The sequence below is a fragment of the Musca autumnalis genome, unplaced genomic scaffold (assembly GCF_047663935.1).
Source record: "Musca autumnalis isolate F117 unplaced genomic scaffold, ASM4766393v1 scaffold_2, whole genome shotgun sequence".
Classification (NCBI taxonomy): domain Eukaryota; kingdom Metazoa; phylum Arthropoda; class Insecta; order Diptera; family Muscidae; genus Musca; species Musca autumnalis.
In genome coordinates, this window is record NW_027411755.1 from 215,110,866 (window position 1) to 215,255,044 (window position 144,179).

The 144,179-nt window shown below is 35.8% G+C and overlaps 2 protein-coding genes across 2 annotated transcripts; both read left to right on the plus strand.

Annotated features, from left to right (window-relative positions):
- Window positions 1–140,489: 140,489 nt before the first annotated feature.
- On the plus strand, window positions 140,490–140,924 carry LOC141392514 (uncharacterized). The gene has a single exon (XM_073965452.1). The coding sequence runs from the start codon at window positions 140,490–140,492 to the stop codon at window positions 140,922–140,924; it is 435 nt and encodes a 144-aa protein (XP_073821553.1).
- Window positions 140,925–141,065: 141 nt separating this feature from the next.
- Window positions 141,066–142,724, plus strand: LOC141392515 (uncharacterized). Its single transcript, XM_073965453.1, has one exon. The coding sequence runs from the start codon at window positions 141,066–141,068 to the stop codon at window positions 142,722–142,724; it is 1,659 nt and encodes a 552-aa protein (XP_073821554.1).
- Window positions 142,725–144,179: the final 1,455 nt, after the last annotated feature.

Here is a 144,179-nt window from a genome sequence, read left to right on the forward strand (position 1 = left end):
ACAAATGGGCAAACCGAAATTACTGTAATTAAGTATTGTGCTAATTTGTCGCAGTGTTAGGCTTGGCCGAACTTAAGACATCACAGTGGTTAAGAATCGTTGCGATGTTTTCATAATTTTTGTTTCGTTCAACAGGTAACACTTTCAGCTGAATCGGGAGCGATCAAATTCAGTCAGTAGTTGCAGAGGAATTTATGTTCAAAGTTAAAATTTCCAGTTTTTACAGTGTTTTATTTAAATTGCTTTGTTATATGTTTAGTTCAATCTAGTAACTCATTTTCCACACAGTTGTAGTTGACCAATCGAACTAAAACTTTGCACACTTTTCAGATTTGGATGACAATATATGAACATGAAAACAAAATTAATATGGGTCCATTTTTCTTATATCCGCCGTATAGCGGTACCACCCGATTTGAGGTATTTTGATGATTTTATCTTCATTTTTATCCCGAATTGTCTGTAACCAAAGCCAAACCTCATATGTTTCAACAAATGTCCATTTGTGGTAAAAGGAAATATTTATTATGGGAAACCTTATGAAAAAACACAATTCTGTACCCATGTAATTTAACTACATTTAAAAAAGTGCTAAACGGAAGGTGCGGAATTGGGCTGAAAGAAGGCACTTTCACGTATCAATATGCGGAAACGAAACTTTGTTCCATGCTGTTCCCTAAAAGTTGTAGTCCACTAAATTTTGAATTTCACGAAACTTTTGTACCTGAGGAAAAATAAAATAGCTCTCTTTGTATAAACGGTACGGTAATTTATTAAAACAATCCTTACAAGAAACAATCCTATCTACATTAGAAAAAACAATGAACACAATATCTGTTATAGTTTCCGGGATATTTGCAAAGATATTTGCAAAAATTGCGTATTTTCCAAAATTGGGAAAACAATTGTGACGCCCATACCGTCCACTATTTTGACCTCATTTTTCTGGTTTCCTTAGTATTAACATGTTTACTATAGAATCCCATATATAAATTAACAATCGGTGACGACAAAAAAATTGGGATTCTGGCCAGGAACCATTGTTCTCCGTTCATACTTTTTTTTAAAAAAATTCTTTTGTAACTACAATCATGTATTCAAATTGCTTAATTAAACATTCCAAAAACACTGTGCACAACTTTGAAAACCCATACAAATCCTTTTATTCCCGGCATACCTTGTTCTCAGTCATTGTAATTCATTCATACGCTAAGAACATACATACATTCGTGTACATGTACTCGTATGAATGTACGTAACGTCCTACTCAGCCATTCATTTAGTCATTCATGGCCTTTCAAAATGTGGATTTCTGATGAATGAAATGATGTATGTGAAACTCTTCTTCACACCTACCTTCGTAGACGCTTTCGACTAGTAAGGCTTACAGAACGTTAAAAAAAGAGACAGAGTTGGTTGGACTGACTGGCTGAATGGTGAGGCCGTTGGTGAATTATATAAAAAAAATGTCTACCAAGTCAGGAACGGAATACAAATGTGTCAATGATTTATGCATGACATGGTGATAACGTTTTCTGCAAAATATTTTTGTGTTGTTTGTGTTGATGTTTTCCAAAAAAAGAACAACACAATCTGTGTACGTATGTATTTGAAATTCTGTTTGTATCAAGTCACGCCAAAAAGATAGCATTCAAATGAGTTGCAGGGAAACTTTTAGCAGGCTTTAACAGTATTTGGTTCAGCCAAAACAATACAGTCGAACATGGACTAGGGTTTTTACGATCACATAGACAAATTAATTTGTGTCAATTCTTAGTTATGATATTCATATTCCAGTGATGGTCACCATTCTCTCCTAGATCTGAAAAAATATATATAAATATTAACAACAACTTAACAACTTGTTATACCCTCCACCACGAGTTGCAGTTAAGTAAAATGGAACAATTAGTTTCCTTTCGTTTATGAAGAAGATTTAATACCAAATTTCAGCAATTTCGGTAAAACAATGTCGATAACCTTCAAAATGCCGCAATTCGGGAGGTACCGTTCTATGGGCGCTATATCAAAACGTCGATCTATACCGAGAAATATCTGGCGTATAGTTTTTAGACTCAAAGATGTGATGAAAACCTAAAAATACCGAAAATCAATAGGTACGCTTCTATGGGGGATATAGGAAAACGTGGACCTTTACTGATAATTCTTTTCTGAGACATTTTATAACCCCATGAAAGACTAAATAACAAATTTCAGTCATTTCGATAGGATATTGACGTCACATCTTTAACAATTACGAAAATCGGGAGGTACCTTTCTATTGGGTCTATACCGAAACGTGGCACAGTGGCCAATTTTCAGAAAAACCTGGCCAAGAATCGATGAAATCAATTCATAAATAGTGTCAAATATTATTTATAGGATCCCACTGTGTAGTTAGTTATGAAAAAATATATGACGATAAGTCAAAAAAATTTAACATTAATGAAGCCAAGTTTTGCACTGTTATAATTCGCGAAATATTGGAGTGTACCACGAAATACTACCATAGTTGGATCAAACGAAGTGTTTTTAATCAAAGCTCAAAAAGTTTATTTGCGCAGAAGCTATGACCGCATAAATGAATAAAAATGGGTAAAAACACGTTAAAGCAAACTAGTTTTTTTATGTTGATATTCGATTGGCGCTTAAAATGTTTAAATTATGGATATCTGTCCAAAGTAGAAGTAGAAGAATACAAAATGAAGATTACACTACTAATGTATCACATTTCAAAATACAGAATTTTGGGATTAATTTAGTACTAGTGGTGTATATGCTTGGAACGTATCTAAAATTTTAAGGAAATCCAAACATCTATATTAAATACTAGCAAAATGCCCGCTACTTCGTATGCGGAAAGGGAATAATATAGAAATAAACAATATTTAATATGAAAATGGTGGACACTTAAAATTTTGATGTACTAATTCCTATTTTTATTGATGTTTAATTTCATTTAAGTACTGTTCGTATACCTTTAGTTCGAATTTCGAAAAAAGACTTTATCACACCTGTACAAATCAACAGCGACCCACATTTTAAATTTCAGTCCACGTTTTATAGGACGGTGCCGGTATTTTGAAGATTTTATCCACATTTTCCAACAGAAGTATCTGTAGTTTCGGCATTTATGATATCAAAACGTACAAAGCCTTTATTCAAAAATGTTACTTAAGGGGTTATGGCCACTTACAAATGTTACAAAATAGAATATTTTTATTGGCTCATTTTAAATCACACTTTAAAGAAGAATAGAATATGTTGTAAAAATTTCGAGTCGATCGGACAAAAATTAGCTGAGATATGAGCGTAAGAAAGAGAAAATTTATTGTGATTTGTATGTAACATCGAAGTTTGAAACACGGTTTTCTCATAATGGCATTTTGGAATGCGGTGCCCACTGTAGCTCGAAAACGGATGATCCGATCTTCAAATGGTTTTGTGGGATTATTATACATATAACAAGGTTGTGCTTAAGCGAGAGACTTTTTAAATTTTTTTGACGGATTTATGGCGAAAAAACTATTCATTTTTTTCAAAATCGAAATTTTAAGTTTGACCGTTCACAATTTTTTTTTAAATTGATATTTTTAATTCCGCTTCGCTTAAGTACAATGTAATTAGGTTCCTAATGATTCCACAAAAACATACGCTGATCGGTTTATTCGTTTTCGAACTACAGTGGGCACCGCAAATTGCTTTAGTAAAAACAGTGTTTCGTAGGCGGCCTTTTGTCAGAACACTGTCCCAATTTTTTTTTTAGGAAAAAAAAATAAATCCGGAAGTAGCTCAAGGTGTAATCTATCAGATGAAAATAAAATCTGAAAAAAATTTGGTAGATTTCTTGTAAAAAAAGTATGAAAATGGCATTTTTCGTGCTCAATAAGTGGCCATAAGCCCTTAATGCCCCTATATAACAGTAATTTTTTCCACACATTTTAATTTAAGCCTTTTTTCTCAAGGAGATAAAAACCTTCTTGTAAAGCAATAGTCGCATAGATCTACGTTTTCAAATGTACTTTCTAAAACGTTCAGAATAGAAAAAAATTGTTCAAAAGATACGTTTGACTTTTTTGATTTCAGTGCATTATTAAGAAACCGTCTTCGCGCTAATATGAAAGCAGTATTACATGTAGAAACATTCCATACATATTAAAGGCGGATTTTCATTAATATTCTCAATACCAGTGCTTCAATATTTATCACTATTTAATACTTCTAGTACACATATTGTACTACCACCTCTAACAGTGAACCTGACAAATAAATCACTTCTATTCTTTAGCCCAGTACCAAATTTATTGAATTTTTGTACTTTTCGCACACTAATTATACAATTCCAGCTTTACCCAACACCAAATTTAGTACTATTTTGTACTTTTCGTATTTCCAATACCAACTCTATAAATCAGTCCTTAGCTACCACCATACCTAATTTCAGAATTTGTAAGCATTTCAAAAACTCCTTAACTGAACACAAACATAGACCCTAATAAAAAATTCGAAATTCCAGCTATATAAATTTATGTACTTATAATATGTATACGTTTCAGAAATAACATCGCTATAACAAAAACTACATCCCAAGCGCGATACTCAGTTACAGTTTTTTCTGAACAATTTGAACCAAATTTTGTGGCTTTTATTAATTTTCGTTTACTTATGGTACATATATCCACAACCACATCCATATCTCAACCCTACACACCAACAGCAACTATAGTACCAAATTTCAGAATTTCACCTTTATTCATATACCAAATTTGGTACCATTATCAGCAGTAATCTTAATTCTATATTACGGGATTTTAGCTCGATGCGTTCAATCATATCAAATTGTACCAAATTTAGTACCATATAGTACTTTTTGTACCCAAAAGTATGAATTTCCGAAATCCGTCTCAATCCTCCATGCAACGGTAATTATAGTTTCAAAGTTCACGATTCAGGCTCTATCCGTTCACCTAAATCCAAATTGCACCAAATTTAGTACCATTTAGCACTTTTCGTACGAATTTCCAAAACTACCTCAATCCTATACTCCAACAGTAATCTTATTTCCAAATTTCAGAATTCAATTTATATCCAAGTACCTTTTAAGTACGAATTTCCAAACATACCTCCATATCTCAATACTACACTCAAACAGTAATCTTAATTCCAAATTTCGAGCTTTATCTGTTTACCCAAATCCAAATTGTACCAAATCTAGTACCATTTAGTACCTTCCGTACACATAAGTACGAAATTCAAAAAACTATATCAATTCTACACTCCATCAGTAATAATTGTTCTAAATTTCAGGATCCCAGCTCAATTCCTTAACACAAAACCAAATTAGTACCATTTAGTACTTTTCGTAAGCAATAAGTACGAATTTCCAAAAATACCTCAATCCTATACTCCAACAGTAATCTTATTTCCAAATTTTAAAATTCCATCTATATCCGTTCAATGAAATCAAGATAGTACCATATTTAGTACTTTTGAGTACGAATTTTCAAAAATACCTACATATCTCAATCCTACACTTCACAGTAATCCTAATTCCAAATTCAAAGTTTGCTGCTCTTCTCATTCAATCAAATCCAAATTGTACCAAATTTAGTACCGTAAAGTACTATTCGTACACATAAGTACGAATTTCCAAAACTAGGATTCCGCCTCTATGCATTTATCCAAATCCAAATTGTACCAAATTTAGCACATATAAGTACAAATTTACAAAACTCACTTCACCAGTAATCCCAATGCCGAACTTCAGGTTTGCAGCTCTATCCATTTACCCAACTCCAAATTGTACCAAATTCCGTACCATTTAGTACTGTTCGTACGCAAAAGTATTAATTTCCAAAACTACCTCAATTCTATACTCCAACAGTAATCATTTTTCCAAATTTCAAGATTCCACCTTATCTATTTATCTAAATCCAATTGTACCAACTTTAGTACACTTTAGTGCTTTTCGTACACATAAGTACGAATTTCCAAAGCTACCTCAATATCTCAATACTGCACTTCACCAGTAATACTAATTCCAAATTTTTAGTGCACTTAGGTACGAATTTCCAAAATTCCCCCGAAATATCAATCCTATTTTCCCCCAATAATCTTAATTCCACATTTCTCGTTTCCAGCTCTATCCGTTCACCCAAATCCAAATTGTACTAAATTAAGTACCATGACAACTAATCGATATTGTCCCGTTTTCATGGTCCTTTTCGACATTTACTCTGTTTTTGTTCAGAAAAATGTTTTGTTTTCGTTATTTTTTGATTCTTGAAATACCTATACAAAAAATAACGAAAACAAAACATGTACTTTCTGAACAAAAACATGGTAAATGTCGAAAAGGACCATGAAAACGGGACAATATCGATTGGTTGTCAAAGAAGGCCTTACCTAAAATCTTCTGAGCAACATTTTTGTAGAATATTTGGATGCTGTGAAATTCCATCTTGAGGTACTTTTGCTATGGTTGCAGAAATGAAGGACGAAAAGGACCTTAAAGGAGTTGACTTAGAATGATGAAATGTTCTACAAAAAGATTCGCAATTCGATTTGACTGAAGACATGCAATCTCAAAACGAAACTACAATAACGTCAAACAGAGATATAAGCTATTTTCTCAATCATCATTGTGGGAAATTCAAAAAAATCATCACGCGATATTCCGAAAACTTGACCTATGGCGAACATTTCCTTTTGGGTTCTTAATATACTCACCAAGGGCTATCATCTCCAAAAGGAATTTTCCACCACACAAAAACCTTGTTGCACAGTGTAATAAGATATATAAAAAAGGATAATGTTAGTTACTACGCTTGTAACTCAAGAACGGCTGAACAGATTTTGACAATTCGCACCAATTCGGAATCGTCTCCTGGCAGAAAAGGATAAAACCTAAAAAATTCGCGGAAATCCGTGAAAAATTTGCAAAAATATTTTTTGAAGAAAGTAAATGCTTCCACACACATTTCTATCGAGCTTCACTTTTGGGGTATACCGTGACACTTTTTTGGACAGTTTTTGTCGAAAATTGTATATGCACAAACTGTTTTGTAAATTTTTGAAAGATGTATAGAACATTTAGTCGACTTTCATTTATTTTCAAGCGTCTTTTCAGGAAATTAACCGCGAAAAAAACGTAGACTTTAGTTTAGAGTTTGTAAAGATTAGTAGTGGTTTCCGTCAGTTTCCAATTGAAAAGATGAAGATGATAAGGCCGAAAGCGGTTTCCACAGATTTCAGGAAAAAGAGCTTAGAGGTAATTTCATTGGAAGTGAGGTTGTGGCATATATGCATACTTTTAAACCGTAAGTAAAAACATGTTCGAAAGATCAACTTCCGATTTATATTGATATGTACTATTTAGGTCCTGTCATGATGCTAAAAAATGATATCCCCACTGAAAAGGAGTATGAATTCAATATTTACAAATGGCCAAATACATACATACATATGTATGTATATCGAAAGAGTATGATATTCAAAATTGGAAAGAAAAAAAGCAAGAAATTGGAGGTACTGGAGGTTTTTTGGTCGAATTATGTGTCAAATATTCTATATCGGGCGACATAAGAAAGTAAATACCTTTTAAACGATAATTAGTTTGTGATATTAATTTGGCTATGTTATTTACAATTCTGCGAGTCAGAAGTTTTTATTTTTTGGCACAAAATCCGTAATGTAACATGAACTCGAAATTAAATACAGTGTGGCCAAGTAATCGCATGAGAACAGTAACGTGTTAGTGTGACCTACTTCAAGCGTCCGAAACACACAAAGAACGACAACTGATAGAATAGCTCTGCTAACAAGGAGAAATGTACCAAGTACTGGATTGTGCAGTCTTAGTGAAAATACAATTACCGCAGTTATTCGTGTTATCAGAGCCATTGGCATCTAATTCCGAACTTGCAAAGCAAGTAGAATTCGGAAGATCACTTCAAACATAGAAGTTAGAAAGAAAAGCAGACGAAAGTAGTTACTTAATATCGATCGGATCTCTCTGCTCAAAATAGGTTTATTGATTAAAACTCAAACTTAAACGAGCCCCACCGCCACCCCAACTAATTTAATATTTTCACGTTCATTACAGTTTGCTACATACATGATATGTTTTTTTACATATGTGTTGTCATTTTTACATATGTGACATTTTTTGATTCAAAAACTTTAAATGGCACAATCTAAGACAACTCTTTTCGAATTTAACTAATTCGCTCATTCGCCATAGAAATTCAAATATTCGGCATTAATCCATACGATTGGATTCCTTCCTTCGTATTGAATTGTTTGAGTGAAATATCACGTTCAGTGGTGAAAACGAGGATTTCAGAAAACCATCGATTATGAAATGAATAGGAGCGCTATGATATTACTTTGCTTCAACTGTGTTACCGAATATTTTTATTTACATGGCAAAATGTGTGTAAAAAATATCTTAGGCCCTATTTGAAGTTGCCCTATTTTCTCGCGGCAATTGTCAGTTTATAGTATGGAGAGAGGTGAGGAAAATCCCCCTCTCTCTCTTCGACAAACTGAAATTGGTATAATATACATTTGCTTCAAAGATCGTCCTAAACAGTTCAAAACAATTAAATATTTGGAATTAAACTCTACAAGGTGATAGCAATAATAGTATTATAGGTTTGAACCAAATACGTCAAGTTCAGTACCTAACAGACTGCGAGAGGAAGTTCGCCGGGTCCCCTACCCAGCAAAAATCCTCATTACAAACCTTCTTTCCCACCCATTATTTTAACAAGGGCATGTCGCGTGAAATATCTGGTTATTTTGTAATCACTGAAATAAGTAGTCAGAATCTACTCAGTATCTACTTATTTTAGTGGTTACCATCTACCTATTTCAGTGGTTACAAAATAACCAGATATATCGCTCGACATGCCCTTGTTAAAATAATGGGTGGGAAAGGGGGTTTGTAATGAGGATTTTTGCTGGGTAGTTAAATATTAATATTATTTATTAATGTTGACCAATATTATAACCATTGTAATAAGTAAGAAAACGAAGCTTTGGAAATTCAAAAAAATCATTCAATTTAAGTTAAGTCCTTTGTTTCAGAAACTCGCTAATAATATAACCATTTTTCTCGCATTATTTAATACATTTTTTGTCTACAAAATGAGCCATATTTGTAATACTTTTTCTCCTTCAGAACTCAAAAAAAGGCAAAAGCAATGCACAGTGACAAATTTTCAAAAAACCTGGCCAAAAATCGATGAAATAAATGCATAAATTTACACTAAATTGTGTAAAATATTATTTATAGGATCCCACTGCGTGTAGTTATGCAAAAATATATACGTTTTTTGTTTAGTAAGTGGACATAAAACCAGGTCAAAATGACCCTATTTGGAAGTTTTTTTTTTGTCTCAATTTTAAGTTGTTTATAAAACTATATTAATATTCAAAATAAACAGCGGGTTTTAAATATTTTATTGTAATTGTAATGAAAGGTATGCGAAACGTATTTACAATGTTCAGTACCGCCAATAAAGTGCGGGTTTTTTAAACATTGATGTTGTTGATTTTTTCAAGGTGAATTTTCACAATAAATTAAGAAAAAAGTTGTGAGTAAGATAGAGTAGGGCGGTTTATCTTATCTTTTCAAAAAAAAAGGAAGAGTTTTTTTTACCAATTTCCATCGAAACATCCTGCACATATTTGCACTTTTCGTTTTTACGTGGCATTTTGTTTTGCAGATATGTACAGATTTTCTTTGATCCAGAATGTCAGAATATAGTAAAGTGTCACTTTCTGGCGTTTGGGTATAATTTAGAGTTGTCATGCTTTTAAAATCGTTAACATTAAAACCTCGGTATTTTACAAAGAAAGACTTTTAAATGACAATTGAAATTGTCGGTACTTTACTGTATTCAAAAATGTAGTCTTCATCGAGTTATTCCAAGCATTGAAATCAAAGCGCATGGCGTTTTCGCACTCCCACTTAATAAATTTTTTAATCATATCTTTAATTATGCTAGTCATTACTTATATACATAATATATCGAATCAATCGCAAAAATATACTATAAATATTCCCGTACTAGATGAAGTTTTCTCTTCAAGAGTAAGAACAGTAGGTTCAATCACCTGCGTGTTTTTTTTTTTTTTTTTTTTGTTCACCCATACATACACAATTGTTTTTGTTTTGATGTTCTATGTATTGGAAATACTTATGCAGTGGAAACTGCCAATCAACTGCCAGCAAATAATAGTATTATCGCCATAGACATTGTCACCAGCAGCCACGTTGTCAACAACATTGTCGTCAACATCTCCATCAACAACACGTCGTAAACATTGCTTTTGTAAAGAATTTCATTTGATCCAATTTAATATTTAACTTTGTGTCTCTAATGCTTTGTCTAGGTGAAGCCAATACTTCCCACGATATGGGCCACAATATGTATTGATATATAGTGGCACTCCTTCATACATTTCCTGTACAGAAATTTAGTTAAGTCTAGATTTTATTGTAGGTGATGGCTGTGTTCTCTTTGATTCCGAGGCCAGACAATATAAAATTGTCAGTGGTGCTAAAATATCCCTCAATAAATTTTGTTGAATATTTCAACCATGTATAAGTGGTGTCTAACTCGCATATCATTGAGCTAACATGTATCGTTGTGCACTCCTGCAATATTTGTGGGAACACTTATTCGTGTAGACTCCCTTGACTGGATCTATCAGCGGCCATAAACGCCTAAAATAAATGCTTAAAACTTCCAACTGGGATCTGTTTAAAGACTTTCTTATTATAGGACCCACTTACTTCTCTTACTAGTTTTGATTGAAAGGTAAAACAACTCAATTTTTTATTCCGTTTGTAACACAACGACATATTCACAGGAAACCCTATAAAGTATATACATATATTCTTGATGTCCGTCTGTTCGTGCGTCCGTCTTTATAAATCAAGATACAGCTCGCAATTATATTACTCCTAGGATGTTTGGTATTGTAAATGGGCTATATCGCTCCACATTTTGATATAGCTCCCATAGAACGGTACCACCCGATTATCGGAATTTATATCCCACCGAAATGACTGACATTTATTATTTAATCTTCTTTGGGGTTATACAACTATTCACCTGAAATTTGTAGGTATAAGTCCACGCTTTCATATAGCCCCCATAGAACAGTACCAATCGATTTTTGCGGCTAGCATTTAGTCTTCGTTGTGGGTATAAAACTTTCCACCTGGAATTGGTCGGTATAGGTCCACGTTTTCATATAACACCCATAGAATGGTACTTTCCGATTTTCGGTATTTTAAAGGGTGTGGCCCCAATATCTCACCGAAAATTAGTCTTCATTAGGGGCATACAACTTTCCTCTTGAAATTTGTCTGTATAGCCCCCATAGGGGGCTATATGTATAAAATGTTCCAACTGAAATTTGTTGCTATAATTTTAGGTATTAATAAAGCCTCCAAAGGAAGGAACCCGATTTTCGGTATGAATTTTGAAGATTGTGGCCTCGATATCCCACCGAATCGCCTGAAATTTGGTACTAAGTCTTCGTTGGGGGTATAAATTTGACGGTATAAGTCCACGTCTTCATATAGCCCCCATAGGACGGTATCTCCGATTTTTGGTATTTTGAAAGATGTAACCACATTTTTCCCCCGGAATAACTAAAATTTGGCATTAAATTGCCATTTGGCATTAAGTGCCAAAGAAATTCTCGCTCAGAGTGTTTTTTTTTTTTTTTGACACGTATCTATTTGAGCGAGCAATTGACACTTGGGTATAAAAAGTTTCTTATTGAAAAACAATAAACAGGAGAACTGATTAAGATCTGTGGCGAGATCCGAAACTATAGTCTTCCCTGCCTAACCCTTGTAAACATCGGCATTTTTCCCACTAATAAATTAAAGTTGTTTAATAAAATATTAAAACAACGACTATGGGATTAAGGCTCACTATTTTGAAAAGAGAATTGGTTTTATAATTTTTGTGTTCAAACGAACTGTCCATATATATCCAGGTTTAAGACTACCCGGTATTGTCCACTTTTATGTACTTCTATTTTTGTTGTCAAATGTTCGAGATTGCTGTAATTTAATATTGCCAGAGGGCCATGTTGTGGAAAGAACAACGGCGACGACCCTAGATGACTTTTGCAAAGGGAGTTTCTATTATCAGTTAAACTATTCTCCTCCTTTCATTTCATAAACGAAACGAAATTAATTGTTCATATTTATTATTCCCATTTACACCTCGTGGTGGAGTTTGGGACTGCCGAACTTAACGTCGTTCTTACGTTCTTCTTATTTGATTTGTTGAAACGAAAACAGAAATGCAAAGCAAAATCCCCCATCACGACCCAGAACACAGTAAATTAAATCTTTATTGAACTTTTCTTAAAACATTGTTGTCACTTCAGTTAAACCCCACCTCCTTGCTACCCAACTTCTTACAGCTATGAAATCGATTTGCAAGAGAAGTTTTTAAAAAAGTTTTTATTTAACATTTCTGTTAAAAGATGACGAAGAAACAGAAGAAGAAGGAAAATCTACAAGAAAGACATCAGCAATAATTAATTTCAATAGTTTCCAAGTAATGAAGAAAGTTATTTAAATGTTTTAGAATTGTTTGCATCCCTTTGTCAGAGCACCAGCAACTGCTTAATTTTTATTCTCATCATCGTCATTTTGTTCATCCTAATGGGTTCAAGGACACCCTCGTTCATTAATTGTTAATTAGTTAATTTTAAGTCATGCTGATGAATTTAATTTCTGCACTTGAAAGGATTTCATGTGTAACCACTGATAGTGATTATAGTGTGAATCTGCGCTATGAGTTTCCAAATCATGTATAACACTTAAACAAGTAAGCACGCCATCCCAGCAAAAATTCGGATCCAGTAGTCATTACGTAACCCATTACAAAGTAATGTAAACAAGCTTCTTTTCCCATTACAAGTAATCTGAAAAGTAATGGGATACTTCTTAAAAAATTACAAGGCAAACCTACTTGCTTTGCTCCTCACTAAGTAATGAGGACGGTGGCACAGTGAGTGTGTGTCGGACTATAAATCCCAGGGTTGTGTGTTCAACGCTCACTGTCGGCACGCGAGTTTTTTTTAATTAAAAAATAACAGTTCGTGGTGTACATGTGCACTGCACATTTAAGTTCTTAAGCAACTCTTAATGTTCGTGTGCGTGACATAGTATGTAGTGTCTTTGGCTAGAAATCAGAGGGTTCGTGTGTTCAACTCGCACAGCGACCGAAATAAAATAAAGTAAAATAAAAGTACGAAGTGTGATGAAATTAAAAAAAATCTCTACATTAACTGTTCTAAAAACAGAATTTTTTTCAACTTACTTTTCAACTTCTAGTGGCCACAGAATAACTAGTTATTCTAGTGGTCATAAAATAACTACAAACTGAGTGCGACATGCCCTTGTAAAAATAATGGGGTAGAAAGGGGGTTTGTGAGTAGTTACGGCTGCCAAAAATCCCTTACAAAACCCATGATTTTGGGAGGACTTTTTTTGCTGGGATTAAGTTCGGGCAGGCCGAATTGTATCGAAGTGAATATGAACAATTAGTATCTTTCGTTTATTAAAGTACTATGCTTTTATTCCATAGAGGAGCAGAATAGCTCATATGGGGCGTCATCGTTGTTCATATCAAAACGGGGAACTATGTTTACAATTTTTCCAATAGGCCATTTGTATCCTCTGGCAACACACAGTATTAAATAATATCAATATCGGTTCGAAAATTTTACAAACAACACTCGAAATACATAAAATTGGTAAATACCGGCTAGATTAAAACCCGATATACATGGATAGTTCTAATTAGCAATCAATTCGGTAAAAAATATGACTAAGATCTTAAAAAAATCTTAAAAGGGGGCACCTTTGGCATCTTAAAAGGGGGCACATAATTTTAAATAAGGGACATGTACAAAAACATGTAAAAATGTTTTACACCTTCAGCGAAGACTAAATACAAAATTTCAGTTGTTCCAGTTGAATAATGTGAATACCGGATATTGGAAAGCGACCGTCCTATGCGGGCGCAGTAATGCAAAGCTTCAGGTGGAAAGTCTTATACCCCCAACGAAGACTAAACACCAAACTTCAGTCGTTTGACTGGGATTCTGATGGCACAGCCTTCAAAATACCGAACAACGGAAGGTTCGATTCTATGGGGGCTATATGAAGACGTGGACTTATACTAATAATTCTCTTCTGGAATACTGTATACACCCATAAAATAAATAAAATATCAAATTTCAACCATTTCCGTGGGATATTGTAGCCATATCCTTCAAAATACCAAAAATCGGGAGGTACGCTTTTTGGGGGTTATATAAAAATGTAGACCTGTACCAGCCGGGTGCACGGCCATCCACTGGTGGATGCTCTAAAATACTCTTAATTTAAATAATTCTACAACTCTTGGGCGTTTAAGTATTTTTTGTAATTATTCTTTAATAATTCATTTGTACAACGATTTTAGACAACATAAATGCTTAAAAATGTTGAAATATGTAATGAAACAACAAGAAAAATTAAATAATAATTCTTTCTCCATTAAATATTCTCTTTTTCTATTTTGTTCACCATTTACCTATACCTACAAATTTAAGGTGTACAGTTTCATGTCCCCAACGAAGATCAAATATCACTTAAGGCACTTCGGTGGGATATTGAGACCTTAACTTTCAAAATACAGCATATCGGGAGTTACCGTTCTATGGGGAGGCTATATGATTGGACCTATACCGACCAATTTCACAACCTTCAAAACACCGTTAATCTGGAGGACCACTTTATGTGGGTTACATGAAGGCGTGGACCTATACAGACATATCTCAGGTGGAAAGTTGTATACCACCAATGAAGACTAAATACCTAATGTCAGCCACATCGGTGAGATGCTACCGCTCAGTTCTCAAACCTCCATGACACGATAAGTTGAGAAACGCGATGATGTAATGTATGTTTGTCATTGCATATACATATGTATAATTGCCACTTAACGATGCTTACCTTTATTATTCAAGAAATTTATTATAAATATAAAAACTTATGACCAATGAACGCAAACAAACGAAACAATTCCCGTACCCTTTACACAAAGTCACAAACTTTTAATTTATTCGCGAGTTCTACAATCCTATAACAAGTTTGGATTATTATCTAGTTGCACCCTCTAATTATAAAAAAAAAATCGAAAAACACTGAAATCAAAACTTCAAAATGTCAGCATGGATTTTAGAGGGATGCAGTGTATATATCGAAAAGTCATACACTAGAATCATGTTGCCCAAGCACAGGTTTGAACTTTGCGTGGTTTGGCCAGAAATCAAGAAAGAACACAAAAAAACTTGTTTACTTCAACACATTTTTCCCCATTTTTTTATATTACCACAAACGCAGCTTCCACGAAAATTATTTGTTATGGTCCATATTATGAGATCGTGGCTAAAACACTTCAATTAATATAAATATATTCATATTTTATAAAATATATTTACAGTTCGCGACTTATTAAATGGTGAACCTCAACTTCAACGATTGTAAAACTTTTTTGAATATTACCATATACACTTTCATACGGGCAAAATGTGCCTCATCGAAATAATGGTTTTAGATCCCAAGTATGTTTGGACGAAATGTGTTTCAGACAATTTGGAGTCGATTTAGCAATGTCCGTCCGTCTGTCTGGCTGGTGGGCACGATAACTCTCGAACGGATCAACCGATTCGGTCTAAAATTTGGCTTTCGTAATTTTTTGTTCAAACATAGTTTAAGTTTGAAGATGGGTTATATCGGTCCATTCCTTCCGGTACCTCCCCCACAAAAAATCGAAAATATTAGCTAAAATAGTACGCGCGATATCTCATAAACAGAGCAAACCGGTTAACCGGTCTGTGCCAGGATCCCTTGAAAATTTTTACATAGTTGTCCTCTTAACAGCGATATCATGTTTTTCTTAGGCAAGTACATGCTTCCTGATATGATGGTCCAAAACCTCTGATTTATATGGTGACCAACTGAGACAACAGGTGGTCGCGATATCTATCGAGGGGGATGACACCCAAAATAAGATCCACTTTCAAAATGGAATATGAGGGTCCATTCCTTTAAATACTTTTCCCGCAAAACTTTTTGAGCTTCATCCATATCCATATTTTTGTCGGTTCATATAACCAACATTTTCAAAAGCCCTTAAATATATACTTTTTTTGGGAAAAAAGTGTTTCAATTCACACAGGCTAAGGGTATATCTCTGTCGGCAAAGCCGACTGATCCTTTTTTACTTGTTTTTTTTTTTTTTGTCTTTCACTTATATATAAATTTATATCACAATGATATCACCCTGAAAAGCACAAAACCGTGTGCATTATCAAGCATAAGTATGGCATAAGTGCACCATTTTTGGACGATAGATCTCCAATATCTTCATATCTTCAATAATTTCACAATTTTCCCTTTGACAATTTTCTTCAATAAATTGGAGGAGTGTCATTGTAACTGGGAATATTTGTATTCCAAAAAGGAACCTGATATTCAAAGAAAATTGAATAATATATATAATTGTTGCACAAATATTTCCTGGCCAGGCAACATCAATTTTCGAACCCCTCAGTAATGTTGGCGACATTTTGTGAGTATTTCAGCCATGTAAGACATCTCTACAAGTGACGTCTTAGGACACGCCGTTCATACTCGGTGAAAAACTGTAGGTCCCATATCATTGAACTAATATGAGTCGGGGTGCACTCATTGAATAGGTGCAGTGCGGGCCCATGCAGCATGCACGGTGCGATCGCTCTTTGCCCTATAAGAATTTAAGCAACCGCAATATCCCGAGCGTAGTTGAGCCAAAACTACTCTGGTTTGTCGTGGCAGCTGATACTCCTCAGCTACGATTGATGTGAATGCTATTTAAACCTGCTTGATATGCCTGTTGATCTAGGGGTTCTCTCCAGTAGCATTGGGTCTCTTCCTCTAGGGAGTGGATATCAATCTTGATGTGCCAGGGTGTCTCGGGCCTAGCCACAAGATGGTGGCTCTCACGGTAACACCCGAGCAAGTACTGCAACAAAAGCATCTCAGTGTTTTGCTGTACTGTAAGAATCTGTGTCTTTGTCCGCGGAAGACATGAGGAGGCACCTTGTTGCTGTTCTCAGGGCGGCATTCTGACAGGTTTGAATCTTTCTTCAATTCGCATCACATAATCTCGGGGACCAAACTGGAGCCGCATAAATTACAACAGACCGGCCTATGGCGTTATTTGTGGTCAACAAAGTTTCTTTGTCTGTACGCCAAGTGGTGCCGGCGAGAGATTTGAGGACAGAGATTTTGGGACAGTTTGTAGTCAGAATTCAATCTGAATTTTGGTTTGCCATGGGAAGCAATGTCCTAAAAGTTTTACTTGTGCCTCAGGTAGTATTTATATACTGTTTCATACACTTCGCCATTTTAAAGTCAATTTGAATTTTATTCATTTATCCTTTACACAAGTAAAAATTAAGCAAAGTTTATTTAAGGAAAGAACTTTAACTTCATTTAAGCAGTTACTTGCATAGCAAATGTGGCCTTCTTCTATTAAAGCTATTATAGGCAATATATTGCCTCACAACGAAATGAAGGTGTATGTATGTGCGAGTTCATGTACAATGTGAATGTATATATTTATATTATTTAATTGGGGTTATTAATTCTCTGTTAATGGCGCGTAAAATTGGTCCGGACATATTTCGTGTCCTATAAATGATTTCATCTCCATTGCAATTATCCGCGATAAACTTCTTTTCAGCTGTTGTTGGTGTTGTTTTCCAATAGAACCTGTATTAAATTATATTCGTATAATAGTCATATTGGAATTTTATTGTGATGGTTACTGTGTTTTGGGTTTCCATATGTTTCGTTTCAATAAAACAATGATTTATCTTTGCTGTTCAACATTCAGATCTGCAATTTTGAAGAGAATCATATGTAAGGCAGTAGTATAATAGTAATGAAAGAGCTTCTGTTCGGTATTACTGTGTTGTTGTTCTTCCTGAATTGTATAATAATGTGTTAATTTATTGTTGTATATATGTATTTGTGTTTTTACGCTGTTAGCCATATTACATATCCGTGCATAAATTTACAATAAACACCCAATTCGTTTTCATAAATATTTATAGCTTTCTGTTTTTATTTTTCACAAGAATAATATAAATTATCGTTAATAAATTGTAGCATCTATGTGAAAGGAGTGACATATCGGGAGAGTTTCATGGAAACAAAATTGTATATAAAGCCTGTTTTTGTAAAAAAAAATTCAAACGAATAACTCGTACTCAACTGTTTTCTTTTAAAATGGTTTTTTGGTTTTATCAAGGCACATTTATATGAGGTAGATGCATGGATTACAACAACTAACAAATTTAAAAAACAACATTGTTGTCATTGAAAATTAAATGTTAAAAAAATATTGAATAATAAGGTCGTTCTAAAAATTTTCTTACATTTTCAAATTCAGTCGTTGTTTAACTTTGCTACTAGCCAGACGTGTTACTGCTTAAAACGGCAATATTTCGTTAACAACAATTTCATATAAAATTGCAACGGTTTATTTATTTTTTTGTTCTATAATTTTAACAAACAAAAATACAGTGCACTGTCTTGCAGTGTTCCAATTTTTTGCATGCGTGAATTAATTGCATTGCTTGCAAAACCTGAATTAACCACAACACAAAAAATAACAATAATTAAAAAAATAGCCGCAATGAGTGTTACAACAAAAAGTAATGCAACTGATTGCATTGATGATCAAGAAGAAAAATGGCAGGAAGTGTCAACTAAAAGAAAAATACCTGTATCCCCACCTTTAGGTAATTCGCCAAAAAGGAAACAAGTGATTGATGACAACCAGCCGTCCACATCCAACAGATTTAGTGTTTTATCAACTATGGAAAATGAAAACAACATCGATGAAGCAGATCAAGCTGAACCGAATCAACCAGAACCAAATCATGCTGTACCAAAACCGCCACCAATTTTTATTCCGGACGTCAAGAATGTTACTAAAATGTTGGATAGCATAAATAAAATTATTCCAGTTGAAGATTTTAATTTTAAATCTCTTCTAAAAGGTGAAGTTCGTCTAATGATAAAAAACGTCGATTCGTACCGAAAAGTAATTAAGCACTTTGATAGTAACAATATATGCTATCATACTTATCAACTGAAAACGGAAAGAGCTTACAGGGTAGTAATTAAAAATTTACATTACACCACCGATGTATCGGATATAAAAGCCTTTTTAATGAGTAAAGGTCACGATGTAAGGAGCGTACGTAACATAATTAGCAGAAAAACCAAGGAGCCTTTACCCATGTTCTTCGTTGATTTGGACCCCAAAAGTAACAATAAAGAGATTTATAATATTACTGGCATATTCAATAACATTGTTACTATTGAACCCCCAAGAAAATTTGACGACTTAGTGCAATGCTTTAGATGTCAAGAATTTGGACACACAAAATCATACTGCCGTAAACCTTTTAGGTGCGTTAAATGTGGTTTAGGTCATCCCACATTAGAATGTAATAAACCAGAAAATACCGCACCTAAATGTTTGCACTGCTTGAACACCCATACAGCTAGTTACAAAGGATGCCCGATTTACCAAAAACTGGTTCAAAAGAAGTCTGCTCCCGTGTATTCTAAACGTAACGAAACTGCTTATGAAGATAACACCATGCCCAACCAGACTTCAGATAACTTTGTGTCATATGCCCAAGCCGTAAAAGGTCAAAGCACGGGAGAAATAAATTTGTTAAGCAAGATAGAATCTTTGCTAACGAAACAAATAGAAATGACAAATTCTTTAATGAATATGATGACATTGCTAATGTCAAAATTATGCAAGTAGATTTGATCATTGCTGAGTGGAATGCCAATGGCATTTCAAATCATAGAAATGAAATAGAATTATTTCTTCATAAAAATTTTATAGATATTCTACTTATTTCTGAAACTCATTTTACAAGCAAATCATACTTCAGAATTAAAGATTATGACATTATAACAGCGAATCATCCAGATAACCGAGCCCATGGAGGTGCAGCTATAATTATTAAATCTAAAATTATATACGAAGAAGCGGAGCCAATCTTAGAATCTTTTATGCAGGCAGCTGGTGTTAATATAATATGCGAAAATTCAAAAGTATCTATTTACTCCGTTTATATTCATCCTCGATTTAATTTAAAATGTATACAATATGAAAATTTCTTCAAAAATCTTGGAAACAAATTCATCGTCGGTGGCAATTTCAATGCCAAACATACTTGGTGGGGATCTCGGCTATCAAACCCCAAAGGAAGAGAACTGTATAAATGCATCGCTGTAAACCATTACGAAGTTTTGTCAACTGGTAGTCCTACATATTGGCCTGCAGACCCAAATAAAATTCCCGATCTAATAGATTTTTTCATCTACTCAGGAATATGCCAGTCAATGCTAAGTATAAACGCATGTTATGACTTAGACTCAGATCACAGTCCAATTATTCTTAACTTTAGTACAAGAAATGTTCATAAACATAAACATAAAACATTAATTACATCAAAAACCAACATACCTATGGTACAACATCACATTGAACAACACCTAAATTTAAATATCCCGATTAAATCCGGAAAGGAATTGGAAAATGCTATAGAACATTTAACACAAGTCATACACAATGCTACAAATCTATACACTCCCGATAAAATTGATCTAAATTCCACAAACTTTTATGTTACGGCTGAAATACGATCAATGATAAGAGAATAGAGACGATTGCGCAGAATTTGGCAAAATTCGAGACACCCAATGGACAAAACAAATTTAAACAGAGCTTCTAATCGGCTTAAAACACTTCTAAGTGACTACAAAAACCAATCAATTGGAAGCTTCTTAAGTAATTTAAGCCCAGATGAAAGTAACGAGCACAGTTTATGGAGAGCAACAAAATATCTTAAGAGACCTCAAAAGAGAAATGTGCCTATAAAACATTCAAATGGAAATTGGTGTAGATCAAACAAGGACAAAGCTGAGGCGTTTAAAGACCACTTGGAGAATTCCTTTACACCTTTTGATTTATGTAGTCCACAACAAAATAAATTAATTTCCGATTTTTTGGATGTTCCATGCCAAATGAGTCGCCCTATTAAACATTTTACGTTTAGTGAAGTTTGTAAGGAAATTAAAAATCTAAAGAAAAAAACACCAGGGTCAGACTTAGTTGATCACAAAGTCATAAGATTGCTTCCAAAGAAGGGTTTGGTGTTCCTAACGACAATTTATAATTCTATTATGAGGCTGTCCCATTTTCCAGTGCAATGGAAATGTGCTAAAATAATTATGATACCAAAACCTGGCAAACCTGAAAACCTGTTATCATCGTATAGGCCTATAAGTTTATTGTCCATATTTTCTAAACTGTTCGAAAAATTGTTTCGAAAGCGACTTTTTCCGATTTTAAATAATATAAATATTATGCCAGATCATCAGTTTGGATTCAGAGAAAATCACGGAACACCTGAGCAGTGTCATAGACTGGTGAAGGTTATAAGAGATTGTTTGGAATGTAAGCAGTTCTGTTCTGCAGCCTTTCTGGATATCAAACAGGCGTTTGATAGGGTTTGGCATCAAGGCTTGTTATATAAACTAAAAATGTTATTACCTGCTCCTTTTTATTTATTTTTAAATTCATATCTGAATGGAAGAACATTTTATGTACACATCAATGATAAAGAATCTAATTTTGGCGTCATTAAAGCTGGTGTACCACAAGGTAGTGTTTTAGGTCCTTTTTTATGTACGCTTTATACAGCAGATATGCCCGTAAGAAATGAGACTATGATTGCTACTTATGCAGATGATACTGCCGTTCTTGCTATTAAAGATGATCCTTCTTCAGCTACTGACTTACTCCAAACACATCTGAATGATATCGAGAAATGGTTTAATAACTGGAATATTGGAGTCAAAACTGAAAAATCTGTGCATGTTACATTTTCCTTAAGGAAAGGAAACTGTCCTTCTCCAAAATTGAATGGACTTACAATTCCTTCTGCGGATTGTGTTAAATATCTCGGTCTGCACCTTGATAGAAAACTTAACTGGAAAAATCATATAACATATAAGAGACAGCAACTAGATCTGAAGACTAAAAGAATGTTCTGGCTTCTTGGTCCAAAATCAAAACTGAGCCTGAATAACAAATTACTACTGTATAAGACCATTCTAAAGCCTATTTGGACATATGGAGTACAACTATGGGGAACAGCCAGCAATTCTAATATTGAGATACTTCAACGATATCAATCAAAGGCGCTTAGATTGAATACGGGTGCTCCTTGGTTTCTTAATAATAACGCGATTCATAGAGATTTAAACATAAATAAAATTACAGATGAAATTAAAAAAATTAGTACTACGTATCTTAACAGATTAAGTAACCATTCGAATGTGTTAGCAATTAATCTATTAGATGACACAGATGAAATTAGAAGACTAAAACGAAGACATGTTTTAGACCTCCCATTTATTTAATGAGTTTCATAAAATATGTAATCTGAAATTAAAATTGTAATATGTATTTATTGTTAAATCCACTGGGGTTTAACAATTCCGTTATATTGTAGTAATTATTAAATTTGCTGAATGTTTCTTGTAAATAGATTGCAAATAAAAAGAATAAATAAAAAAAAAAAAAAACATTTTCAAATTTAAACGGGCATATCTTCTTCTTTTACAACGGATTTCTATTGATCATTTTTCCTATCCTGAATAATATCTTTCGAATAAGCTATTATTTGTTCATTCCAATACAATTACTTTGTACTTTAACTATTGTTTTGTTCAATATTAATCTTGAAAATTATGAGAAATTCAGTTTAAGTAAAAAGTAATTGTATTGGTATGAATCAACCACTATAACATACGCATTTATTAACAGGTTTGAACAAATAATAACTTATTCGAAAGTTAATATTCACCCCTTTAAAAGCAAAAAGATCAATAGAAATCCGATGTAAAAAAAAGAATATATGCCCGTTTAAATTTGAAAATGTAAGAAACCCAGATTTTCATACTTTTACTGTTATAAAATAAGGAAGAATTGGGAGTAGCAACGTTGTGTGTACATTGGGTCACAAAACAACACAAGGGCATGGGTAGGCAAATTACAAAACTGGTAAACAAGGTACCGTTGGGCCGACGACGGCTGCCAAGGGACAGGACGGCGGCAGCGGTTCTAAACTGCTGCATAAAGAGAAAGAGAGACAACATTGAAGCTGCCAATTCGCCGCGGCCAAGCAACGATATTAGAACATACGTTGTGAGTGGATGGGTTAGTTAGTGATAAGCGGTCGTCTGGTGAGGATCACCAAAGCAGGTACGGAAGGCAAACAAGTGTTCAAGCCTAGTAAGTCGCGCCACGTGGATAAAGCTTAGTACTGCTGGACTTTGCAGAGGACGAGGATAGGAGGGATTAGTGCTGGCCATTGAGGATATTCCGGTAAGTGGTTCTTGTTCTAAAGTTTATTTGCGTCTTCCTGCATTCCGTATCCCCGTTACCCACACCCCGCAGTAGTGATTGTGTGAATGAAGTGAATTGGAAATAAAATTGTGCTAACTTCGGGAGGGGGGCCAACAGGTCTCCGGTATTAAAGTGGGCCCAAAGAATTCGAGGGCCGTAAGATCACGATTTGGGTTCTGAAGTTACTTAGTGTATCCGAGGGCTGAAAGATCTCATTAATATTCCGTTTCCAAAAGGTCTCGTGATTTAGGACATAGTTGGTGCAGTCGAGTGCCGAAAGGTCTCGTTACTATCGTAGTGTCAAAGAGAGCCGACAAGTCTCGTGAGGTATGACTTAGTTGGTGCAGTCGAGGGACGAAAGGTCTCGTTAATATCATAGTGTCAAAGAGGGCCGACAGGTCTCGTGAGGTAGGACTTAGTTGGTGCAGTCGAGGGCCGAAAGGTCTCGTTAATATCATAGTGTAAAAGACGGCCGGCAGATCTCGTGATTTAGGACTTAGTTGGTGCAGTCGAGGGCCGAAAGGTCTCGTTAATATCAAAGTGTCAAAGAGGGCCGACATGTCTCGTGGGGTAGGACTTAGTTGGTGCAGTCGAGGGTCGAAAGGTCTCGGTAGTAACATAGTGTCAAAGAAAGCCGACAGGTCTCGTGAGTTAGGACTTAGTTGGTGCAGCTGAGGGCCGAAAGGTCTCATTAATATCATAGAGTCAAGGAGGGCCGACAGGTTTCGTGAGGTAGGAGAAGTAGAGTGCCGAAAGGTCTCATTACTATCATAGTGTCAATAAGGGCTGATTGGTCTCGTCAACTAGGGCTTATCTAGTGGATCCGAGGGCCGATTGGTCTCATCAATAGTGCTTATCTGTTGTATCCGAGGACCGCAAGGTCTCATAAGTATCCTGTCTCCATAGAGGGCCGAGTGGTTTCATCAATTAAGGTTCATATAGTGTATCCGAGGGCCGCAAGGTCTCATTAGTATCCTGTCTTCAAAGAGGGCCGATTGATCTCAGCAATTAGGGTTCATATTGTGTATCCGAGGGCCGCAAGGTCTCATTAGTATCCTGTCTCCAAAGAAGGCGGATTGGTCTCATCAATTAGGGTTCATATTGTGTAACCGAGGGCCGCAAGGTCTCGTTATTATCATGTCTCCAAAGAGGGCCGATTGGTCTCATCAATTAGGGTTCATATAGTCTATCCGAGGGCCGAAAGGTCTCATTAGCATTCTGTCTCCAAAGGGTGCCGATTAGTCTCAATAATTAGGACTTATCTAGAGTATCCGAGGGCCGAAAGGACTCGTGTATCAGAATCTACACCATACATCCGGGGGCCGCAGGGTATCGAGCGGCTACAGTTTTCGACATAGCGAACGCGGACAAGGTTCGGGCATCGAGGGACGTACGACGAGTTATCAAGATTCGCAGGATCTGAGCTTGATACCCACGGGACGGTGTCGCTCCAGCAAAGCAGTGGAAGAATTCGACCATTTAAGAGGAGGGCGTTCGGAAACTTTGTCAGGTATCCACGACCGAAGCCAGCTGTAGCAGTTGTTGAAGTATCACCTGAATAAATTGTATTATAAAGAAAATAAAGGATGAATTTATAAACTAAAACTGAAAGTCTTTTACCTCTCCGTCACTGCAGAATATACATTTCTGTGACGAATCCTGCCCCCCCTGAGTATACTCAAACAACAGGCGGGATACGTGTGGTTACAGTACATATTTGTATTTAAAACTTTTACACTTTACCTAATATTAAAAAATAAATTTCTTGAACAGATTGGAAGCAAGAACTTTAGTGTCTGCAAAAACAAAATTCGGATAACTTCGGCAGTTGAAGCATACAACGGTGTCCAAGGAAAAAATTTGGAAACAAATGGTCACTTTTTAAATTTGTTGGAACGATTCGCGATGAAGAATTTTTTAAGAGCCGTCAATTTAACATGCTATGTGAGAGTGGTGGATCTTCGTCAAAGAAAAAGCAAAAAAGCAGTGCTGTTAAAAACAAAGAAATAGAAAATTCGACAAACCTATTGCAAAATGGAAGAATCACCGTGGAAACTTTTTTATCTTGTATGATATACGAATGAAATGGAGTTTGTACAAATATGATAAGGAAAATAGATATTTTCCAAGAGGAAATTGGCGAAAATTCTTCCTCGAAAGATGGTGAATTCGTCGAAGAAACACAGTGGGAGGAAAATGTATGTGTTGTCTGCATGACAAAAGCTTCTAATACTGTTATTTTACCATGCAGACATCTAAAAGTATGCGACGAATGCGCCCTAAAACTAACGGAATTGCTGAAAAAAGTAACATCTTCAAATGTCCCATTTGCCGCGGTATTGTAGAGGACACAATGCTGATATTTACATAAATGTACATATATTATATGCAATTATTCTTTTTTTATATTATATATTACAACTAGCTGACCCGGTCCGCGTTGCTGGCCCGTTGTTTGGGTTCTCCGTGTAAACTTTAGTTATCTATCCAGTATTGATACACCCATAATTAGGCATCCCTCTAGAAACTTCATAATATAAATCAATGTTTTGACATAAATTCCATATAATGGTATACCCCAAATTTAAGATATAAAATCTCTTTTATTATACCCTTCACCATAAATCGACAGTTTAAAGCACTTTGTGATCCGCATATAATGGTCGGTGCACGTCAATTAACATTGCTATATATTGGATTGTTGGTCTCGGTTGGGGTCGTAATTATTACTGCAAAGAATTGTTGGTATAGGTCCACGTTTTGATATAGCTCCCATAGAACGGTACCGGCTGATTTTCGCTATTTTTGAGGATTTAACATCATTATCACACCGAAATGGCTGAAATCTGGTTTTAATATATTTTAAAGAGGAGAGCATAAATATTCGTATCGACCGAAAGACACGCCTTTTTATTTGCGCTCGGTATGTAACAGTAATAGGTTCACGTTTTGATATAGCTCCCATAAAGCAGTACCTCCCGATTTTCGATAGTTCAGAGATATAGTGTTCAGAGATATACTGTTCAGTATACGTCCTCGTTTTGATATAGCTCCCATAGAACGGTGGCGCCTGATTTTCGCTATTTTTGGTGGATTTAACCTCATTCAGGCCGATCGAACGTAACGCTTTTTTTCTTCGCGCTCTATATGCAATAGTGGTAAAATACCCCTCAGCGAAATGTATGTTCCTTCGGGATATGTATGGCAACATTTATATAATTCATAAAACAAATTACTTCTATAAATTGTAGTTGTTATTATTGAGATTTTGCTGTATTTAAAAAATGTATCTTTACCTAGCTATTCCAAGGACTGAAATCAATGCTCATGAAGTTTCACTTCCCACATTTTGAGATTTTATCCGTAATTATAATATTTTCAAAAATCGAACACGATCGCGGTATTCTGATTCCAATGATGATATTGTATTGTATATCAATAACTTTGTCTGATTTCCAATGGATCTTTCTGGAATTTCGATCTTGCGACATCTCAAGTTATCCGGATTTTACTGTATTCCAAAATGTGGAGTTGATCGCGCTGTCCCACTTATTGTTTGGTGTTCAGCGTTTATAGCGTTTTTTAGGCACGCTTACAAAATTATGTATATTATCTGAAATAATACATGTTTGCAAATTTTGTGATGACCGCGATATTTCACTTCCGCGAAGGCCATTCAGGGTCAAGACAGTAATTACAGTAGTATTGCAAACAATCTGTAAACAATACATTCAAAAATATCATGGACTTCAGATTTAAAAAAAAAAATTGAAGGAGAACATCCGGTCACTACACTTAGCCGTATTAAAATAGCTCACGACCGCGCTATCCCACTTGTTCAAGCTAGTGTTTATATCATTTTTGTGTCACGCTTACTAAAATTATGTATATTAATTGAAATAATACATTTTGAAAACTTTGTAATGACCGCGATCATTCAGGGAAAACAATCTGTAAACAATACGTTCAAAAATATCAAAGATTTCAGATTTTCTTAAAAACATTGTGGGGGAGCACCACCTGTCACTACTCCTAGCCGTATTAAAACAGCTTACGACAGTTCTAATTAATTGAAATAATACATTTTTGAAAATTTTGGGATGACCGCGATTTTCACTTCCGCGACGACCATTCAGGGTCAAGACTGTAATTACCATAGCATTGCAAACAATTTGTAAACAATATATTAAAACGTATCTTGAATTTCGCGGTTTTCTTAAAAAAATTGTGGGGAGGACCACCGGTCACTACACTTCGCGGGATAAAAAAATAGATTACGACCTATTCTCAGACCTAAAAACTCCACATACAAAATTTCATAAGATTTCCCAATCGATTTTTCAGAATTTCTATATAGTGACATCTCAAGTCATCGGGATTTTACTGTATTCCAAAATATGGCGTTGACCGCGTTATCCCACATATTGAAGCCAGTGTTTTAGGTTTTGTAGCCACGCTTACTAAAATTAGGTATATTATCTGAAATAATAAATTTTTAAATAATTTGGGATGACCGCGATATTTCACTTCCGCGACGACCATTCAAAAAAATATATAGCCTATTTTCACCACCGGTGTTCCCAGTACATTATCTGAAATTTTCAAGAAAATCTATTCAGCCGTTTTTGAGTCTATTCGGAACATACAAACATACAAACAAACAAACATACTAACATACACACATTGCCTTTTATATATTAGATGTATATATTGTAACATACTACTTTATTTTTAGAACTTGTTTTTTTGTTGCATTTGAAGAAAATAAAATAATACAACAGAGAACAAAAAAAATTGGGGAATTATTTAATTTTCATAGTTATGGGGGTTATTTCATAATGAAATAAGTCCCCGAATTCGGGGAGTAATTTCATTTTGGGGAGTTGCTTCACTCCTTTGGGGAGTTATTTCATTTCAGTTTTTGGGGACTTATTTCATTGTGAAATAAAGCCCCAAATTTGGGGACTTATTTCATTTTCAGTTTGGGGACTTATTTCATTATGGACTTATTTCTCACCGCCTATAAAATCGGGAGGAACCGTTATGTGGGTAGTACACCGAAACATGGACCTATGTTGACAAATTTTGGTGTAGAATTTTTCTGACCACTGATAACATGAAATCCCAAATTATATCAATGTTGGGCAAAAAATGCAACTGAAATCATCAAAGTACCTTGGAGGTACCGTCATATGGTACCGATATGGCCCATATTCGAACTTGACATGCCACTCTATTACGTCTTCAAGAATGAGCTTGGAGCAAGACCTAACAGGAGATCCTTAGAAGACCGACTATTATAGGAAAAGGTGTTAAAAGAACCAATTGGAGTATGGTCAGATTATTAGAGGGCAAACTAAAAGAATAGGGGCCCGTAAGAGGACTAACCACTTGGGGAGTAGCTCCTCAAAAACGTCTGGAAGAGGAAAAGCCAAAACGAGGCAGATAAGAATTTGAAGAGCTCGTCAGAGGTCAGATTAGCTGAGGCGGTGCTCATAAGAGCCCCAAATATATGAGGAAGAACTGACAAAAGTTGCGCTTAGTAGACGAGGAGTTCACTAGAGGTATGATTAGACTTAATCGAATTCATAAGAGTTATGACACAAGTGGTGTGATTAGAATCGTGGGAGTCCACAAAAGCTGAGGCTTTGACTACGAGCTCGAAGGAAGACCGACCAGAAATGGCTCGTAAGAGTTCATTTGTAATTGCAGGAGCTTATAGGAAGTCAGACTAATTAATATCTCAAAGAGATCATACTATATGAAAATGGTATGAGAAGTAACAATGTATAGGAGGGAAATATTTCGGTAGATTAATGCGAATAAAACCTTGAAAATTCCAAAAATCAGGGTACTCTTCCAGTGGGGCTTTATAAGAACGTGGATCTTTCAAACAATTCTCCACAGAAATGCAAAATATTTGTTCGGCTTATTGGACAAATGTTTTGTATCGGGTCATTTAAGTTTGTGAGTACAGTATAGTCTCGATAATCCGGACACCATATGTTTTGGCGGTGTCCGGATTATGGAATTGTCCGTATTACCGAGTCGTTACGAAAAACACATACTTTTGTGTTTAGATTATAAATTAAGTTAAAATTTGTTTAATAAGAAAATTTTATTTAACATAAACGAATTCAAACATTTCGATTTCCCGGCCAGGCAAACATCAACATTTTCAACGGTCGCAAAATACCCCTCAGTATAGTTTGCGACATTTCCTGAGTATTTCAGCCATGTAAAACTTCTCTACAAGTGGTGTCTTAAGACACGCCGTTCGGACTCGGCAATAAACAGTAGGTCCCATATAATTGATCTAATATGAATCGGGGTACACACATTGATATGAGAGAAGTCTCCCTTGTCCCTTTTGGGATGTTTGTGGAACAATTATTTATTATTATATAATTCAGCGACTTAACTACAAAGTATAAAAGTAGATCCCATGTCGTTGAGTTAATATGAATCGTGGTTTAATATAAGAGAAGTTTCCCTTGTCCCTTCGGAGAATGATTTTAAAAGACAAGATTTGTGCCCCGGAGGTAAAATAGGATTACTGGAAAAATTTCTTATTTTCTATTATTCTTTTAGAAAAGCCTTTAAATATTTACCAAATAAAAATTTGAACCTTTTTTCTAGGCTTGATTCAGCCACTTCGTGTTCGTAAATTCACATTTTTTAAAGTTTTTTAACCTTCTACTCATCGCCCAGGCGAAACGGCTGAAGCAAGGCTAGGTTTTTGGAAATTCGAACTGGAAGGGTACGAAAAGTACTAAAAGGTACTAAATTCGGAATGAGGGTCACTAATGGAGAGTTAGAAAGATAAATCCTGAAATATGGAATTAAGATTAATGTGTACGATTAAGGTATTTTTGGAAATTCCAACTTACGTGTACGAAAAGTACTAAATGGTATTAAATTTGTTACAATTTGGACTTAAGTGAACGGATGGTGCTGCAATCCTGAAATTTGGAATTAGGATTGCTATTGGGGTGTAGGATTGAGGTAGTTTTTGAAATTCGTATTTATGGGTACAAAACTTACTAAATGGTGTTCCCCATTTTCATATATATATATACATTTATCATATTAACTAGCAAAATGCCCGCTACTTCGTATGAGGAAGAGGAATAATATACAAATAAACAATATATAATATGAGGAACAGTGAAAATTTCAAAATTTTGAATTTCAAAAACAGACCTCTACACTTCAACAGCGGCCAACTTTTAATTTCCAGTCCAGCTTTATTAGGACGGTATGGGTATTTTCAACATTTTATACACATTTTCCAACCGAATTTTGGAATTTGTGATATCAAAATGTAGAAAACCTTTATTCAAAAGATACCCTATATAACTGTTAACTTTTGAGACACTTTTGATCTGTTCCAGTACTGCAAGAATATACTAATTTTTACTATATTTGTCGATAACATGAAGGAAAAAATGTTATCGCAGTAATAAATAGTAGCTTCTTCCAGGTTCTGGAACATAGCATTTATTTTAGGCCGTTTTATTCTCAGGGTATAAAAACCTTCTTGTAAAACATTACCCGCATAGGTTTTCCTTTTTCAAATGAACTTACTATATAACGTTCAGAATAGGCAACAAAAATAAAAACAATTTTGTTGAAAAGATACGTTTAGAAACCGAATATGTGTTTTTATAAAAACAATAGTACACTATTCAGTACAATTTTTAAAGTCCTAGTACACTTATTGCACGACCACCTCTAACAATAAACCTGACAAATAAATAATAAATCGGAATTTCTTTTCTATTCCTTAGCCCAATACCTAACTTATTGCAATTTTGCACTTTTCACACACTAATTATATAATTCTAACTTCAATGCTACACCCAATGTCAAATTTAATAACATTTAGTACATTTCCTATTTCTCAATAAATTAGCCAGCCCTCAGCCTATTTTCAGAACTTGAATGCATTTCAAAAAATCCTTATCTAAACACCAACATAAACCCTCATAAAACACCTATATCCCTTCATCCAACACCAAACTGGTACCAAATTTAGTACTTATAATATATATGGTAAATTTCAAATTTCCTTTACAATTACATAAAAAAACAAACTTATAATACCCTTTCCACATAGTGGTGTAGAGTATAAAAATTAAAAACTTTTTTGGCGTGCACATCCGCCATTTTTGGTACATGGGTTACGAAAAAATCGTGGTTTCAAATCTGTTCGCGTTCTCAAAATTGGATGCTGCACTCAAAAGTTATATGCGGTTTTACTCTCTTGTAAAGAAAAAATATTTAAAAATTCCTATTGTGTTGTAATATGAACATGTATATATGAATCGTTAGCAGCATTTGATATCTATCCGTAGATGCTAAAATAGTTGATAAATTTATTTTTATTTTCGCGGAAAATCAAAAAATATTGAAGAAATCTTGGAATAAATTTTATTTATTCTAAATCAGAGTCCAAAAAATCTCTAAAAAAATAATTTAAAAATACGTACAGAATCTAGACAACGCGTAGAAAAATGTGAGACCAAAATTATAAAAATCGCGTTTATAACTTGCATATTACAACAACAACAAAGAACGGAAACTTATTGTTGGAAATTATTTCAAAAATTTATTTTTGGTTAAATACGAAAAATTTGAAAAATAAATGTTGGGAGTTATTCTGTTATTTCGCTAAATTTCGATCCAAATCCTGAAGTATTTTGCTTAAACTTCTACGAGAAAAGTAATTAGTCATCGTGAAAGTATATTTGCTTTCTGTGATAAGCAATATAAATAAGAAGTAGAGAGTAATATTGAAATTACAATCAAAGAAAAAACATAGAAGTTAAAAACCGAATAATTCGCGAATTGGTTTAAATCGGTTGAGGTGCATTTGCTTTTCGGATACAGGGAGTCCATGTCTATCAATATGCATGGATTTTCCCATGTTTCATTCAGCGGCCAAAGTGTGCCATCAGTTGCATCTTACTATTCAAAAAACCTTCAAGTGGGCAAAAATTACGCGATATGCATATTATGATAAGGTGCATCCGATTTCAATGGCCCCCTATTAAAAATACGTCAATATAAATTATTTTAGACAGATTCGTCAAGAACTGCGGATGTGCCACCGCATTCTATTTTGGGATAAATACTCCTGAATCTTTGTAATTTGTGACACACCTTTTTGGCAAATCGCGTATAAAGGATTACATTTATGCAAAAAGAATCAAAGAAAATCGCGGTTCAATTCGCGGAATTGTCAAAATATATGTTTTCAGATTTTCCTACTTTCAAGGTATCTATATCCGGAGTTTTAGTGGATGGATTCGACCGCGGAAGAGCTCATTAGATCCGGCACGTAAAACAACTAAAATCACGTGGGGTTCAGGGTTACCTGTACAACAGTTGTAAATTTTTTAAATTTAAAAGCCAAAAAATAGGTTTTTTCAGAAAATTTACGCACCAAATTTTCGCCTTTGGACTCCTATTACTAGGAAGCTGTACGGAGCACACTCATGAGATATACAGTCAGGGACAAAAGTTTACATACACCCCATAAATCTCAGGTTTTAGGACAAGTGATGATTTTTACGAAATTCCAAGTATGCAGTTTTATTTCTTCTCACTAATAAACAATATTTGAAACAACAAAAGTATAATCCATAATACAAATAACGGTAAATTTTACAAAAACCAAAAAATGGTGGGGACAAAAGTTTACATACACCCCAAGGAAATTGTGTATTGCCGTAGAATTTATGGAATTAGCGGCAAAATTTCTACATTTTATTGTTTCAGCGAACGACTCTGGGTGTCCAAGATATATTTTAGAGAAACAAACATAATTTTTGGGGGTTAAATGCCGTTATTTAAGGTCAGAATTCTTGTATTCCTCATCAAAGCTGACCCTTGCTTAATTCTTTGCGTTTTAAGGTATTGTACTTTATAGAAAGCATAAAATTAGTGTCAGATGGCAAATCTTGAGACCCTAGAAAGCTTTGAAGTTGGTCTTGTTCATAATATACCTTCCTGGAAGTCGATAATGCACGTTTTTTCTCAGATTTTGCTTGAAGTTAATAGATTCTGAAGAATTTTTTTTCGCAAATTACATCCAGAAGGCTTTGAAGTGCCTTGTAATATGGTCTGATACAATCCTTGGACATCAATTGACTCAGAAATGTACAATTATCCGAAACTTTTCGCCCCTATAGTGACGGTAATTATCATAATACAAAAACGACATTGTTCACGGTACAAATTTCATGCTTTTTTGGTAGTGTTTATATTTTGATGCTATGGAAGCTTTGGGAGCAGGTTTGTAAAAGAATATTTCACATTTCTGGTTCAACTGATGTCCAAGGATTGTATCAGACCATATTACAAGGCAATTCAAGGCCTTCGGTATGTAATTTGCGCAAAGAATTCGGCGGAATCTATTAACTTCCAGCGAAATCTCAGGGAAAACGTGCCTTATCGACGTCCAGGAAGGTATATTATGAGCAAGAACAACTTCAAAGCTTTCTAGAGTCTCAAAATTTGCCATCTGACACTAATTTTATGCTTTTTATAAAGTACAATACCTTAAAACGCAAAGAATTAAGCAAGGGTCAGCATTGATGAGGAATACAAGAATTCTGACCTTAAATAACGGCATTTAAGCCCCAAAAATTATTTTTGTTTCTCTAAAATATTTCCTGGACACCCAGAGACGTTCCCTGAAACAATAAAATGTATAAAATTTGCCGCTAATTCCATAAATTCTACGGTAATACACAATTTCCTTGGGGTGTATGTAAACTTTTGTCCCCACCATTTTTTGGTTTTTGTAAAATTTACCGTTATTTGTATTATAGATTATACAATTGCTATACTAATACCAAATTTCACAATTTCAGCTCTATCCCTTTACACAATAACAATTTAAACCAAATTCTGTGTCAGTTTCATTTAATTGAATTAATTGAGCTCTCATGACCATTTAGTAATTTTCATAAACTTATTTTACATATATTCACATCCACATTCATATCTTAACCTTACACACCAACAGCGGCTATAATACCAAATACCGAATTCAAGCTCTATTCATAAAACAATAAATACCAAATCTAAATTGTACCAAATTTAGTACTTTTCGTAACCATAAGTACGAATTTCCAAAACTACCTCAATCCTGCAATCCATTAGTAATCTTAATTCCAAATTTCAGGTTTCCAGGTCTAAAATCCAAATTTTTACCAAATTTAGTACCATTTAGTACTTTTCGTACACATAATTATGAATTTCCAAAACTATCCTACACTTCAAGCCTCACCTCACCGGTAATCTAAATTCAAAATTTCAGCTCTATCCGTTCACCCAATCCAAATTGTACGGAATTTAGTACCATTTAGTACTTCCAAAAGGATTTTCTTATAATAACACCACTTCTCAAACTTGATTCCCATACCAAATTTCAAGAGTCTAGCTATTACCGTTAAAGAATATACAATTGGTACTAAATTTTATAACTTTTAGTACTTTTCGTACACTTATAGGTCGAAATTCCAAAAACCCTTTAGTACATCTTTCTAACTCTCCACCAGTGATCCCCACGCCTACATACCAACAGCAACCTACACTCTAAATTTCAAGCTTCTATAGCATTTCCAAATTAAATGAAACCTTTTCCAAATTGAATGAAACCTTTTCCAAATTGAATGAAACTTTTTCCAAATTGAATGAAACCTTTTCCAAATTAAATGAAACCTTTTCCAAATTAAATGAAACCTTTTCCAAATCAAATGAAACCTTTTCCAAATCAAATGAAACCTTTTCCAAATCAAATGAAACCTTTTCCAAATTGAATGAAACCTTTATTTTTATTAAAAGAAAAAAGCCAGAATATTTTGAAAAGAGAAAGAAATAAAAAATTATATGGGTTTTCAACGATTTTTACTTAAATTCTAATCTTAAGTAATGACATAAACGTGTACCTCCCTGCATGTTTTGCTTCCTTGAACTTGAACAGTTCATAATTTTTGGACATCAATTAAGGTTATAGCGAAATAATCCTAAAGAGAGAATTAAGGTTTACAAAATTCCTAATAACACTGTGACACAAAATGGAGGTGAAAATCTGGGGCAGAGATAATTCCTTTTGGGAATGAAAGCCCTTGTTGAGTATATTAAGAATCCCGAGGGACAGATCAGCCGTGAGTCGAACTTCCGAGTTGTGGCCTGATTAAGTTTCTGCTAACTCCCTTCCTTCAATGTCCTTTTCGTCCCTCATTTTAAGAAGCGCTATAAAAGTACCACATTACGTTTTTCAGCTTCGAAATGTTTTCAAAAATGTCGCTCAGAAAATTTTATGCAATAACTTAATAAGTAAACGAATACACATAATGGTAGCACGAAACCAGTGTAATTTGAAATTTTGAATGCCATATTCAGCAATGTAGAACCCAATGGTAAAGGTATTTTCAAAAATAAAATTGTGTACCAGAGTGGTACTACGTGATTAGACAATAGATCGTAATATCGTTGACGTGATTGAGCATAGTAACCAACAGCTCAATAAACAGGACTGCTCAAATTATGTAATGAGTATGTAGATTGAAAATTTCACAAGCAGCAAATCGTGAACCACTTCATTATGTAATACAATTAGCCCCTGTTGTTATTAGTAATTTTTTAACCCTTAATTCTCTCTTCAGCATTATTTCGCTATAACTTTACTTGATGCCCAAAACTTATGAAATATTTAAGTTCAAGGATGCAAAACATTCAGGGAGGTACACTTTTATGTCATTACTAAGGATAAGAATTTAAGTAAAAAATCGTTGAAAACCCATATAATTTTTTATTTCTTTCTCTTTCCAAAATATTCTGGCTTTTTTCTTTTAAAAAAATAAAGGTTTCATTCAATTTGGAAAAGGTTTCATTTGATTTGGAAAAGGTTTCATTTAATTTGGAAAAGGTTTCATTTAATTTGGAAAAGGTTTCATTGAATTTGGAAAAGGTTTCATTCAATTTGGAAAAGGTTTCATTCAATTTGGAAAAGGTTTCATTTAATTTGGAAATGCTATATCTTCAGCTGTTTCGTCTGGGCGATGATCTGTCAGTTACTCACTCACTTATCACTAAGCTCTTTTATATAATAAGAAGATATTGTTTATTTGTTTTTTTTTTTTTTTTTTTTTTTTTTTTTTGTATATCGGCCTTTTTGTAGAACATTTACTTCTGTTGAAACTGAGGTATGGGGTATTGTATCTCGCGAATTGTTGTAATATACCATAACTTTTGAACGCATTTAGGTAAAATAAACTGTTTTAGCACGATTCACCGATGGATTTCTTAAAATTATAATTTGAGCGGAAGCTGTGGTCATATTAATGTAAAAAAATAGGAAAAAATCGTTGAAGGAAACGAGTTTTTTTAAGTCAATTTTCAATTAGTGGCTTTACAATACAATGTAGAGTTCAATGTTCAAGGAAGAAGTAAAAGAGAACACTTCAGAGATGAAGTTTCTAATGTATGATTTTTTAATATAACCACTGCATCAATCTCAAACAGATGCTGACATTTTGAAGACTGAAAAATTGGGTTTTTGAATTTTTGCTCTAATCGGGACGCGCAACTGTTCTCGTTTAAAAACTGATTATGAGATTGTGGTACTCGCGATTACGCATTTTTTGATGTATAACTCGGGCGTGTAGCCTTTAAAGGTTCACAACAATCTCAGCTTAAAGTCGAAATTTTTGTGCGTAAATTTTTCTAAAAAACCAGTTTTTTGGATTCAAAATTTACAAATGCCATTCGATTTCAGTGGAAACCCGTGTGAATTTAGTTTTTTTACGTTCTGAATCTAACAAGACTTTGCGCGTCCAAATCCGTCCACTAGATCTCATATCCGCCGATCTAGTGGACGGATTTGGACGCGCAAAGTCTTGTTAGATTCAGAAATCGAAAAATCTGCAAAAAAAAATTTTGAAAATTGCGCGTATTTAGACGCGTTTTAGATGTGTTATTCATACTTAGATAAATAGAGCGAAACGCATATTTAAAATGTGCGAAAACAGATATTGAAAAACGTTCGCGAATCCGGAGATATAATAGATTTTTCTAAAAACTGAGTGCGATGCTACATCCACGGTTCTTGATGGATCGCATTGGAATGACATAGGATGATGTATTTTTTCATGGTGATCATTGAAATCGGATGCGCATAAAATGCAAATGTACTTCGTGGAAATTATGGGCATTTTACTTTTTTTTGCACCCTAACATGCAACTGATGCTACATCGTGGTCCCCAAATGGAATTTCACAAAGTGTGTATCAAATAAGAGGGATTGATTCGCTGTTTTGGAAAATCGGATGCGCATCTTGTGATTTCCACTATTACGCGGTTTCTATGCGTTTCAAATGTTGTAATATTCAATATAACATTATTTTAATGTTATGCCACAATTGGAATTCCTTGTGATTTAATATAAGGTTCTAAAAATATTCGCCAATAGGAAAACTATAAGTGAAAATGTTGTTGCAACGGAATATCTTCATTATTGCGTGAAATTTAGACGAAAATGACGAAGAACTCAATCATTTTTTCTTCAACATTTCCTATAAAACCATAAAAAAATAAAATTAGAATAACATAATTTTTATTTTTTTCGTCACATTTTCATTGTATTTTTGCAAATAACACGAATACTATAGCTCCAAACTTCACGACTTAGGTTTCATTTTATTCCTCACAATGTCTGGATGCTGCTATAATTTTTTTATATATTTTTTTGTAAGTATAAGCGCTATTGTTTCAAAAATATGTTTGTAAATACGTGAAATTATTTAACAAATTTAATTTTTCGCGAATCCATTGAAACTTTTTGATTTTTTTTTGCATATTCTCAAAGGGTGCGAATTCAGTTAACGATAATTGGATATAACAGCTTACTATATTAAGCCGCGATTTTTTTAGAATTTTTTCTAATTAGCATAATTAAAAGGTCATATCTTTTGCGCGCAACGATCAAAGTTGGTAACGAAAACAGATTTGGAATGACGATTTTTTTCTTAATCTATGTACCAAAAATCATAGATGTAGTATCAAAATTTTTTTTTGATTTTTTTGAAATGGAAAAGACGATTTTAGACATTTTTGCTGATATCCGTTCCGCATAAAAAACCAAATTACCACTGCAAAACAGAAGAAAAATAATGAGTGCCCGGATTATTGAGGTAAGAAAATTGCCGTGTATCCGGATTACAGAGTCTACAGTGTACATAGCTTAAGTGTCCGATTACCGAATTACCGAGTGTCCGGATTATCGAGACTATACTGTTAGTAGACTACTAAAAAGTATTTGTGCAATATTTTATGTCCACTGTTTAATTCCAAATTCAACTGAGAGGGCATATGTTTTTATCTCCGAATACCCATACCAAACAACCCATATCCAAAGTATTTTCATCGCCATTATTTCTTGTTGTAATGCCTTTCCCAATGCATCACAATTCCTCCAAGCCATTGCGTAAAATGCAACTTCTTTTTCTGGAATCCACACAGTAAAAGGTTTGTGGCGGTTAACATTTGTTTTATAGTTGCGTAGTCTACTCTAATTTATTAGCATATTCCATCAGGAACATAAACTATTCACATAGAATCTCCATCTTACTCTATCCGATGCAATGTATCTTAACTCATTGAATGTTTTTCCGGTTTCATTGAAAATGGTTCTTCGCCAAGTGGTTTTTGGCCGTCCTCTGCGGCGATTACCCTGGGGATTCCAGATCAGTGTTTCATGGCAGATATCATCAAAAGGCTTACGGATTGTGTGACCGATCCAGTTGTATTTGCGTCGTTTTATTTGTATGTTAATATCTTCTTGCTGAGCCAGTTGTAGGAGGTCTTCATTTGAGATAGTCCTTGGCCACCATATTTTTAAAATGTTGCGAAGACATCTATTAGTGAAAACTTGCAGTTTATTTTTAATTCTTTCGTTTACTAGCCAGGTTTCAGATCCATACAGTAGTACTGACTTGACGCAGGTATTATAAAGGTGCAGTTTTGTTTTTGGAGAATATGCACCAGAGTTCCAAATATTTTTTAGGCTGCAGTATGCACCTCTGGCTTTTTGAATGCGGATGTCAACATCATCATTTGCTCCGCCGCTAGGGTTGATATTGCTACCTAGATAGCAGAAGTTATTGACATTTTCAATTAGTTTCCCGTTCAGAAAGAATGAAGGGTTTTGGTTTGATTTAATAAGCATACTCTTCGTTTTTTCAGCATTTATGTACAGGCCGAATTTTGCTGCTTGCTCGGAAAGTTGATTAATTTTAGTTTGCATATTTTCTCTGCTTGTCGCAAGTAGCACGATGTCGTCTGCATATTCCAAATCTTCGAGGTTATGATGTAGCCTCCAGGGGATGCCTTTGTTTTGATTGGATGAATATGACAATATTTCGTCAAGAGTTCTTATGAAAAGGAGAGGAGAAAGCAGACATCCCTGTTTAACTCCGCTGATGGTATTGAATGCTTCGCTTATTTTACCATTGTGAAAAACTCTCATGGTTGAGTTGGTATATTGAGCTTTTATCAAGTTTATTATTTTGGTAGGGACACTTTTGTTCTCAAGTGCCTCCCAGATTTTATTTCTATTTAAAGCGTCGAAGGCTTTTTCAAAATCGACGAAGGTTAAATACAATGGCGTGTTGAACTCGTTGCACTGCTAATTCTATTAAAGATTGCATATCGTTGGTGTTAAAGCTATTCCTCTCCAGTTGCTGCAAAGTTTAAGGTCCCCTTTCTTAGGTATTTTAATAATAAGACTTTCTTTCCATTCCGATGGAATCATTTCAGTTTCCCAGATTTTTGTTATTAGAGGCTTAAGTGTTTCGGCGAAATATTGAGGGTCGCATTTGTAGAATTCTGCAGGCAGTTTGTCGATACCTGCTGCTTTACCATTTTTTAATTGCGCTATTGCAGCTTTTATTTCGTTAATCGAGGGGATATCTGAATTTATATGTTCCGCAGGGCGGTTGTTGGTGTGGTGTTGACCTCTGTCGTTATTTGACTCGGTAGCTGGTTCAGTAGTGCGATTTAGAATATCCTCAAAGTGTTCTTTCCATCTTTTTAGCTGTGCGTCTGTGTCTGTGAGAATGGTTCCGTTTTTGTCTTTAACCGGTATATTTGAACATTGCTTTTTTTTTCTCGTAATGTTAAAAACTGTTTTCAAGTCTCCACGACTTGCTGCTGCCTCGGCTTCGGCAGCCATACCATTTATAAAACTTCGCTTATCGTTTCTGGCGTGTTTCTTCACTTTTTTTACAAGTTGTGATAGTTTAGCTTGTAATTCTGATTTTTGTAGGGAATTTTTTTCTGACAATAATATCGTATTGACTTTACGTCGCTCCTCTACGAGATTCCAAAATTCTTGGGATAACCATTCTTTGTGCTCTTTCCGGGGGAAGTTCACTATTTCAAAAGCAGTCTCACATAGTGCGTTTTTAATTTTCTTCCATTCATCTTCTATGTTAATATTTATTTGAGAATTTATTTGAGAACCCGGTCAGGAAGTTGCGCTTTGTTTCTTCAGATTGAAGTTTGTTGGTATTGTAAGGGCGGCGTTTTGGTTCTGTGGCTATGAATTGGCGTTTCTGTTTCCTGAGCGTGATTTTTAGTTCAGCTATTAGGAGAAAATGATCTGAGGCGATGTCGGCACTTCGTAGCACTCTTACGTCTTGCAACATTTTAAAATTCTTTTTGGAAATGCAAAAGTGATCTATTTGACTCTCTGCTGGGGCACGTGTATTTCGTGATAGCCATGTTACTTTGTGACTGTTTTTATGAGGAAAGAAGGAGCCACCTATTGCAAGGTCGAATTTTGAACATATTTCCAGAAACAATTCTCCATTGGTGTTTTTATCGCCCGGGCTGTGTCTTCCCATTATGTTCTGGAACCCGGAATTGTTATTGCCAATACGTGCATTTAGATCACCCATCAAGTTAAGAATATCTTTTTTGTCGACGTTGTGTAGAATTCGGTTTAGATCATCGTAAAATTGTTCTTTCATTTGCAGATCTGAGACTTCCGTCGGGGCGTAGCATTGGACTATAGTAATTTTGCCGATGTTGCTATTCACCTGTATCGTTATTATCCGCTCTGAGATGGCCGACCACGATAGTACGGAGTCGCGCAGTTTCCTGTTAATGAAAATGCCAACGCCGTGTGTATGGGGTTCTCCTTCCTTGCGTCCAGAGTATAGGAGGCGGTGTCCTTGTGAACTTGTAAAGTCGCCGCTCCCATTCCAACGCATTTCACTAATTCCGACAATGGGGATATTTAGTCTATTGCATTCTGCAGTCAGTTGTGCAAGTTTTCCTGTTTGGTATAGAGAATTTACGTTCCATGTTGCGAATCTTATCCGGGGGCATGCAGGGTTCGTCATCAAAAATTCAGTTCGTTTTACGTTTCTTTTCTTCGGATTTGTAATCGTTTAGGTTTCAGCGTCAATAGGGGATTGGCCTAGTGGTGCCTAGTCTGGTGGTAGGACTGCTACCTTTAGATGAACGGTGTGTGTTGAGAAGGCGGCCTCCAAACTTGCCACCTAACTCCGATTTCGTCAACTTACCATTTCCTGTTAGATGACAGGTGTTGAAAGGTTATCCCGCCTTTTGTTCGGACGTCATTTCCTCATCGGTGAAAACAGGGACCGGCGCGCGAAGCCTGAGGTTGACATTTGCACTAGAGAGGCTTTGTGTGACGCATCTAGTGCCTTGGCCCCCAGTAGTCTACTCTAATGTTTTCAAAAAGTTTACCAAACCTTAGGTGGCATCACGGCGAGTTTAATGTGCAAAAAAATCTGAAACAATGTTAAAGTTGATCAGGATCATGCGGTATGTTGTATTAAACAGTTCACTTTAAGATTTACTAAAACCGATGTGAAGGTTTTAAAATCCAAGAATAAACTCTAAATAGAACCATTTATATTTCGTTTCTAATTACAAGTGATTTATTAGAATTTATTACTGAGGTTGTAAAATGCAATCAAATACATCCACAAATTTTTTCCGAAGAAATATGTGTCGTGGCTACCGGCTCACATTTCATGATTCATAAATAATTGCCAGCTCTTCACCACTTAAAGTAACTCACAGAGAGCCCAGACGCATGATGTAATCATTTGATACGATTGGTAGTTTAGACAGTTTGTTTCATCCTGCCAAGATTTCTGCACGTGCAGAAAAACCAAAGATTTGTTAAAGATATCGGATTTTTGTGGCGCGTGTACTGCAGCAAATCGTTAACAGTGCTAAAGTGAATAAGCTAATTACTTCACATAACAAAGATTTTGTTTATGAATGAAATTTTAATGCAGTGTGGTCTGTGAGGAAATTCGAAACCCTTTCTCTCTCTATAGATTTAACAGATTGTAAATGTATGAGTTGTGTGAATGGATATTTTAGAGATGGACTAAGCGAAGTCACCCATTTTTCTTTAGGTTCCCAGATATTACCTATGTTCCCACAACATCCCCGAAGGGACAATGGAGTCTTTTCTCATATCAATGAGTGTACGCCGATACATATTGGCTCAATGAAATGGGACCTACATTCTATCGGCGTGTCCAAATTGCGTGTCTAACGCACAATTTGCACAGAGGACTTTCATGATTTAAATACTCAGAAAATGCAAAAAACATTACGCTGATGAGATTTGCCACCGCCGAAAATTTTGCTATTCTGGTCAGGGATTGAACCTTCTGAGTGCAAGGCGGATGTGCTTAGCACTTAGCACTGCACTGAAACGGAGTTATATACGTACGGATTGATAAATAATAGATTTTTTGACACATATTATCTGCATATACTCTCCTATACCCATATTAGGAATGGGATTTTCTATTACACTGTGCAACCTTTTTAAGGTGCTCTTGTGCAAACAACTCGAACTGAGGATTTTTTGAAAGTACAGACCCAAACGACAAGAAACCCTAGTTGGGTTTTGTTGTGTCAGATCCAGCTCGGATTTTATGGCCCCATCTAAACATGGTTAAATATTGAGTTTTTAAAGAAATTCGGGGCTATATCTCTGAAACCAATGCGAATCTTCTTTTGACTTCTGAAGCAAATTTGTAGATAAGGACAAGAATAGAATATTTGGAGAAATAATGAACTCGAAAAACTACATTTATTGCCTCGAATTTCAAAATATATGCAAAAATGCCACAATTTTTATACATTTCGCACCGTATCTCCAAAACCGTTAATTTTTTCTGAATATTTTCTTTTGGAAAAAAATTCCCTGGAATGTAATACACAACTCTTCAGAATATGTCCTTGTTGTAAAATGCCTCTATCCCGTTGTTCTCAGTACATTTTTAATCGACGATTTAATAAAAATGTCAATAATGTAGTGAAATCCGAAATGCAAGAATAAACTGTTGGTGTGAACTGTGTTTGAAATACGTGTTGTAAGAAATATGATGCAAAATACCGCTGAAACAACATGAAGTAAGCATTTTAGAGTATCAGAATGTTCTAAAGAATTGTTGAGAACGTTATTTGGAAGATTTTTGGGAAATGTTACTTGGTTCAACTCCCAATAGTTTAGCCGATACTGACCAGAATTTCAGCAATTATGTAAAATGTTCTATATTTTATAGATTTTGATGCCCTAGATGGAGTTTTTCTTATGCGGTTTTTTCAAAAGATAGGTTCTACTAGTTTAGGGCTACAATATTGCTAAAGACAGCAAGGCCAAATTCCTATTCGTTTCCGAGATAAAGGCCTGATAAATGCAAAAAAGTGTAGATTTAGCCCGGTTCAGATGAGGCCATAAAATCCGAACTGGATCTGACAGGACAAAACCCTACTAGGGTTTTTGTAGTCTAAATATGTACTTTCAAAAAATCCATACTAGAAGTTGTTTGCATTTTCAGTGTTGCATAGTGTTATTAAATGTGAACTTTATTAAAATAAATACTCGTACAGCTCATAACAAAACATAACATAACACAACATAATTCATTGCTTTTGCGTTTTTCTCCTCATTATTATATAAGTTTTCAAAGATTATTTTCCATTATATACACAATTCGTACGACAACAATCAACCTTGCCAGAAGCAAAGTCCTGCATGATGAGTAAGTCATAGCCAAATTTAATTACGTCTTTTATTTGACCAATAACAATAAACTATTGTGAGCTTTGCTTATCCTTTGTAATATGCTATTACCCTAATTGCAAAAAGCATTTGCTAACATTCTGAGTTTTAGTCAACATTAATATTTGGCATTTTAATTAACACTTTTGGCATCGTCAGAAAAGCCCAATGAATTAAGGGGTGATTATTTGTAATTTATATATTTACGTAAGAAGGGAATTAAGATTTGGATGCGACGGCAATGTTTATGGTATGTTAAATATTGCAAGTAATTTAAGCTAATAATTATTCGTTCTATAAGGTTCAATTTCATATCCATATATTACAAGTAATAACGGAATTCTGTTCTTAGCACTTTCAAACCTCCAAAACCAAAAAGTACAATTCGGCAACGACCACGGCCAGATGCCCGAATTTTCATTTCGTTTATTTCTGACATTCAGTCGTAATCAAACCATACAAAAATAATCTGTTGATATAGGGTGACGTAGGGGATGAAAGATACCAAGGAGGGGTCCTGACCACTTTTAACATGGCAAAGTCCAGGATTTATCTTGGTCCCTCTTTCATCTCATGTGGATACTGACCTCCACGTGGTGTCACCTGGGGTAGCTGCCTTTAACACCCGTTAAAGGTAGTGAGCTAAAATGTGCCGCGAAAAGTAAAAGGCCGAGATTACTTCTATACAGGAAATACGATGGAAGGGGAAACGGGTCACAACAACACCTAAAGGTGACGCACTGTATTATAGCTGCCATGACATAAAGCATGAGTTTGGTTGCGGATTTGTAGTTGGTCGGAGGTTAAAACACCTGGTCTCCAGCTTCACACCAGTGAATGCAAGACTTGCTACACTTCGAATAAAAGCAAAATTCTTCAACATCAGCTTTATTTGCGCTCATGCTCCCACTGAAGACAAGGACGAACTGACCAAAGATATATTTTATGAGCGCTTATAAGAACATATGACCGTTGTCCTGCCCATGACATTAAAGTTATTCTAGGCGATTTTAATGCCAAAATTGGAATGAAAAATATATTTGGCCCAACAGTCGGAAAATTCAGTCTCCACAGTGAAACATCTGACAATGGTATTCTGATAGACTTCGCAGCGGCAAAAAACATGGTAGTTTGCAGCACCAAATTTCAACATTCTTCGATCTTGTTGGATGTGCGTTCATTCCGAGGAGCAAACATAGGCTCGGACCACTACCTTGTTGCACCCGGTTAAACGTAGCAAAGTACGAACAGACACAACACGAAAGTTAGACATCGGTAAGCTGCAATCACAACAGATAGCCACATAGCCACAGCATATTCCACTCAACTAGCTCAATTGCTTAATCAAAGCACTCATCATCCTGATAACATATCAGCGCAATGGTAAAGTATTGCCCACTCCATGCAAACAGCCGCAAAATCCATACTTGGATACCAGAGACCTCCACCAAGGAATTCATGGTATGACCAGGAGTGTCGTGGTGCTACCGAAGAGAAAAATGCGGCATATAGGGCTACTTTACAATCCGTAGCAACGCGTAGAAAACGAGAATAGGAGTGAGGAGAAACGTCTTTTCCGCAGGAAAAAGAGGGAGATGGAAAAGCGGGAGTGTGAAAAAATCGAGATGTACAGGAACCAGAATGAAGTCCAAAAATAATACCAAAGAGTCAAGTATCAAACTGATGACTTTTGTACAGGCACATCCTCCTGTAGAGACCAGCAATATAATTTGGTAACTGATACAGATAGTGTGCTCAGGATATGGAAAGAACATTTTTTAAAACTGTTAGTATCCAAAAGCAGCGAAGACGACGAAGATACCACAGACCCAATCCCAGAAGATGGTATTGAATGTATACCAGTCAAGTTGAGGTAAAGACAGCAATAAATCGGCTGAAGGATAATAAGGCAGCAGGAGCCGATGGCTTACCAGCCGAGCTGTTCAAAACCGGAGGCGACACACTGATAAGGTGTATTCATCAGCTAGTTAGCACGATTTGGCAGGAAAAACGAGTACCCGACGATTGGAACCTGAGTATCCTGTGCCCTGTCCACAAGAAAAGAGATAAGACTGTATGCTCTAACTATAGGGGCATAAGTCTACTCCCTATTGCCTACAAGATAGTGTCAGGGACATAGTGCGAACGACTAAAGCCCATGATCAAAGAAATAATTGGACCACACCACTGCGGCTTTAGATCTGGCAAGTCCACCAATGACCAGATATTTACCCTGCGGCAAATCCTGGAGAAGACCCATGAGATGCAAATCGAAAACTATCACATTTTTGTCGATTATAACGCAGCCTTCGAGAGCCCTCTACGTTCAAAGGTATTCCAAGCAATGTCTGAATTTGGTATCCCCGCAAAGCTCATTCGGCTTTGTAAAATGACTCTACTCGTAACTGACACAATATCTTCAGTTAAAATAGGAAAGAACCTCTCCGAAGAGTTTTGTACCAAAAGAGGTTTCAGACAAGGAGAAGTGGCACAATCTACACCAATAGCCACATGTTACTTGTTTATGCTGATGATATAGACATCATGGGACGATCAGTAAAAGAAGTAACCGATACCTTAATTAAGGTCGAAGGAGAATCTCCTAAAATGGGTCTGGCGGTAAACGGCGAGAAGACCAAGCTGATGGTGTCGACGCGCAATGCCTCCATTGAGATCTGACCAACTGTTGAAGTTGGTTTCTATAATTTTGAGGTAGTAAAATACTTCGTATACCTCGGCACTGCCGTAAACACAACAAACGACATCAGTTGTGAAATAAAAAGAAGAATTGTATTGGCCAACAGATGCTACTTTGGCTTAAGTAAGCACTTTAAAAACAAAGCCACAACTCGTCAAACACAAATAACGCTTTACAAAACAGTGATACTACCCGTGTTGATGTATGGTTCCGAAGCCTGGGTACTTGCGCAAGCAGATAAGGCAGTGCTTGGCGTGTTTGCGAGAAAAATTCTTCGAAAGATCTACGGACCGATCTGCGTTGACGGTGAATATCGACGTCGTATGAACCACGAGCTGTATCTGCTATACACGACATCAATATAGTTAAACGTATCGAGATGCAGCGATTGCGTTGGCTAGGCCATATAATAAGAATGAGCGATTATGAAACCGCTAAAAATGCGTATAAATTCGAGCCACGTGGGGGTACAAGCAGAATTGGCAGGCCAAAGAATATATGGCGCAAACAAGTGGATGAAGAGATGACAAGTTCCGGTATTCCAAAAAGCGAAGCACTAAACAGAGAGAATCGGAGGAGTTTTTCTTTGGCAACCACACACAACCTCCAACTTTCATGATTTAGGCTTCATTTTTTGCCTTGCCTTTTGGAAAATGTGGCTAAGACCTTCTAAATAATTAAAAATAATTAAAAATTAAAAACAGGAGGTACCTTTCTATGGGCGGAATATGGACCTATATTGAAAATTGTCTGTGAAAAGTTAAACGTAGATGCCAAAGTCGACCTAAATCAATTGAAAAATGTGGTCAAGACCATCGATATAGTTGAATTTATGGGTACCTATGTGCATATTTGGGATTTACCAAGACGTGGCCTACATTGATGATTTTCGGCATTGAGGACTTCTACTTAATAAGAACTCAAATGTTAGAAAATATGGGTAAAACGTAAAAAAATAACGCCCGCCACCATATTTTTTATTTCTTTAGATTCTTGTGTCATAAAAATGTTTATGGACCGACCTTTTAATTTTTATTCTTTTAACATAAAAAACTGGCAATGTTTTTCTTGAAATAAATTATGTGACACAAAATTCGTTACGCTTTCAACGACATACACAAATGCATTTTACAGCATTTATGTTGTTTTTGTTTTTTATTTCACTTTTGTCATACTTTAATTGACTTTACAAAGAAACGGTCGTTTAAAATTAAAATTTTTATATTTTCTTGCTGCTGTTGTTTTATGAAGTAAATACGGCTAACCATTTATGTGCCTCCACAACAACAAAACAGGTAAAGGAACAAGGAGTGAGGATGACTGAATATGACTATGTGGGATTTCAAATTTTGGGTAATAAGAAGATATACATTAGACTGGGTCGTAAAGAGGGAAATGTGGTAGACACTATTGGAACAATGAAGAAGTCCAGAGTTTTGAAAGGTGTGGGGAAATATGTGATAATACAATATAGTTTTTCGAACTATGAAGAAAGCCAGAGTTTTGCATGGTTTGGGAAAATATGCGAGAATACAATATAGTTTTTCGAGAAAACCTCTCAGAGTATCGAGGTATTACAAAAATTAAGTATTTTTGGAGGAAAAAAATCGAAAATTCGAATTTTGAACACAATTTATTTGAAAAGTCCTCCGGCGATTTTTTTTGTTTTTTTATTTTTAAATCATTGAAAAAAAAACAATATTTCGAGGTATTATATTTCTTTTTAACAAAGGTACCACAAAACCTCGTACAGCATTGGAATTTGCACAATTTAAAAAAGATGGGCATTTCTGTATTATGATTGAACAATTATGTAATGATATAATTTTTTGGGAATATGCCCCCCATAATTTGAAATATGCACCAAAAATTATATTAAGATATTTTTCGGAGGGTTGGCATTTTTTATTTGGGATGACGACTTCTATTTTGCTTTTCAAAATAGTCAGGCTTAAAACAACTTTAATTTATTAGCGGAAAAAATGGCGATGTTTACCAAAGGGTAAGGCAGGGAAGACTATAGTTTCAGATCTCGCCACAGATCTTCATCAGTTTTTCAACAAGAAACTTTTTATACCCAAGTGTCAATTTTTCGCTCAAATAGATAAGTGTCCAAAGAAACGAGAATTTCATTGGCACTACCTAAAATCGAGCAACTTCACTTGCATAGAAAACCAAATCTTTCCCACTGCTATGTGCTCGTTGAGTCTCAACGAAAAAAACTCAGATATTTTTCCGACAACAAATTATGGTCAATCCCAAGTTATTTTCCTTGACCAAACCTCTTACCTCGTGCAAAAAGTTGTCAGCATTGAACTATAACTGCGACATTATGTTTACACTTTCCACAGTTAAAGCTGTGGGAACTCTGTATATATTAGGAATGACAATGTACATCAACACAATGGGCTTCAGTGGAAAGGTCAAGAGTTCCTCTTTTGAATAAAACTTAAGTGTTGGGAACATATCTTTCAGGAATAAAGATACTGGCATTATACTAAAAACTTTGCCAATTTTCACCCAAATGTATTGGTCCATTTCATTTGATAATCATGTTTCATTGCAAGCTTCTTCTTTGTCGTACACCCAAAATTTTACCTTAAATTTCGTCGATCAGGCCACCCCTGCGGCCTACAGAGTCGCTACAAAATGTGATAAAAGTGTTATTTTTGGTCCATTTCACTCTCTTAATATTTCACGATCATCACCAATAACAACAGGTGTCTATTCTGGTCTAAAGCTGACCTCCATACAAATTTTCGTGACGATCGGTCCATAATTGCGGCCTGGAGTTTGATTACATTATTTAATGGACGGACGGACACACATCTCAAAATCGCTTTATCTCGGCGAGTTATTACTTTTGGTCTACGAATATTTCACGGTGTTACATGAATTTGCGGAAAAACAAAACTTGGGTATAATTAAGTATATTTGGAGGAATAGCATATCATAACTGACAAATATGAAATTATTTTGTTTGAAGACAATATTTATGCAATTTTATATTACAGACAGTACAATAACAAATTGCAAAAATAAAAACACAAAAATGTGCCAAAATACCTGACGTATAATTTTTGCAACCATTTTTTGGAGTTTAAACGACCAGTGCCTTTATGTGGGTTAATATTTTCGAAGGTTTTTATTTCCGCTATGGTGGATGGTGCGGCCGAATTTAAAGCTTGTTTTACTTGATCCCTATTCATTCTCACAATAAAATGTTCAAGTAGCCGAATGCTGTTACAATGTTTACACAGTCATACAGTTTTTTTGCTACGTTGCTCTCTCTTTGTTTGGTCGTTTGCGGTTACGTTGTCACCATATCGCTGGCTGCTGTCGAAATGTTAGTATACCTTGTGTCATTTTAATAAAATTTTTATGATGCAACTTCCGGACTATCTCCTACCTGTGCCTCCCACCAATCTTGTTGTTATCTTTAGTCCTTATATTTCAATAGCTTCCATCGAGGTACAATGTAGCTGAACAGAATGTGGTTGTGTATACCAGACCACCAGATTGCAAGAACCACCTGTGTTGAAGGTTTCGACATGATTTGAAGCACTCACTCAATTTTTGTCATTCAAGTTTTTCAAGTCCATTAATTTTAGTATGCAACTGTTATGACGGTGTAGTTTGCTATCTCCTCCAACATAAATGGAAGTGGCTGTCAAGCGTAGAGCTTACTTCAATTTGCTGGTCCTCTTAAGCTGTGTTTCTGTTGTGTCATATTATGAGATAAATATGATTTTGGTTATAAATTAAGAAGGGAGAGAATTTTTGTAGTGTCATTCAATAGCAACGAATGCAAGTAATTGAAGTAATTTATTATGGAAACAAGTAAGAAGTATCAGTCAGCTGTGCTGATATATACCCTCAGCCTCTGACCACAAAAAAAAAAAAAAAAAACGCAATGATTATGCCGCATATAAAATATATTGATATTGTATCACAAGTTTGTTTGCTTCATAATAGGTGGAGTTTGTGGGGTAATACCAAGTTATTGACATATAGTCCAAACATTTCTTAGTAAACAAACTTCTGATTTTTGGGGAACTCGAAATGTTAAATTATGTTAAACTAATTTTGAAAGAAATTTTGGAAAATGTTTGCGAGTTATCTTGCACGCTAGCCATTTTAGGATGTACAGGCAGGATTTTTTGGCACTTTTGGGCAATTATATCAGGACTTACACTGGAAAAAAATTTTACCGTTGTGCAAAAAAAAAATCAAATAGATCCGGATCGGGAGTACTCAATTTGCATTTTTCCGAAATATTGTGCGGGAGGTACCCGAAGGACGGGACCGATATAGTCCATATCCCAACCTGATATATAATACGATGAATAAAATAATACGATGTGCAAAATTTGGACTAATCAGAAACTCCCTGCGAGAGTTATCTTGCGGATTTGCCATTTTAATTGGCGCCGCCATGGTCTCTTCATTTCACTTTTTCCGAATTTTGTGTGGAGTGAATCGATATAGAAGGAGTGAATCGATATAGTCCGTACAATAAGTTTGGACAAATTATTACGAATGCCAATTTTTCGAACGAATCCCTTTCCTCATCTCTTCGAGAGTTATCGTGCGCACCAGCCAAATAGACAGTGAGACGGGCGGACATGGCTAATACGACTCCAAATTATGTGAAAAGGATTTTGTCCAAACATACTTGGGGTCTAAAACCATTATTTCGACGAGACACATTCTTGGTCGTATCAAAGTGTATATCACCAATATTTTTGAAAATTTAACATAGCTGAATCCAAGATCTATCCTTTTAGAACACGCTTCTTGTAATTGTATATTATACAAATTAAATATTTTTTGATAAAATGAATGGTTTTTGGACCTGGAAAATAATATTGACCTTAAAAGATAATTTGCGTGGAAGTTGTGGATATATTTATGTTAAACAATGGTTAAAAATGGGTTGAGGCTAACTTGTCTTTTTTGTTTTCTCTCGATTTTTGAGTAAACCACTCTTTTCACGATTTTCCTGTCAAAGTGAAAGTAAAGGCCAACTAAATAAGGATCACCTCACAAATACATTACTTTTCAAAGTTTGATCTGCTTCTATCATTAAATGATGCTGACATTTTGAAGCCAGATTTACAAAGTTTCTTGACATATTCTTCTAGTTGCGTTTCGCGAACATGTTTGGTGTGTAGTACATCCAACTCAGAGTTACTTGATACGTATATTGTGAATGTAGTCTGCACAGCTTCATAGAAATCTGCTACCAAATTCGGAAATTTTGTGCGAAAATTTTTCTTAAAATCATATTTTTCGAGTATAATATTTGCAATTACCATTCGATTACCTCGTACTTCATTGCACATTTTAGTTTTTAACGTTCCGGATATAATAAATCATTCCTCGTGAAAATCCATCTATTAAACGCGAGTTACGAGAAATTCCAATGTAGGAAAATCACCTAAAACACACACATGCGGACAAACTGATTTTGATAATTTGCGATTTACACGTATTTTAAAATGCATATAAATTAAAATGGGTTATTTGACCACTATTTTCATTGCCGAAGCCTTGAGATATACATACCCTCAGCAACCCAATTATCTTCCCCAATTGGAACATGTACCAAAATCTTTTGATGTATCTCGATAAAAATGTAACCTTTTTTATAAATACGGCTTTAGGTACATACAGTAAGTTTGTTGTTTCCGTTTGTAACACAAGGAAATAATCATTTACGATCCTATGAAGTATATATTCTTGATCAGGTTAAAATTCTGAGTCGATATAGCCATTTCCGTCTGCATTTTTGCACCCGAGCATATTTTTTCCATAAGCAGGTCAAATTGGAAGATATTTTGAGGGTTTTAGTCACAATTTTTACCAGAACAGAACGATAACAACTACAATAAAAATCTTTAGAAGAAACGGTAAGTTACAATATTACAAAATAAAAGAATTAATAAATAAAAAGCAGCCAAATTTGCCTCTGCTTTGTTTGGTGGTGTGTGGTGGTTGTTAGTCAATAAAAAAAACTCGACAAAATTGTTATTTTTAATCTCTCCGAAATACCAGAATTTTGTTTGCTTTATGAAAGGCGTTATTATGTTTGGGACTGCTTGCAAACAAATATATGTTTGCTGCAAAATATGTTTGGAACATATGTTAGAGAGGCCATTTTTATACCCTCCACCATATGGAGGGTATAGTTAAATTTGTCATTCCGTTTGTAACACATCGAAATATTCGTCGGAGACCCTATAAAGTATATATATTATTGATCAGCATAAAATTCTATGTCGATTTGACCATGTCCGTCTGTCCGTCCGTCCGTCTGTCTGTCTGTTGAAATCAAGATACAGCTCGCAATTTTAAAGATAGAGAGTCAAAATTTGGTACAGAAGTTGCTATTACTTGCAGGATGGTTGGTATTGAAAATGGGATATATCGGTCCACGTTTTGATATAGCCCCCATAGAACGGTACCTCCCGATTTTCGGTATTTTTAAGGTTTTAGCTTCATTATCACACCGAAATGGCTGAAATTTGGTACGTAGTCTTCTTTAGGGGTACAAAACTTTCTCCCAGAATTTTGTTGGTGTCGGTCCATACCTTCATATAGCCCCCATAGAACGGTACCTCCCGTTTTTCGGTATTTTGAAGGTTTTCGCTTCATTATCACACCGAAATGGCTGAAATTTGGTACGTAGTCTTCTTTAGGGGTATACAACTTTCCCCTAGAATTTTGTCGGTGTCGGTCCACACCTTCATATAGCCCCCATAGAACGGTACCTCCCGATTTTCGGTATTTTGAAGGTTTTAGCTTCATTATCCTACCAAAATGGCTGAAATTTGGTACGTAGTCTTCTTTAGGGGTACAAAACTTTCTCCCAGAATTTGGTCGGTGTCGGTCCATACCGTCATATAGCCCCCATAGAACGGTACCTCCCGTTTTTCGGTATTTTGAAGGTTTTCGCTTCATTATCACACCGAAATGGCTGAAATTTGGTACGTAGACTTCTTTAGGGGTATAAAACTTTCCCCTAGAATTTTGTTGGTATCGATCCACACCTTCATATAGCCCCCATAAAACGGTACCTCCCGATTTTCGGTATTTTGAAGGTTTTAGCTTCATTATCCTACCAAAATGGCTGAAATTTGGCACGTAGTCTTCTTTAGGGGTACAAAACTTTCTCCCAGAATTTTGTCGGTATCGGTCCATGTCTTCATATAGCCCCCATAGGACGGTACCTTCCGATTTTCGGTATTTTGAACGTTGTGGCCTCAATATTCCACCGAAATGCCTGAAATTTGGTATTTAGACTTCGTTGGAGGTACTCAAACTTCCTCTTTAAATTTGTCGGTATAGGTTCACGCCTTTATATAGCCCCCATGGAAAGGTACCTCCCGATTTTTCGTATTTTGAAGGTTGTGTCTTCAATATTCCACCAAAATGGCTGAAATTTGATATTTAGTCTTCAATGTGATATAAAACTGTTCGCCAGAAATATGTCTGTACAGGTCCACTCTTTCATATTGCCCTATTTCTGACTAAAATTCGTCGGTATAGGTCCACGTTTCGATATAGCCCCCATAGAACGGTACCTCCCGATTTTCGTAATACTGAAGACTGCGACGTCAATATCCAACCAAAATGGCTGAAATTCGTTATTTCGTCTTCCAAGAGTAATAAAATATTCCAGAAGAGTATTATCAGTATAGGCCCACGTCTTCCTATATCCCCATAGAAGCGTACTTCTTGATTTTCTGTATTTTTTAAGTTTTAGGCACATTCTCATACCGAAATATAGGAAATTTGGTATTTATCTTCTTTGAGCCTAAAAACTTTCCGTAAGAAATTTGTCGGTATAGATCGACGTTTTTAAATAGCCCCCATAGAATGGTGCCTCACATTGTTTTACCGAAATTGCTGAAATTTAGTATTAAGTCTTCTTCATACACGAAAGGAAAGGACGGAACTACCCAATTTAACAAATTATTACCTTATTCTATCTTCGCCAACATTTTGAAATCTTATTTTAGACAATTTTTTTGTTAAACAGTAGAAGAAATCCGTTCCAGACAATTTGATGTCATTCAGCAAAAACCACCCGTCTGCTTATCTGGCTGGAGCGCATGAAAACTCTCGAACGAATCAACCTATTTGGTTCAAATTTTGGATTTCGTAATATGGCCGAACTTGGTTTAAGTCATATCGGTTCACTCCTTCAGGTTCATAATTTAGCTTGGAATTTAGATTATATAGGCCTATTCCTTCAAGTACTTCACACACAAAATTTCAACATTTTCGGATACTTCGCTCACAAGAGTGCAACATAACTGCAGTTTAAGGGCTGTTCGAGGATCCTTTGGGCATTATTACCAGAGGTACTCTTTGTAGTTTTTTCCAGCGATATTATATTTTTCATAGTCGAGTCAGAAGACACAATGGTAAAAAAAACTATACTGTGACCAACTAAAATGACTGGTGGGCGTTAAACCTATCGGAAGAAAGGTGCTCAAAACAAGATCCACTTCCAAAATGGATATGTCAGGTAACTTCTCCGCAAAAGTGCAACCTTTTTGCCCTTTAATCCATATAAAATTCGTAATAAAACGTAAGCATTTATTCGGAGTGTTCACAATCATTAAGATAAAATCCCCAAAACTTTAGATATTTTTGTCTGCAAGTTCTGTCCAAAGAAGTTCACAAAATTCTGAAAACTCGCTAAATGCATAATTTTTGCGGAAATGATTTTGGTTGTGTAGCCGGTATTCAATCTATCATAGATAAAAATTCCAATTCACACACAGGTTGGGGGTATATATTTCTCGGCAAAACCGAATGATTCTTCATTACTTATTTTCCAGAAAATAAAATTCATGAATATTCATGAGCATGCTTCCAACCATTCACAATTTATTACAAATTAAAAATGCTTTTGAGCCAGTTTATTAGAGACTTTGTTGATATATTTGCTTATTGTTATATATAAAAACAAGTAAGAAAAGTCTATAGTCGGACGGAGCCGACCATGGGATACCCTATACCACTATCCCTGGACAATCGCTCTCCACGGAACTTCTTTTCAATGATTGTGAAAATTTAATCATCAAATATCAGAGATGTAATGTATAATACTTATGAGCAAAACCAAAAAGTTATCTAGCATGACAAAGACATTTTTGTAGCAGGAAAGGAAAATTTAGTTCACACAAACTAAAATGCAATGAAACCCACTTTTGTAGTACTACTACTTCCGTTGTTTAACCGCTACGTTATTGAAATTTTTACCAATTTCACACAAAAGTTTCAGTCCATTTAACCCGCTAAGTATTATCTGATCTTCACGTTGGATTATACGCTTCTTCTTCATCATAAACTCAAACTTTGTTTAAAATTTTGCGGGTTATTATTTTGACCTACAGAGCCGCTACAAAATTGGTTAAAATTTTGTTTTTGGTCCATTTCATCATCACCAAAAACTAATCATTTCTATTCTGGCCCGAACCCAACCTCGTTAAAAAATTGGTTACAATCGGTCCATAATTGCGGCCTTAAGCTTGTTTACAATTTTTAATGGTCGGACACACATCGCTAAATCGCTTTATCTCGTCGAGATATGAATTTTGGCATACCAAATAAGGGGTCTAGGACGAATATTTCGTGGTGTTACATAAACTTTTGGAGAGACAATATGTAACATGGGATAAAAATGTGGTTCTCTACACAGAATATATTAGGCAGTAGGCCCGTTATCTAGCAAACACTTTATTGCAATTTACATCAGAGGAAAGGTCAGTATTTTTTCCCATATGTAGGCTACTTTGCGAAATATATATGTATGTATGTCCTCAAGGAATTAAAATATCGACCAAAAATACAATTTTCATATTTTTCATACAAAAGTAATGGTCCATTTCACCCGCTTAAGAATATCAGATCATCATTCAAAATTGTAGGCATCTTTTTCGACCTATGTATACTCTTACCCGGTGCAAAATTTCGTGACTATTGATGTATAATTGCGACTTTTAGCGAGTTTAATATTACACTACAAACAAATAACGGAATATGGGAAGTTTTTGTATGGGGATATGGTTCACTTTCATTTGGTTCACTTTCATTTATGTACCAATTTTCAAAATTGTATTTCAAATATTGTGAACTTTCTATATTGAATTTATATACTGTGTGTCAATAATTCATATAAAATCAACTAACTACACCTTAAAGCCACAGAATATTTTTTTAATTTCATGATTTTTGGTCAAGGGAAGGATTTGGTGAGATTTTCATCCAGCATGGAATTATGTAAAATTAACAGTACAAAATTAAAACAAATAATTTCATCCTAAAATATACAAATTTGTAATCCAAATTTCTTCTGGAAATAGCATACCTAGATAGATGGTTTATTCTGAAACTCATAGTGGAATTTTGTATAGATTTTTTCTTCTTTTGACACTTTTCACCTAGAACCAAGTTTCATCAAAAAAGAAAAAAGAAAGAAAATATGGAAGGATTACTCTAATATTTCGAAAAAAAAAAAAAATAGAAATGGGCGGAACTTGCCCCACCTACTTTGGTTACTTTCCGACTTAAACCTTAAAAACGCCGATACAGTGACTCATATTTTTAGATCTACTTTCAAGATCTATGCGGTTTTTCCCATCATTAAGAAAATGAATTTTGTTGCACAGTGTTACAATAGATAATTAAGGTATTTGGATTATCCGTGATAGAACAATTTTTGCACCTAAAATTCTGTCCACAAGAAAACGACTTATTCCACAAAGATCGGCCCGACCCAACATAACGATTTTTACTTGTTTTAATCAGCATGGTTTGCCTGATAGATCAAGCTTTTAAAGTCCGGCACGTTTGGAAGTATATCCTGAATTTGGCTAAGTAGTATGATTAACAGTTTATTTACCTACTACTTACTTAGCTGGCCCATTACAGAACATTTCTTCCATAGACCGAACTGAGAAAAGATCTCCTATTCTCTCTGTTTAGTGCTTCGCTTTCTGGAATACCGCGCCTTGTCATCTCTTCATCCACTTGTTTGCGCCATCTATTCTTTGGCCTGCTAATTCTGCGTGCACCACAATGTGGCTCGAAATTATACGCCTTTTTAGCGGGTTCATCATCGCTCATTCTTATTATATGGCCTAGCCAACGCAATCGCTGCATCTCAATACGTTTAACTATATTGATGTCGTTGTATAGCAGATACAGCTCGTGGTTCATACGACGTCGATATTCACCGTCAACGCAGATTGTTCCGTAGATCTTTCGAAGAATTTTTCTCTCAAACACACCAAGTACTGCCTTATCTGCTTGCGCAAGTACCCAAGCACGGCTGGTATCAGTATTTTGTAAAGCGTTATTTTTGTTTGACGAGTTGTGGCTTTGTTTTTGAAGTGCTTACTTAAGCCAAAGTAGCATCTGTAGGCCAATAAAATTCTTCTTGTCGAAGGCTGCTTTATAATCGGCAAAAAGGTGGTAGGTGTCGATCTGCATCTGTCTTCTGCAGGATTTGCCGCATTGTTAATATCTGGTCAATGGTGAACTAACCATTTCTAAAGCCGCATTAGTATGGTCCAATTATATCGATGACCACGGGCTTTAGTCGTTCGCACAATATCCCTGACACTATCTTGTAGGCGATAGGGAGAAGACTTATGCCCCTATAGTTGGAGTTATGGACGGGGCACAGGATGCTCAGGTTCCAATCGTCGGGTACGCGTTCTTCCTGCCAGATGGAGCTAACTAACTGATGCATACACCTTTTTTTCTGGTTTTAAACAGCTCGGCTGGTAGGCCATCAGCTCCTGCTGCCTTATTATTCTTCAGCCGGTTGATTGCTGTCTTTACCTCATCTTGGCCGGGTGGTATACATTCAATACCATCTTCTGGGATTGGATCTGTGGTATCTTCGTCGACTTCGCTACTATTCTGTATCAGTTACCAGATTGCCTTGCTGGTCCCAGTTCCAAAGCCATCAGTTGGATGTTTCACTCTTTGGAAGAATTTGTGGACTTCATTCTGTCTCCTGTACATCTATGTTTGCACCATCACGCTTGATGCACATCTTCCATCTATCACAACGTGATCAGTTTATTTCTTCTTTTTAAATATTGTATGCTATCATTTCCTAAAAGCAAAATGATTCTTGTTAACCAGAATTCCTAAATTTGCTATTAAAAGTAACCAACAACACGAAACATAAATTATGGTCATAATTTAATTAGAAAAAATTCTTGAATTGTTAGTAGTCAAAGGTAAGCACACAATATGTAACATAGAACTCAATTACGTTCTCTAACCTATCCCATTTACCAACACAAAGTTATTCCCCTTCTTTGTTTATGATGCATACTAACAATATCGAGTTAACACAAAAGTCGGTTTCTATGTTTACATTAACACACATTGAGGAAGTTTCCCGAAGAAAGTGAACACAAACATCAGCATACACGCGCACGTACGTATTACTGCTGCAATTTCCCTAGAGGTACATTGAAATTAATTTAAAAAAATATACAAAACCACCATGAGTTCGTTTCATTCTATGGCTTCCACTCAAAAATACTATGTTTAACCATAGAGACATTATCCAAGGAATAAAGAAAAATGAAATTATCCTTACCAATTCCCACGAAAAAAGAAAAAAAAAAAACAAGAAAAAAAACGCTAGATGCCGAAGCAAAACCCGAAAAAAAAACAAAAATTGCGGTTACATTTTTTGAATTGAATAGCATTTGCGTCGTAATGGTGCTTTGTGCCATTCTCATAGGAACAACTTTTGATATCCGGCTTTTCGTTTTTCAAGACGGCTTAGCTTCTCCTAGTCTCGTATTGTCTGTCTGTACGCAATTTGCCTAACTGTATTATGTGGCAAAATGAGTCCATTTACTGCAATGCTGTGGAGATATTCTAAATGAATACAAGTTAAATGAAGTGGAGTTAGAGAGTCTAGAAAAGTGAACGGATAAAACTGAACCAACTCATGCTGCTTAAACACATTATTTGGTGGTAAAATTTTTCCTGATTAACCCAATTTATGCTCATTTAGCAATGCTGTATGTGAGATGGCATGTTATGGCCCAAAACGACAATAACAGCTGACACAGAAAATATAATGTGGTTGCCCAAGGGAAAATATTAGAGGCAACACGATTTTTTTATTAGAAAAAACAATGGAGTGATTTGGAAAACGAGATTAAACAGTTACTCCACATGAGGATAAACATCCATGCATACTTTTCTACAACATCAGTAGCAGGGATTGAACGCAGACATTCTGACAGAGGATCCCATGAGGATAATTTACAATAATTTTACCTACCACTCACAAAAAAAAATCGATGTCCGCATATTATATACAAATACAAAATTAATGGTACAAAATCAATGGTTTATGAACCAAGATCAGCTAAATTGTCCCTAGAATTTCCGGGCATAACTAGTAATGTAAATCTCATATTACCAATTTTTATATTATGTGCGTAACTTAAATGAATCCCATACCTTACCACTATTTTCGTCCTATGTCTATAAAATACCTCAATAGGTCTTCTGACTAAAAAACGAACATCAAAATGTCATCTGACTTTATATGAACTCAAGAAATCACGGTCCATAGAAGACCTAAAGCGGTCTTCCATCGCAAGAAAATTTCAAAAAGTCTTCTTTCAAGAAGTCTTCTTTCGTCTATAGAATAACTCAAAAGCTCTTCTGTAATTCTCAAGAGGTATTCTGTCTATAGAAGACCCCAAGTCGTCTTCTTTCTATGGAAGACCTCAAGAGGTATTCTGTCTATAGAAGACCTAAAAAGGTCTTATGTCTATAGAAGACCTAAAAAGGTCTTATGTCTATTGAGGTCAAGAGGTCTTCTGTCTGTAGAAGACCTCAAGAGGACTTCTTTCTGTAGAAGACCTCAAGAGGTTTTCTTTTTATAGAAGACCTCAAGAGGTCTTCTTTCAATAGAAGACCTCAAGAGGTCTTTTATCTATAGGTAACCTCAAGAGGTTTTCTGCCTACAGAAGACCTCAAGAGGCTTCTGTCTATAGGATACCTCAAGAGGTCTTCTGTCTATAGAAGACCACAATAGGTCTTATGTCTATAGAAGATCTCAAGAGGTTTTCTCTCTATGGAAGACCGCAAGAGGTCTTCCGTCTATAGAAATCTTCAAGAGGTCTCCTGTCTAAAGGATACCCCAAGAGTTCTTCTGTCTATAGAAAACCTCAAGACGTCTTCTGTCTATAGAAGACCTCAAGAAGTCTTCTGTCTATAGAAGACCTCAAGGGGTCTTCTGTCTATAGAAGACCTCAAGAAATCTTCTTTCTATAGAAGACCTCAAGAGGTTTTCCGCCTACAGAAGACCTCAAGAGGTCTTCTGTCTATAGAAGACCACAATAGGTCTTATGTCTATAGATGAACTCAAGAGGTTTTCTCTCTACGGAAGACCGCAAGAGGTCTTCCGTCTATAAAAATTTTCAAGAGGTCTCCTATAGAAAACCTCAAGACGTCTTCTGTCTAAAGAAGACCTCAAGACGTCTTCTGTCTATAGAAGACCTCAAAAGGTCTTCTGTCTAAAGGATACGTCAAGCGGTCTTCTGTCTATAGAAGACCTCAACTGGTCTTCTGTCTATAGAAGACCTCAACAGGTCTTCTGTCTATAGAAGACCTCAACAGGTCTTCTGTCTATAGAAGACCTCAACAGGTCTTCTGTCTATAGAAGACCTCAACAGGTCTTCTGTCTATAGAAGACCTCAAGAGGTCTTCTGTCTATAGAAGACCTCAAGAGGTCTTCTATCTATAAAAGATCTCAAGTGGTCTTCTGTCTATAGAAGATCTCAAGTGGTCTTCTGTCTATAGAAGATCTCAGGAGGTCTTCCTACTATAGAAGACATCATGCAGCATTCTAAGGACTATGCAAGACTTCAAGAACTTCTCCTTTGAACATAGAAAACCTCAAGAGCATTCTGTCTACAGAAGACCTTAGGAGGCATTCTGTTGTCTATAGAAGACTTCAAGCAATCTTATTTTATCTATAGAAGACTTCAAGAAGTCTCCTTTCGTCTATATAATAACTCAAAAGCTCTTCTGTACTTCTCAAGAGGTATTCTGTCTATGAAAGACCTGCAGAGATCTTCTCTCTATGGAAGACCTCAAAAGGTCTACTGTCTATAGAAGACCTCAAAAGGTCTTCTGCCTATAGAAGACCACAAGGTGTCTTCTGTCTAAAGAAGACCTCAAATGGTCTTCTGTCTATAGAAGACCTCAAGAGATCTTCTTTCTATAGAAGACCTCAAGAAGGACTTCTGTCTATAGTTATCTCAAGAGGATTTCTGTCTATAGAAGACCTCAAGAGGTCTTCTGTCTATAGTAGACCACAAGAGGTCCTCTGTCTATAGAAGACATCAGGAGGTCTTCCGTCTACGGAAGACCTCAAGCGTTCTTCTGTCCAACTGAGACCTCAAGAGGTCTTCCGTCTATAGAAAAACCTCAAGTAGTCTTCTGTCTATAGAAGACCTCAAGAGGTGGCATACCACTGTCACCGTAGTGCAATGGTATGCACACCCGCGTTCCACGCAGAAGGTCGTGGGTTCGATTCCCCGGCCAGGCAACATCAAAATTTTCAACGGTGGCAAAATACCCCTCAGTAATGTTGGTGACATTTCCTGAGTATTTCAACCATGTAAAACTTCTCTATAAAGTGGTGTCGTAAGACACGCCGTTCGGACTCGGTGATAAACAGTAGGTCCCATATCACTGAGCTATTATGAATCGGGGATCACTCATTAATATGAGAGACGTCTCTATTGTCCCGTCTGGGATGTTTGTGGAACAATTATAGACCTCAAAAAGTCTTCTGTCTACAGAAGACCTCAAAAAGTCTTCTATCTATAGAAGAACTCAAGAGGACTTCTGCCTGTAGAAGACCTCAAGAGGTCTTCTGTCTACAGAAGACATCAGGAGGTCTTCTGTCTATAGAAGACCTTCTGTCTATAGAAGACCTCAAGAGGTCTTCTGTCAATAGAAGACCTCAAGAGGTCTTCTGTCAATAGAAGACCTCAAGAGGTCTTCTGTCAATAGAAGACCTCAAGAGGTCTTCTGTCAATAGAAGACCTCAAGAGGTCTTCTGTCAATAGAAGACCTCAAGAGGTCTTCTGTCAATAGAAGACCTCAAGAGGTCTTCTGTCAATAGAAGACCTCAAGAGGTCTTCTGTCAATAGAAGACCTCAAGAGGTCTTCTGTCAATAGAAGACCTCAAGAGGTTTTCTGTCTATAGAAGACCTCAAGAGGTCTTCTGTCTATAGAAGACCTCAAGAGGTCTTCTGTCTATAGAAGACCTCAAGAGGTCTTCTGTCTATAGAAGACCTCAAGAGGTCTTCTGTCTATAGAAGACCTCAAGAGGTCTTCTGTCTATAGAAGACCTCAAGAGGTCTTCTGTCTATAGAAGACCTCAAGAGGTCTTCTGTCTATAGAAGACCTCAAGAGGTCTTCTGTCTATAGAAGACCTCAAGAGGTCTTCTGTCTCTAGAAGACCTCAAGAGGTCTTCTGTCTATAAGAGACCTCAAGCGGTCTTCTGTCTATAAGAGATCTCAAGAGATATTCTGCCTATAGAAAACCTCAAGACGTCTTCTGTTTATAGAAAACCTCAAGAGGTTTTCTGTCTATAGAAAACCTCAAGAGGTCTTCTGTCTACAGAAGACCTCAAGAGGTCTTCTGTGTACAGAAGAGCTCAAGAGGTCTTCTGTCTCTAGAAGACCTCAAGAGGTCTTCTGTCTATAAGAGACCTCAAGAGGTCTTCTGTCTATAAGAGACCTCAAGAGGTCTTCTGTCTATAGAAACCCTCAAGAGGTCTTCTGTCTGTAAGAAGGAAGCAGGAAGAAGTCGTATGTATATCAAGTCTAATGATTGATCTGAAATATTTTGCCTGAATACATTTTCCTTACTTAACTCAAAACGAACACATTTGCCATAACTTTAAATGCACACTGCATATACGTATTTTACAAAACTTATCCATTTCCTTATTTAAATTCGCGGAAGTGCAATTATTTTTGTTTACGAATTTAAGAAAAACAATGCATTAGAAATCAGTTTTTAGTTAATTAATGTATTACATTTCCGTTTTCACGCAATTTGCTGTGGTTTTATGTTGGAGTGTTGGTCGTGACTGTGGCTTTGGCGGTATTTTCAGATATTTCAATGCACTTCCTTTTGTCCATTTCTATACTTGCTGCTATTCACACAAACACCATGTGGTATACTGGTGTTTCGAAAAAGCTTGTGTTTTGTGAATTATAAGTGTATTAGCGCATTCGCTGAAGACGTTTCAGTAAAAATTACACTAAATAAACCAAACAAAAAATCATTTTGCTGCACACACGCACAAACACTTACACAAATTAGTTAGAAACAAGTTTTAATTTTCTTTTATTCAGAGCACTTACTCACACAATCATGGCAAACACCTTCTCCACATTCTCTCATGTATTACCTTTCTTTTCTCGTTTCCCATTTTGTTGTTATTGCTTCTGTGTTCACATTTCACATTTATGCAGCTTAGTCTGGTGTCAAAATGACACAACATGAGCTTCAGCAACAAAATTAACAAAAAGCGGAACCACAAAAATTGTCGACAAAAGTGGAAATTATTTCACTCTTATGGACAAATTTCCGCAGCTACGAGTATGACTATACATTAGAGTGCATGATTTTATATGAGGATACCATACGCTCGTGTGTGCGAGTGAATGTGTGTTCATGTGCAAGTTCGTGTCATGGCTAAGTTTTGGTTTTCGTTTTTATTCGCTAGTCTCTGACGTAGATGTTGTGGTTTTGTTGGTAAACGAGGGCCGGCATTTTATAGATTGGAATATAAAGTTTTATAAACACGTATTACAGTTAATTCACATAATTTGAGCAATTTGGGAACTAAAAACATCCCGAATTACAATAACAAGTTTTGTTTGAAACATTGGGATGGTAAATTTTGTATACCAAATATTCTACTAAACGAGACTTGAACGACATGAAGCTATGGTTAGCAGAAAAATTAAATACCTGGCTTAGCAGAATAACTAAATACCTTCTATGAAGGTCAGGAGGCCTTCCGTTCATATATAATATCCCAAGAATACCTTGGTCTATTGAAAACCTCAAATGGTCTTATGTAGTCTATAGAGAAGAAATTTATAGGTCTTCCTGTATATAAGACCTTTCAAGGTTTTTTGTTTTGTATAGAAGACCTTAAAGACCTCATTGTTGTAAATATATAACCTGTAGAGGCTTATAGAAGACTTCAAGATGCCTGTGGTATATAGAAAACCTTAAATGTTGTTCTGTCTTTAGAATACCTCAAGAGTTCTTATGTTGCCTACATGTCTTCATCATAAGGGTTTATGTATTTAGGAGACATCAAAATAGGTATTCTGTTTATAAACGACCTAAAGAGTCTTCTGTCTATAAATAGGGGGTTCAAATGGCGAAAATTGTCTAGCAACAACATCTAACCTACTCTGTTAATGAAATGATCGTTGCATAGCGGTTGATGTGTAGGACTTAGCTAGACACCATTTTTTCAATAGAATCTCCTTAGCTCGACTAATTAAATTATTAAAAATCTTACAAATAATGGCCTTCGCCCTAGAAAGGCAAAACATAAAAATATATAAGATAAGGTTGTGCCAATCGTCTGTATATGTGTTGTAAACAAATATATGACATTATATCCGACAAATGCCTAGCATGTGTACTAGGACCATATACTATTGTAGTGCCTAGGTAAACACCCTCATCTGTTTAGTGATTCCGCCAATTCAAGTTACAGATTTTAATTAGACATGCAGTCGTATACTTCATACATCAAACTACTGTATTACCCATACGACACAGGGATTTCAGTTATACCAAGGGTTTCGGAGTCGAGCCATTTTTCCTTCGACTCCGACTCCAGGCCAGTTTTATTCACCAGAGTAATTTCATATACCACTGAAAATTAATAAATCATTCACCATTTTAATTTTTTCCTATACTTGGACTATACACGTTGTTTCCCTAAGGTATTTTGTAATACATGTTCCATGTTGATTCTGCTGTATCTTACATCGAAAAGCAGCAACAGAAACAAGTTAGAAAGTTTTAGTCGGTTTTGCCGAAATAATTATATTTAAGAGTACATATGCTCAGATTATCATTTTAAAATTTGGTTGGATAAAAATTCTGTGTTAAATTTGAATAACCTACCTTAAAGCTCTATATTGATTTCACAGACAGAGTTACATGACATTGAAATTCATATATCATCCTTGTCAAGGTGGATGGTGAATTAAGGCAATGTCGATGATTTAATTTGCAAAGAGGGATCACCATGATGTCCAAGCATTTCTCTGCATATTTCACAAAATTTTTTCGCTTTTATAAGAGGTTCTGCAGTAGACAGGCTTTGTTCAGGAATGTGAGATAGGACCATACGAATTTTACGCAGAATCAGACCTCAATCCCAAAGACCTGCAGATGACGTTTTACCTGAAGAAGTCAATATTGGTAAATCAAAGGCGATTTTACTTACTCAATCGCACTATTTTCCTATGGAATATCGTTCACTCTCTCAAAAACAAAAATTGCCTCATAACCGTCCGCCTTTAACATTAAATTCATACATTGATGGTCAAGGAGTCATGAGAGCAAATGGACGTCTTTCGAAACCCACAACGAAAGACATCCAATTCTGTTACCTCATGCTGCTAAACTTTCACGACTTTTGGTTGAGCATACGCATAAAATGACTTTACATGGAGGAAACCAATTACTGACCCACATTATTCGATCAAAATTTTGGATCTTCAGACCTAAACCCCTTGTTAAGATGGTCATAAATCGTTGTAGGCCCTGCGTTTTTACAAAAAACTACCTAAAATCAAATCATGTCTTCTTTGCGTCCAGAACGCACGCAATTCACACGACCTTTCCTAAATACTGGAGTCGACTTTGCTGGACCTTTTAATATTCGTAGTTTCACAGGACGAGCATGTTTAGTAACAAAAGGTTATGTATGCATATTCGTATGCTTCTCCACTAAAGCCGTACATCTAGAGGCAGCCAGTGACCTCTCAGCTCAAGCCTTCTTAGCAGCTTTTTCAAGATTCATTGGCAGACGCGGTTGTCCAGCCAAAGTGTTTTCCGATAAAGGGACAAACTTCGGACGTATGCAAAATGACCTCACGAACCAATATGTTCACCAAAATCTGGAATGGAACTTTATACCACCAGGTGCTCCTAACATGGGTAGGCTGTGGGAGGCAGGTGTAAAATCCTTCAAAATTCACCTTAAAAAGTTGTTCCGAACATAACCTTCACTTTTGAGGACCTATCTACCATTCTGACTAGAATAGAGTCTTGTCTTAATTTTAAATCTCTTTGTCCTGCAAGTGCCGATCCAAATGACCTTTCACCACTCACCCCAGGACATTTTCTTTTTGGTTCACCATTATTATCTCCCCCTGAACCTGACATCACCGAAGAAAACATATCCCTAGTTAATCGTTGGAAAAGGGTTAAAATCATTTCTCAAATGTTATGTCTACGATGGAAGACAGAATATTTAAAAAACTTCACAGTCGTTACAAGTGGAAACGACAACAGGACAACGTATGACAAAATGACCTCGTTATCATACAGGATGACCGTTTAGCTCGACATGAATTGAAGTTAGGGCGAGATGTAAATTTATACCCAGGACTAGATCAAAATGTCCGCGTTGTAGAACTCGAAACTTCAAGCGGAGTCATTCGACGGCCCATTACAAAATTAATCCCTCTACTCACTGGCTAATTTTCAAACGCTTCATCACTTTAATGTATCATGTCAAAGAACTTTAATAACTCTAAATCTTTACAGATAATGGCTGACAAAAAACCTGGAGACCTCAGAACAAAACATTGGATCTACTCTTGTTAGCTATGTAAGCAAGACCACCCAGTAAAAACATGTCCCATATTTCTCGGACTGGGACCTGATGAACGTTTTGATTTCGTCTGTGAGAATCTATATTGTCTCAATTGTTTGGCCTGCTCTCACACTCGAGCAAGATTTCCCACCGCTCTGACTTGCCAAATATCTGATGAGAGACACAAGACGTTGCTCCACTTCGCCAAACAAATGCCAAAGTCCAATCAACAACGACAAAGCCGGCCAACCGATAGACCTCCACAGAAAGAAACCAACAGATCGAAATCTTCCAGTCGACATACGACGAGACCTCCACAACACGAGTCGGCACGCTCCAAATCATCAAGCCGACCTCAACACATCCATGTCGAACAAAGAAAAACTGAAGAAACTGGTTCTTACAATATTTCTCAACATCATCCATCACAATCTTCGTCTCAAGCAGCACCATCCATACGCCATGACAAAACATCGCCTCAACCGTCTACATCTAAGGCTGCACAGCTCCGTCAACAACCCAACGACAGCGACTTCAAATTGATCCCAAAACAAAGTGTGCCATTTACTTGGTTTAAGGTATTCCTACCTACAGCTAACATCAAAATCCTCATGCCAAAACAACCTGGAATGTGGCAGATTTGTCGTGCCAGCGTCAATCCACACGCCATTGTGTCACGCATTGCAGTGAGCCTGCAAACAAAACTAAATTTGGATACATTCGTTTATCGCAAAACACGCTTCGTAAAAATGGTAGTTGGGGCCAGAATACCACGCTTTTAATGGCAACGAGAAATAAGTGCTATGCTTACCAACGATCTCCCTCGTAAGCCATACGAGAAGCATATCGTAGAGGATTCCACAGAGGACTTTGTACCGGACACGTTGGCCGATCGCGATCCTCGCTGTAACTCATTTATTGACGTCGAATCTTGGCACAAAACACAGCAACTGGTTACACGTTCACCGGTGCCATCGGAAAGTTATGATAGTCATCCACGGGGAGGCCAGGATGTCCAACGATCATCCAATGTTGAACCGTATTTATAACTCCATTCTTAACTAAATCATGTATTCAAATCTGAATGTAAACGTACTATAATGTAGGCAAACAGCTGGTTGGTTGTACGTTCACCGGTGCCATCAGAAAGTTTTGGTAGTCATTCACGGGGAGGCCAGGATGTCCAACGATCATCCAATGTTGAGCCGTATTTATAACTCTATTCTTAACTAAATCATGTATTCAAATCTGAATACTATAATGTAGGCAAACAGCTGATCTATGCATTTGACCTACTTTTGAATTCTTCTTTTTGTTCCAAATTCCTATTCGACTTCACTTGTTTCATGACTTCTCTTCGCTTGTGTGAATTCTCTCATTAACAACAACACATATCGTTGCCTATAACCAGTATAGACACTTGCATTGTTGTTGTTATGTCTTTCTCATTCCCTTTTTTGTGCCCTTGCAATAGAACATTAGAAAATAATGTTTCAGTTTGGATTTTGGAGATCGTTGACAAACAAGCAAACAAACGAAGAGTTCATAAACGTGAAATAAAGAAAACAACAAGCGAAGTCGCGAAAATATTAAAGTCATTATTCTAAAATAAATCAACCATAATAATTGAATTAAGACATCAATTTACATATTTTTAATCTTGTCAAACTAAAATAAAATCCATTGAATTTAAACCAAGGTGGACAGTGTTTTATTTAACAAAGGTGGTAAAGTGAACAAAAACTAATAAGAAACCAAAGAAAAAAATAACAAACAATAAAATTATCAGCCCCCTGGATAAACAGTAAGGGTGAATTGCATTCCAGTGTAATTTTACAACAATCGTCGTCAGTGCTTACGACTAATAATTATCATTTACTTCATACTTTAGGTCACTGAAGTATTTTAGAAACGGCTGAGAAAGGTGAGGATACTACTGCAGGGCATTAGCTATAGGGATAGGTAATGGAAAGCAATAATCGATTCTTCGACTTTGTGATTTTTCGGTCTGGCGATTATTTCAGTTGTCTTAAAACTCGACTTTCGACTTTTTCATAATCGCAGAAAATCAATTACAATCGACTATTCGTCGATTTTCTAGTTTATTTTTTGAAACTGCAAAACCGCCAAAAGTGTGAAACCGCCAAGTCAACCATCTATGGGCAAACTCGAAAATCGATCACAAGATAATCGATTATGCGATTTTCCCTCCAGACAAAAGTCGACTAAGATTTTTAGATTTTTGACTGCAAAAAGTCGATTAATCGATTGATGGATAGTGGACTTACCTATCCTTAATTAGCTACTCGAATCGGAACAAAAGAATGTTCTAAATCCGCCGACTCGGTTTTATAACGTTAAGAATACTTTTTGAGGGCTACCTATTAAGTTGTGGTGCCTAATATATACACATGGCATTCGAGTCAACTGTTCCACAGGGCCTTCGGGTCAGCAGTTCCACAGGGCCTTCGGATCAACCCTTTGGGTCAGATGTTCCGTAGTTAGAAAGGTAGTAGCACATGGTAGAAACTAGACCGTAGCATTAGACTAATACCCGAACGCCGAATAACTCGTGTTTCCACGAACGTCGAATCCATCGTGTCCCCGAACGTATAAAGCCGATCACATCGTGTAGCCGAACATGTACAGCAGGACGCCGATTACATCGTGGTCCCGAACATCTACAGCCGAACACCGATCACATCGTGTTCCTAAACATCTATAGCCGAACGCCCACTATATCGTGTGTCCGATCATCTGTATCCGAATGCCATATCCATCGTATCACCGATCGTCCACAGCCGAACGCCGACTGCATCGTGTTTCTGAACATCTACAGCCGAGGCCCACTTCATCGTGTTCCCGGTCATCAGCAGCCGAATACCAAATCCATCGTATCACCGATCAACTACATCCGAATTCTGAATACATCGTGTTCCTGAACATATACAGCTTAACACCGACTGTGTTCCCGAATATCGTCCAGCGAGCCGTTAGAGCCGATATAACCTCCGACGAACCGTCCAGAGAAGAACCCACAGACCCACCACGAACTACCCAGTTGCCAAACCTCCTGCGAGTCTTCATAAACCATATTCTCGCCAATGATCAATCCTAATATAAACCCATTGAATTCACATTTTATCGCACTTAAACACAAGTAGATTGTAAACTAGTATTTTGTCAATAAAGAACCCGATTTAACCCCCCAGGCAAGGGAGAATACTAGTCTTCTAATTTCGTAAGGTTCAGTGGGTCCTTATGGAGACCCAACTGACTACAAAATCACGTTATACTATGTACGGTCATATGATTTTTAATTATATGAAGTCACAAGATCGCTGCATACATTGACAGAGATCACTAACCCTTGGAAGCAGACATATGCATCGGATTTGTTGCAGTAAATAAAGTACGAACTGATATATAACAGGCAGCAACATTACACTACTTGAAAGTACCCCTCACTTCGATAAAATATCAGAGTCATAGCAAATTATTGCTTTACTTATTTGCTTCCTTATGAGGCTATAATAAAATCATTGTCCTGTATAGGACTAGATTTCCATACACCTCTCTTTTCTTTTTCGATCTCGTCTTCCACTTGTTTACTCCATTGGAATATTGGTCTTCCGCTGTGCTTTGTAAGACGCCCCTAACCTTTGTCCATTCTTATGACCGGACCCAGGCAACCAAATCGTCATATCTTGATACGTGTTTCAATATCATTATATAGACGGTACAACCAGCGGCTCACAAGAAGACGATATTCACTGTAAACGCAGATTGCATCATAGATCTTTCGTAGAATTTGTTTTTCAAACATACCATGTATTGACACAAACAGGCTGCAATTTTCCATAATCTTGTACAATTATTCGCACAAAAGCTTTTTTAATACACCGAAGTATTTTCTCACAGGTGTGCTTAGTTCATTATTTATTGAACTGTAAAAATCCCAGAACAACACTTCACAACCCTGCCAGCAATTGGAAGTGAGTTTTATCTAATTTTATAAATGAGAATCTTTTTGGTGTCTAATTTTCTGTAAAAATGCGACATTTGTCTAATATACAACAACAATTACATTGTTATCCCATTTGCATCGTATTCAGTCAAAATTTAGATAAAAATACGATAGGCAAATAACAACAATAACATATGTATCTAAAAATAAATGTAAGCTATCTCATTTATATCCCAATGAAGGACGGAAATTAGACATATCTATTTTCCATCCTTTAGTTGGATAGAAATTAGACAGCTTAAATTTATTTTTAGAATTGTTGTAAGTTGAACAAATAAGACATTTGTGCACAGATGATTATATGAGACGGTTGTGCAATGGTAGCCATGCTCGCTTTGCAATCTGAATGTCCGGGGTTCGATTACCAGGTCAGGCGACATCACATTTTTCAAATGAAAAAATTAATATGAGCGACAAAAATTCTAAAAACATAACTTGCATAAAATATAATAAAATATAATGAATTATAAATAAAAAACCAAAAAGCCAAAAATAAATCAAACAAAGGATTAACGACCAATGGGTCAACAACAATAACACATAAAATAAAAAAAAAAATTAAATCAAATAAAAAAGAAAGAAAAAATAATTTTTTTCTTTTTATTTATTACTATTTTTATCAATGTTTTAGCTTATATTAATGCTTTATAGCTTATAATAATTTTGTCATTCAAAAAAAAAAAATGTCGACTGGCCTGGGAATCGAACCCGGGCATTCAGATTGCAAAGCAAGCATGCTAACCATTGCACCACCCATATTATCGTTTTAATAACTTTCTGCAGTGTCCAATGAGACACTCAAAAAAGTATCTAATGAGTGGAACAGTTCCTCCCGAGAGCATGATCTTATTGGATAAGAATGCGACTATCGCATTCGTTTGTGCAATCTAATTGAAGTGACTCATTTGACAAGAAACAGATAGCAAATGTTTGCAGGGAATTGTCATTTAACCCTCCACTCCATTAGAGGTATGCAACCATTACGGTTGTGATTGTAGATTCATATTTTTCGAAAGTGTTTTTTGGGTGTATTTGTGAGAAGATCGCCTTTGTAACTATGCGTGATTGTGATTGTTGTTATGTTACACAACTACAATTCGCATGAAAAGCGAAATACATTAAAGTTACACAAAAAACTACTAAACGTGTTGAGTGGGAAAACACGTATATGACCTCATTAAATTTCTACGTGACTTCTTTCATGTTTGTTGCATTTTTCTTAGTACCTTCCCTGCACATTGTATGAGAGTGTGTTTTGCACCTGCATACATCATAATATTGTCTTTTTTCGCACTACTGTGTCATCTATCCCCTTTCTCATATCTTCGCCAAGCATCAATTCAGTAATATCAACTAAACAGTTACCATAAGTATGACGGTAAATACAATTTTGTCATTCTCATACTCCTCTTTTATTGGGGAAATTTCACGTAATAGTGAACAACAGTAGGACAAATTATTTTTTATCTCTTACACAATCCTGTAGCGAGCAAAGAACCAAGTGTCTCTGTTTACTACTTTTTTCTATAGACAATTGTACTAGTAAATACGTCGACAATTTGCTTATTCCTTGCTAGTAGAGTATCGTTAGGGACACGGATTGTAACGATTTTCTAATGACAGTGTCAACGAACGCGTCGAAAGTTTTTTTGTCGTTAGTCTGTGCATAGTTTTTGTTGTTTACTGTCAATAGATACACATTTTTATGTCATTCGTTTTGTAGATCGCGTCAGGGAAACACGTGCTCTGAGCAATTAATTTATTTTGTGATTTTATTGTGAAAAACGTGATTGATATTATTTCCATAAATATAAAAATAAAATAACTGAAAGAATTTTTAAAAGATCAACTTAAAAAACAAATAATAGTGCTTAAAGACAGAACTTTGAAATTCTACCAAGAAAACAATGAAAACCAATTTGTGGCAGACGGAGATTTTACTGATGATTTCGCGAAAAAATATTGTGGAAGATTTTGTGATTATACAGATATATTTTCTCCCTAAGGTAATAGCCAATACTAAGTGCTATATTTTTAATAATATAAAATAATTGCCTTCATATTTTTGTTAGCTAATCCAAGAAGTTTCCAGAAAACTTGACACGGTTCCTGAGATTTTGTCTGAGCTTAAATATTAGTTTGACCGTGTTCTTTCTCATAATGCATTTGTCGATAATATTATTTAAATTTTTCCAACAAAATCTAAATAAAAAGTAAAGGAACTCCATGGTCTTCTTGCGACACAATCAGATTCATATTGTTATGGAATTAGGGATTGAACCTAATCCCGTGTAGACGTTGTTTTATTCCCCAATACGATTTGTACCAAATAAAAAGGTGTTCGTTTTGGATTACGATTCTACAATGCTTTATTGATTTTACTTCAGTTATTCATGTTTAACTTTATCTCTCTACTGGCACAAAGCTTATCTCTAGTAACTAGTAAGCACACAGCTTTACTCTATTTAGGTTACTTCTTTTCTCTTTAGATTACTCTAACGGTTTAAAGTTCGCGGTTTATTATTCACAACTAACTCGGCCGGCAGCTGCACCCGCGTATTTATACCAGCTCGCCGATGCATAGACGGTTCTATCATCCCTCATGTATAATGTTCCACAATGTTCAAACGAGAACCGGATGCACCTACACACATACTCGTATACAAACAAACAAATTCGGCACGCCAGAGCAGGAGGGCATAATTATAAATGACGTCACAATGTAATGACGTCAATTGAATGCACAAATAAAGAGAGAAAGAGAGAATACAACTACACAATGACTAGGTAAACAGTGTAAGTTAGGACTAAACGACAATTTTATGATTACATTAAACTCAAAACAATAGTTGTTGCTGCAAAATTGATTCGAATAAACTAAATGCTTAATGAAAATTTACGTTACAATTCAAATTCTTAAATTAACAGAAATTCGTCTAAATTAACTTAAATCTACCAGTTACTTTCGTAACAATATGTATGTATTCTAGTTTTCAGAATTTAGAATTCATAATTAAGTAATTATTATTTCTACAGATTCAACAAGGAAAATTTCCTTTCAGCGTCCCGAACGCAATGTGTACAAAAATGTTACCAAAAATATTACAACGGGCTTTAATGTTGACGGCAATTGTGGGGAAAAAAGGTCTACGAGATTTTAGCAACGTACATGCAGCAATTATATGCGAAATAATATTATTATTACTTTTTTGAAATAATGCAATTAAATTATTTTTTTAAAAAACATATGTAATATCAGCATATTATGGACCACAGACAAAACTTTAAAACCAGCATTCCAACGGCAAAAGAAAACATATATCAAACAAAACAGCCGAACAAATTGTCTAGTTTTTAATTAGCAATAAAAAGCTAATTAATTAAATATCGATTTAAGATTTAACTGTCATTTATTGTTTTCTTTTCTTTTTGTGAACTAATGAATACATTAAAAAATATTTAACGTTTTTAAATTCCATTACAGTCCTAAAAATCTTGTAGTAACTATGTAGTTCAAATGTCTCCAAATAGTCCCATAAATAAAGTTAAAGCAAACTTCTACCCAACCTACCTTTTCAAACTACATTGATTGGGGTACACTTTTTCAGTAGTACTGGTGACAATGTCGCTAGTTAATCACTACAATTTCCTTAAAGATGGTCGCTGCAGGGATATTATGTTATAGACAATTGTGCCTTTGTTTGAGTGTGTGTGTGTGTCTTTGGTGCTTGTGACAAACATTTTCTTGGCATTATGCCACTACTGTCACTCTGATTCAAAAGGGAAGCTGATGTCGCCAACAACCTACATACTTTTTCTTCCGCATTTGCACATTGGCTTGGTGGGAGATAACAGTAAAAAATTGCTATAACATTTTCTTTGGCTTTCTCAGACATGATTCGTTTTTGTTGATCCACCGCCTACTCTTTTAACTCTTCATGTGAGTAATCACTTCAATGGATTACACACATAACCCTGTTGTAGTTCTCAGGATTCTGGCATATTTGTATATTTTTCCTCTACGTAGCACTTAGGTTTTCACACCCTACACCTCTATTTGGGGATGGTATTATAAGTCGGTTTTGGCCAAAATGTTTGTAACGCATCAAAATAATGGTCGTAGACCCATACTTATATTTACCAAAACGAATGGCTCGACGAGCTGAGTCGTTCTGGCTATGTGTATCCGTCCGTTCGTCCGTCTGTCTGTCCGCCTGTTTATCTAAACCTTTTAATCACGCTATATGTCGCAATCGTCACCAAATTTTGGGTGTTGATGGGGTTCCGGAGGGGATGAAGCGTATTGATTTTGGTGATGCTCGGATAATATTTAGGGGTCGGAATGGCAAAAAAAACTTATTTGTCGAAAAAGTCAACGTTTTTTCAAACGCGAATTACTCAGCTTCTATAAGGTGAACACCAAAAGCAAAACCTGACAATGAAAGTAGAAAATATCTCCTTTCTAACGGTATAAAGTAGGTAGATATCAAAGTAGAAGATATCAAAATAGACGCAAATAAAACCCAAATTTTCATTTTTGCTATTTTAATTATAATGACGAATATTACATATTTGCTTGGATAATTTCCAAAAGCTAAGCCTGGCTATGAAAGTAGAGAATCCCATATTTACAATGGTGCAAAGTAGGTTGGCATAGGTGGACAAATAACGGAGTTATTGCAATAGTGGCAATACATCCCGTTTTTCGTCACGAAATGTTTGGTGGTTAATGTTGGTCCCGGAGGGGAAGAAGACTACTGGATGGATAATATTCAGGCGTCAGAATGAGCAAAAAACTTATTTGGAGAAAAAGTTATCGTTTTATTCTAAAGGAAATATATCAGTGTCTATAAGGGGTGTACCAAAAGCAAAACCTGACAATGAAAATATAAAATATTAACTTTCTAACGATGTGAAGTAGGTTGTCGCAGGTGGTCAAACAAAGAATATTTCAGACTAGTCGCTAATGAAACCCAACTATTCATTGAAGAGATTACCCTGTTTTAGTTCTCAGGATTCTGGCAGATTTATATATTTCCAATTTTTCCTCTGCCTAGCACCTAGTTTGGCAAAACGAAAGGACGCCGCGTATCTACTTCACAATTTCTACGTTACAGATTTGGGGAGTGCCGCGGAAAAGTATGTGAGGATTTCAGGATATTTTACACCCTCTACCATAGTATTAAGTACGCTTTTCTGTTTGTAACGCAATGGTAAAATCATTTGCAACCCTATATATTCTTGATCAGCATTAAATTCAGAGTGGATCTTGTCATGTCCGTCTGTATATCCGTTGTAGTCAATCTAGCGTCCGCAATAATTGAGATAGAACGCTACATTTTCGCGCCCGAGATTTTTTCAAAGGCAGATCAAGTTTGAATATGAACTATATCGGCACATGTTTTAGGCAATAACGGTATTTTTCAGTATTTTGAGGATTTTAGCTACAATTTTTGGCTGAACTAGTTGTAATTTGCCACTTGAGGTTCCTAGCGATCAACACAAGTCTCCATTAAAAATGTGAATACAAGTCCATGTTTTGGTATACCCCCTACTGATTTTTGAGGATTTTGGCAACAAATTTTAAACAAACTATTTATAATTTGGCATTTTACGTTCCCAGTAATCGAAAAACCATGTTTTGATATTGACTTCATATAATGTTACCTCCCGAACTACCTGTAATTTGACATTTGAGGTTCCCAGGGGTTACAAAACTTCTACAACAACCAACAGCCTTCGTATACAGTTACCTCCCGATTCAAGATATTTTTAGGATTTTTGTTAAATTTTTTACGGAGATACTTGTAATTTAATGTTTGAAGTTCCCTCACAAAATGTTTTCCCCAAGAAATGTCAACGTGTGCCCATGTTTCGTTTAGGCTCTCACCTAACGGTATCTCCCGAATTTAGGTATTTTGAAGATATTAGCTACGTTTATTGGCCGAACTACATGTAATTTTACATTTGAGATTCCCAGTAATCACAAAACTTCTCCAACAAAAATTGTCAACAAAGGCCCATTTTATTTTGACCCCGTTGGAGCTATAACATTTTCCTGCACAGAATTGTCTGTATACTATATAGTATATCTGCTGTATAACGTTAACGCCCCATTTTCTGCAACTTTAGTTACATAATCCATAGTTACATAATCCAACTGAAATCTAGTTTCAATGTAATTTATGGCGGATGATATAAAAAAGTCGGCCCGGCTGAACTTAACGTCTTACTCACTTGTTCTAATTTCTGTTTTCAAGTGATAACTAATCAAGACATTGTGCATCATGGCATTTTCAACTGATTTTCTACATTACCGATTTGGAGAGTACCCAGGAAAAGTATGTGAGAATTTCATGATTTTGTCATCTCGTTTCTTTGTAAGTATGTGCGCAAATGTGTTTCGGCATCTGTATGCCTCGCCTAGCATCAACTTTGACACAGAATGTGTGGAATGCCCCAAATATGGTCAAGTAGTACAGAACATGTTTAATTAACTGGTCAGCTTAACTCATTGAGTGGCATAAGTAAATAACTGCCTCAAGTATTTTTCTGTGTAAAAAGACATCATTTTATGAACCACAGAGCAATACTTAGAATTGCATTAAATATCAATTGCAACATTTGATTGGCTGCAATGCATTGAAGGGGAAAAACGAGAGAAATTGAGACAAAAAGGACATATGTATTGGGTGAACTCAACTCAAAAATATACATTCAATTATAAAATTACGTTGCACATGTGTCAGTGTTCAACTTAACTTGTTCTCGAATGCAGCAAAGCATTTTAGGAGGTCATGTTTTATATTAATTGATGCGGCAATATTTTTTCAATTTGAAATTGTTTGATGGTTGTAATTGTATCTATTTGAAAGAAATATAATAAATATTTTAAAAGTAAAAGCGGTATTTTGGTATGTGACTTAGTATAAAGAAAATATAGTTATAGGTATGATCGCATTTTAGATTACACTGTGTGTAATTTTTTGAGTCATGTTTTATTAACCATATGCTGACACCGCAGCGTTATAGAAGACCGTTTTTTCGTATCTCATCAACTTTCGCTGTTATAGGCCTCCAAAAGTTTGAGGCTTTGATGTAAAAAGGGTCATTTAGTCGGGACTATATCTTCCAAACCGTTAGGAAATTTGAATTCATCTCAGAGGCAAAGTTGTAGCTCTTGTCTTAAAGAACAAAAATTGTGAACACATATAATCCATCAAACTTCATCTGCAAGGTCAAAATCGCATTAGTAAAATTTCTTTTAAAATATTTTCTCAATTTTTTTTTATACAGCTATTAAACCGATCAAATTTGAAGCAAACAACCAACTACAAAAATGTACCTCAGATCTCTGTAGAAACGGATCCTAATGGTCAAAATAGCAAAACAATTTTGATTTTTATCCTCTTTTCACGGCTTCTGCTCCATAAATACTGAACCGTTCAAAATTCATGGAAACAATCAATCAATAATATTGTAACAAAGGCATCAATAAACAACTTTCTGGAACATACGAAATGTCTATGAACGGTTCTTAATGGTAAAAATAGCAAAAATCTTTTGAAAATATCAATTTTTTATAATTTTTCCTCCGACTCTGGTCCAAAGATACGCAACCGCCCAAAATTAAGGATACAGTCAACCACAAAAATGAACCTAAGATTTCAATAAACAACATCACTCGTGTTGAAGTTGTCGTTTTATTATTTAATTGTCGACATTTTTCCTCCAAAAGTCGTTAGGCATGCAACAAATGTCGTAAAGTGTTTGCGCACCATTTGAGTTAATTAATTTTTTTCGCTCTCTCTCCCTCTCTTTTGTTAATTTTCGCCAACATAAACAATATAAACATAAACAAAGTAGGAACCATGGGACGGACAAATGAATCTGGGTATGCATAAACCAATGAACGACAATAATGTTTGCTTATGAAGGCACTTACGAAATGGTTGTAAAAAGTTGAGCCAACAATGAATGTGGCTAAATGTGAATAAATTGAAATATCCGCTAAAATAATGCAGAGCAATTGAAGCCATTTTAACCCATGATCCCCGATATGTGAATTTATGAATTAAGTTTCCGTACTGAAAATTAACTTTATAAGCAAAAATGTATGTTTTGGAAGAAATATTAATTTTTTTTTTTTGTAATACACTTTTTGAGGAAAGCTTCCAATAAAATCTGAAATACTTCCTTATTTCATATTATTTCAAAATACAAATATATATTTGCTATGTTATATTCAAGCTAAATAGAGGTCTCCAGACTTTACACTTATCCTGTATCCTAAAAAATTACAAATTTTATATTGTGTAGAAATGGAAATGCATGAAATGAAACGTCTATAAGTCAAAATGTACCAAATATCAAGGGGTTTGGGCTTTATCTCGAAAACCAATTATAAATTGGTTTCGATACCTTCACAAAAATTTTGTAATCCTATTTTAGACAACTTTGTTGCTAAATACTAGGAAACATAATGAAGAGAAATTATTTGTTGTGCGTCCAAAACTTTTAAAATCTATTATAAATTATTAATTATACCCTACTTCACACTGTGGTAAGGGGTATTATGTCTTTGTGCATTTGTATGTAACATTCATAAGGAAACGAACTAGACCCACAGTTCCTTTTGAGAAGTGTCCCTTGTACCGTGTGGCATGTTTGTTGAACAATTATATACGAGTAAATGGACCAAACACAAAATATTTACCCGATGTTGTAGCGGCTCTGTAGGTTTCAATAATCGTCAGAAAAAGGGAGCTTGCAGTTTTTGCATGAGGTAAGAAGTTTGGTCAAGAAAAATACCAAAAATTGTGGATTATATTTTTTGGAAAAAGTATCCAAATTAGATTATTGGTCAATATTTTAATAATATCGAAACTTGGAATCCAACTCTTGGTCTTTGTATTGGTACAAGTTATATCAATGTAGCCGTAGGGTAACAAACGAAGGGAAATAGAAAAGTTTACGGCCTACATGTTGAAAATTTGACAGTTTTTAGCCTAAACGGGTTCAGAACAGATTGACATACGATCATGTGCTGTGTTGTTTACAGTGACTTGAAAAAACGCTTTACAAAAAAGTGGAATTTACTTGAGAACATTTTCGTCCGATCATTTTTCACAACTTTCGACGTGGAAAATCAAGGCAAGAGTGCATCGATCAAATTGAATATTTGTATGTCGGCAAAAGACCACACTATATCACAACGAAAAATTGGTTTAATTTATTCAGTCGTGACCGACACTCGCTAAAAAAACGAAGTTCGTGAACGTACGAGGGGTACTAACAAACCATCTGGCCTAGGCAACACGCAGTGTCGCCAGGCGTCATTTGACTTTTTTGGAAAGTTTGGCAGTTTATAGCCTAAGCGTACTCAGGACAGTGCTATATGATGGTCCTTTATCGATGTACAAAGATTTAGTTTGATCGATGCCCTCTTGCCGTGATTATCCACGTTGAAAGTTGTGAATAATGTTTGGAACAAAATGTTCTTTTGCAATGTTTTTGCAAAGTGATTTTTTCAAGTCACTGTAAACAACCCAACATATGGCCATATGTCAAACTGTCTAGAAACTGTCAGACCTTGCAAACAAAATGTCGCCTGGCGACAATGTGTGTTGCCTAGGCCAGAAGGTTTTTAGTGCCCCTCGTATAATGCAAGATCGCCATGTTATATACAATGAGATAAAGGCATTCTTTGGCATTTCTTCGCCAACATGAACACCTGTCGGCAAAAATGGGGCTTTTCTAGTTTGATCCCGATTTGATCGGTGCAAAAAGTTTCGAAAAAATTCAAAATTTTCTGGTGGAAACGTTTTGTGACTCCACTGATGGCCAATGATTATTACATTTTTAGGGTAAAAAAAAATTGATTAAATACTCTTCTATTTATTATTTAGCATCAAATTAAAATAAAAAATGTTAAAAACTAAAATGTTGTCTATATGTCTTTCAATAAATAACTTACTTACTTAGCTGGCCCATTACAGAACATTTGTTCTATAGGCCGAACTAAGAATAGATCTCCATTCCTCTCTATTTGTTGCTTTGCACTCTGGAATACCGCGCCTTTTCATCTCATCATCCACTTGTTTGCGCCATCTATTCCTTGGCCTGCCAATTCTGCGTGCACCGCCATGTGGCATGTATTCATACGCCTTTTTAGCGGGTTCATCATCGCTCATTCTTATGATATGGCCTAGCCAACGCAATCGCTGCATCTCGATACGTTTAACTATATTGATATCGTTGTATAGCAGATACAGCTCGTGGTTCATGCGACGTCGATATTCACCGTCAACGCAGATTGGTCCGTATATCTTTCGAAGAATTTTTCTCTCAAACACACCAAGCACTGCCATGTCTGCTTGCGCAAGTACCCAGGCTTCGGAGCCATACATCAGCACGGGTAGTATCAGTGTTTTGTAGAGCGTTATTTTTGTTTGACGAGATGTGGCTTTGTTTTTAAAGTGCTTCATTTAACCAAAGTAGCATCTGTTGGCCAATACAATTCTTCTTTTTATTTCACAACTGATGTCGTTTGTTGTGTTTACGGAGGTGCCGAGGTAGACGAAGTCTTTTACTACCTCAATATTATAGGAACCAACTTCCACTGTCGGTCCGAGCTCAATGGACGCATTGCGCGTCGACACCATCAACTTGGTCTTCTCACCGTTTACCGCCAGACCCACTTTAGCAGATTCTCCTTCGACCTTTATAAAGGTATCAGTTACTTCTTTTACTGATCGGCCCATGATGTCTATATCATCAGCATAAGCAAGTAACATGTGACTATTGGTGTAGATTGTGCCACTTCTTTTGACGTTTGCCTCTCGTATAACCTTTTCTAGCAGGATGTTGAAGAGGTCACGCGAAAGGCTGTCTCCTTGTCTGAAACCTCTTTTGGTACCAAACTCTTCGGAGAGGTTCTTTCCTATTTTAACTGAGGACCTCGTGTCAGTTAAAGTCATTTTACAAAGCCGGATGAGCTTTGCGGGAATACCAAATTCAGACATGGCTTGGAATACCTTTGAACGCAGCGGGCTGTCGAAGGCTGCTTTATAATCGACAAAAAGGTGGTAGGTGTCGATCTGCATCTCTTGGGTCTTCTCCAGGATTTGCCGCAGTGTAAATATCTGGTCAATGGTGGACTTGCCAGGTCTAAAGCCGCATTGGTATGGTCCAATTATCTCGTTGACCATAGGCTTTAGTCGTTCGCACAATATCCCTGACACGATCTTGTAGGCAATAGGTAGTAGACTTATGCCCCTATAGTTAGAGCATACAGTCTTATCTCCATTCTTGTGGACGGGGCACAGGATACTCAGGTTCCAATCGTCGGGTACTCGTTCTTCCTGCCAGATGGTGCTAACTAGCTGATGAATACACCTTATCAGCGTGTCGCCTCCGATTTTGAACAGCTCGGCTGGTAAGCCATCGGCCCCTGCTGCCTTATTATTCTTCAGCCGATTTATTGCTGTCTTTACCTCATCTTGGCTGGGCGGTATACATTCAATACCATATTCTGGGATTGGGACTGTGGTATCTTCGTCGTCTTCGCTGCTATTGGATACGAACAGATTTGAAAAATGTTCTTTCCATATCCTGAGTACACTATCTGTATCAGTTACCAAATTACCTTGCTGGTCTCTACAGGAGGATGTGCCTGTACCAAAGCCATCAGTTTGATGCTTGACTCTTTGGTAGAATTTTCGGACTTCATTCTGGCTCCTGTACATCTCGATTTTTTCACACTCCCGCTTTTCCATCTCTCTCTTTTTCATGCGGAAAAGACGTTTCTCCTCTCTCCTTTTCTCCCTGTATCTCTCTCGTGCGCTACGCGTTGCTACGGATTGTAAAGTAGCCTTATATGCCGCATTTTTCTCTTCGGCAGCACGACACTCCTCATCATACCATGGATTCCTTGGTGGAGGTCTCTGGAGTGGGCAATGCTTTGCCATTGCGCTGATATGTTATCGGGATGAGGAGTGCTTTGATTAAGCAATTGGGCTAGTTGAGTGGAATATGCTGTGGCTATCTGTTGTGATTGCAGCTTACCGATGTCTAACTTTCGTGTTGTGTCTGTTCGTACTTTGTTTGCTACGTTTAAGCGGGTGCGTACCTTTGCTGCAACAAGGTAGTGGTCCGAGTCAATGTTTGCGCCTCGGAACGATCGTACATCCAACACGCTCGATGAATGTCTTCCATCTATCACAACATGATCAATTTGGTTTCTTGTTTTCTGATCTGGAGACAGCCAGGTGCCCTTATGAATATCGAGATGATTAAATCTGGTACTGCTAACTACCATGTTTTTTGCAGCTGCAAAGTCTATCAGCCTCATACCATTGTCAGATGTTTCACTGTGGAGACTGAATTTCCCGACTGTTGGGCCAAAGATATTCTCCTTTCCAATTTTGGCATTAAAATCGCATAGATTGATTTAAATGTCATGGGCAGGGCAACGGTCATATGTTTCTTCTAAGCGCTCGTAAAATATATCTTTGGTCTGTTCGTCCTTTTCTTCAGTGGGAGCATGAGCGCAAATAAAGCTGATGTTGAAGAATTTAGCTTTTATTCGAATTGCAGCAAGTCTTTCATTCACTGGGGTGAAGCTGGATACCAGATGTTTTAGTCTCCGACTAACTACGAATCCACAACCAAACTCATGCTTTACGTCATGGCAGCTATAATACAGTGCGTCACCTTTAGGTGTTGTTGTCTTTCAATAAATGTAAAGGTTAAGGGCCTGTTCATGTATGTCGATAAGAAAATGAATACGAAAGAAAAACTACCAAATTTGAGTGTGCTTTTCAAATTTGTTTCTTGTTTTGAAGCAAAAGTAAAGGAAATAATATTTTTAAAACTAAGGTTTGGGTGTGTTTCATGCGCACACATTTTCGTTTCGAAATACATAAACTGGGGGTTAATTCAATTTGAATAAGGTTTCATTTGATTTGGAAAAGTTTTCATTTAATTTGGAAATGCTATATCTGAAATCTGGCGATACCGTTATATGGGGGTATAAAAATTGGACCCATGTCCACAAGTAGATAAGTTTTTTCGCCACGATGAACTTAAGTGCCAACTTATAGCTGATTCGGATTGAAGATGTAGCTATATTATCGTTATATTGTTGCTACATATTTTTTCACCAATAGTAGCCTTTAGTCCCAAATAATAGCTAATTCAGTTATATAGGGGCAAGCTCAAAATGTAAAAATATTTCAAATCGGACAATTATGATATACGGCTGCCATACCGTAATGGTGGTTACCACAATTGTTCATAGATAATTTTTTGACCACTAGTAACCCTATATGCCAAATTATAGCTAATTCGGTAAGAGAATGCAGATTAAAACATTACAATACGTGAAATCGGGCGGTAGCCTAATACGGGGGCCATTCCAAAACATGTACCTAAGTATACTGTTGTTGATGGGGAAGTTTCTTGACCAATAGCAACCATTAAGCGAACACTTATGTGGGGGCAATACGTAAACCTGGACCGATATAGTCCATCTTCGAACTTGATCTGCCAGCAGACATAAGACACATCTTTCCCAAAATTTCAGCTTCCTAGCTCAATTTTTGTGGATGCACTACACATACCCTTATCAATAATTATGGTGCAGATTATAGCAAAGAGAACCTCGCATGTTGACAAACATCTCGAACGTTATAAGGACCATGGGAAGAACAAACCAGTTACCACCTATTTGTAGGCTATATAGTGCTGTTTTCGATGTCATGAATAAAACCTTTGAAATTGTCACAATAGGGAGAATCGTCCTGTTCTATTCGGACTGTATAAAAACGTGGACCTCCGTCGATCATTCTCCTCGGAAATGTTTTATACCCAACGCGAATACTATTATTTTAGAAATATTGTTACTATTTGCTAGAGGACGACAATATTTCCAGAGATATAGGCCCTGAAATTACACAAATTTTTTTCACCCACGAAAAAAACCTTTATTTGTAAAACTAAGGATTATCTTTTGCATAACAAAATTTCAATTTTGTCTCATGTGACGTATACGTTTTGGTGCATGTTGTGTATATGTAATGTATACGGCTTAGGTATTTATTTGTCAGGTAACAAATACTTACTAGAGTTGTGCCAAAGGAACTATATATGGAACTATCTAGTTCACTTCGCAGTTCCAATGGCCCACATTTTTTCTTTCAACAAACTGCGTATACTTGAGATCACATGACATATTTCATGATCTTACTCATAGGTTTTGGAACTAGTACAAGAACTAATATTTACATTTAAATATTGGCGCAATTGATTACCTTCAAACTGAAATACTTTTTCTGCCAATGCTTTTTTGATACTCAGTAAGCAGTTTTTTAAATAAATAAAACCCACTACAACTTTCCTTTCCAAAATAAACTTTAAAACGCTTTATTACTAAATGCTTAATTATATCGTTGTTCATTTTGTTCTTATACAAATGCAACATATTCCTTTAAAGCGTTATGCTTAATTCAGTATCAGTATCGTCAACATTCTCCTTGTTAGAAAGTGTTACACAATGTGTAACTCTTATCGAAAGTCTGATACTAACGTATTGGTACCCACAGCATCTTTATTAAAACTTCCGGTCCAACAGACACACTTACCTTCGTGTTAAACACAACACAAGTTTATCCGAATTCATTGAATATCATCTACCGTCATCCGTTGAAGCAATTGTGAGGAAGAATGAATATAATCTATATTATGTCTGTGGCAATCTATGTATACACGATAGTTTGACAACTTAAGGGGAATTTTGTGTGGACGGATAAAAAGGATACAAATATTTCTATTTATGGAGTTGACTGGCACTGCGTTGGGATAAAAGTTTAGAATAGTCTAATCGTAAGGAAACGCCAATTAGCTCGGTAGTCATGACTTGAAGTCAGGTTACCGAAAAAGTTAAAAAAACTCTGAAATAGTATAAGAATAGCCTCCCTTTAAAAGTGAACACAAAATAATCGACATTCTCATAAAACTTAACGTAGCCAGTTGGCTAAATAATCCGTAGGTTATATGTAAATACTTTCAAGCCCATTTAAAATTTCGGGACATATGCAGTACAATGTTGTATGTAGTGATATTTCAAACTCCACTATACTTTAACAATTATTATAATTAGACTCTGCGATATGGCTCTAGGATGATTAGTTGATATTTGCCCAATTTAGCATTCTCCTTCTCTCTTGTACTTAATATCTGCAAAAAATTAAAAAATATTGCAAATATTTTTCGAGCTCCCCCTCAAACAGTAAAAAAAAGTAATTTAAGAAAATTAAGTTTCAGTGTTCTATTTAGAAATGCACTTAAAACTAGAAAATAATTGGTCGCTTAGCCTTAATAAATATAGTCTTTCTCATGATGGAATCTCTCAGATAAAACGCTTGCCGTTTAATTTTGCCACCATTTAAAATTTAAATGCAAATACATCAACTTAATTTTCTTAAATTATTTTTTATTTTTAACTTTATAGTCAATTTAGGACGAAAATTTAGATAAAAACTTTAAAATGGCTGAAATCGTGTAGTACCGTTATATAAAGGCTAACCTGGACTTATAATTTTTGGTGGAGAAGTTTATGTACCATTGGGATCTCCAAATGCCAAGTTACAGCCAATTCTGGCTAAAAATGAATGAAAATGCTTAAAATGGGGCTATACCAAAACCTGGACCTATGTCAACACTTTTTGGTGGAGAAGTTTATGTACCATTGGGGACTCCAATTGCCAATTCGGCCTAAAAATGAAGATAAAATCCTTAAAACACTTCAAGTCGGGCCGTACGCTATATGTGGGCTATACCAAAACCTGGACCTATGTCCACAATTTTTCGTGAGGAAGTTTCTGAACCATTGGGAACCAATAATGCCAAATTACAGCATATTCGAGTTAAAAATGAATATAAAATCTTTAAAACACTTGAAAGCAGGTGGTACCGCTATATAGGGGCTATACCAAAACCTGTACCTATGCTCATCATTTTTAGTGAGGAAGTTTCTGTACCAATGGGGGGTACCATTTCCAAGTTACAGCCAATTCGACTTAAAGTGAAGATCAAATCCCCATAATATTTGAATCGGGTGGTATAGGTCCAAAACCTGGACCTATGTTCACCATTTTTGGAGGGGAAATGTCTGTATCATTGGAAATCCCAAATCTTCAAAATACCTGAAATCGGGTGGTACCGCTATATAAGGCTGTAGGAAAAAAATGAGCCCATATTCATGTATTGTCATCGAAATCTGAAAAGTGTGCAAAGTTTCAGTTCGATGTTTCAACTGCAACTGCTTTAAAAATTAGTTATTCGATTTGAACTAAATATGGAGAATGAGTAACCAGATTTGAAAAGCAAGTTAAATAAAACACCGTTAAACCACAGTGAAATGGACCAATCTTTGCTTAAATTTCACATTTATGCATTGTCATCCAAATGTGAAAAATGTGCAAAGTTTTAGTCCGATTGGTCAACTGCAACTGTGTTAAAATTTAATTACCAAATTTGAAATGCAATTTAAATAAAACGCCGTAAAAACACTGTAAAATGATAAAAGTGGACTAAGGTGTCCGAAACCGAAACCGGTTAACCGGTTACCCAGTTTTGAGTTACAAAACCGAAACCGGTTTTCACCAAAAACATCATTTTCGGTTAACCGAAAAAACCGGTTATTTGTGTCGGTTAACCGGTTTTAAAAAAATAGTAATATTTATAATATTTACTAGCTGAACCCGGTGCGCTTTGCTGCCCCGACTACGATAAAATATAATGGAATGCCATAATTATATTAACGTTTTTAATATTTTAACGAATAAATATAGGAGATATGAAGGCGTTATATACCTATTAAGGGTGGTTATGGAGCTAATATGGTATTTTTGTATGTTTCAGGAGGTAACACTCATCTGAAAGCCTTTCCGCCTATAAGTATTCCTAATGATTTAGATATATAATAATTAAACATAAATCTTAAGAAGTCTCTCAAAGATATGATACTTAATAGCTATAGCCTTGGTCAATTCCTTCCCAACTATAAGTACTTGTGTAAATAATGATGCCTTCTACTGACTGCTAAGTCTTCAAAATTTCATTTAAATTGAACATACGTAACAAAAACATGAAATCGACCGAAAATATATATGGGAGCTATATTCCCATATGAACCGATCTCGATATAATTTGCCAAATTTATTTTTAGACCAAATCCCGTCTCACATTCCAAATTTCATTGAACATACATAGCGTGTTTGTGCATAAAATACAGAAAATTAGCCGAAAATATATGGGAGCTATATTCAAATCTGAACCGATTTCGATATTATTTGTCGCACTTATTTCTAGAACGAATTTCGTCTTGCTTTCCAAATTTCGGTGAAATTGGACATACATATATAGTGTGTCCAAATCTGAACCGGTCTCCATATAATTTGGCACATTTATTTTTCGCACAAATTCCGTCAGGCATCCCAAATTTCACGACATTGCACACATATAGCGTGTTTGATGAATCAAATACAGAAAATCGGCCGAAAATATATATAGAGCAATATCCAAATCTGAACCGATATCCATAAAATTTGGCACATTTATGTCTATACCAAATCCCGTTACGCATATATAGCGAGTTTGGTGTATAAAATACAGGAAATCGGCCGAAAATACATACAGGAGTTTATCCAAATCTGAACCGATTTCGACATAATTGGGCACATTTATGTCTAGAACAAATTCCGTTACACATTCCAAATTTCAGCGAAATTGGACATATATAGCGTGTTTGGTGCATCAAATGCGGAAAATCGGCCGAAAATATATATGGGAGCTACATCCAAATCTGAACCGATTTCGATATAATTTGGCATATTTATTTCTGGACCAAGTTCTGTAACACATTCCAAATTTCAGCGAATTTGGGCATATATAGCGTGTTTGGTGCATCAAATGCGGAAAATCGGCCGAAAATATATATGGGAGCTACATCCAAATCTGAACCGATTTCTATATAACTCGGCACATTTATGTCTAGACCAAATTCCGTTACACGTTCCAAATTTCAGCGAAATTGGACATATATAGCGTGTACCCTAAACATTTCAGTAAGATCGGTTCAGCGGTTTTCGAGTCTATAAGGTACAAACAAACAAACAGACAAACAAATTTCAATTTTATGTATATAGATTTAAAATTTTATTCTTGAAAGTAAACTAGACTTAACTAACACAAGGTAAATTTGAAAAATATTTTGTGTAAAATGTATAGTTGTGGCAATCTAGTTCAACTGAACGATCTATGAAACAACTGCGCACACGTAATATCACAAGGTACTTTGAATGACGTTACGTTTTTTAATTAGTACAGTAAACGAAGGAATACCCCGCAGTAATGTTGGCGACATTTCCGGAGTATTTCAGCCATGTAAAACTTCTCTACAAAAGTGGTGTCTTAGACAAGCCGTTCGAACTCGGCGATAAACTGTAGGTCCCATATCATTGAGCTAATATGAATCGGTGTACACTCATTGATATGAGAGAAGTCTCCCATGTCCCTTATGGGATGTTTGTGGAACAAATATTATAAGGGTTTTTACTATTCTTAGAGCACAATTTCAGTCTAAATTTTCTGTCCCCACTTCGACGTTGAATATCAAATAACGTGGATATTATGAGATAATTATATAATAACGAAGTCGTTATACTTAATTTTCCCCTTTCCGCACATTTTAAATTAAATATTTACCAATTACGATCACTTTTCTACCTATTTTGCAAAACCGGTTAATAACGAAGTCGTTATACTTAATTTTCCCCTTTCCGCACATTTTTAATTAAATATTTACCAATTACGATCAATTTTCTACCTATTTTGCAAAACCGGTTAAAACCGATTAACCGGTTTTGAAAAATTTTGAAACCCGAAAACCGGTTTTTGGAAAAGTTGAAAATTTCGGTTAACCGAAAACCGTTTTGTTTGGAAAAACCGATTTTTTTGGACACCCTAAAGTGGACCAATATTGGTTTTGATTTCATATTCAAGTAAAACACTATAAAAATGGACCAATATTGGTTTTAATTCCATACTAATGTAATGTCATCTATACCTGAAAAGTGTGCAAAGTTTCAGTTCGATTAGTCAACTGCAACTGTGTTAAAAGTGAGTTAGCAGATTTGAACTAAACGGTCACCAAAGCAATTTAAATAAAACACTGTAAAAAATCGATCATGATATTTGTGTGGTATTAAACTTTTTCAATTGGTAAAAGGTATCGATATTACAAATTCGAGAAGAATCGAATACATCAATCGAATAGACTTACAAAGTACAAACCAACACAGATATCAGTAAAAACCATCATCATCAATATATAAGTGGTAAGGGAGGGACGTTACCGCGTCTCTGATTCATGGAACCGTAAACAAGAATCTCCTCCGACTGCCGGATCATAAATAATTAAGAAATATCTTGACACGGACATGTGGCGATTTTTATATCGACCTTTTTTCAGCCTAACCGAACCTCTAGCGGGTGAAATTGACCATTGACCATTGTGGGAAAAATATAAAAAATTTAATTTTTGATCCAAATTTTAAATTCTGGTGGCAAATTAGGAACACATATATAAATTAATAATATCAATAATATCAATAACATAATACGCCGCAATCATATAAAATAAATTCCGTTTGAGACAATGCCCAAAAGAAATAATGTAGGGTACCGCATGGTCGGCCCCGTCCGACTATAGCCCTCAATTACTTGTTTTTAATTGGGATATGTTCAATTACACCAATGTCAACTAAAAATCAGACTAAAAACCATTATTAATCTATTAATTGAATTAACTAAATTTCATTTGAACTAAATTTCTTTTATTTCATTTGTTTACAACAATAAGCTACCAAATTTTCAACTTCGTTGTTATGATAAACTTATCAGAATAAAAACTTAACAATGTAAAAAATATTTGCATATTGTATTGAATTTAGCGCTGATGTTCTTTTTTGCATTTATATTTGCTGATTTTGTAAGGATTTTCCTTTTTTACAATTCGCAATAAAAAGCACAGCATCAGGCTCTAGACTAAACAATCTTATTTCCGTTGCCATTACATATACAAGTACGTTATGTCGTAATGTAACTGTTTTTAATACTCTCACGGCACTATGTTTGTGTATATTGTGAATTTGAAAAAATGTTATACCGTGAACTTATTGTTCGTTTCGTAGATTGCTATTTCCATTGAAAAGAATCGTGAAAATAAAAAAAATCTCTTTTTAAACCCTCCACCATAATATGGAGGGTATAATTCAATTTGTCATTCCGTTTGTAACACATCGAAATATTCGTCGGAGACCCTATAAAGTATATATATTACTGATCCGTCCGTCTGTCTGTCTGTTGACAACGGTCCACGTTTTGATATAGCCCCCAGAGAACGGTACCTCCCGATTTTCGGTATTTTTAAGGGTTTAGCTTCATTATCCTACCAAAATGTCTGAAATTTGGTATTTAGTTATCGTTGGGTGTATAAAACTTTCCACCTGAAATTTGTTGGTATAAGTCCACGCATTCATATAGCCCCCACAGAACGGTACCTCCCGATATTCGGTATTTTTGAGGTTTTAGCTTCATTGTCCCACCAATATGGCTGAAATTTGGTATTTAGTTATCGTCGGGTGTATAGAACTTTCCACCTGAAATTTGTTGGATAGGTTCACGCCTTCATATAGTCCCCATAGAACGGTACCTCCCGATATTCGGTATTTTGAAGGTTTAAGCTTCATTATCCCACCAAAATGGCTGAAGTTTGGTATATAGTTATCGTTGGGTGTATAAAACTTTCCACCTGAAATTTTTTAGTATAAGTCCACGCATTCATATAGCGCCCACAGAACGGTACCTCCCGATATTCGCTATTTTGGAGGTTTTAGCTTCATTGTCCCACCAATATGGCTGAAATTTGGTATTTAGTTATCGTCGGCTGTATAGAACTTTCCACCTGAAATTTTTTGGTATAGGTTCACGCCTTCATATAGCCCCCATAGAACGGTACCTCCCGATATTCGGTATTTTGAAGGGTTTAGCTTCTGTATCCCACCAAAATGGTAGAAATTTAGTAATTCGTCTTCGTTGATGTTATAAAAAATCGTTCCACTTGAAATTTGTTGGTATAGGTCCACGCCTTCATATAGCCCCCATAGAACGGTACCTCCCGATGTTCGGTATTTTGATGGTTTTAGCTTCATTATCCTACCAAAATGGTTGAAAATTGGTAATTAGTCTTCGTTGAGGATATAAAACGTTCCACCTGAAATTTGTTGGTATAAGTCCACGTGTTTATATAGCCCCCATAGAACGGTACTTCCACATTTTCGGTATTTTGAAGGCTGTGGCCCCAATATGAATCCGAAATGGCTGAAATTTGGCATTTTGTCTTTGCTTCAGTTAACAAATTCTACTCCTCCCAGGAATAAGCATTGGCGCAGTGGCGGAGCTAAGTTATTTCGTGGATGAAAGGAAACTAATTATTCCATTCTCTTTCAATTTAATTTTGGTGGAGGGTATAAAAAGTTCGGTCCGGCCGAACTTAACGTTTTCTTACTTGTTTTGTTTGTATTTTCATGGAAAAACAAACAGCCGTTCGGAGGTACATTATTACCGTAATGATAACGTGAAAGGAATCCATTTGCTAGAATCGTCAGTTTTCATATTTCACTGCAAGGACATTTATCGTTAAGCAGCTTCGTAACATTAAAACAGCCACTTGTGATTGTCATATACAGCAGCAATTGAAGAAGAAGAAGCAGCAGCATCATCCAGAGTAGCTTAATGGGAAAAAATCAATGGCAATGTTGGTTCTAGGTTAAGTGATCCACTTGAGATTTTGATTGACAAAAAATGGGCTGCTTCTAAAAATAAGGTCTTTAATAAAAAATATATCCAATAGAAATGATTATATTCTTATCGAAAGAGAAAATATGAATATAAAACACAATGCTGGTTATAGGAAAACAAAGTTGTCGAATTATTATATGAAACTACCTAGGTTTACAAATACATGAGAAATTAAGAGCAAACATCAAACCAATATTTGATGTTTGTTCTCTGGCAATTAATGATCATTTTTGAAAAATATTGGAAATTTCGTTGTGTGTTGGTCCGTCTGTCCATTATAAATAGTAATCAAACAGCAGGCCGCAATTATACATGCTAATATATCGAGTTATTTTTTGTAGTGTAATCATAAACACGCTAGAGGCAGCAATTATATCTCAATAGTCACCAAATTTTTCACGAGGTAAGGTAATAATAGTAGCGGGTGATAGTGGCGGGTGAACTGGACCATTACTTTTGTATGAAAGAGAAAAAAAATATTTTTTGTCCATATTTTAATTCCTAGAGGGCATATACCGTCAAAGTAGCCTACATATGGAAAAAGAACTACTGATCTTTCCCCTTGTGCAAATTGCAATAATGTGTCTGCTAGATAACGGGCCTACTGCCTTATACATAATGGGTTTTGTGTAGAGAACCACATCTTCCTATCATTCTACAACTCTATCATGCAAATTACATGGAGTCCTAGCGTATTAATTGTCCAATTGGATTGGACTCGTCGCCTTTTTTTCAAAATGTACTCGGTGCCTTATGTCGGGCTTATATATTTATTTGTATTAGGTGTATTCCAAAAAGAAACCTGATATTCAAAGAAAATTTAAACATGTAGCAGAAGGGACTAAACAATGTCATTTCTTCAATTTAGGAATATTTATTAGAAATGTACAAAATATAATTGTTCCCCAAACATCCCAGTAGGGACAAGAGAACCTTTTCTCATATCAATGAGTGCACCACGATTCATGCGACATACTGTTTATCACCGTCCGAACGGCGTGTCCTAAGACACCACCTTTAGTGAAGTATTACGTGGCTGAAACACTCAGGAAATGTCACCAACATTACTGAGGGTATTTTGCCACCGTTGCAAATTTGTTGTGGCCAGACCTGGATTTTCTACTTACATATCAAATTTTGAACGGTGGCAAAATACCCCTCAGTACTGTTGGCGACATTTAATGAGTATATTAGCCATGTAAAACTTCGTTACAGGTGGTGTCTAAGGGCACGCCGTTCGGACTCGCCAATAAACAGTAGGGCCCATATCATTGCGCTAATATGAATCGGGGTTCAATCCCTATCCCTTCTGAGATGTTTGTGAAACGATTATTATATTATTACAATGTTACAATAAGTTTATTTGTTCCATAGAAAATTTTGATATGTAGAAAGCTAATTCCCAGGGGTAAAGGTGTAGGGTATCACATGACCCCGTCCGACTGTAGCCTTGGCTTTCTTGTTTTTAGTTATGCTTTCATTCATCTGAAAGAGCACATCTTATATCAATTTCGAAAATTTTGTTGTTGGAAAATATTGCATAGTTGTGTGATAAATGGCTAGCTGCGAAACGCTTTTTTTGTAAAAGCGTTTTGCTGTGCCAACGATAGATCGAGAAGGAATTGACCAATCTTCGTATACTTTTGTCGGCGTTTTTACCTAACAATCTTGTCTTTAAGCGAAGCTGAATTTTAAAAATATGTATTTTGAAAAACATTGTGAATTGTCAAAATCAAGATTTCAATTTGAACAAAAAAATTTATTGTTTTCTGTTAAAAAATCGGGCAAAAAAAAATTTAACCAAGTAAGGCGTTAAGTCCTGCCAGGCTTGCTATACCCTCCACCACGAGTTGTATTGAAGCAAAATGGAACTATTATTTTACTTTCGTTTATGAAGAATATTATATACCAAATTTCAGCAAGTTCGGTAAAACAATGTGGCTTACCTTCAAAATACCGAAAATCGGGATGTACCCTTTTATGAGGGCTATATCAAAACGTCGATCTAGACCTACAAATTTCTGGCGGAATGTTTTTAGACTCAAAGAAGACTAAATGCCAAATTTCCAATATTTGGGTAAAACCATCAAACTGCCGAAAATCAAGAGGTACGCTTTTATGTGGGATATAGGAACCTGCGGACCTACACTGATAACTCTCTTCTGGAATATTTTATAACCTAATGGAAGATTAAATACCAAATTTCAGAAAGTTCGGTAAAACAATGTGGCTAACCTTAAAAATGCCGAAATTCGGGAGGTACCGTTCTATGGGGGCTATATGAAGGCGTGGACCTATACCGACAAATTTCTGGGAAGTTTTGTGCCCCCAACGAAGACTTAGTACCAAATTTCAGCCATTTCGGTGTGATAATGAGGCTAAAACCTTCAAAATACCGAAAATCGGGTGGTACCGTTCTATGGGGGCTATATGAAGGCATGGACTTATGCCAAAAAATTTCATATGGAACGTTTGATACCCCAAATAAAGATCAAATACCAAATTTCAGCCAAATTTCGGTGGAATATTGAGACCACAATCTTCAAGTTAGCGGAAATAGAGAGGTACCGTTCTAAGGGGGCCATAGTAAGGCGTGGACCTATACCGACAAGTTTCAGGGGGGAACATTTTGTACCCTCAATGAAGACTAAATTCCAAATTTCAGCCATTTCTGTGGAATATTGAGACAACAACCTTCAAAACACCGAAAATCGGGAGGTAATTTTCAATGGCGGCTGTATAAAAGCGTGGACCTATAGCGACGTATTTCAATGTTTAATACGGCAAATGAAGAGAAAATACCGAATTTCCGCCATTTGTGATAATCTTCAAAATACCGAAAATTAGGTGGTATCGTTTTATGGAGGATATATCAAAACGTGGACCCATATAGTCCATTTGCAATACCAAACATCCTGGGAGTAATAGAAACGTCCATACCAAACTACAAAGCTTTACCTTAAAAATTGCTAACTGTATCTTGATATCAACAGATTCCATAAAATATTCTGAGCTTATAAGTTATAATTAGTTTTCATTCTGTTACGAAAGTACTACTGCCGATCATTTTAAAGGGAGACGTTTTTGACCATTGGAAACCCCAAACACCTAATTTTAACTAAAAACATGAAAATAAATGGAATCGGGGTATCGTTTTATGGGAGCTTTCCCACAACGAAGCCTATATTCACAATTTTTGATGGAGAAGTTTTAATCGCAGGGAACCGCAACTACCAAATTAGAATCTTGTCGAAAATTAAAAAAAAAGAAAACAAAACAAGTAAAAAAGCGTTAAGTTCGGCCGGGCCGAACTTTTCATACCCTCCACCATAAAATATTCTGAACTGAAATGGAATAATTAGCTTTCATTCCTGTCCCCAACTTTAAGTGGGTACGTTAAAATGTCCGATAATGTACATAAAATGTTTCATTCGGTAGGCCCTTTTTTATGGTGCCTAAATCTAACTATGTATGTTGACAATTTTTGGTTGGCTAGAAATTGGGAGGTACCGTTATATAGGGGTTATAATAAAACATGGACCTGTGTTGACAGTTTTTGATGGGAGCCTTTAATGTCAAATAACTCCTAATTCGGTTAAAAATTGTAGCTAGAATCCTCAAAATACCAAAAATCGGTACATAACGTGGGAACTTCAAATGTCATTAACAGCTAGTTCGGAGGTATGTGGGCTATACGAAAATATGAACTTAAATTAACAATTTTTGTTGGCTTTTAAATTTCAAATTTCAGAAAGTTCATCCAAAAAATAAAGCTTAGGTACGGAAAATCGGTAGGTTTGTTTTGAGGCTATACCAAAACATGGACCTACGTTGGTTAAACATTTTAAGTAAAATCCTCAAAGTACCGAAAATCGGGAAGTATCGTTATATTGGGGCTATTTTGAAAATTGTTGATGCAGATGTGTGGTGACCACTACAACCTTCAAATGTCAAATTACCGTTAGTTCGGTTAAAAATTGCAGCTAAAATTGCAAAATTACTGAAAATTGGGAGGTACCGTTATATGGGAGCTATATCCGAACATTGACCTATGTTGACAATTTTTATGGAGAGGTATTGTGACCACTAAGAACTTCAAATGTCAAATTACTGCTAGTTCGTTTAATATTGTAGCTAAAATCATCAAATTACTGAAAATAGGGAGGTACCTTTATAAGGGGGCTTTATCAATACATCGACCTTTCTCGAAAATTTTTGGTGGAGAGGTGTGGAGACCACTAGGAATTTCAAATGTCAAATGTTCAAATTACAGATAATTCAGTTAAAACTTGTAGGTAAAATTCTCAAAATACCGAAAATCGGGAGGTACAGTGATATGGGGCTATACCAAAAACATGGACCAATGTTCATAATTTTTTTCGAATATAAGTTTTTTGGTCACTAAGAGCCCTAAATATCAAATTATAGCTAATTCGGTATAGAAATGTGACTTAAAACGTCAAAATACCTGAAATCGGGCGGTAACGTTATAAGGGTGCTATTCCAAAGCATGGACCTATGTCCACTAATTTTGTTATATAAGTTTATTGACACTTAAGAACCCTAAATGTCAAATTGTAGCTAAATCGGTCTGAAAATGTAGCTAAAAACGTCAAAATACCGTAAATCGGGGGTACCCTTATATGGGAGCTATACCAAAACGTGGACCTATGTTCACAAGTTTTCTTATATAAGTTTATTGGAACCTAAGAACCCTAAATGTCTAATTTTAGCTAAATCGGTCTGAAAATGTAGCTAAAAACGTCAAAATACCGTAAATCGGGGGTACCGTTATATGGGGGCTATACCAAAACGTGGACCTATGTCCACAAGTTTTGTTATATAAGTTTTTTGGCACTTAAGAACCCTAAATGGCAACATATCGCTAAATCGGTCTGAAAATGTAGCTAAAAACGCCAAAATATCGTAAATCGGGGGGTACCGTTATATGGGGGCTATACCAAAACGTGGACCTATGTCCACAACTTTTGTTATATAAGTTTATTGACACTTAGGAACCCTAAACGTCAAATTATAGCTACATCGGTCTGAAAATGTAGATAAAAACGTCAAAATAACGTAAATCGGGGGTTACCGTTATATGGGGGCTATACCAAAACGTGGAACTATGTCCACAACTTTTGTTATAAAAGTTTATTGGCACTTAAGAACCCTAACTGTCAAATTATAGCTACATCAGTCTGAAAATGTAGCTAAAAACGTCAAAATACCATAAATCGGGGGGTACCGTTATATGGGGGCTATACCAAAACGTGGACCGATATAGCCCATCATCGAACTTGACCTGCCTGCAAACAAAAGACGCATTTTCTTAAAATTTCAGCGTCCTATCTCCAATTTTGTGGATGCTAGAGTGATTACCACGGACGGACGGAGGGACGGAGGTGCACAGATCGACTCAGAATTTTACCCTGATCAAGAATATATATACTTTATAGGGTCGCAAATGAGTATTTCAATGCGTTACAAATATACTATGGTGGAGGGTATAAAAAATCGTTTGTGTTATGTCGCTATTCTAATGCCAAATTATACCTAATCTGGCGGACTATACCAAAACATGTACGTTTATCCACAATTGTTGATAGATAGTTAAGTGACTAATAGGAACCTTAAAAGCCAAATTATGGTTCACTCGGTCTGAAAATGGGGCCATACCAAAGCATAAGTTTTGGAAATTTGGTCTTTAGGAACTCTAAATGTTAATTTTAGTAAATTCGAAAAAGTGACTAAAAACTTGGAAATACATGAAATCGGGTGGTACCATTATATGAGGGCTATACCAAAACATGAAATTACATCCATAATTTCTTGAAGATAAGTTTGTTGGTCACTAGGAACCCTCAATGTCAAATTATATCTAATTTGGGCTGACATTGTTACCAAAAACGTCAAAATACCTGAAAACGGGCGGTACATTTACATATATGGGGCTCACCAAAAGATATATAATAGCGAATTCGGTATGAAAATGTAACAAAAACGTCAAAATACCTGCTTAAATCAGACGGTACCGTTATATGCGGGCTATACCAAATTATGGACCTATGTCCATAATTTTTAGAATATAAGTTTTTTTTGGTCACTAGTAGCCCCAAATGTCCAATTATATGTAACTCGGTCTGAAAATGTGACTAATTTTGATATAGAATATAAATTCTTTATAAAATGATTATATCAATGTGCTATAAACGTTATAAAAAATAATTAAACAATTATGTTACAGTGTTTTATGCACTTAAAACTAGAAAATATTTTTTCATGGTGTAATCTCTCAAATAAAACGTTTGCCGTTTAATATTGTCACAAATTTTAATTCAAATGCAAGCGTTTTATTTGAGAGATTCCATAATGAAAATTATTTTCTAGTTTTAAGTGCATTTATAAATAAAACACTGTAACTTAATTTTTAATCATTTTTTATTTCTAAATTTTCAGTAATTAACTTATTTAACCACTGAGACCCTCGTTACAAAATTACAGTCAATTTAGGCCGAAAATGTAGATAAAAATTTTAATATGCCTGAAATCGTGTGGTACTGTTATATAAGGGCTATACCAAAACCTGGACTTATGTCCAACAAAAAATTGACTCATATTGGTTTTGATTTTATATTCATGTATTGTCATCAAAGTCTGAAAAGTGTGCAAAGTTTTAGTTCGATTGGTCAACTGCAACTGTGTGGCAAATGATATAATAATACTTCTAGTGCGAGAAGGAAACCATGGCAAAAGCTTTTCATTGTGCATTTTTGGGTAACGAGAGAGAAAGCTTTTGCAGCATCTTTATTCATTGGAAGCTTTTTCATGAAATGGATTTAGTAACAAAATCATGTCAAATCAGTTGCCGGTAAACTCCAAAATGTTGCGGTAGTACATTCCGGAACTAAACACAAAAATTAATGGTACGGAATCACGGCCATAATTCACGACACAAACTTTTATGTTTAAAGAGGATTTGTGTGTGCGTGTGTCACTGAAATAATTAAGGATGAAATGAGAAATAAGAATGAAGGAATTTAAGAAAAACCAAATTAAAGGTGAATGCGCTAGTTTAAGGCGTTTCCATAACATGATACACGAATGTAAATACAAAGCAAATGAAAACAAATCGGTTTTATAATATTTGGAAAAAGCATGTGTATTGTGCTACCTCCAGACAGACTGAAATTCTCGAAAACAAGACAAGGATATTAAGTTTCTCTTAGAGGGAAAGTTAAACAACTTTTCCAGTAAAGCTTGATTACTGCTCACCTTAAAACGTTTGACAGTAAATAGCAAACAACACTAACAAATTGAGGATAATGTCATCATCATCATGTCATCATATTGCTAGTACCTTTTATTTCAAGGTGATTTGTCACAATTAGTCAAATCACAACTAATGGGAAATATAATAATAATAATTGCTCCACAAACATCCCAGGCGGGACAGGGGAGACTTCTCTCATATCAATGAGTGCACCCCGATTCATATTAGCTCAATGATATGGGACCTACTGTTTATCGCCGAGTCCGAACGGCGTGTCTAAGACACCACTTGTAGAGAAGTTGTACAAGGCTGAAATACTCAGAAAATGTCGCCAACATTACTGAGGGGTATTTTGCCACCGTTGAAAAGTGTTTGATGTTGACTGGCCGGGGAATCGAACCCACACATGGGAAATATATAAATGTTAAAACCATTTGAAGAAAGAACTACTTTCCTTACGAATTTTCACATTTAACATCAAAATGAGATTACAAATACTCGATTTGGTTGTAATAGGGGATTCAAAGTGATTTATTCTTAAAATTCAAAGGATATAACATCTCTGTTTTGTTTGTTTTCAAACATCAAAATAAACGATTTTAATTTTGATCTCGTTAACTAAAAATTGAAAACATATTCAAACACAAACAAGTAAATAGTCGTTAAGCTCCAGGCCGAACCTTTTATACTCAAAGTGTGGACTTTTGTGGACAATTTTTGGTTGAAAATTTTGTGATTGCAGGTAACTTAAAATGTCAAATTACGGGTGGTACCATAAAACAATGTAGCTAAAACCCTCAAAATATCAAACTCGGGAGGTACCGTTCATTGGGGCTTTACCAAAACATGGACCTATTTTGACGAATTTCGTGACTACTGAGAATCTTAACTGCCAAATAACAGCTAGTATGTGTAAACATTTTAGCTTAAAATCTCAAAATACCAAAAATCGGGAGGTATAGTTATTTGGGGCCCATACCAAAACATGAACCTATGTTGATGATTTTTCATGAAGAACTTTCGTGACCACTGAGAACCTCAAATGCCAAATTAAGGCTAGTTCGGTTCAAAATTTTAGCTAAAATCCTCAAAATACCCAAAAGCGGAAGGTACCGTTAAATGAGGGCTATACCAAAACACGGACCTATATCGACAATTTTATGTGGAGAAGTTTCTTGATTGCCAGGAGGTACCGTTATATGGGGCTATACCTATACATTGGAGTTGGGCAATATAGTTCCCGGAGCGGATCGATCCTTCTACTTCATTTTCCCAAAAGGAAATAGTTCCTTAGTTCCAAATAGTTCCGAGACCGATATAGTTCAACGAATCTTCCTCTCTCATAGTTCTTTTCCTTCCAAATAGTTCCGAGACAGAAATAGTTCAACGAATCTTCCTCTTTCGTCGCTCTTGTTTGTTTCCTTTGTTCCAAATAGTTCCGAAACCGAAATATGTTTATTGTTATTTCTTTATTATTTCATGAATGATATAAAAATAAATAAATTGCAACGAAAAAATAGCAACGACGTAAGATCGACGTAGGCTTTAAATTGAAGTAACGAGAAGAAGGAAAGGAAATATATGCACTAAAGGAACTATATAAACGCATGAACTGGATATAGTTCCTTGTCCGGAATAGTTCTTTCGAATTAGTTCGTTCCTAGTTCGTTCTCTCTCTCTCTCTATGTTATTTTTTTTTAAGATGTGTCGACAATATTAATTGGAGAAGTTTCTTAATTGCAGGGAAGCTCAAATGTTAGATTTAGTCTGAAAATTTGGCTAAAACCCTCAAAATACCATAAATCTTGAGGTACCGTTATATGGGGCTATACCTATACATGGAAATATGTTGACAATTACTTACTTAGCTGGCTTATTACAGAACATTTGTTCCATAGACCGAACTAAGAAAAGATCTCCAATTCTCTCTGTTTCGTGCTTCGCTTTTTGGAATACCGCGCCTTGTCATCTCTTCATCCACTTGTTTGCGCCATCTATTCGTTGGCCTGCCAATTCTGCGTGCACCGCCATGTGGCTCGAATTTATACGCCTTTTTAGCGGGTTCATCATCGCTCATTCTTATGATATGACATAGCCAACGCAATCGCTGCATCTCGATACGTTTAACAATATTGATGTCGTTGTATAGCAGATACAGTGGTTCATACGACGTCGATATTCACCGTCAACGCAGATCGGTCCGTAGATCTTTCGAAGAATTTTTCTCTCAAACACGCCAAGCACTGCCTTATCTGCTTGCGCAAGTACCCAGGCTTCGGAACCATACATCAGCACGGGTAGTATCAGTGTTTTATAAAGCGTTATTTTTGTTTGCCGATTTGTGGCTTTGTTTTTAATGTGCTTACTTAAGCCAAAGTAGCATCTGTTGGCCAATACAATTCTTCTTTTTACTTCACAACTGATGTCGTTTGTTGTGTTTACTGCAGTGCCGAGGTATACGAAGTCTTATACTACCTCACAATTATAGGAACCAACTTCAACAGTTGGTCCGATCTCAATGGACGCATTGCGCGTCGACACCATCAGCTTGGTCTTCTCGCCGTTTACCGCCAGACCCACTTTAGCAGATTCCCCTTCGACCTTCCTAAAGGTATCGGTTACTTCTTTTACTGATCGTCCCATGATGTCTATATCATAAGCATAAGCAAGTAACATGTGGCTATTGGTGTAGATTGTGCCACTTCTTTTGACGTTTGCCTCTCGTATAAACTTTTCTAGCAGGATGTTGAAAAGATCACACGAAAGGCTGTCTCCTTGTCTGAAACATCTTTTGGTACAAAACTCTTCGGAGAGTTTCTTTCCTATTTTAACTGAAGATCTTGTGTCATTAAGAGTCATTTTACAAAACCGAATGAGCTTTGCGGGGATACCAAATTCAGACATTGCTTGGAATACCTTTGAACGTAGCGGGCTGTCGAAGGCTGCTTTATAATCGACAAAAAGGTGGTAGGTGTCGATTTGCATCTCTGGGTCTTATCCAGGATTTGCCGCAGGGTAAACATCTGGTCGATGGTGGACATGCCATGTCTAAAGCCGCATTGGTATGGTCCAATTATTTCGTTGACCATGGGCATTAGTCGTTCGCACAATATCCCTGACACTATCTTGTAGGCGATAGGGAAAAGACTTATGCCCCTATAGTTGGAGCATAAAGTCTTATCTCCTTTCTTATGGACGGGAGTCAGGATGCTCAGGTTCCAATCGTCGGGTACGCGTTCTTCCTGCCAGATGGAGCTAACTAGCTGATGCATACACCTTATCAGCGTATCGCCTCCGGTTTTAAACAGCTCGGCTGGTAGGCCATCACCTCCTGCTGCCTTATTATTCTTCAACCGGTTTATAACAAATATGAGATTAAGCTTGACTTACAAGAAATAGTAAGTGTATTTAAAATATATATGGGAGCTATATCTAAATCTGAACCGATTTCTATATAATTTGGCATACTTATTTCAAGATCGAATTCAGTCTTACATCCCAAATTTCATCAAAATCGGACGTATATAGCGTTTTTGGTGCAGCAAATACGTCAAATCGGCCGAAAATATATATGAGAGCTATATACAAATCTGAACCGATTTTCACCAAAAGCAATAGCGTTCTTCCTATGGCTAAACAAATTATATTCCATAATTTTCAGCTGAATCGGACAAAAAATGCGACCTGTACGTTGCGAACAAAAATATATGGACAGACGGACGGACATGCATAAATCGAAACTGATTATATCTATATTCCCAAAAGGAACTATGGGTCTATTTCGTTTCCTTTTATATGTTACATACAAATGCACAAAGACATAAATACCCCTTACCACAGTGTGGTGTAGGGTATAAAAATGTTAAAAAAGATTAAAGCTCAGAGCAGAATTTAAAAGCAATTTTTAAGAGTTTGGTAATAATTATAATTATAACTATAATTATAATTAATTATTGATTATTAATTATAATTAATTATTGATTATAATCAAATACTATATAATATGATATTCAGTGGAATAGTGGTGGTATGTACTTTCTGTTTTAAGACATAATTTTCTTCAAAATGTTTGTTACAGCAGAAGAAATCGTCATATAGGATATAACCTAAAAATTATTTTTTTTTACAAAATTATAGTTTTATATTATAGTCTTTTACAAAATTGTCCAACTTTGTCTGAAACTCTGCACCGGGAATATCTTCAGCAAAGGGTTCTGAATCAACTAAACAATTACCAAAGTGCGAGTTTTTACGTTCTTTGAGTTATATCACTTTTTTGAAGGTGCCCTTCTTGCAGAAAAAATATTTTTTTTTTAATTTTTTGTTTGGTGAAGTATTAAACACAAAAAAGCATCCGATTTGAACTAAAAAGACATTTTCTTAAAAGAAATATTCACCATGTGTTCTAAAAATGTACAGACGTGTTGTGGTCAATATTTTTGTTAATTACAGCCGTAATGTGTTCTAACTAGGAATCATGATTGCGTGATTTATTTAATATTTTAAACATTTCAATGCTTATAAACATTTTTTGGCGGATCAGTACTTTAGTTCATTGTAACCGTTAATCTTTTTTTTTAACCGCGTTCATTGGGTTGGAACGAATAAAATAGGTAAAATTAGAATAGGTAGTAAAAAGAAAATTTGTTCGTTATATCCGGCATTCGTTATAAACGTAAAATTCTTATTAAAGCTTACTTTTAAATATCATATGTTAAAATATTTGAAACAGTGCTTAAATTCGTCGCTATCCGCTTGAGCTAAAAAGCGGCCTGAAAATCCTAACAAATTGTAAAAAATTCTACTCGCGTGGTAACAATTTTTGCTCGTTATAGTCGTGGTTGTTTTAAGAAGTTGAATGTATGTACAAATATTAAGAAAAATTCGTTGGAAACACAAAACATTGTTCGCTATAAACGTAGTTTCTTATAACCGATGTTCACTATATCCGAATTTTACGGCGTTATTCTTTGTTTTATCTTAATTTTGCATATAAAGCATTAAAATGTATAAAAAACCCATATGTCCACCGTTATTAATTTTTGCCTCAAAAACAGGCCAAATTACCAATAGTGCATTGTGGAGACGCATAACAGTGGGAGTAGTTAATTTGGTTTGCATATGTGGCTACGAGAGTTTTTGAATGTTTCTGTTCAATTCGCATATAAACGAGTCGTCATAAAATTGGGGAAAAGTTCTTTGTTTCAATACAAAGAACTAGGACAGCTGATGAGTCCAAGTGGCGTTGGACGAAACTAGTTTTCTCTGCCTTTCCCTAAAGCGGTTACGGGCTTCTTTGCAGAGAAGTATAGTGAGGGCGCCCACTGAGCTGTTTTTGCATTTGCTTCGCTCTCTCACTTACAGTGTAAGTGAATGAAAACAAACAATAAACATCATGTGGTTGTTGTTTTCTTCACCCATACATACACACATACTAAAACATTAATGGAAATTCTTGGGCGAAGCTGCCCTAAAGTAAACCAATTTTAAATACATACACTTTAAAAACTTTTTGTTTTTAAAATTGTTGAAAACAACAAATCTGTTTATATATATATTGAAAATCTTACAAATTTTAACACACAAATTTTGGTCCATTTAAAGGCTAAATAATATCCGATCATCATGCTAGTTTCTTCTTTGTCGTAAATGGAAACCTAACTTGAAATTTGTTTTTGGTCCATTTTACCCACTAAATATTTCACGATCACGAATCGTTTCTCTTCTGGTGGGAATGCGATTGGTCCATAATTGCGGCCTGGAGTTTGATTACAATTTGTGGGGGTATTGGTTATATGTATGTGAAGCTTTTATCCTGTAATTTTGAAAACAAATAAACGTTTGATATGTGATTTAATACAGTTTATGCTTCAAATTTACTTTAGAGTTATTGCTTGTTTCATTTACACTCAATTAATGTCTTAATTAAAATACTAAAAGTACATTATTTTTATTTCACTTAGTTAAATTGCGTATCACAAGTGGAATATACAGGAAAATGTGTAAACATAGTATTTAAGGGTTTATCCACACAATAACTAGTGATTAGAACATATTGCAAGCACAAAATGAGTATGTTTGGTCAGGGGAGGTTAAGTTGAGAATTAGCTATTGTTATCCTTTTTGACATCACGATAAAGTCAACGATTTTTCATTCTTAATATGTTTACTTCAGAATAGTTTCAACAAATTATACTCTTCAAATTTAAATTCGGTCAAATCTATGAGAAAATTTAAAACTCAAGTTTAAATATTTTAATTTAAATTCAAATTTCGACATATGATTTAAATTAATGTGAATCCACCAAACCTTACTAATCCTTTAACAGCGCATTTCATAAACTTCGCTATTGTGAAAGCTTCCGCTGAAAACAATTAGCCATGGTCTTCACACCTGCTAGATGAAAGTCATAACCATAGCAACATTTTCTCATGACTTTATTGCGTGTTTAGTTGTAAAGAATTGGACAACATTTTGAACTCACTTAAATAACACAACGTCAAATCTTCAGCGGCATCGACGACGATCCACTATCAGAGTCAGAGAAAGTGAAAATATTTTTAAAGCTACTGCTTTAAATATTCCATCGACCATAATCTGCGACAGAGGATGTATGCTTGAGTGTGTTGTTGTTCGAGTTGAGTGTGTAGCGAAAACTAAAATATTATCCCTTAGGCATAAAAATAAATTTATCATATAATCCTTTTAAATATTCATGCAAAATACAGTCGAGATTGTTTAACAACGCGCAATTAATTATTAATTATTTGATATATGTACCTTCAAGGGTTCGGCAGTAGCGGCAAATAATAACAACAACAATTGTCGTTTCACTGGTAATAGCAACAACATCCAACCAGCTTAAATATATATTTTTTTACTAAAGCAATTTATTATAAAACCCTTAATTAATGTAAAAAAGCAAAATCGTGTTAGATTGTAAAGGGATTATTATAAGTGTTATTATTGCGTAGCTGAGAGTGCTGTTATGGGTTAGACATCGAAACAAATATTTATATAATATACATACATATAATGAATTCATGAAAATAAATTCTAAATTAAATTTAATTTAAACAAAGTCGAATATGCTGTAATAAAAGAGATGTTTATGTATCATCTATATATATAAAAGAGTAAAGTGATGACTGACAGATCTACAACGCCCAGACAAAACGGCTGAAGCTAGAATCCCCAAATTTTGTGTGAGGATTAGTCTTGGGGCGAAGATGTTCGATAAGGCTGGGTTTTTGGAAATTCGTCCTAGAAGGGTACGAAAAGTACTAAAATGTACTAAAAATTGTACCATTTGTGTGGGGGCCGACTAATAATCAACGCCCAGACGAAACGGCTGAAGCTAGAATTCCCAAATTTTGGATGAGGATTAGTCTTGGGGCGAAGGTGCTCGATAAGGCTGGGTTTTTATGTGTACGGAAAGTACTAAATTTGGTACAATTGAAATTTACGTGGACCGATAGAGCTGGAATCCTGAAATTTGGAATTATGATTACTTATGGAGTGTAGGATTGAGGTAGTTTTGGATGTTCGTACTTATGGGTACGGAAAGTACTAAATGGTACTAAGTTTTGTACATTTTGGATTTGGGTAAACAGATAGAGCTGGAATCCTGAAATTTATAATTAAGATTACTTATGGAGTGTAGGATTGAGGTAGTTTTGGAAATTCGTACTTATGGGTATGGAATGTACTAAATGGCACTTAATTTAGTACAATCTATATTTGGGTGAACGGATATAGCAGGAATCCTGGAATTTCGAGTTAAGGTTATTGTTGGAGTGTAGGGTTAAGGAAGTTTTGGAAATTTGTACTTATGGGCACGGAATGTACTAAGTGGTACTAAATTGGTACAATTTATATTTGGGTGAACGGAGAGAGCTGGAATCCTGAATTTTAGATTACTGTTGGAGTGTAGGACTGAGGTAGTTTTGGAAGTTCGTACTTATGGTTACGAAAAGTACTAAATGGTACTTAATTTCGTACAATTTAGTTTTAGGTGGACGGATAGGGTAGTATCCTGAAATTTGGAATTACTGTTGGAGATAGTTATTGAAATTCGTACTTTCATACGAAAAGTATTAATGGTATTATGAATAGAGATGGAATTCGGATGGATATACTTACAAAATTACAAAATGGCACAGAATTTGGTTCAAACTGTTATTGTGTAAATTAGTAGAGTTGAAATTGTGAAATTCGGTATTATGTGTACGTACTTATGTATACGAAAAATACTAAATTTCGGTTGGGATTATGTTTTGGATAAAGGCAGTAGTTTTTTAACTTATACATATTATAGGTACTGAATTTGGTACCAGTTAGGCGTTGAAGGGATAAAGTGGAATTCGAATTGTTGTTGAGGGATGGTGTTGGTGTTTAGATAAGATTTTTTTAAATGCATACAAATTCTGAAATTAGGCTTAGGGCTGGCTGACTTATTGAGATACACAATGGTATTAAATTTGACGTTGGTGTAGCAATGAAGCTGGAATAATATAATTAGTGTGTGAAAAGTACAAAATTGCAATCAATTTGGTATTGGGCTAAGGAATAGGTATATTATCTATTTGACAGGTTAATTTTTAGAAGTGGTCGTACAATAAATGTACTAGGAGTATTAAGTAATACTAAATATTGAAGCACTGGTATTGGGTGTATCGATAATTGAAATTTGTTGTGAGGATCACTGTTGAGATTGGATCAGAATGTTTATTAAAATCCACCTTTAAATGTATGAAAGGTTTCCACATGTAATACTATTGACATTGGGTGAACAAGTAGAGCTAAAACTGTAACAAGCTAATGAGCTAAGGTTCTGGATTCTAAAAATTGTACTGAAAAATGTTCTATTGTTTCTATGTTAACACGAATTCGGTTTCTAAATAATGTAATAATTGTTTCACAAACATCCCAGATGGGACAAGGGAGACTTCTCTCATATCAATGAGTGCACCCCGATTCATATTAGATCAATGATTATCGCCGAGTCCGAACGGCGTGCCTTACGACACCATTTGTAGAGAAGTTTTACATGACTGAAATACTCAGTAAATGTCGCCAACATTACTGAGGGGTATTTTGCAACCGTCGAAAATTTGATGTTGCCTGACCGGGGAATCGATCGGTTTTCTACATTTTGATATCACAAATTCCAAAATTCGGACTGAAATTTAAAATGTAGGTCGCTGTTGAAGTGTAGAGGTCTTTTTTCGAACAAAACATGCACGAACAGTACTTGAAAGAAATTAAATATCAATTTAAATAGCTATAAGTACATACAAATGTTCAGTGTTCACCATATTAAATGTTTATTTGAATATTATTTCTTTTCCGCATACGAAGTAGCGGGCATTTTGCTAGTCACATCACATAACGAGTGTTCAGTAAATCACATTTATACAAACTTTTGTGAGGACACTTTTAAAATGACAACACGTAAACCAAAACAGATCAACTAGTCTCAATTGTTAATTTGTTACTATACTGGCTATAGTCAGAAAAGACGGCGCCGACACCACATTGTTGGCATTGCGTTAGCATGCATGAAAAACAGTTAAGTACCCTGTGGGGACGAAAATTCCAATTGTCGCAATTTAAGTAGTCCAGAACTAGTTCTAATCAGTACTAGTACAAATATTGGCCCCTAAGTAATGCGAAGGGAACCAATTGTCACCTTTTTATCCCCAAGTAAACGAGGAGGCGTCAGTTGCGACTTAATTAACTTAACTTAAACGACGAGTTGTATAAATAATTCACATTTACATTTTCTTCATAACTTTAATATAAATGAAGCATCCAATAACAGAAGCTAGTGTTGATGGAATGGATATCTTCGTTCATATTATTCATATTGTTCTGGTATAAAAAAGGAATACGACGGAAATATGCAAATCGCCCTCTTCTTCTCTCTACCCGCTAGCAATTCCAATTGTCGCAATTTAAATAGTCCTAAACTAGAGGTAAGTGCTACTAGTTCACAATTGACCCATAAGTAATGTGAAGGGAACCAATTGACACCTATATATCCCCAAGTAAACGACGAAGCGTCAGTTGTGTGACTATTTCCCACCACTTTTTTATAAATAAACTGGTATATGACTGTAAACCTGGAACTAGTACAATACCACCTACAGGTAATGCATAGAGTGTCAATTGGTTACCTCCTATGACATCCCCATGTTAAAGTTTACCGTTGATTGCACTGTGAGGGGTCAGAAGTGAAACTAGTTACTGTAACGCTGAGAATCGACGAGTTTCCGATGCCGAACTAGCCCATCGCCCAAGCGGGTAGTTGAAAAGTTACTCAGCTCATTCTCAGTTTTGTTGTTTTAAACAAGCAAGAGAGGGCTATAGTCGGACGGGGCCGACCACATGATTGATACCCTATACGACAACAATCGATGTCAACAAATGTCAATGAATATTCAGTAAATTGTCTCTGCACATATCATTTTTTAATATTTAAGCAATATTTTTGTAATTTATAACTTATTTATCAAAACAAAATAGAAGAAATTGACATTTAAGTTGGATATCTTAAATATTTTAAAAACGTCAGTAAGGTGGTACTACTTTCACGGCAAATAACTGAAATTTTAAATAATAAAATATTTTTTTTCTAAATGAAAGTTTTACTTAGAGTTATTTTAATTGCTTAAACATAAAAATTTGTACAATATTTGCACAAAATATGCTGGAAATTTCAATTTTTTAAAAACTTTTTTGTGTTTTTTTGCAAGTCCTCAAAATTGAAATTGAGTTTTTCTAACTAGGCCATTTTTTTTTTTTGGAGAATCTTCAAAATAGTGTCAAGTATACAAAAAAGTGGTCGATTTAGTGATTACGCTGTATTGTTGAATTGTTTGTGCTTTAATTGTTTGTTTAGGTTTTTTTGATTCCAGATTTAGACATTTTTGTTTTGAGATCTAGTTATGAGTGTATTTTTTTTACACTTGTATATTTTTGCTATATGATGCTCTATACAAACCGAAAAAAAATTTAATTTCGGACGGACCGAACTTTATTATACCCCCATCATGAAATATTCTGACCTCGAATGGAATAATAAGATTCCTTTCAATTCCACATTATCAGGCGAGGACGTTTTTACAGTTATTTATTTAACTTGATTTTGTGTCTGTTTAGTTCAAATATAGTAACTCATTTTTTAACACAGTTACAGTTGACCAATCGTACTAAAACTTTGTACACTTTTCAGATTTAGATCACAATACATGAATATGAAACTAAATTTGTCAATGGCCAGTTTGATTGCAATAAAATAAATTAAACATATTTACTGTGAGTATGACCAAAATTGTTTAGGGCATTTAATAAAATGATTGCATAGCATGAATGAAATCATTCGATACCTCAATAAAATTTGTCATTGATTTTTTATACCTACGTAGGTTTGCATTACATTATGGAAGAACTTTAATGAAAAAGTTTCATTACATCAATGAAAATGTTTGATTGCTTTAATGAAACATCTTCATGACTTTAATGAGAAAGTTTAATTACATGAATAAAAAAGTATCATTACATTATTTGAACAGTTTTATTACTTCAATGAAAAAGTTTCTTTACATTAATGAAAGTATTTCATTGAATTAATGTAAAAGTTTAATTACATTAATGAAGCATTTTTATTGCATCAATAAAAAGTTTCATTGCATTAATAAACAAATTCATTAATTTTACTTTAATGAAACTCAATGAAACTTTTTTCATTTATTCAATGAAACTCTACGTTGGGTCAAAATCAATGACAAATTTCATTGATATAACGTAGGATTTCATTCATATTACGTAGTTTTTTCTTTCAGTGTGGGACTAACTTTTTGAAATCTATAGACTTTTTTCTTCATCTCCAATAATAACTGTAGTAAAAACTTGGACTTATTAGCACACGTACCCGAATTACGATGTTCGAAGGTTGTATGAATGTCAGTATTTTCGATGATTACGTGTTCCCCAACCATTGAAGTTGGTCTTCCTAAGATCTTGAAAGTTTTTGGGCAATTATTACAGGAAGCATGAACATACCAAAGAAAAAACATTATATTGTTGTAGACAGGAACACAGGGACAAACTTCCATAAACATACCCAAACTATCCACGAACGTCCATTAAACTGCACTTAAACAAATGTATTGGACTTTTGTGAAAAATATCCCGTTTGTTGGTCAGAGAACGCGTCAGGTTTATTAGAACGATTATTATTATTATTTTATAATTTATTAATACCGTGGTAGGACATCTCAATTACTTGGATAACTTTTCAAATTGTTTTATTTTTAACCAAAAACACAGTTCTCAAACCATAACCTCTATAAAAACTTTTACATTTACAGCTGTGGAATAAAATATAAACTACCAACTTTTCCACCCCGTTAGAGACCATATCCTCGTTCACGTCTCGCATATATTTGTAGGTATGTACTTGTGTATTTGATGACCAATGTTTAACTGGTTTTACGTATCTTTATGTTTAATACCCATGGCTTGACGGTCACGCGGTTAATGATCTATACGGCCATAAATTGTTGTGACTGGTTTCTCTTGTGGGTTTTCAAGTTGTCACACGTACGTCCTATGTATAGACTCTAAGTTTTTTTTTGTTTTTATGTACCGACAAAAGTATAGATAGGATTAAAGCTCAAAAATATGCAGGGATATCGATAGATAGGGATTTTTTATCACACTAGCCTACGAAAAACATAATATCGCTGTAAACAGGGCCACTAGGAAAACCTTCGGTAAAATGTCCAAAGGATCCTCCAACCACACAAAAATGTTGAACATGTGTCCTGGTACCACAAGGATTGGACAGATATGGCCCGAATTTGAACATAAACTAAGTTTCGACAATATTTAGAGATCCAAAGTTTGGACCAAATCGGTTGCTACGTCTATGAGAAATCGCGCGTACTATTTTAGCGAATATTTTCGAACTTTTGTGGGGGAGGTACCGGAAAGAGTGGACCTATAAGCACCACCTTCGAATTTCATCTAATATTCGAAGAAATATTACAATATCCAAAGTGTGGACGAACGCAGCATTCGCTTCGAGCCCTCCAGCCACTGTTTTCCCAAGAAGTATGGACTTGTCCCTGAAAAAACGTTTACTGCTGTACTTGAGGCAGCGAATGCAAGTTGCTTCAACAAAAATCAAAGGGATTCGACAACAGGTCTTAAAGTGAATTTATCCAAAATTTTGTGTGGGAGGTACCCAAAGGAGTGGACAAATATAGTCCATATTCGAACCTGATATATATGTGGTAGATATTTTAGGATGTGTAAAGTATGGACCAAATCGGTCACTCCCATCAACAGATATCGTGAGCACAATTTTTCCGAACATTTTTGGACTTTTGTTGGGGAGGTACCTGAAGGTGTGGACCGATATGGCTTATCTTCGAACTTAAACTAAACTTGCACAAAAGATTACGAAAACCAAATTGAGGACCGAAGCGGCAGATCCGTTAGAGAGTTATCTTGCGCTCCAACCACTACACACGGTGTGATAGGGCTTTTTTGAATTTTCAGGCTATTAGCTCAGGAAGTACGGACTTGCCCCTGATGAAATTTATACCGTTATATGGGGGGTAGTGAACACAAGCTGCTACAACAAAAATCAAAGCTATTCATGAACAGGTCCTAAAATGAACTTTTCCGAAATTTTGTGTGGGAGGTACCCTAATTGATTCCATATTGGAACCTCATCTAAATCTGGTACAAACTTCACGATGTGTAAAGTGTGGATCAAAGCGGTTGCTTCCTTCAAGAGTTATCGAACATTTCCGAACTTTTGTTTGGGAGGAACCGGAAGGAGTGAACCGATATAACCCATCTTCGAACTTAAACTAAGTTTGGACAAAATATTACGAAAGCCAAATTTTGGACCGAATCGGTTGATCCGTTCGAGAGTTATCGTGCGCTCCAGCCAGACAGACAGACGGACATCGCTAAATCAACTCCAAATTGACTGAAACACATTTCGTCCAAACATACTTGGGGTCTAAAACCATTATTTCGATGAGGCACATTTTGTCGTATGAAAATGTATATACCCTCGTTAGCATAAATGCTGAGGGTATAAAAAAGGCTATAAAATCCTAGATGCTAATATGATACTTTAATCTCTATAGAAAAATCGTTAATTTTTAAGACACGTACGCGCAAGAATGGATACTAATGGGACTGAAGTTAGTGTGTGATATCTGGATATGTACTTAAAAGAAGAAAAGTCGTTATGTTCGATCTCGAACTGTTTATATCCTCCACCACATTAAAACACTGTATATCTCTATTCGACATATTCGCGAATGCAATTCCTATATTCGAACATGGAAATATTTTCACCATCTTCTGCATGGAGGTTCTCCCACCAAAAGGATTTTCAAAATCAATATTACAGATTATATTTTCAACAATTGTGCTAATAGGATACACCAAACCGTAATAATCAATTGAAAGATCTTTTAGTCATTGCCTCAATTCTGTTGGAGAATTTGGGGAAAACAAGTAAAAAAGTATCAGTCAGCCTATATGGACTGAAATACTTTTATTTCCAAAAAAATGTGTATTTTCAACATTTTAGGCGTATGCACCGACAAAAGGATGGATAGGATTAAAGTTCAAAAATTTGCGGGGATATCGATAGATAGAGCTTTTTTATCAAGCTAGCCTGCGAAACACATAATATCGCTGTAAACAGGGCCACTAGGAAAACCTTCGGTAGTAATGTCCAAAGGAACCACACAACAATTTTGAACATTTGTGTGGGTGGTACCACAAGGATTGGACAGATATGGCCCAAATTTGAACATAAACTTAGTTTCGACAATATTTAGAGATCCGAAGTTTGAGAAATCCCGAGTACCATTTTAGCGAATATTTTCGAACTTTTGTGGGGAAGGAGTGGACCTATAAGCAACACCTTCGAATTTCATCTAATATTCGAAGAAATATTATAATATCCAAAGTGTGGACCAACGCAGTATTCGGTTCGAGCCCCCCAGCCACTACATATCGCTCATTTACTCAAAGAGTGACACATCTCAAAAAAATCAAGTTTCGAGAAAAACGCGTTTTAAGTTGTCGATAGAAATTTGACTTCCCAACTTAAAAAAAATATATATTACACAAAAAATAAAATAACTAATTGGACGATATTTTGTAAATAGCTAGCCACATATCAGTGCTAAATTTCTGTGCAAGATCAAGTATGGTTTAAAGTGCTTAAGTGCATCATAAACTCAAAAAACTTTTTTGATGATTTATGCCAAACTCCTAGCAAATAAGCTGCAACTCGTTGAGTTTTAGAGATATCAACTTAAAAATTTATCGTGCTCTCCAGCCACTACATATGTATGGTGTCATAGGGATTTTTTTACAACTTTCGGGCTGTTTTCTCAAGAAGTATGGACTTGCCCCTGAAAGTACTTTTACTGCCGTAATATAGGCAGCGAATGCGAGTTGCTTCAAAAAAAATCAAAGTGATTCGAGAGCAGGTCTAAAAGTGAATTTATGCAAAAATTTGTGTGCGATATACCCGAATGAGTGGACAAATATATTCCATATTCGAACCTGATCTATATCTGGTAGATATTTTAGGATGTGTAAAGTATGGACCAAATCCGTCACTCCCATCAAGAGTTATCGTGCGCACAATTTTTCCGAACATTTTTAAACTTTTGTGGAGGAGGTACCTGAAGGAGTGGACCGATATGGCTTATCTTCGATTTTAAATTAAGTTTGCACAAAATATTACGAAGACCAAATTGTGGACCGAATCGGCAGATCCGTTGAGAGCTTATCTTGCGCTCCAGCCACTACACAACGTGTCATAGGGCTTTTTGTACCATTCAGGCTATTTTCTCAGGGAGTATTAACTTGCCCCCGATGAAACTTATACCGTCGTATGGGGGACAGTGAATACAAGTTGCGAATCAATGCGATTCGTGAACAGGTCCTAAACTGAACATTTCCGAAATTTTGTGTGGGAGGTACACGAAGAAGTGGACCGATTGAGTCCATATTGGAACCTCATCTAAGTATAGTAGAACTTTTGTGGGGGAGGTACCGGAAAGAGTGGACCGATATAGCCCATCTTCGAACTTAATCTTAGTTTGGACAAAATATTACGAAAGCCAATTTTGGACCGAATCGGTTGATCCGTTCGAGAGTTATCGTGCGCTGCAGCCAGACAGACAGACGGACGGACATGGCTAAATCAACTCCAAATTATCTGAAACACATTTCGTCCAAACATACTTGTGGTCTAAAACTATTATTTCGATGAGTTACATTTTGCCCGTAGGAAAGCGTATATAATATCATATCCACATTGCGGTTTTTCGAAAGACAAATAAGAACATCTCCATAGCCGGAAACTGACAACTGAACTTTTCATTTTTTAACAACAAGATTTTTTTATACCTTTGTTGTCATAAAATACTGTTATTATATATTATTTATGTCCTTTTCTGATGCTGGTAAACTTAAAGGGAGGGGTTCAAATATGAACAAACATGACAATATGAAGTTTATAAAAAAACCTGCGTGTACCTGTAAAATATACCCTCGGGAAAATATTACAAGCATACTGTTATATTTGTAATGGACTGTTTCAATTTTCCCATATTTGGCTGCGGAATGTGATAATAAAAATGTTCAAGGTTGAGTGTCATTCTGTTCCTTTAATTTTTAAGTGAAAAAGTACAAGGAAATGAAAAAAGTTAACGAAATGGAATTTAAAAATTTACAAAAACAATATTTACTATTGTAGGAGAGGTGTTGCAATAACAAATATTGCAATGCAAACAGATTTTACGAGAATAACATGAAAGTTTCTGGCCTAATAATGAAATCGAGAATATTCAACATTAAATGTTTCAAAGTATTCTCCGCTATTTGTAGAAACACTTTTTCCACTCCGATTGAGACACCTCCAAAACATTGTTTTTGGACGTTTCAACCGCATACTCTGTTAACGAAAATCGATGACCACGCCTTTTTTCTTGATGTGAGCGAATCAAATGAAGTCAGTCAGTCAGGGGTGACGGCGGATGACAAATCAACTCCACGTTTTGTCCGGTCAAAAAAGCGCTGGTTTGAATCGATGTATGAGAGATCACATTGTCATGGTGCTCAATGGTCTTCTCTTGTTAGTTTTTCGAATTTCTCAGGAAACCTTAGACATAAAAATTTTTGTGTACCAATAAGAATTAACCGTTGTTAAAGCCGTTCAGGCCTACAAATTTTTGTGTACAAATCAGAATTAATCGTTTTTAAAGCTGTATAGTCGCCACATGATCAGTTTCGCCGAAGAAACCGGCGGCCATTTCCAACTTTCGTTGGATTTGTCTCGCCTTCGAAGACCCACACTGCCGATTGCTGTTTTGTTTATTATTGGAACAATTATTATTGAATTCATTAAACCAGTTTTTCATAGTGCTATAGGATGGTTCTTTATCATTTTACAAGGCTTTAATTTGCTCGATGCACTATTGACGTGATTGTCCACGACGAATGTTTTGAAACATGATCGGACGAAAATTTTCATAAGTAAATACCATTAAACAACACAACACAAGGTCATATGCCAAATTGTCCTGAGTACGTTTAGGCTAAAAACTTCTAAACTTTCCAAAAAATGCCTGACACTACTCTAGTTTTCCTCGTATTGGTAACAAAGTATCATTCGGCTCTGCCAATTGCGATACACCCACAGCCTGTGAAGTAAAAAAGAAGAACACCCAATTATTTTATTGTTTCGTCATTTTATTCCTTCGTCATTTTATTCCTTCGTCATTTTATTCCTTCAAAATGTAACAATGGCAACCTCACACAACCCCGACGAAAGTGTTTGCAAAACAAAGCAAACCTTCTTCCACTCTTATGTGTCGTTGATTTTCAATCTTTGCTGTAGATAACTGGCTAAAGTCTTTTAGTAACTAAAATCGATATTTACGGTTATATAGGCGGTTACGCTAACACATACATAACCAATAATAACAACATCATGAGATGGGATTTTCTGTCTTTCGAAATATATACCGGAAACCCTATTAAGTAAATACAAAGAAAAAAATAATTACTGCATTTCAGGAATAGTGTCCATAAAGTCTTGCCAAGGTTCAAATTTCTGCATTTCATGAAGCAAAAAAAAAAAAAATACTGGTTTTTTTCAGAGAGATTAAAAAAAACAATTTTGAAGAGTTGTTGTTTTTGTTATTATTGGACTAATAACCACCACATACCACCAACCAAACCAGAGACAAATTTAGTTTTGGTTTGTCAGTGGTGGTTTAGGTATGTTGTTGTGGTGTGGTTTGTTGATATAGTCTCAATGTGTGTTGTTATACCCTCCACCATAGGATGGGGGTATATTAAGTTTGTCACTACGTTTGTAACTACTCGAAATAATCATTGTAGACCCCACTAAGTATATATATTCTTGATCAGCGTGCAATTCTACATCGATATAGCCATGTCCGTCCGTCTGTCCGTCTGTCCGTCTGTGGAAATCACTCTAGCGTCCGAACGGATTGACGTAGGTTGATGAAATTTTGGGAAAATATGTTATATTTACGTAGGACTTTTGGTATTGAAAGCGGGCTATGTAGGTCCACGCTTTCGTATAGCCCCCATACAAAATGACGCGTGACGCGTCGTCGTTTTAAGGAATTTGTAAGATATTTGGCCCATTTTACCACCGAATTGGTTGTAATTTGGTACTTTGTGTCTCAAGAGGCCAAAAAATATTCCTACCAAAGTTGGGTTATATAGGTCCACGTTTTGGTATAGCCCCCATATAAGGCCCCATATAAAGTACGCGTCATTTTAATATATTTTGAATGTATTAGACCCATTTGACCACAGAATTGGTTGTAATTTGGTATTTTGTGTCTTCAGAGGGCAGAAAACATTCCTACCAAAGTTGGGTTATATAGGTCCACGTTTTGGTATAGTCCCCACATAAGACCCCTTATAAAGTACGCGTCATTTTAATATATTTTGAATGTATTAGACCCATTTGACCAAAGAATCGGTTGTAACTTTGTATTTTGTGTTTCCAGAGGCTAAGAAACATTTCTACCATAAAATGTTTATATAGGTCCACGTGTTGATATAGCCCCCATAATACAATATCTCCCGATTTTCGATATTTTGAACGTTTTAGCCTCATTATCACACCGAGATGGCCAAAATTTGGTATTTAGTCTTCTTTAGGCTTATAAAACTTTCCCCCTGAAATTTGTAGGTATAGGTCCACGCCATCATATAGCCCCCATAGAACGGTACCTTCCGAATTTCGGTATTTTGAAGGTTGTGGCTACATTAATCCACCGAAATGGCTGAAATTTGTGGTGGAGGGTATAAAAAGTTCGGCCCGACCGAACTTAACGCTTTTCTTACTTGTTGTTTATTGATACATTGCAAATACGATGGTGAGACGACGAAAGTTGAGAGCATTTACCAACCAAGTGAGGAAATATGAGAGCAAATAGTGGTTTATAGGGAAAATAGGAAAGTGATTTTTATCTCATGAAAATCTTACATATTTTTAAAAAAATAGTGGCTTTCGGATGGAAATAAGAAAATTCACATGTATCTTATGTGGGGTACCTGTAAATTATGAAAAAACTACATAACGAATGAAAATATGTAAAAATTCTTGAAATATGTTTTTCTGTGTATATATTTTTGTTCAGCAGAAAATTCTAAGCCAATACAATAATGTCTGTTTTCTGTCCGCCTGCTGAAGTCAAGATTCAGATCGCAAGTTTTAATGAAGATCTATCATCTCCTAAAAGTTGGCAGTTGTGTCATAGGTATGATAGCGGACGCACGTGGTTTTTGTGTTTTCAGGGTATTGGGAAAAATAATTATGGTAGGTATTTTTTGTGATATCTTCTTTACCTTTTGTGATATCAAAAACACATTTTATACCGTTAGAAGACAACTACTAAAGAATATAAATCCCAATAATTCGCATGAAAAAAGCAATTACAAATGTCAATATATTAATATTATGAAATATGTAAGGGGTGGGGTGCCTGCGACATGATAGGGACGTGGTGGGTTAATGTTAGAAATTTGTCATGTTTAACTTAAATTCTTTATACCATAGATATACCACACTATAATATGAAGTTAAAATTAAATATTATCCTAAACGTATATTGTTTTAGTTATATTATAATTTTTGTACCTAAATTCAAGGCACCTACTTCAATTAACCGCTAGAATCGGTTACTTTTTGTGAATTTTAAATTAATTTTTGATTATTCAATAGAAAACATGTTCCTTTTTTGCATACTGTTGATATTTAAGGAAGAAGTATGGTAAATTACAGTTTTAGAGTCCGTTGGAGAATGTTCGATATCGATGGCGAAGCTGCCGATGGGTGGGGAGGCTTCGCCACTTTTTACATATTTTGTAAATTCTCAAAAATAATATTTTAAAAACAAAATTATAACCATTTACATATATATCATAACATATAGTCAAGATATGCTAATATTTGTACCAAAAAGTAATATTTGAAAAAACTTAACGGTGTCGGTATGAGAACATTTTGAACAAAAACGTGGCGAAGGCGCCCCATGTTACCATATATTTCGTTGAATTTTGGAGGGGCGGGGTACCTCCAGTATGCCCTATTTTTTAAAAGACGCTATTGTAGCACGCTCACTTTTATACCTACGCTAAGCCCTATTTTTTTTAAACTCTAATTTTGTAAATCTTGCTAACGTATCGGTTTGAACATGAATTTGCAACGGTGGTTGTGTCTGCCACCCTAGGTCCTTATTTGGGACCCAAAGACCCGACCATGCCTTTTTTTAAATATGTTATATCTTTAAAACTTCTGGACGATTTTCTTGTATTTTTCAGATGATGTAAAGGGATGTCCCCTGGTGAAAACAAGCTATATATTTTGTTGAATTTCGGCGAAGCGGGGTTTGAAAATTATTTCGATAGACAACAATGGTTGTGTCTCCGACGCGAGGCACTCATTTGTGGCCTTAAGACCCGACAACGACAACTTTTTTAAATATGTCATATCTCCAAAACTGCCAAACCGATTTCAATGTCATTTTCAGATGACGTACAGAGATTACCTTTGGTGGAAATAGGCCATATATATTGATGAATTTCGGAGGAGCGGTTTATCCCTTATGCCCTATTTTTAAATTCGCTATAAATATAAAACTTACGAAAGCGTCCGTTTTCCGACCTTGGCTACATATTGTAGCCACAAGACCCGACCACTTCTTAAATATGTTACAAATCAATGGAAACACAAGATGTTATGCATAACAGACCTTTGGTCTTACGAGGGGCACTAAAAACCTTCTGGCCTAGGCAACACGCAGTGTCGCCAGGCATGATTTGACATTTTCTGGAAAGTCTGACAGCTTTTAGCCTAAGCGTACTTAGGGCTGTTTCACATGCGACCATGATTGTCTCGACGAGCTGAGTCGATCTGGCTATGTGTGTCCGTCCGTCCGTCTGTCTGTCCATCTAAACCTTGTAATCACACACCAGGTCGCAATTTTGATCGGATCATCACCAAATTTTGGGTGTTGGTGAGGGTCCCGGAGGGAAGAAGTCTATTGATTTTGGTGATGGTCGAATAATATTCAGGGGTCGAAATGGGCAAAAAACTTATTTGGATAAAAAGTCAACATTTTATTTCAAAGCAAATATCTCTTTTCTATATGGGTATATCAAAAGCACCTGCTAATGAAAGTAGAAAACATCACCTTTGCAACGATGTAACGTAGGTTGTCGTAGGTGGTCGTAGGTGGTCAAACAACGAAGATATCGCAATAGCCGCTAATATAACACAACTTTATATTTTTGCTATTTTAGTAATAATGACGAATATCGCAGCTTTGGTTGCGGACTAGGGTTTCGGAGTCTACAAGTCGGAGTCGAGCAATTTTGCTGGAGTCGGAGTCTGATTCGAAAAAAATAACTCGACTCCGACTCCGGGCAAAATTTTGTCCACGTTATAGAAATATAACATTCAATTTGGAACAAGAACATTTTTTTTTAAATCAATATTTATTTTAAAAGAAGGGTATAAGAAAACATATATGCAAATGGTATACTAAGTTAAAGGACCATTCACAGGATATTTACTGTTCTCTGAAGTGTAGTCTATTCATCCCTATTTTGTTGATCCAATTGATTCTTTACATTTTTGCAAACAAAAGTAAAGTTCTATTATAATAGAATTAAGATTGGACCTTTAACCTCTGACGAAGTCTTACTGGTCTTCTCACAAAGGTCTATTGGTATTCTCATCTTCTTTTTTTGAGAAGTCATCCTTGCCTTCTATTAAAGACATTGTGGTCTCTATGGGAAATATTACTGAATATCCTGTGACACAAAATGAAAGTCAAGATCTGGGGGTTGAAAATTCTTTTCGGAATGAAAGCCCCAATTGAGAACCCCAAAGGATCTCATAGCTGAAATTTCTGAGTTATGACATAATGAATTTTTTGATTGACCCCCATCAATCATTGAGAAAATAGCTTTATATCTCTGTTTGGAGATATTGTTTCATGATTTTTAGATGACATGTTTTCAGTTAAATAGAATGAGGAATCTTTCTCTCGAATATGCTTAGCTAGAAGGTCAGTTTCTTCCATGGCCTTTTTGTTCTTGAACTCAACAAGTAAAACTCAAGAAGTAAAAAGCTGAATTTTAGTTTAAGGGACGATCGCTACATATAAATTTCAGAAAAAAGTTGAAAGTATAAATATCATAAAATATGTGGTCAAATATTTATGCCGATCAGAACAATATTGCCTTAGTATAAGCGTTGGATAAGAACAATTTATTATATTTTGTATGCGGTATATAAACTGTGTTTTTCTCGAAATCGGCCACAAAAATATATGACAATTGGTTTATTAGTTATCAAGCTAGAATTGGCACCGCAAAATGCTTTAATAAAAACAGGGTTTCGTAGACGTCCTCAAAACTTCGTAATATTTTTCTCTTTCAGATGAAGAAAAAAATCTGCCAAAAAGTTACGTAGTTTTCTCGAAAAAAATCAAGAAAAATGATCTTTACAATTGGGGGTCTGCTTTTAAGGCTAAGCACACTAAAATGTTTGTTTACATCCAGTCTGAAAAGCGGTCATGAATTGCTAATAATTTTTTTCCATGTAGTCCTTATGATTTGTATTGCCCCTTAATTTTCAGATATTTTGAAAGCTAAAGATTTTCTCACGCGGAAGAATTCCGTCCAGAATATACTCGTGCAAAAAAAAAAGGAAAACCGACAAAACCTTTCTAACTTTGCTATTTTTCAATGTAATATTCAGCAGATACAATATTGATATCTTGGAATGCATTTCAATAAATGTCATTTCCAATGAATATGAAAGGAAGAACTAACACAATAGCCTTATAGGCCAAAATATAGGAAAAAGTTAAAAATGAGTGAACATTTTATTCATTTTTAGTGGTATAGGAATTCACACTCGGAGTCGACCTGGAGTCGGAGTCGGAGTCGTGAAAAAAACTCGTCTGGAGTCGGAGTCGATCCAAAAATACCTCGACTCCGAAACCCTGAGTAGAAAATCCCATCTATACAATGATGCAGCGTAGGTAGCAAAATAACGGAGATATCGCAATAGTCGGTAATACATCCCATTCTTCCATTTTTTGTAATCACGCTACAGTTCGCAATTTTGATCGGATGGTCAAGAAATTTTGGGTGTTGGAGGAAAAAACCTATTGATTTTGGTAATGGTCGGATATTATTCAGGGGTCGGAATTAAAAAAACTTATTTAGAGAAAAGGCCAACGTTTTATTTCAAAGCGAATATCTCTCTTCTGTAAGAGGTATATCGAAAGCAAAACCTGGCAAGGAAAGTAGAAATCATCACCTTTACAACGATGTGAAGTAGGCTCTCATAGTCAAACATCAGAGATATCGCAATAGTCGGTAATGCATACATTTTTTTAATTTTTTGTGTAATCACACTACAGCTCGGAATTTTGATCGGATCCTCACGAATTTTTGGGGGTTGATGGGGGTTTCACAGAGAAAGAAGCCTATTGCTGGTTGGCGTACATCCCACTTTTGATCTGTATTAATGAAGACATTCAGAAGAAAGGCGCTAAGCTATCCCAATTTTAATATTTTGAATTTTACCAGTCAAAAGCTTATGCACAGGGGTAGTGGTGTAGGTTATCACATAGTCGGCCCCGACCCGACTATAGCCTTGGCTCACTTGTTTTTTTTTTTTTTTTTGTAAAATGTAATGTAATTTAGTGCTTGTTGTTAAACGGTGAGTGTTATTTGCTATTTGTTGTACTAATGTAGATTTGTATAGGAAAAATTGCCAGATGTCAAAAAAGTGGAAACTAGAAAATAGTGTTACCTAAACAATCTGAGAATTTGTTTATTTGAGTGATATAAATAAATTCAAAATTTGCTTCGCATTGTGTATAATTTCAAAGCATAATAAACAGAATTAATGTATTTTAAAACTGTGAAGTTCACTACCCCAATGCCAATAAAGTGTTGTCCATATCTTTACATTTATTTGTGAGGAAAGCTTATTATGAATTATTAAAATTTTTTCATCCTTTTAGATCACAGAGAAACCATTCGCTTAAATAATATTTTGCGGTATAATAGGGCTCTTTAACGGATTTTTTAATTTTCCGCTGCGTGCTGAACATCAGCAAAGCATTTGGTCATATTTTTGTTCTTACATTACACTGCGGTCGTTTAGATCGTTTGTTATATTGTCTCTTTATTCATCAAGATTTTTGCAATCAAACTGTTTTGTTTGCCTTTTCCTTACTCAAGCGGCTGCAGGATAACAAAAGCGTTTGTTTATTTAATTTGTTTTGGGGATCCAGTTGTTTTAGTTTTCCTTTTATAACTTGTTCTTCATTTGATTTTTTCAATCCGTTGCCTATTTTCAGAAATTTATATCTATGTCGGTCTACTTTGCTTACAGGCAATCTACCCTGTTGTGTTTTTGTTTACTGTAAAGTTGCATCTTTTTAAACGGTTGTATCTTTTTTATACACTGTTGAAGACAAACAAAATGAAGTAACAGAATGGATAAGTTAACATTGATGACAGCACAGTATTTGACCTTAATTGAATTGAGTGCAAAGCTTGAGTTTGTTTAACTGTTAACTTTCTTCTTATATTTTGTGTATCTTCGTTGTTGTCATTTCTGTTCTGCAATTATTATCTATGACAATACTAAGGGTAATAAGATAAATGTAACAACATGGAAGAGAGTCCTTTTCGCAAAAAGATGCCTAATAGTGTCCTCTTTCCGTATATCCATAAATAATTTTATGCACGACTACTTTTTTAAATTTATTGAAAAAAATGTGTTTTTCTTTGCCATATGAATTATAGCTTTTCTATAAAAATGATTTTTTCAAAGAAATGATTTTTTATTTTTTGAAACTGTCAGCCTTCAAAGCCAAACTCAAGCAGCGCATAAAAGCGTTTGTCGTGAAGACATACAATTCAACGGCCACATATCCGTGGTTGTATTAAAACACATTTGCATTTGAAAAACCAAAAGTTCTAGGACAGAGAGACCAACCCACAGTCGATTCGTCTGAAGAGCTGCTCAACAAACAGCGAAACCAGGTCACGTAATTTGGGTTCGAGACCTTGGCTTTCCTCTTTCACTTGCAAAACATTCGATCATCAAGTTTAACTCTGAACGAGAAAATTAAAAAAAAAATATTTTTTTTTATGAATTTTATGAAAAATATAGGATTCGTTAAGTTTACATTTAATTTTTTTTGTTTTAAATTAAGTATTAGTCGGTTTTAAAAAAAGTGTCAGTTGGTTTTGCCGACACAGGTATGGCATCGGCCTGTGTGAATTGAAACACCTTTTTCACACAAAACGTATGTATTTAGGGGGTTTTAAGCATATAAACTTGCCGACAAAGATATGGATTAGGATAAGATCCCAAAAGTTTTGCGGGTGATGTACCTAAATGAATGGACCGACACAGTCTATCTTGAAGTCTATCTTATTTTGGGATAGGACCATTATATCCGGAAACATGGACGTGCCCACGAAAAACATTATATCGTTGTAAGCTGTGCTACTATGAGTACCTTCGGTACAAATTTCCAATGGATTCTCGCACAGACCCGTAATCGCATTTAAACAAAAATGATGATCAATTGTGTGGATGGTACCCTAAGGAAGGGACAGATAGCGCTTACCTTTGAACATAAATTAATTTTGGACAAATATTTCGAGATCCAAAGTTTGGACCAAATCGGTTGCTCCGTTTATGAGATAGTGCGCTTACCATTTTAGCGAAGATTTTCGAACTTTTGTGGGGGAGGTACCGGAAGGAGTGGACCTTTAAGCACCATACTCTAATTTCATCTAATGTTCGAAGAAATATTACTATATGCAAAGTGTGGACCAACGCAGTATTCGGTTCGGGAGTAGTCGTGCGCACCAGCCACTACACAGCTGGCCGTAAGGGTTTTTACAGTTTTCGGGCCATTTTCTTAAGAAGTATGGATTTTCCACTGAAAAACTTGTCCCATCGTAATAGGGGCCTTTTCGAACTTTTGTGGGGGAGGTACCGGAAGGAGTGGATCTTTAAGCACCATACTCTAATTTCATCTAATATTCGAAGAAATATTACTATATGCAAAGTGTGGACCAACGCAGTATTCGGTTCGGGAGTAGTCGTGCGCACCAGCCACTAGACAGCTGGCCGTAAGGGTTTTTACAGTTTTCGGGCCATTTTCTTAAGAAGTATGGATTTTCCACTGAAAAACTTGTCCCATCGTAATAGGGGCCTTGAGTGCAACTTGTTGCCAAAGGAGGTCCTAACCTGCACTTTTTCCGACATTTTGTGTGGGAATACCTCAACAAAGGAGTTGACATATATAGTCCATATTCTAACCTGATCTATGTCTCGTTGATATATTAAGATGTCCAAAGTACGGCCAAATCAGTTACCTCCTTCGAGAGTTATCATGCGCACAATTTAAGCGAAAATTTTGAATTTTGTGCTGGAGGTACCATATTTATATGGTCCATATTTTGATGTGCAAAGTATGGACCAAATCGGTTAGTCCCTTCGAGAGTTATCGTGCGCATAATTTTTGCGAAAACAAATTTTAACTTTTATGGAGGAGATTCCTGAGGGAGTGGACCAATATGGCCCATCTAAACTAAGTTTGGACAAAATATTGTGAAAGCCACATTTTGGACCGAATCGGTTAATCCGTTCGAGAGTTATCGTGCACTCCTCAGCATTTAAGCTAACGAGGGTATATACACTTTCATACGGGCAAAATGTGCCTCATCGAAATAATGGTTTTAGACCCCAAGTATGTTTGGACGAAATGTGTTCCAGACAAGTCGAATGAGCAATGTCCGTCCGTCTGTCTGTCTGTCTGGCTGGCTAGAGCGCACGATAACTCTCGAAGAGATGAAACGAACCGGTTCAAATTATGGCTTTCGTAATATTTTGCCCAAACTTAGTTTAAGTTCGCTACCTCCCACACAAAATTTTGAAAATGTTCGGAAAATTTGTGCGCACTATAACTCTTGAAGGGAGTAACCGATTTGGTCCATTATTTGCACATCGTAAAATTTGTGCCTGACTTAGATAAATTATTAATATGGACTCAAAGGTCCACTCCTTCGGGTACCCCCACACAAAATTTCGGAAAAGTTCAATTTAGGGTCATCTCTCGAATCGCTTTGATTTTTGTTTTAGCAACTTGTATTCACTGCCCCCCATACGACGGTACAAGTTTCATTAGCGGCAAGTCCATACTACCTGAAAAAATAGCAAGAAAGTTGCGAAAAACCCCTATGACACCGTGTGAGGTGGTTGGAGCGCAAGATAACTCTAGAACGGATCTGCCGATTAGGTCGAAAATTTGGCCTTAGTAATATTTTGTCCAAACATAGTTTAAGTTTGAAGATAAGCCATGTCGGTTCACTCCTTCAGGAACCTCCCCCACAAAAGTTCGAAAATGTTCGGAAAAATTGTTCCTACGGTAACTCTTGAAGGGAGTGGCCGAATTGCTCCATACTTTACACATCTTAATATAGATCAGGTTCAAATATCTACTATATTTGTCCACTTCATCCGGTATCTCCCACACAATTTCGGATAAGTTCACTTAAAAACCTGATATCGAATCACTTTGATTTTTGTTGAAGCAGCTTGCATTCGCTGCCTCAATTACGATATTTTTTCAGGGGCAAGTCCATACTTCTTGAGCAAACAGCCCGAAGGGTGTAAAAACCCCTATGGCACCATATGTAGTGGCTGGAGATCCACTTCCACAATGGTCAATGGTCGATCCATTCCTCTTAGTATCTCCTCCGCAAAACTTTTGATCATTAATCCTAATCAACAATTTTGTCGGTTCAAACGCCCAAAATTTTTAAAACCCCCTAAATACATAAGTTTTTTGGGAAAAAATCGTTTCAATAAATACAGGCTGAGGGTATATCTCTGTCGGCAAAGCCGACTGATAATTTTTTTTACTTGTTTAAAGAGGAGATCTGCATCCAATCTGTCGAAATTGTGTAAGAGTATATGACATTTGTAAATGTGACCTACGTAGGAGTACCTATAGTCGGAAAGGATTTAGGAGGAGCGTTACCTCCTGCTCCATACAAAAATACCATGTCATAAGCTCCATACACAGCACTGAACGGGTAGAAAACGCCTTCATCCTATATTTATGCATTGAAATATTTAAAAATGGTAGCATTTAAAGTTAATTTAATTATTGACATTGGTTTATAATGTACCTTATTCGGGGTAGCGAAGCGCACCGGGTTCAGCTAGTTATAATATATTATTGACCGAACTATCCTTTATTTGACATTTGAAGTTTCCAGTGGTCACAAAACTTCTCTACCAAAAATTTTTAATATATGTACGTCCATGTTTTGACATAAGCAACACATAACCATTCCTCCCGACTTTTGGTATTTTGCGGATTTTTGCTACATTTTCTGACCGAATAACCTGTTATTTGACATTTGAGGTTTCCTGCAGTCAACCTAGGTCCATGTCTTAATATAGCTTCCATATAGCGGTACCTATCGATTTTCGGTATTCCGAGGGTTTTATCTACATTTTGGACTGACTCATCAGTGATTTAACATTTGCGGATCCCTGCAGTCACGAAACTTCTCCACCAAATATTGTTAACTTAGGTCCCTGTTTTGGTATAGCCCACAATATAACTGTACCTCCCGATCTTAATTTTTTTAAGGCTTTAAGATATATATTTTTCGACCGAATAACACGTTCTTTGACACTTCTTTGCGTCACTCTTTAAGTTGATGAGCGATATGTTCCAGAATGTTGTTTATTGAGATCTAAGGTACATTTTTGTAATTGGATGTTTGCTTAAAGTTTGATCGATTTGATATCTATAGACTCAAAAAATTACACACAGTGTAATTATAGATCTGTTTATAGGACATTTAGGTCGAGCAACATAAAGAAGATGTTTAATAGGTTTTTTGACCTTAGAAAAATTTGTTCTTTTAGTTGAAACATGTCGATAAATATTCAATGGTGGTAAAGAATTCAGATCCATAACCACTCACGATAAAAAATTAACTTTAATTTGTTGTGCTAGACTGTCCAACTTTGATTATTCAAAAAAACTATTAAATTACACTGTGCCACAAATTGGAACTCAAAGTCTGTGCGGTGGAAAATTCCTTTTGGATATGAAAGCCCTTAGTGAGTATATTAAGAACCCAAAAGGAAATTTTCCCCATAGGTCAAGTTTCTGAGATATCGCGCGATGAATTTTTTGAATTTTCGCCTATGATGCCTGAGAAAATAGCTTTATATCTCTGTTTGCCGTTATTGTAGCTTCGTTTTGAGATTACATGTCTTCAGTCAAATCGAATGGCGAATCTTTTTGTAGAACATTTCATTCTTCTAACTCAATTCCTTTCATGTCCTTTTCGTCCTTTCTTTCTTGAACCGTAGTAAAAGTTCCACAAGATGAGATTTTACAGCATCCAAATATTCCACAAAAATGTTGCTCAGAGAATTTTAGGTACGGTTCTCATTGACAACTAATCAATATTGTCACGTTTTCATTGTCTTTTTTGACATTTACCCGGTTTTTGTTCAGAAAAACCTATGTTTTGTTTTTCTGTATATTCGTTATTTGTTATGTATTGGTAGGTAGACATACCCATTGGTTACCGCTTATATTGACATCTGGGATGTATCTGAAATATTTACCATATATAGCTCCCGATATGCTGAACACGTTAATGACAAATATTCTTGGAAAAAATATCCGGTTATCTAATATTTTGAACCGGATATAGCGATATAAAACCCGAATTTTGTACAGATTTTAAGTAACCGGTTAATCTTATATGTATACCATTAGAAAGCTAATAAAATTGCCAATCAGGGAAATACATTTTTTGACAGCACCTTACCTGAGTTCGGTGCTAAAACAAAAAAACCGTATTCTTGAACCGTTTTTAAGGAAAAATATCACTGCGCGAAAATATTAAGATAAAAGCTTGGTGGGTGAAATATTCTTTTTGCCGATGAAAGTCGATGAAGTTAATATTATGAACCCGGAAGGACAGTTATGCCATAGGTCAAACTTCTGAGTTATGGCGTGATGCATGCAACTTTAAGAGCACGACAATAAACCCGTAACATAAATTCCATTTCGCTATAACTCAGAAGTCCTGTCCTTCCGGGTTCATAATATTAACTTCATCGGCAAAAAGAATATTTCACCCACCAAGCTTTTATCTTCATATTTACGCGCAGTGATATTTTTCCTTAAAAACGGTTCAAGAATACGGGTTTTTTTGTTAAATGTCAAAAAAGACAATGAAAACGTGACAATATCGATTAGTCGTTAATGAGAACTGTACCTAAAATTCTCTGAGCAACATTTTTGTGGAATATTTGGGTGCTGTAAAATCTCATCTTGTGGTACTTTTACTACGGTTCAAGAAAGAAAGGACGAAAAGGACATGAAAGGAATTGATTTAGAAGAATGAAATGTTCTACAAAAAGCCATTCGATTTGACTGAAGACATGTAATCTCAAAACGAAGCTACAATAATGGCAAACAGAGATATAAAGCTATTTTCTCAAGCATCATAGGCGAAAATTCGAAAATTCATCGCGCGATATCTCAGAAACTTTACCTATGGGGAAAATTTCCTTTTGCGTTCTTAATATACTCACTAAGAGCTTTCATCTCCAATTATATTACTTTTTACTAATATATTACTTTCAGTAAAGCAAAACAACTCATTAAACCATATCCATCGCCCTCTTCCGTTAGCCTTACGTACATACGTATGCGGTTATAACTCCACCTTAAATGATAGAATAGTAAAAACCTATTCGAACGTATTTTCAATTAAATCTATTTTTAATTGACATTAATCAAATGTTTATATCATTCATTATTCGATAAAATATAAAATGCTATTAAAAAATGTTGTTTGAATGACAATAAGTATTTTCATTATCGCAAAACGTAGAAGGTATGTAATCATATTTCCAATGAAAATTGTTTTCAATTGGAAATGATTGATGGTGTTTTCTGTTTCGCCTTGGGTTTTAATTTGTATAACTTTTTAAGTGGATGATGAATTTTCATTTACCGAAACAATTTATGGTCATTCGAATTTAAATTTTTTATGCTCTTCACCATTACGAGGGCAGTTCGGAAACTTCTTAGCCTAGCACAAAATGCGCGGTATAAACAGAAAAGGTTAAGTGTTTTGGAAACTTCCATCTCTGTTATGAACACATGTTAAATTTTGTTTCGATCTGGCAACTCCTTCACATAGAAACAGGTGTTCAAAAAAGACGCATCCTCAATTTTTTTACAATGGAAAAATTAGAAATGCGTGCTGTCATTAAATATTACATAAAAAAGGTTTATCGGGACAAGAAATTCATAATGATATGGTGAATGTGTTAGGTGAAAGTGCTCCTTCATATGCAACAGTTGCTGAATTTAAACGTGGTCGTACAAGCATTGAAGGTGAACCACGTAGTGGACGTCCAAAAGCAGCAACAACAACAGAAATTGTAGCCAAAGTGCATGACATGGTATTAAATGATCGACGAATAAAAGTGCGTGAAATTGCTAATATCATGGGCATCTCAAATGATCGAGTCCATTTAATTTTGCATGAAGAACTACAGATGAAAAAGCTTTCTGCAAGATGGGTGCCGCATTTGTTAACAGTCGATCAAAAACGCATAAGAATGAACATTTCTCAAGCTTGTTTGGATCGTTTTAAGCGAAATAAAATGGATTTTAAGCGTCGTTTCATAACTGTTGATGAGGCATGGATCCACCACTATACTCCAGAGACAAAAGAACAATCCAAACAATGGACTGAAGCTGGAGGAAGTGCCCCAAAGAAGGCAAAAACAATTCAATCGGCTGGTAAGGTTATGGCAACGGTTTTTTGGGACTTCAAAGGTATTTTATTAATTGACTATCTGCAAAAGGGTAAAACAATAAATTCAGAGTACTATTGCAACCTTTTGGATCAATTAAATGTACAAATTCGAGAAAAACGTCCTGGCTTACAACGCAAAAAAATAATTGTTCATCAAGACTACGCACCAGCGCACAAGAGTGTTTTAACAATGGCTAAAATCAACGAATTAAAGTACGAGTTGCTTGACCACCCACCTTATTCTCCAGATTTAGCTTCCAGTGACTTTTACTTGTTCCCAAATCTTAAAAAAATCCTTGCTGCCAAGCGTTTTACCTCAAATGAAGATGCAATTACAGTTGTAAACCACTATTTTGAAGACTTTGAGGAAAACTATTTTAATCAAGGGATAGAATTGCTAGAAAAGCGTTGGACTAAGTGCTTTGAAGTTTCAGGAGATTATATTGAAAAATAAAAATATTTTTGAAAAACTAACTATTTTCTTTCATTGACAGGCTAAGAAGTTTCCCAACCGCCCTCGTAAATATTCTGAACATAAATGAAATAATTAGTTTCCTTTCCTGTCCACAATTTTGGGTGGAAAATTCTTCGACCAGTTAAGGAAATTGTCTTTTTGGCAATGGTTTTTGCTTCAAAAAAATTGAGTTCTATTGAAGGAGAAATTGGAACTTCGATAGTTGATTTCTCCTATCAATTAATACGGCTTCCATTCGTTAAGCTTCTATTGTACGTAGAATTATGTCTTCAAAACCTGCACTTTTCGAGACAGAATCTGAAGCTGAATTCTATATTCAAACCCTGATTATTCTTCTTTAAAAAACTGATTTTTTAGGCCCAATTCTTTTTAAAGACATCGACCTGTAGGGTATATCACTAACCAAATAGTCCAGCAGCTATTTTTCTCCTTTTGCTATTGTTTTCTTACCACAATTTCTTTTATAAGGGCTTCCACCAACTATACTCTTTTTGTATGCAGAGCCCATTGAATCTATAGGTGCAACACATGTGTTTGGTAAATGCAATAGCTTCCTAGAACGGCAAGCAATTAATTTTAATCAAGAATTTAAACAAAGGGAAGCCAATGATATAATTTCGATTTTTTGTCTGTTTTCACGCTCTTTATACCCTACACCACTATGTGGAAAGGGTATTATAAGTTTGTTTTGGTAAAAATGCATGTAACACCGCGAAATACTCGTCGGAGACCCCCAATGTGTTATACCAATCTTCATATCTCGGCGAGATAAAGCGATTTTGAGATGTGTGTCCGTCCGACCGTCCGTCCGTCCGTCATAAATTGTAATCAAACTCCAGGCCGCAATTATGGACCGATCGTCACGAAATTTGGTATGGAGGTCGGTTTTACATCAGAATAGATCGCTATTTTAATTGGTGATGATCGTGAAATATTAAGCGGTTGAAATGGACCAAAAACATAATTTTTATCCGATTTTGTAGCTGCTCTGTAGGTCGCAATAATAGTCCGATCGCCTCGAAATTTTAAATATGGTAAGAGAATATGACAAAGACGAAGCGTGCAAATTGAGATGGCGATCAGATAATATTTAGATGGTTAAATGGACCACAACTTTTGTGTGAAAGTTGTGAAAAATTTTAATATACAGCTTTTATCTTTATTCCTGGAAGAGACATTTCGGGCGAGTAAGCTATACTTGGAAGAGGAATGTTTGACCTTTCTATTGATGTCAATTGTGTTGGTGTACATGATAAGATAACAGAGTTACAGCCTAATATACCCTGTTATTTCTTTTTAGTGTAATCATAAACACGCTAGGGGTCGCAATTATAGCTCAATAATCACGAAATTTTGCACGACGTAAAACTTTAGGTCGAAGGAAATGCTTAAAATTTTGGATGCTGCTCTGATAATATTTAGCGGGTAAAATGGATGGTCTATATTTTATTTCCTGGCGGACATATACAGGCAAAGTAGACTACATATGGAAATAGATCTACTGATCTTCCCCCTGATGCAAATTGCAATAACGTGTCTGCTAGATAACGGGCCTACTGCTTAATATATAATTGGTTTTGTCTAGAGAACGACATTTGCCCTTTCCCAGTTTTTGCATTATTGCAAATTACTTGTTGCCCTAATGTTTTAATTGTCCAATTGGATTTTTTACATACATTGCAGCAAGGGTAGCTTGCCACCTTTTTAAAAATGATTTTCCAGCCAGGCAAAATCAAAATTTCAACGGTGGCAAAATATCCTTTCTGAGTATTTCAGCCATGTAAAACTTCTCTACAAGTGGTGTCTTAGGACACGCCGTTCGGTCTCGGAGATAAGCTGTGTGTCCCATATCATTGAGCGAATACGAATCGGGGTACACTCACTCATTGATATGAGAGAAGTCTCTCTTGTCCCTTCTAGGATGTTTGTGAAACAATTATTATATTAATATTTAAGCTTGCTGTGATACGGTACCAGAATCGACAAAGTTACTTCTTACAATAAGTTCATTTGTTCCATAAAGAAATGTTGATATGTGGAAAGCTAATTCCCAGGAGTAAAGGTGTAGGGTATCACATGGTCGGCCCCGTCCGACTATAGCCTTTTCTTACTTGTTTAAGTATACTTTACAAACGAAACAAACAATTGTAAAAACCAAAAATAAACGCGAAACAAATCCCAATTTGCTACGAAACCAAATTTGTTTTTGGTGTTTCCTGTGCGACAACCAGAAGAGAACAGAGATTGGAGAAGGAACAGAAAAAGTATGACATTAGCAGCAACTACGACAACAACAACAATCAAATTTAGTACACAGATTAGCCATTGTAATGGATGGATTGGTTTGTTTGGCCACATTGTCCGCGTATATGCGGGTGTATATGTATGTGTTACAGGTTTTGGTTGAGGTGTTCGTTTGGTACAAAAACCGCACATTTTCCACTCTTTAAAAGCGATTTTCGATTTAAAAATTAAAATCTAGAACAACTTCAATATATTTTTACAATTTTCAAAAGGAGACCTTGGGTCTATGGTATACCGCTTGAAGTTCCTTGGTCTATGAAAGACCATTTTAAGGTCTTTTGAAGGTCTTCAATCAACAGAAGGCCTGTTGAAGTGAATGTACGGAAGATCTTTTAAAGGTCCTCGATCTGTAGAAGAACTTTGAAAGCGTTTGCTCCATAGAAGACATTTGAAGGATTTCGATCTATTCAATCAATTTAAAAAGTCTTCTATAGAAGACGTTTCCGAAGGTCTTCGATCTTTTAAAAAACTGTTTCATAATCTTCCATCTATGGAAAAAAACTTTCAAGGTCTTCGATTAATAAACGAAATGTTTAAGATATTTTGAAAGTTCCATCTATGGAAGTTTTTTAAAGGTTTTACATTTGTGGAACTTTTTTGATGGGTCTAAGGCAGAGTTTTTGAAGATCTTCGGTCTATAAGAGACTTTTTAAATGTTTTCAATTTATAGAAGAACTTCTGATTTTGATCGCCCCAAAGAAGACCTTGTGCAGGCCCAGATATAATTGAAGACCTGTTAAGTTTATTATCTATGGGAGATATTTCAAAGTCATTGTTATATTTTTAGAACAATTGAGGTGAAAATATATTCAAATTCAACACTCCAAATTTTTGTTTGTTTTTTTTTTTTCTTTTTCTTTTATTTATCCATGTACATCTTCTTAATTTTGTCAACAAAGAACTCCCATGCCGACGGTGAGCTTTGAACACACAAACCTAGGATTTGTAGTCAGACACACTAGCCCTGTGCCACCGTACTTATTCCTTAGTAAGTAAGTAGTAATTAAGGATGTTACTAATTATGTGTTAACTGTTATACATGTACTGTCTGATAATGCGGAGTGTAATGAGTACTCTTACCTGGTAATGCAGAAAGTGCTTACCAAAGTTTAGCTGGGTAGGGATTTATTTTTGGTCATCAGGATAGAACAGTCATTTTTTTTCGCGAATTGTTGATATATTAACGCCGAATTTTCTTTCAGTCGATAAATCAGGACTTTCTAATCATTTTTCACCAAATCTATAAATAATTCGGCGGACACCTAAATAACATCGTAAAAGGGTTTAAATTGACAGATAATTGAAACATCTGGGAATATCAATAGAAGTCGCACAGTCATGTCGTAATTCTTCACAATGAGATAGAATACGGCACAGACAACCTCGACGGATACAATTGAGTGCTGATTAGATGGAACATTTTCAATAAAATGATTTTTCCGCGACCAAGTCTGCCAATTAAAGTTTTGGAAATATGCTCCACTTTCAGAGAAAAATAATCTGATATGAAAACATCCGCTATGTAATACAATTTTTTTATAGCACTATCTATTCCACTGACGAGGAGTGTATGATCTTTTTAAAGTGGCCCATAAGTGGATGGCGTGTTCAAGGTCTTTAATCCTCGGAAGATCTTTTGAATATCTTCGATTTTGGGAGATCTGTTAAAGGTCTTCGATATACTGAAGAACCTTTGTTGGTCTTCGATTTTAGAAGACTTTTTGGAGGTCATCCATATTTTACTGACATTTTGAAGGTATTCGATTATAGGAGATTTTTCGATGGTCTTCGGTCTACGGTAGACCTTTCAAAGATCTTCGATGTAAAAAAGGCCTCTTTAGGTATTTCATCTGTTGAAGACCTACTGAAGGTCTTCGACCCTTGGGAGACCATTTATAGACCTATCATCGGTGTAAGACATTTGGAACTCTTCGATAAAGGGAGGTCTGTGATCAAAGATGTTCATTAGAAGGCCATCGGTCTATTTATGACCTTTAATGGTCTTCGATTTATTGAAAGTCATTTAAAGGTTTTCACTCTATAGAAATTAGTAAAAATTTTTAAGTTCTTTGATAGAAGACCTTTTGCAAGTCTTCGATTTCCAAAGAAGACCATTTTCAGACCTCTATGAAGTTCTATTTTGTTTCCGATCTAGTTTTACAGCGGCAAAAAATATTCATACGTCTGTCTCCAGACCAAAAAACATGAAACCTAATTGTTCAAGTTGTGATGGATGGAAGACTTTCATCGAGTGTGTTGGATGTACAATCGTTCCGAGGAGCAAACACTGACTCGGGCCGTCTTCTTGTTGCTGCAAAGGTACATGCCCGATTAAACGCGGCAAAACACGGAAGTTGGACATGGGCAAGCTGCAATCACAAGAGATAGCCACATCATATTGCATTCAACAGGTCCATTTGCTTGGATACTGTTCAAAAAGAACATATTTATTTACAAATACATTTATTTACATACATATTTAAGTTCTTTATTATTATTTAATAGTTTTATGTATGTCAGCAACAACTATAATTTCATTGTTTACATTATGCAGGTTAATAACCCAAATAAAGAAACAACTCGATTGGTTTCACATTGCATGGGTTATTGGCTGAAGTAAATTTATTTCCTATTTATTAATGCTTAGTTTACACTTTTACCATAACAATTAAGTTAATCAAAATGTATAAATACTAATTGGCAATAAAGAATCTAGGTAGTTTACAAGAAATTGTAAAGCTATCTAGGTTTACACAATTCAAGTGTTGTGTATATCCGCCTTTTATTTACATTATTAATCATTTTTGGTGACCCCGACGTGATCTCACTTATAAATTTCTTACTTCCCCCCACCAGTGGTAAGGAAGTTGAAACACTTATTTGTGAGAGTAAGGAATTTAGTCCTTACAGCAACCATATCAGACTTATATCAGAAGGTCGCACAAATTCAAAAGAAGCCCTCCAACAAAGACATCGAAGTCAAGTAACCAGAGTCGTCTGGTATTCAAGCAAACAGCCGAATCATCGGAATTCTAGTAACTACGAGGAGCTAGAAACCGTCACGATGGATCTGTCAGCAATGATCTCGGAGCAGCAAGCAGCAATCGCCGAATTGAGGAAGGCGATTTCGAATGTAAAAAAGGCTCCAATAGAGAGAAGAACTGTGGAGTTCTACACGAAGAAATTGGGGGAGTTGGAAGCACTCTGGGTGGAGATAGACCGGAATGAGAACAAGATACGAGCGGATCCGGCAGCAGAGTCACAACTCCATGTCTCAAATGACGTGCACAAGGTCATTGGAGAAGAATATAGAGCTGCAGTTGACGCCATACAGGAGGAGATACACAAAAGTAAAGAAGCAGGACCTCAAAAACCACCCCCTGCAGTAAGGGAAATGGAGAAGCAGAAATAACCCAGCGGATCTAGTGTGACCAGATACATGGCTGCATTAGTAAGACGTCAGAGGGCTCTAATGCAGTCAATCCAAACGTTAATAAGGGGCAGCTAAGGTCCAGCTGCGCCCTGTCAAACGATGGCTTCAATCGAGCGATTGTGGGCAAATGTGGAAGACATCCACTTCAAGATGTACGAGAGTTTTGACGACCCAACAGTGGTTGGGTACGATGCATCAGCATACGTTCTCTTGGAAGAAGAGACATTAAAATTTAAGGAGAAGATATCGACGCTATCACAGGTCGATCGTCCATCATCTCAGCAGAGATCAGGCGATAACTTGGCAAATCAAGTTAACCTGCCAAAGATTACAATCCCTCAGTTCAATGGGGATTACTCGAAGTGGCAGACATTTTCGGACATCTTTGGGAAAATGATCAACGAACAAGCATTGCCGCTGGTACAAAAGATGTGGTACCTCGAGGCGAATGTGACTGGAGAAGCCGAGAAGCTCATAAGGCACCTCGAGTTGACGGAGGCGAATTACCACATAGCCTGGACGACTCTACAGGAACGATACAATAACAAGAGAGCTCAAGTTTCAACTATACTTGAGAGAATTTAAAGCTTGCCTAACATGTCAGGCGATTGCAGATCAGTGAAAGACTTTCATGACGGTCTTCATGAGTCACTTTTAGCAGTGGAGGGCCTTGGAATAAAGTCAAAAGAATGGGATCCACTCTTAATCCACATCCTGACAAAGAGGATGGACAAGACGACTCATGTGTTGTATGAGCAGTCGATTGTCAATTCCAAGGAGCTTCAAACGATGGATCATTTCATGAAATGCCTGAAGGGTCGCTTCGAATCATTAGAAGCAGTCAACGGGGTTCAAAAGAGTAAGCCAACAGCTACGTCTGCTTCAACAACAACCCGAAAATGTTACATGTGCAAAGGTGACCACCCACTTTACTATTGCAAACAGTTCTTGGCAAAGACCGCTCCCGAAAGACAGAAATGGGTTGCTAGGAACAAGATGTGCCTGAATTGCTTTAAGGAGGACCATCAGGCAAAGACTTGTACAAGTGGGACATGCAGGAAGTGTCAACAGAAGCACAATACACTTCTACATTTCTCCACGAAGACACAAGCAGAAGAGAAGGCAGCAGTAACGTCAACTCAGCAATCACCTGCAGCAGCATCGGCAAATAGAGCTCAGGCATACCTACTCCTAGCAACCGCACGAGTCGCCATTAAGGCCAATAATGGAAGGAGCTATGCATTTAAGGCGATGTTGGATTCCGGCTCACAGATTAATTTGGTGTCAGAACGGCTAGTGCGGAGATTGGGTATTGAACCAATTCAAGCGACTCTCGCTATCGAAGGAGTTGGCGGAAGGTCAAGAACAGCAAACCACAGAGTCAATGTGGAGATTCAGTCACTAACAAGCAAATTCCGAGCGCGCCTAGAAGCTTTTGTATTACCAAACATAGTTCCACCGCAACCAAGCACTGACATCGACGTCACGTCATGGCCTATCCCAGAGAACATACAGCTAGCTGATCCACACTTTTTCCAAACGGGCAGAATCGACGTACTGCTTGGAGCAGAGTTTTATTTCAATTTGATTTTATCACAAGAAATTCGGATGTCCAATGAACTTCCTATATTGAAGAACTCGAAGGTAGGATGGATTGCTAGTGGAAAGGTACATGCTGAAGCAGGAACGGTTACGTGTGCTGTTTTTGGAGAAGAGGGACGTGGTCTGGAAGAGTTGTTAAAACAGTTTTGGGAACAAGATGATGTTGGTGAGGACCAGAAGTTGACACTAGCAGACGAAAGGTGTGAAAGTCACTTTAACCAACACACTACAGTCAATGAGAGTGGTCGATTTGTGGTGCGACTACCATTTTCAGACGATACAGAAAAGATATCAGAGTCACTGAATATTGCAGCTTCCAGATTCTTCGCTCTGGAGCGACGGTTAGCAAAGGATGCAAATCTTCGCGAGCAGTATGAGAAGTTTATGAAGGAGTACGAAGAGTTGGGCCACATGACGAAAATACAACCAAGAGAGGTGCGCGGCAGTCATTACTATATTCCGCATCATTGTGTCCTGCGTCCAGATAGCAGTACGACAAAGCTCAGGGTAGTGTTCGATGCGTCCTGCAAGTCATCGTCTGGATGGTCGCTCAATGATATTTTACATTCAGGGCCCAAGGTGCAAGGAGACCTGTTTGGGATGCTGTTGCGATTTAGATTACCGCGATTTGTGTTCACGACGGATATCGAGAAGATGTACAGGCAAATACTAGTGGACACGAGGGATCGCAGATATCAGCTGGTCGTATGGAGGAGTTCCCCAGACAAGGAGCTCGAGCACTACATGTTAAATACATTAACATATCGTCGGTGTCATGCTTAAGTGTTCCATACGCCATTTGCCTGATTCGAGAAAAACTCAAGTTAATGTTTAGGAACGTACATCATAAAAATGGTGCAATACTCCAATACTTTAAGAGCTCAGTTCTACTTAACTAAACTCATAGAATATATCAGTAGTTTATTTTAGTCAGATATCTGCGGTAGTCTAGAAGTTATGGCCAATTTTTATAATTACAAAAAGTTGCTGAATTGTTCCATGGAATCTTTTTTTCGTGTTTTTGGCAATTTGTGTCACATGGAACACGTTTTGTCACATTTCAACCAAAACACTTCTTACCAATCGTGTTCCACCTTCCTTATATGAAGTGCTACTGTGAAGTTGAAAAATCAGGACTTTAAATGAAACATTTATTTTTCTCATATAAATACAATAAGGACCATTATTATAGGTTTCCTTAACATTTATTTAAGGGATTGCCTCCACTTATCACTATTTTTATGTGATAACCATTTTGATCGGCTTTTTCGAATTTCTAAGGTAACATAAAACATTTAAACGCGTTTTTCTTATAATACCATTTTTGAAGTCGGTGTCCAAACTAGCTTCAAGTCGAATATACGTTTTTGCGTATATTTTTGTGGACTTACATCAAAAATTTGTCTTTAAACTAGGGTTTTTTTTGTTTAAACGATTGATAAATTTTCTTTTTCATATAACAATACAATATTCAAAAATATTTGGATTTAGAAACTATTATTCTTCAGTTTTTAAACTAATTCCTTTAAAACAATTTGTTCCATACGCCACATTATTCGTAACTTGGCAAAAATGGGCAATTTTTTGTTCCATACGCCATCATTTTTGGTGCGGAACAATTCGTTTTTGTCTCTTTTTGTTCCATACGCCAAACGTCATGGATATGGAAGTTAAAAGTTCAAAGTTGTTTTGTTCCATACGCCAGGCTTTATGGATATGGAACAAAACGACAAGATTTTTTGGGTCACAAAGCGGATATGGAACATACTGGCATCTGAATATCTCAGAAACTATAAGAGATAGAGAAAAACCGACCAAAAAATCTGAAAGAGCATGGTTCATAACCTTGTAAGGTACCTTTATCTCAAAATGTCAAAAATGGCGTATGGAACACTTAAGCATGACACCGACGATATGGTACGACTTGCGCCCCGTATCTTGCTACGAGATGTCTGAAGAAACTAGCAGATACAAATTTGCATAAATATTCATTGGGTGCTCCAGCACTTCAGCGAAATTTCTATGTTGACGATGGCATGTGCGGATCCGACAGCTTAACGACCGCAATGGAGATGCAGAGTGAGCTGAATAGGTTGTTGTCAGAAGCAGGATTCAGATTGCGAAAGTGGTGTGCCAACCACTTAAAACTATTACATGGAGTCCCACCAGAGGATAGAGAAGTAGACCTCGACTTCGATAATTATCAACCAAGGTGCTGGGGTTGACATGGATTCCCCA

Bases quoted from the DNA above. Each gene is read 5' to 3' on its own strand.
- LOC141392514 (XM_073965452.1), top strand. From the start codon at position 140,490: ATGTACGAGAGTTTTGACGACCCAACAGTGGTTGGGTACGATGCATCA.
- LOC141392515 (XM_073965453.1), top strand. From the start codon at position 141,066: ATGGACAAGACGACTCATGTGTTGTATGAGCAGTCGATTGTCAATTCC.